A 140,011-nucleotide genomic window follows, 5' to 3' on the forward strand; every position below is an offset into this window, starting at 1 on the left:
AAGTGTCACTTTAAGACCCCTACTCCTCTGGTAAAAAATAGCGGGACACAAAAGACGCAGTCGACACGTGTGAGTAATTAAATATCGTAAATCCGAAATTATACAGTGGTTAAAAATTACCATATTGGATGGGTATTTTCCCATTTTTGATTCAGCCACAACCCAAAGCATTAATATATCGGGCACCTATAAATTTTTTGACAGAACTTTATTAGTTTTGGGTGGATAAGTTGGTCGCACATACGCATTTCTAAAACAATTCCTTCCATTGATGTAAAAGGTGGAAAGAAGATGTTAAATGATCAAATGTTTACTTTATTAGGGTTTAAAAAGCAAGAATTGAAATTTGCTTCGTCTGCTGGTTTTCGAAATCAAAGGCACAACGGCTAAAAGCAATTTCATTCAGGTAGGAGAGTCTAGAAGAATATGTTTTCCGACCTTGAACGCTAATCAAATATTACGTGTGCAATTAAACCACGAATAAGGTGGCAGTAGTCCTTGTTCGCATGTATTAGCCAAACAAGCTCTGATTTCCTTTGTTCCTCTAATGGACGATTAAAACACCAGTAGTGATGGGACGGAGCTCGTAACTATGAACGGCTCCATCGATCAGGGGGCCCACACTCTGATAGAAAGAGTTCCGCTAATTCTTTTAGGTTGGAAACTGCCAGGAGAGTCCTTACTGACAAAATAATTCCGCCGCAAATTGGTCAAACTAACGTTGGCAGGTAATCGAAACTCCACATTCACTGCTAAATACTAGACGCCATGGGTTACTTGTTACAATTTGTGTAACAGATGGAATTCAGATTGCTTGTCAGGGCATTTGTATGAATGGGGGAGTATCTGAAAAAATCAAGTGTCAAGAAGTAATTCAATCGGTTCACTGGGTTGTTTTTGCTTTTGTAACTTTTTGCTACTGAAGAGTTGAAAAGGCCGGATTTCCTCTGAAATTTACATGTTATTTTGAGTAATTCGTAAGTGCATTGAAATTTTTTAGAAGGAAACTTGTTTCGTGGATTTGAAAATTTCCATTATTGTTGTAGAAGGAAGCTTGTTAAGTGGATTAAAAATTTACATTTAAAATAACAACTAGTTTAAAAAGTAATGACGTATAATTTCTTTAAAATATACCAATGCAGCCTCTGCGGCAATCTTTGTCAAATATATGTATCCATGTAACTGTTTGTCTTACTTCTTACTTCTTTCTTTAAAGTATGGTAGAGAAAGCAGTGATTTTTAGCCCCACAATACTACGAAGGACACAAAAGAATAAAAACATCTTTCAAAGAGAAGAAAACACCTATTTCTGGAAGTCAGGTAGAGATATACCTCAGTAAAATCGAGCATTAAAGTTTCAGCTGCAAAAAGAGATTTTTAAATCTCAATTCAAAATGAAAAATGAAGAAGATTAATGACAATTTTAATGCCTCTGGAGATTCTGAAAGTGATAATTCCATTCAACATTCATCGAACAGCTTGACTTCCTCTAGCAGGAAAACAAACGTCCACGTCGACACGAAATATTTTTTACCTGGGACAAGGCCATATGGCCGAATTCAATGCAAAGCCTTCGTCATCTTCTCTATTTACGATGCCTAAACTAGAATTTTTAGAATTCCAGGTTGTCAAAATTTTAGCTGCAACCCTCTCGTTTAAGAAAACAATCATTAATATGAAAAACATTTTACAAATTCAGCTTTTCAAAAAAGGTTTAAGATAGGAACTGGAACAAGAATTTATCTCTTTTGAGGAGGGCTACTAAGGAACGAAAAAAGATTGCGGTGACTATATATGTTTCGTCGACTCAAAATGTTGTCATGTGACAAGTTTGCTGGTGACTAGCGTAGTAGTGACGTTATTTTTTCTGTAACCTAACGTTGAACTATCAGCTGACTTGACGTCGTATTGCTTGGTTTAAAGACTTAGTTTTGAAGGAGAGTCTCGTTCTGCACATTGCTTGACATTGTTATCCTCCGACCTGTCTCACGCCAAGTGGAATTGGATCGGGTATGAACTATTTTACACTAGTAACAAAATAATGTAATGAATGTTTACACAGAGATGTTTGACACAAAAGAAACTATAAACCAGATTTGTTTGACAGTAAAAAAGAAAATTTGAACGAAGAAGAAGATGACGAAGAATATTAGGAGGATGTTGCAGTCAGGAAGTGTTGAACAAGAATCTGAATTAACACAGGAAGAGGATGATGGTGTTGAAGAAAGGAACGAAAAAAAGACCAAGTAAAAGAAAAAAAAGCCCGGCAGCAGAAGTGGCGAGTCTTAAAAAAAGAAGAAGAAAGTCAAAGCTACCAGGATATATCCAGAATCGGAAAAGAGCGGTTTTCTAGCTAACTTCCATTGACGACTAAGATATTCTTGACAAATTTGGCACCTCGGAGGAAGAAGAAGAAGCTCCCCTCTCAGATACAGATGTTGCACCAGTTCCAGTTCAGTGGCCTGATTACAGGATTTTGTTTATTTTGATCTTTTGATTTTTTTAAATTTTTGCAAAAGAAAAATTACATTTCCTACTCGCCTCGGGCTTTGGACTCGTTCAACACCTCTTGGACTAGGACGTCGTGGCGAAAGATTTTGAAGAATTTCATGATCCGAATGATTGCGTCCTGGAAACCAGATGAACGAAACAACTCTTTAGTATTTCTTATCTCTAATACAATAAACTAAAATATCCATGTATATCATACCTGTAAGTATAACTTCCTGCCTTTAATTACGGAAGAATACGTCTCCGGTTCTCTGACAGTCTCCATCTGAACTCCTTTATTCTGGAACTTGGTGCGTATATTCAGAGTAACAATAGTAGAAGATCGAATTTTTTTTTCATCAGCTGCTAACTACAACAGGTTCGAGTCCACCAGGGTCTTGGTCGTCGTCTGAAATTGATACTTTCAGTTTTGTTCTTTCCGTCAATTCTTTACAATTCACAGAATTGTTGTTGTGATACACATTAAGCAAGACACTTACTGAATTTATTTGATTCTGAAAGAGGGATGAATGATAAATTTTGAAGCTTCACTAAAAATTTGCTAGTTTCTTGTTACAATCGCTGTGCGAAAGAGTCTGACTTGGCCACAAAAAGAAAATAAATCTTGATTATTCTATTTTCTCATGTGCTTTTGTAAACACGATCATGATCCAGGGAAATGAAACTTTTTACCACATCCTTTAGTTCTGCCCAAGTTTTGGCAAATTATTTTACTTGTGGTTCAAGAGAAATTTTGTGAAGTCCGTCAAAATTCAAAAGATAATGGCGATCAGAGAAAACTTTCTAAATTCTAAGATTTACTGTCTTCTCTTAGAAATATTGTATATATTCTTGGTCAAAACGTTCAAAATTTTATTTTCATAAACTTGGAAACATTGCCTTCTTGAAGTAACAAACTGGCTTTAAATTTGACAGACAAATAGATTTATGCAATTTTATACCATTTTAATGTCTACATAGTACGTACCCATAATAATCACCAGTTATTATGAAAAATGGCTCTTCTAAAACCATCTCACACATTTTGAGAGAATGCTCCTTGTTCCTCTACTTTTCCAAAGAAACCAACGACTGAATATGGACAACCTTAATAGTTGATTTTTCATTTCAGATGTATTGTCTAGCTCTTCACACTGATCACACTGTAGAGCTCATAAAAGGAATCTCTGTAAATTTTCCTTTCAATAGTTCCGTCGCATGAGTCTTCCAGAATTGCAATCATAAAAATAAATTTAAATGAGGAAGCAATGTAACGAATAAAACAAATTCATTACCAAGCTCTGCAATCTCCAACATTTGGGGAAAGGTGACTCATTATTCATCATCATAAATTAAATTTCAATATTTGGTTCGATAGAGGATAATGAAACTAAGGGTGATATTAAACCTACGAGTAAAGAGTTTTCAAATTGTTAATCCCTTCGCGAAATTTCTGCCATTGCGTGTAAGTGTAATACACCTTCAGGAATACTTCTTCACAGACGCTATATAGTTAAATCATGGCAGATTTTAAAGCTCCTCTAAAAACTTCATAAATTCTTGTTACAACCGCTGTGCGAAAGAGTCTGGCCTGGCCACATAAAGAAAATAAATCTTTCTCATACTGTTTTCCCATGTGCATGTGGTTTGTCAACACGATCATGATCCAGGGAAATGAGACTTTTTACTACATCCTTTAGTTCCGCCCAAGTTTTTGCAAAGTCTGTTACTTGTGGATTAAGAGACATTTTGTGAAGTCCGTAAATTCAAAAGAAAATGACGATCGCTGAAAACTTTCCAAATTCTAAGATTAACTATCTTCTCTTAGAAATACAGCGTTGAAAATTCGATAAATGTGTGTTGATTTGGCTACCACAAATATGAAGGACTTGCACCAAATGAATAAGGAACACAAACCTTTTGCTACATTCCTCCCTTACCAGAAGAAATTCTGGGTATAGGAGGGCAAGAATTTGTATCTGGACTTCGAAAACAATATTTCAAAACATGCATTGTCCTTTACCAAGAAAATAAAACGTTTAGTGTATAATAAACATATGGATACGTAAACTAATAAAACATATTATGTTCCGCCATACACCCCGCCATCTTCGAATGTCGGATTGACGATCACGTCATTGGAGTCGTTGCTGCCCCAGCAGATTCCAATTTTTATAGGACAACACGGAACTGTTTGTGCTGCTTCGCTGTTTTTCTCGTCCGTTATTTCTCTTTCTCTATAAATTTCTTCTTCTGCCCTCGCCTTCCACGATTTCTCCATCCTCTAGTCCTTCGTTGATGTTATTCATTGTTTCAATCTCCTCTGGTTCTTCTTCCTCCCCTACGTCTACCAGGTCATCGATCTCCACCTCGTCCAGGGTGTCTGATAAGAGTTTTTTTACTTTACCGTCCGTTACCTTGGTCGACGAAGGCCAGATTTTGACGTGGTTCGCGTCGCTGTATGTCTTTAATAATCGTAGGCTCTAATTCATTACGACAGTTTAGATGCCAATTACAAAGAGTAAAAAAAGTAAGTACAGGTGAAAAAGTAAAGTTTTACTTGCACAAATAATAGCAAAGTCAGTATTGTTATTTTTCTCCATTCAACTCCTAAATAAAAAAAATAAATATAACGTCAGGTTATGTTTCTGTCCCGGAGCTTTCAGGTAACCACTTAAAATTCGCTATTCATTAAAATTATTTTTGTGTGTGATGGTAACACCTAATTCTCTTCACGCTTGTTACGGAGAAAAGAAGACGAAGACAAAACGTAATTAATCACGAGGGAGATTTAGAGCTAGATGAGAGTATGACAGAACAGGAATGAAGGAAAAAACAAGGCAACTGTTTCCGAAAGAATTTTCAGCTTGCTCGCGATTCGAATGATAATTAACTAGGCTATTGCAACACTTTCATAGTTGGCTAAGTTTGAAATTTGAAATTTTTTTTCTTTGGGTTATGTAGTCACAAGGCTTGTATAGTCATGCCACAGGTTTTAAGAAAACACCACATACCATTCCACTGTATAAGGGAAAAGAAAGGACAGTATGTCATCACCTTTCCCGGAGCCTACCACATGGTGGCCAATTCGGGCCAATTTGTGCAAAGGCCATAAACTTTTGCATGTAAGAATGGGAAAATGGTTTTTTTGCCACAAGACGAATGCTTCTGTAAAACAGATTACCCTGGCGTACAGGCACTGTTCAACTTTAAAGCGAGAAAAAAACTTTTCGGAAAGGGTACTGGTGGAAAACTTTGCTTTGACACTGCCGGAACCCGTTTCGATTTTATCAACAGCCGTAAGTGTAGCGGTCATTCGGTTGGGCTAGTGTTCATTGCAGAAATCTTTTTGCAATATTTTTCATTTTTCTAGATGACGTGAGTGCCGTTTTGGTGAGTCTCATCTTAAGTGTTTCGTGACGCTGCCTCATCCGGCACGGACGGCACCTCTGCTAACCCAAAATCTAAACGTGGGAAGATGGTTGACACTCACGTTTCCGTGGGGGTTAATCCGGACGCTGCCAAGCCTCCGTGTGGGCTGGATGCCATCGACTTGGCCAAGAGCGATTCTGAATCCGAAAGTTCTACTTTTGCTGCCGTCGCAGAAGACTACAGCTCCCGCGGAACAACGTTGGGTCCGTCTGACATTGAGTTACTAGAGGCTGGAAACAAATTGAATGACACCTAAATTTTGTTCTTGCCTGTGACACGTGTCACACATTTAAATTTCCCTTTTCGTTAATGTAATCATTTTGCCTATTGAAGCGTCACATATAATTTCTTAGATGTCGCGGTGCGTGACTTCAACGTTAAGCTCCAGCAAAAATTTGTTTGCTGTGCCCTTTTCTACGCCAAATTAGCTGCGTAAGTGTTTGATTCGTTGTTTCATGTTTTAAAATTCAAATTTTATGTTTGCCAGTGCAATTGCGTTTTACGTAATGCATATTGCTCCAAGTTTCGTATTCCGTTCTAACTTTTTTTGCTTTGTGTCTACAGGAGCGTTAGAAAAAATATCGGCTTATGCATGCAGCCCAAAACTCGCTTTGGTTGTGCATTGTTGGCAAATTATACCAACGTCTTGATTCCCGTCTGCACCGGAAATCTCTGTTTTTTTTTGCAAATTTCCAAGGGCAAGAAACGGTAACTGTAACTAGTCATGTTATTCTAGTATGTCTAACTGTTTTTCTTTCTCACCCTGTCTAGGCTGACGCTGAATGTTTACGACTCCCTAACCGGACATGAAGTGGCACACAAAACAGTGATTGCCCATGTTACCGCATACATAAATGATGAATTGCTTCCCAAGGAGAGCATCAAAGACACGCCATGGCAACCCGTCCCTGTTTCCGTTAACTATGTCACGGTTCACACCCAGCTGCCTAATTCCAAGGACTGTGGCGCTCTTGTAGTCTACTACGACGTTAAGCTCCTTATCGTAAGTTAAAAAATTTTACTGTTCGTTTTTTGCTTCGACAAAAGTGATTGCCGTTTTCTCGTTCAGCATTTATATTTGTTTTTTATGAAACAGTGTGGGGAAACATTAGGTAAGGAAAAACTGGCACGCGAAAGTGGGCTCGGCGTAGATTACGGCTCTCTATCACGGAGATTACTCAAGTTTCTTTGGGAACGGAAGTAAGGTAGGGTACAATTTTTTAAATATTTGCCATGTAGGTGATGTTTGAACTTGTGTCTGCTCGTAGATTTGCGTATGTTGGTGCAATTTTAATATCAAAATTTGTTTGGCTGTTAATCTTGTAGCTTAACTGTTTATGACCTCGTCAACAGCGGCTGGAAAGGATAGGCTTCCATTGAGCTTGCCTTTGTCGACGGAAACGCTGACAAATTGGAAGTCTACTTGGGAACGAAGACAAACTTTATCGCAGAGAAGATAATTCTACCCGCAACAGAAGAAACGTCTAACTGTGCAATAAAAAATCAACGTTGTGGATAACTAAATACCGATGGTGGCCACTCAAGTAACGAATGGGTGGCCAGTGTCGCCATATGTGGGTAGCCGGTGTCACTTGATATAGGTAGCCACTGTCGGGGTAGCAAGTGTCGCCCCCATCGGTAGCCAGTGGAAAAGGTAGCCAGTGTCCGATTCCCGTCGGTAAGTACAGTCCACACGCTGCATTATCTTCTCGCAGCCCAGTGCTAGAGAACCTAATGTAGTGATTTCAATTTTCGTTTTTCAGTTTGCATGAGTGTTTTACATTGGCTTATGTCCCCAGTCTCATGGGGGTTGTGGAAGTCTCAACATGTACACCAAGGTTATGGAATCCCAGTTGAGAAATTTGATCTGACCTAAAAAATGCCATTAGGTATCCAAATATGCGTAGTAAATCGTAGCATTACAAATAAACATTTCGAGAAAGTAACGTAATTAACAATAAATAACGGTAGACAAAATGTTGAGGATGGAGAGCAAAATGAAACGTCAGCAGGAAAATCCCATCCCAATTTCGACAACAAAGCTCAAGTACAGTCTAAGGCCCATTGCCAAATTTTTCAAATAAATAACGAACAAACCTAGAGGCTTCAAAATCTTCCATCGAAAAAGGGGAAAACACGCAAAGGAAAAAACTTAGGTCACATGTGTGGCAGTCGTCAATGAGCGTAAATGGGATACACTACTTCTTTAAACGCTAAAAATACCAGATATTGTGTTGCTTGCATTAACGATTCTGGGTAATAGGGAGGGGGGAGATATGCCTATGACAGTGGCTAACTTTTTGTTTTCCTGTTTTTCCAACTTTTCGCTTAGTTCCTGGTCTCCTTCTCTGTCGGGCGAGAAGCCCAGCATATTTTCCCGCAATAAGCGTGGGGGACCTGTTTGACAATAAATCGCATGGAATTTTTTTCCAAAAACATTGCTATACGTCATTTACGTTCAACCGAGTCTGTGTATATGTGTTTAAAAAAAAAACATCAGCACAGCCGTACCAGAAACCCCGGCCAAATCTTTTTTTGCTTGAGCCGGTTCCCGTTACCATTGATACCTTTCGCAATCACAGTTTTGTAGGTGAATCAATATGGAGCAAATGTTGAAGCTGTCGGATTCTACTCTTAGCTTATTTTACTTTGAATTCTTCTGAAGCATGGAATCAACACTTTATGGTAACTGGGGCCCGACACAAGCTACATTAACGGGGCAGGTATCAGCAAAAAACTGAAATGGGGTGGGGGAGGGGCCAGACAGTCATGTTGTAGCCTTTAACACCCCGTAATGCTCTGATTACAACAAAACCTATCATATGTTGTAAAGCATCACTTTAACATAACTTACGAGTGACAACTGCAGTTTATTAATCACCCACCATGTTATCGGAGTGATTGAGAGCTAAGTGTTTGGGAAAACGTCCTACTTCCGAATGATTGGGAAAAATTCACCTCTAGTATTCGTAGTCGTGTGAATGTAAGTAAAAGAAGGAATTTGTTTTCCCTTAGCTGGGTAGTAACCGAAAACATGTCTTGCCTTCTTTTGAGATATTTACGTTGCCACTTCCAAGGATACCGAAAACCAGTAGAACTGCAACGAGAACTTTTGCTGACAAAAGAATGCCACGATAGTGAATACAATATAAGTCACGTACAATAACCTTTGATTACATAATAAATGTAACTAAAAAATAGTATAACTGCCCGTGCCCATGTCAGTAGTAAGATTCTGTCACTACTTTAGGCATGCGAAAGTAAGCAAGGAAACTTTAGATACTTAAGTACAAACATGAAATAAACCCCAAAACATGTAATGTGGTAGGAAAACCGGCGACACTAACAAACATAGATATACGCGCAGACATACACCGCAAAGACTTAGCAAGGGAAAACGCAAGAGGGGTCCAAAATTCTGGTTGCAATCATGAGTGGATGTCTTTTCAAAATCAGAAAATGAGGGCGTCCCTAAATACCGCGGCCTTTAACATGGCCAAAGTGTCCGCATCCAGAAGCCACTGGCACCTGGTTACCTCATCGATGCTGTGGCGCAGCCCAACGTCAGAGTTGTCGATCAAGGAGCGGGCCGGCTCGCTCACGGACTCATCGTGTGCTTAAGACAAACTGCTGACTATAAGACGGCCACAACTCCAAATGAAGACATAAAAAAATGAAATTTTTGGGGAATAACTATCTGTCCGTAGGACAAGTGACAAAGCATTAGCGCATCAACAAGGTATAGAGAAAGGCATACGTACGCTCTGTGGAGGTCGAATAGCCAGTGTGATTATCACGAGAGCACGCAAGATGCCTCCCAAACAGCATGTAATGCAAGATGACTCCCATACTCCAAACGTCCACTGCCGGCGTGTACAAATCGACGCCCTCGTCATCCAGTTGGCGTCTCACTTCCGGGGCAATGTACAACTCGGTTCCGCAATAAGTTGTTAGCGACCAAGGACATGACATGTGCTTCGCGAGACCAAAGTCGGTAATCTGCGTCCGAAATCAAGCAAATCATAGCAACGAACCTCACCAACGAGCGCCAACACCAAGACAACCGTCGAGGATCAGCAAAAAAATTGCAATTTGTTAATAAACCCTCCCAATTCCTCTTCCCCCCCCCCCAAAAAAAAAACTGATAAGTCACAAATGTAGCAAACTAATCTTTACTCCCGCAAACTCGCTGAAATCCGTAAGCAAAACGTTCGCAGGGTTCAGGTCGCGGTAAGCAATTGGCTGAGCGGGCGTGACAATACTTAATTGCCGAAAATATTTGGACGAGGAAGTACTTGGCAGTTTTTTCAGAGAGATGGTCGACGTCGAACAATTTATTCTTCACGTACCGCCGCAGGCAAGCTCCATAACAAGAAACGTGGAATTTTTGTCCTGTTTACGGAAGAGTCCAACAACTGGCATCCGGATGGGGAAAAAATTAAATGTGGGCAACGAATGATCTCTAATGTTACCGCGGACAAGAAAATTTTGGCGAAATCGAGGCTGCCGTGAATCCACGGCGACCCCATTCTAATTACGTTAACTACATTCAGTACCTTCGTTGCTTATCATACAATTTTGCAAACGGTGTTATCAGTGTCACAAAGGTAATTTGTCCTAGATGATTTTAATTGATTTATGAATACAACTCACTGAAGCCATGTACGTAAAGATTATTTTTTAGTAGTTGTTCATGGCAACGGCTGTTATTTAGTTCGATTTCGGTGGTGGGGAAAGAAATTTTTTTTGCCATTGCACCTTTTTTTGCAGGGATGCTGTGTTGTGGATACGATGACAATTTCATGCCTGAGAATACGAATGCCGCAAGGGTCCGCGTACGCTTAACTCTGCATGCCTCCTTGTGTGGTTGAGTGAACTGTTTTCCAGGCCACAACTGTGCAATCATCTTTTGGATAGCACGACTTACTTGACCAAAAGTTCTGAATCATCACAGTAAAAGAGTGAAATGGTTATGTAGCAAAAGAGTTAAAGACTACCACATTCATAATTTTTTTTTCTTTATAACGATTCAGCATCACCCACGGTTGGTTTCTGAGTTCGAAATGGTGGTCAAAATTGCGGTGGTAGTTATCGTAATAGGTAAAATTTACTTTGCTGTCGGAGGAGCACAAAGCAATTAGGGCATCTTTTTGTATTGGGATTGGTTTCTGGTACAGAACTCGCTGGCCATCGACAAAAGTGCCATTCTGAAAGTGACTAATCAACGATATTTCACCGTTTTCCAATGACTTCTCCAGTGTGCAATGGTCCCGGCTAATTCGTTGAAATAGCGAGTTCTCAACAAGAGTGGTGGGGACGACCACGTTGTTGAAGGTGTTCTGTTTGACTGTGGCAACGTTTGCGGAACTAGCCAATAGATGTTAAAAAATTTAGCCAACGAACAGCCGCTTACCACAGAGGAATTGCAATTTTCCATTGAGGATTGTTCCACACCCCCCAGCCCTAAGGCATGCTGCTGCTGCCCATGGAAGGCGCCGAAGAAGAGGGATTTCTCACCGTCGACGCTGACATGTCTACGTCCTAGGGCACAGTAAAATGAAGTAATGAAAGGAAAACAATTGCAAACAAATGTGGTTGAAAGAGTTTCACAACTTTTTCCCGTGCTGTTTTTTTTTTCTCTACACGGTTTTCCCATAATTAGTGACGCCCGTGACTTGGCAGCGTTTGGTGCGGTATGCGTGTCGTCAGGCAACTGGGACACTAAGGCGTGTGCCTTAGTTATTTATGCGGCGTTGAACGAGAACGCGGAGAAGAGGGATGGAAATGGGAGGGATGTGATGAAAGAGGCATTTGTGTGGGGAAAAAAGGAACCACCCGTTCTCTGATTCTTAGTCGCCCCCTTTTCCCCTTTTCCACCTGGTTTTTTTACCAGACAAACAACAACTAGGAATAGGTAATGTAGTAATACTGCTATAGTCCGTCATAGAATAATTTTTAACTGCAATTGCTCGATAGGGATTTATCGCCAAACGGTCCTTCCCAACCACCCATGCCCACCATATCCCACCCCACATTACCTACCTCCCATTCAAGTTTGGGTGGGGGGAACGACGTTTTTCTAGGGTTTCGATGGGCTGTTTTCGGGGTTTTCTACTCGAATTCTCTCTTTGTAAGGTGGCGTTTTTTCTCTCGGAGAGATAAGGATAAGTGTTTATTTTTATTTATTTTTTTTTTTGGGGGGGGGGAGGGTTAATAATGTTTTATGCGATTTGTTGGAATGCGACTGACGGTGTGGTAATGTATACCGACTTGTAGAGCAGATTATTTCACGTTGCAACGTGAAGGTGCGCGCCTTGACTGGATCAAAGACGTTGGCGTAAAATAAACTGGAAATATCCCTTTATGTTTAGTTGCGGTTTCTAGGTGCTGCTGTCGCATTACAAAACATGTTTTAAAACCACTTGTAATGTTGGGGATTGTCTTTCCGGCGGGGTCTTTCTGTATTTCAAGTTCTACGGTCGCCATACCGTGTATGTGAAACGCATAACAGCGAGCGAATGATATGAACGTTCGAGGAAACCTAATGGTGCGTAAACAGTTGTAGCGGACCAAAGATCTAAACGTCACTTTTTATTCTGGTATCTATTAATACATACATTGGGCCAACGTTCACCACAAACCTGACGAAAAAGCTATATTACCAATTTCAATATCCCAACGGTGAGTTCTCCAACTGAGAGTTGTTTGACGTGATTCATAACGAACTGGGGAGAAAGTTCGACAAACGCATTTGTGTGTAGGTTTGGAATTAATTTACTTGAATCATCTTTCTGAACGACAACGTATGTGAACATTGATCGCAACATCACACAATCTATTACTCTCACCTACAACATAGAGTTTTTTTGTGTTACGCAAAGAGTGAAATAACGTATATGTCAACATAGTTCCACGAATCAATCATCTCACACCTCCGAGAGGCACAACGCCATCATATTGCCTGTCGCCTGGTGGGTTTTCCGGAATATAGCAGCGATGGAATATTGGGTTATTTTTACAGTCTTTTGCCCTAGTAAATTACGCAAACGCGCAATACGACAGCGTAATCGAATTGGAAGCAGGTTGGGTAAAGGAGGAATGGGGGTTGGAGGACGCAGTAATGCCGTGATAGTCTTTAGCTAGGTTCCTTTGTTATTTTGGCTACATTTGTGACATCGTCACCTTAAAACCTGATCGATTAGAACTGGCCACGGTAGAAAAACACATTACAGGTAGTTAAATGTTACTACCTACCTTATCTAAAAAAATTGTAACACAATCCGTATTGCGAAAACCTTTAATTTTTTTATGGCAACAGCAGTTTCACATTTCGATCAGTTACTTCTACTTGACGAAATCCGTTAAACTGCAGTAACGGAAGAAGTTAAAAAAAGGATAGGCAAATGCATAGATATAGCACAAAATGCTTCGCGTTTGTAGTCCAGACTAACAGGCTACATTTTATTTGCCTCAATTTATTTCGGATCGGTCAGAATCTCGGCTGCCGTAAGTGTGTTGCTTGATGGTCCCGCTGTCAACGGTGTAAAAAAAATGCTGCCGAACTGAAACAACGACACCAAGTAATTAAATGGACTCAACGTTGCAGTAGTAGTCGATGAGTATGCACTGTTTTATCCGTTTTTTGATCATTTGCTCACAATGTTTAAGCGGACGTACACAAGTGGTTGCTTACCTAGACGTAGCAATTGGTAATCATGTGTAACTCATAGCGGTTGTAAAAAGTATTTATTTCGCAGCGGTAAGCAGAGTTGTGCTTACCTTTTGAAACCACAAATCACCAGAGGTATCACCAAACGACTGACGAATGAGGTTACACATTTTCACCAGCGTGGGCTCGTCCAAGTTGGTGTTGCATAGTTCAACTAGTGCTTCAATGCAACTTTGCGTTAACCTCTGATCTATCTTGTCCTCCGTGTGGCTGCAGATTTTTTTCAAAATATTAGCACTTAAAAAATAAACGAGACACAAGCCGTTGTGCATTCGGGGAAAAAAGTATTCATTGTATCGGAAATGAAACCCACGACACTGTACATTATGTCGTCTAGGTAGTGGATAGTGCGGTGATCCACAACGAAACCTACTTGATTTTTTTTCTTCCTCTGGTGTGTGAGGATTGCAGTGTGCAAAACAGCAGGAATTCGGGGAAGTCATGCAACAAAATCAGCAGGACGCGCAGTGTTCCTTTGTACAACATTGAGACGGGCTTGCTCAGTTCGGCGTTCCGTAGAAATGGGGCCAAAAACTTGAATAAGTCGATCAACAGTTGAGCATACATCCCTTCTGTTGGGGAGTAATCGACAGCAATCGCCCGATGAAAACCCTATGCGAAACAACCTCTAGCCAGGCATACGCAAAGCCTGGGGACTTCGCTGGTCTCAGAATGTGCAGTGTATGACAGAAACCCGTCAAAACCTTTGTCAACAAAGAAACAAAAAATTCGTAAATAATTCAATGACATTTCTACCATTATAAAATTTAAAGATTTGCTTGGAAATTGATGGAATCAAGTACTTGTTCGGGCGCATTTAACTCAAGAAACAACATTATGAGGATGCGATTATAAGCCAACTGCTGGAATTCTGCTCCGCGAACTTCTTGATCTGGTAGCAGAACTCCAGTAACGATCCCTAAAACCTAAGCAATTTGATAATTCGGCCATAAGTAGTTGAAAGTTGAAATACAAATCATATACGTAAATGTAGAGGAGATTTACTTTTGTAACGCCGTTGTTTGCGTCACCAGAATGCTTAATGAAGAAAGCAATTAATCGGACATAGGCATCCAGAGTATGAAACGCTTTACTGTGTATGAGGTCGGTTAGTCGGTTGCCAATGCTCGATATGAGATAGTACTTCCCAACTAATATTATAATTGATATTGATGGCGAATCAATATAGCAGCTATCAATTGAACTAATAAGACGCAAGAGTAATATGAATTGCCATGTTAATACTTTTTAAATGTTGAAATTTGTCTTGTATGTAATTTGTCGTGGTGTTACCCTGGCCTCCGGAGTTGTCAGGTCTAGTCAATGTCAGTTGTGTTGTTCTCCTTTTCTAAAATATCTGTTTATATTTTCTCTGGTCTCTGCTAACCGGAACAACGCTGCCATAAACGTGTGGCTCTCGAACAACTGATACTCCTCCTTGTTACTCAATTCGACTTAATCAGATTTTGAAAATGTTGTAAATTTGGTCTTTTTTTCTTTTGCAATGGCTGCAGAAGTAAAGATTTAATGTACTTACTTCATAAGGACGGACTTTATGATACACTTTTTGAAATCCCACTTCTCTGGTGCTGACATCTCTGCAATCGATTTCAAATTCTAACATTCTCGCTAATGCCAATTCACGAAGGTTACCGTTTTCTACTCCAGAGCTATACGAAGGGAATTCCACGTAAGAAGTTTAATTTCTACGTAAAACTATTGCAATACAACTACAATTTGAGTAACATACCTTACAAGTGGCTTAGGAATATCTCTTTGTACTCGGTAAATTCGGGTCCATGGAGGTACCAATGCCAAAATTTTTGCTACAAGGTAGATTCGAATAATCATCGATTCGATTGACAAATCACGTAAACTTAACTGCTGCGAGGTGAGCAATTACAGACGTTGCGAAAAAAAACTGCTGTACGAGCAATAAGAGATCACAAGAAAAACTAAAAATGGCGAACGAAACGTCTTCGTTGCCAAAATAGAGTCAAAGGCGAGAGGTAGAGTGAAACGTAAAACGTGAAACCCTTGTTTTGATTACCAAGCAATGATGAGAAAATTCAGTATGAAAAACTGCTGCGAGGTGAGCAATTACAGACGTTGCGAAAAAAAACTGTTGTACGAGCAATGAGAGATCACATGAAAAACTAAAAATGGCGAACGAAACGTCTTCGTTGCCAAAATAGAGTCAAAGGCGAGAGGTAGAGTGAAACGTTACCAAATTTAAAAATTTTATTGTGGTCGATTTTTTTAATTTTTATTTTCTAAATATATATGAGCGTGTGAATCCTTTGGCTTTTCATTCATAAATTTTGGACTTTGAAAATGGAATTAATTTTCGTTTTAAAAGAAGGACTTTTTTAACAAGATCAAGTTCGAACTCTTCTGACTTTCTCTTCACACGTCTGTGTCAATCATACCTTTAAACTGATTTTTTGCCATGGTAACGAATTGTGAAGCTGTGCAAAAGATCTTTTTATTCACTTTGACATGGATTTGTAAATACATTTTTCTTATTTCCGCTACCGCAGGATGATCTTGACAAGGAGCAACTAGCCAGTAAGTTACTTTAAAAATTTAAATCACAAAGATGAAAAAAAACCATTCTGTTGAATATTTGAGTTCCATCGACGTTGGAAACAAAGCGGACGTGGGGTCCGACTGAGTAAGCTTTCAGAGCCTCAGTCATCATCAAAGGGCTCTAAAAAAATCAACATTTTAAATAACTAATAAAATTTGTTAATAAAAATCCTATACCAGATCCGATCCACCGATTACGATGTTGACGACATCGGTAATAGCTTTGCCATGATATCCTTTCCATTGAACGGAAATAACCTGAAGTGTCAAACAGTGAGAGAAATTTCAAAATGCATTGTCTTGTTGTTCTACATTTGTTACTCTACATTATGTATGATCGGCATTCCTCGAGAGTTTGAGTTGTTTTACTTGCCGGTTTTTCTACATGTTGACTTGAGCCAATTAATAAATAGTGTTAGTCACAGCAGAGGAAAAGCAAGTTATCCATTGTAATTGGTACGTAGCAATATGTTACCTTAGCGTGCTCTCTAGCAGTTAAAACGCTGCTCACATGTATTATGGCCATCAATAATTTGGAGGTGTAGAAGGTGATGACACCGTCGTTGGGAGTCACGAATTGCAGATTTAGCGGAGACGTAGAAGTAAGCATGCCGCTTAACGCAGAAACAATCGTATGGTGATTTCGGACACATCTCGAAAAAAAATCGATTCCATTTCCGGCAAACAAGACACAAGATCCCTGCACAAGTGCTTCGACGGACAGAAAGCATTGGCGCAGATGCCTTTACTCATGAATGAAAAATAGAGTGTGTTAATGGGTGTGCGGTCAGAAACGTCACCGTCATCTAACGTCGGCCCGGTCGAGTCTGTAAATGAGCAGGTGATGTAGCCCAATTTGATGTGTCACAGTTAATATGTTTACCTTTCACTTGATCGAAGTTTGGTTCCTCTACGGGGAACATGATGAGGTCGTTCACCATTTTCGTGTAGTGTAGCACTACCACCAACAAATCAAGATAATTCGACCGTTCAAAGGTGGTTAACCGAACGCTAAAGAGCTCGTAAGGAAGCTAATAGAAATCGCAGCTTACGGTGAGTAATTGACAAAAACCAGTACACTGTAGACAAAAACCACGCATTACGTGCAGCGTTTGGTTTCCGTAAAGCATTGAATAACCCACTACCGAGCAGCTTAGCGAGAGTCTCAAGTATTGCTTAGGCATGCAGAGATGAAGAGGGCTACTAAGGAACGAAAAAAGATTGCGGTGACTCTATGTGTTTACGAGAAGGATTCTTCAATCGTCTCAAAATATTGTCATGTGATAAGTTTGCTGGTGACTAGTGTAGTAATCACGTTATTTTTATGTAACCTAACGTTGAATTATCAGCTGACTTGACGTTGGTTAGCTGACTACGTAGTTTAGCTGCCTAGACGAACCTACAGATGATTTACTTGGTTTTAAGACTTAGTTTTGAAGGAGAGTCTCGTTCTGCACATTGCTTGACATTGTTATTCTCCGACCTGTCATTTCTTGACTTAAATATTTTTTTGACTTCAGTCGTGACTTAAGTCGAGAAAATTAGAACTTTGACGTATACGTTGACATTTGACTTAAGGTTTTCAAAAACTACGTTTTGACGTTGACTTTTGACGTATTTGACTTTTAAATTTGACTTTTAACGTAAAAGTCAGAGCACATATCACGATATGGCCGATATGGACGATACGTTACAACAACAGTACTTACATGTAGTTGTAAAAGTTGTGGATGGAAATCATAGCATCATAACAAACTTTGAATTCTGTTGAGTTAAAAAACACTTCCATCTCAAACAACAGTACTATCCCTATCAACGCAGTAAACGTTTTTTTGTTTTTTATTTTTAGGAAAAAAAAGACAAGTTGAAATGAGAACATTAAGAATGAAGTTTGTTTTTTATCGGAGTCCCCATAGGCGTCGGGCTTAGCCATCTCCAGTTTTTCCCTCCCCTTTTGGATCTTTAGGGGTTTACAATTCTGGTCCTCCTCGTAACCCCGGTTCGGGTTCGAGTAAAGACCACCACCTTTTCTAACACCTCCTCCTTACCAAGAGCATACTGTACTGCAGCCTCACGAACAGCTCTTGCATGAAGATGTTCTTCGGCCGATGGGATTGGAGCTTCTTGCTCCGAATCCTCATCTTCCTCAGCCTCGCGCGCCCGTGCAACTCTGGCTGCAATGCTTTCTACTAAAGCCCTGAACCCCGGATGGCGTCCCTCCTCATACCCCATCTCCATCTCGAGACTCTTCGACGTGGTCCATGGTCTTGTGTGGGTCCTCAGGTACTTCCATGCGTTCTCCCGGCTCTTATAAAAACCCGGTGACAATTCGATACGTTGGGCATACTGGTTTTGTAATACTTCAATCACGTTTTCAATCTCTGACTTCACCAGCTTGGGATAGATGTCACGGGATTTTAGGCTGCAGAGAGCAATTCTGAGTGACCTGAATAGAAAATGAATCTCCTCAAGTACTGGCGTCACCACGTGACGGCAGTGTTCGCCTGGATTGGCGTCACAGCCATCCGTGTCCAATGGAAGACCATCGTTGGTCATTTTGATAACCTTCCACGCACAGTACAAATTCTTTCGGTGCTGACCCGTTTCCATCTGAACACTTCTTTCACTGAAAACACGATTATCGGCAGAACGGTAAAGATCTTTTAAACCGTCGATTCGTGGAAATCTACGATAGATTCCATTTTTATAAGTCATTTCATCCTCCATTTTGTTCCAAAAAAATTTTTTCCCTCAAATTCTAAAAATTACTCCCTGATTTTACTCTTTGCTTTGGAGCAATTTAAAGAACGAAGGCCTGATTATAATTTTCGTGGGGTTAATGGCGATTGGAGTCAATAAATAATTGTTTAGTTAGTTCATTTTTTGTTTTTACATTTTCTAAAAAAATAATTTAATAGATTTTTTAAAAGAACTTTCACAACAAATTTAAGTGCAAGACTAGTTTTCTACGGTTTGTCAAAGCAAATGGCTGTTAGTTGGCTCAATCTCAATAATTGGCAAAGGAAATGTTTATTACTTTGATCGTTTTCAGGAATTTGTGTTTATGTTTAAGTTTGTTGCTAGAGTACCGTAGACTCCACCGCGTAATAGCATGTTTCGACAGTAGAGCGACGTGGACTCCACGGTGAAATAGTCGCGACCATATATGAATGTATTTGGAACTTTCGTCTACAAAAAATGTTTTAAGGGAAAATAACTTTGTTTCTTTTTTTTATAAATTTCCTGTGTTACATTTTTCAGCCGTTTTTTGTGATCCAATCATCTCTCCTTATGTGCTTGTCTCCTCAGCTGCTTTCTGTTTGGTCCTCCTTATGCTCTGTCTTCACTTCCCTCAAGTCCTTTTGGTATTTTTCTCAACCTTGTCGTTTCCTTGCTCATCCTTATCATGCTCATCCTTTCCCCATTACCTTCGAAACCTGCCACATCCTCCTATAATAATTTCGCCTGTTCGTGGCTCCCTCAGTCACTGTCTCTTCATTCTTCATAAGATATGTCGTAATCATCTCTGCTGTTGAAAATTCTGATGAAAACTCTAATCTAAAAAAATTTTTGAAATAAAAAATTTATTTTTGTACTTATAACTGTTGTTCTTTTACCCAATTAAAAAATGTTGTGGTAGAATCAAGATTTTTTCTATACAAATACCATTGATGTAAGTTCAAAATTTATTTAAGTTAAGTTTGATATCTCCTCATACTATTCTCTTTTTCTGGTGTGTAAAATTTGTATTAGGGAGAAGGAAAATAAATACAAATAGTTGGGGAAAAAGAGGTAGAAAGCGAGATAGACAAGGCAGAGAGAAATTTTTGCACAAAAAAAAGAAAAATAAACATGGAAAACTAAATGAAATTAATTGAAAAATTTACCTTTTGCTGCTGTTGTGCAATTTGAGGAATTCAAGTTTTCTCCTGAAACTTGTTTGTTTTGGCTAAATATATAAGCTCGCACTTTTCCACATTGATAAAGGAGCTTGTACATCCTAAGGTAGGCATCTGTTACTGCCTTTTCCTTGATTTGATCAATCGATGTCACCTTATATTCTGTAGAAAAAAAAAAAGAAATAATTACAAAAAACATGAAAAAAGGAAAAAAAAATTTAAGACTTACTTAATCCGAAAATTTCCACCAGTAGGAGGAAGCAGAAATCGTTTCCGTTTTTAAAACGTATCTCCGTTTTCTTCCAGCCTTTTTTTTTTATATAGTTATCCAGGGTCGGCTGTACTACGTGGGGGTATACCCCACCCCCTGGAAGTAGGGCCTTTCGGATGGAATTTTGGTATCGAGCAAAATTATGTCCGTTTTCATAACGCTTATGGAATTGGTAGCTAGTTCCCAGTTGCTGTGTAAAAAACACAAAAAGCCTATGGCTGTATGTGTTTTCTCCCCTCGACATTTCGCTTGGAAAAAAAATCAAAACACTGTCGAATGAAAATTAGAAATTGATGAATGATTAAAAATGGAAAAAAAAACACATCGACAGTATTGAATAAAATTCAAATTGAAAATTTTTTAAAATTTCGCAATATTGTAATTTCAATTTTTTTAAGAAGTTTGCCAACGTCGTCCACGCTGTAAGATTCACCTTAAAAAAACTTATTCGACATTCTTTTTTAAAATTAAATATTGTGGCTCTTTCTTCGTCGTTTTTTGGTTTGGGAGAGAGGGCAGCCAAGCCGCAGGCTTAGCGAATTTAAAAAATTCCAATCGAAAAGGAGTGAAATTTGATCGATCCTAGTTGTCTCAAACAAATGATCAAAACACATTGTAAATAATTACGCTATCTCCTGCTATCAATTGTGTTGCCTTCATCTAGACATCTACCTCTTGTTCTATACTGGCGGACTTTAATATGAAAAAAGTAAAGATTTCTAGCTCAGATAGTCGCTCAGATTGTTTATTCATGCCGAGTTGTTTCAACTCTCGTTAAGTTGCGAATCCCAGCTCAATTTTTTTACCACAAGCAATACTTCCTGGTTTTCAAGATTAATCTCCATTATTTGACTTGTAGTCTTTTCATCAATGTCTAATTTTACTATTCGTTTCAACAAATATCTCAAAACAGAATAACAGATTTCGTATAACAAGGGACTGAGAAGTTTGGAGGTTTGGAATCTTGTTAAAAAGGGTTTGATTTCGTTTGACATTGATGAAAAAAAGTAAACTTTGGCGATTAGAAGGGAATCACTTTTGAATGCGGACTCCAAGTTCTTTTAATTCTGACTTGCTTTCTTAATTTTTGGTTTCTTTTCCACAAATTTCTTGAGAAATCAAAATCTCAAGAAAGCGAGTTGTTTCCGATCCATTTTGGTAAAATGCATGTCGTCTGACCGGTGAGCTGGGCTATCTTTAAGCACATTGTAGGCAGATTTTAACATCTGTTTGACGTTCCATGTTATCTTAGTGTGTCTAGTTTGAAACGCTCCGCGAATGACGTGCAGTTCACAGCAACCTAGTTCAAGTAAATCTGCCGCCTCAGGGTCGATGGAAAGAAGGTCGTCTTTTGATCGACGCAAAAATGCCCAATTTACGTTAGGGCCATTTATAGACACCTGCAAAATCTACCCCACAGAAAGGCTGGGCAGACCTTCTTTGAACTTCGACAACAAGTTCCTGGCACTGGCTTTTTGAAGTTGGATTGAAAAACTGTGTTACCACCTTTCCGTTGTCTTCGTTCTTGATGTAGTAATAAACAGCTAAATCAATTTGTCCCCTCATTTTTGTTTGTTTGTCATTTTTTGCAAATTTTTTTAACGATCCATCAAAACAAATGACAAAGAGACTTGGCCAAGTCTCTGGCCTGGTTTGGCCAAAACATCTTGAAGATATTCTCTAAAGAATGGGGCCAACCCGAAGTTGATCCGATAAGCAATTTTTGTTGGCGCAATCTTCTTTCGCTGGCCGGGAACATACTGGCCATGAATCGGCGAAATCTGTATTATTACAATCTGGCAACGTTTAATTATAATTTACGCCTCTCTTCATCTCTCCTCCCTTCTTCTTCTTCTCGCTGTCAGTTCCCTCGCCATTTTATCGTCTGCTGAAGCGTGATTTGCATGAGCAGCGTGTAGTTTCTGTTCTCTGACAGACTTGCTTATTCCCATTCTTGTGGTCAGTTACGATAATTTAGTGATATTTCCGTCATTTATATCAGGTACAATAATTCCTTGTTCGTTATGTGTGCCTGAATCTAAAACATCATTTATTTTTTCAGTTGAAGTCCTTCGTGACATGATTTGATTGTGAGGCATTGTAACTGTAAGGCATCGTGATTCATGCTCTTTCCTTCAAGTCATTGGTAACTTTCCCTTCTTGTCATAACCTACACCTCTTTCTAATTTAATGTTTTCCCTCATACCAGGTGGGTTGTCATCTTGTACGAGTGATTATCACCCTCTATTCTTTGTACATGAGTATCCTGTTATTCCCAGGTATTACGCCTCATAATTTATTTCCCTTTCGCTATACTAAACTATTCAATTATTAGGAACCAAAATATACACAAGTCCATTACTGACTTTCTAGTCGGTACAGTCAGCTGCTTACAACAGCTGATGCACCCACTCATTTCCAGGTTCTCGTCTAGTGAGAACATTTGGTCCTTCGAGCCGGAGCTGAATTCTCTACAGCTCCATACAAGATTTATTTCATCTTTACATTCACTGGTTCAGCCTGTTGAGTCTTACGGCCGTTATCCCAGCTCGCTTCTTATCATCTCGTAGCACGTCGGTGCACCTTATTTCGGGCCCAACATGGACAGAGGCTCGCAAGTCCTGGAGGAAGAAGCTATCGACGAGGCCATCTCAAGACTAGCAGCCTTAAAGTCAAGAAGATCGACGTTGCGTCGCCAGATCACGATGACCAACAGACAGATCGAGTCTTTGATCAGCGTAAGGGGTTCAAGAAGAGCCTTGCGTGGATATCTACGACACGTGGAAGAGTTGCTGCTGGAGAGTACAACGCTGCATTCCGAGATATTATCGGTCGAAGACAACGACGCGGAGGCCGAAAGACAAGATTCTAATCATTTAGGCTACATCACACGTTCGAATGAGCTGGCCGTTGCTGCGCAAGTCTATTTGAACAGTCGAGATGGAGACGCCGAGTCGGTCATCGGACAAAACATCATCCCGAACCCAGCGCCTGTAATACCAGCGCCTGTAATCGACCCAGTGGAAGCACAGAGAAGAGAACGTGCTCATCAGGAAGAGGTCGCCAACGCATTGATGAGAGCAGAACAAGCTCGTGAACGAATGGATAGGGCTTGGGAGGAAGCGGATGAAGCTCAAAATGCTCTCAGGTCTCTGGGAATAGAGAATCCAAGAAGGAATCAGCTGCCCGAAGAGGACCGGTTTACGTCAGTTAGTCAACGCCCTATTACTCCAGCTGAAGATGGATTGGAGCAGCAACGCCGGATTAACATCAACAACAATCAAGAGAATCCTGACACCTGGATCGACCTATACAGTGCGGGCCTGCTTCCACCCGTCGTTGCCACTCATAACACGCGTTCATCAGTGTCGGCCGAGCTAGAGTCTTTCGAAGGAAAAGCACTCAAACGGTTCTCTTGGATTGATCTATTCAGAGCACTAGTACATGACACTCCTAAGTCAGCTGGTGAGAAGTTGGCGCTTCTGAAGAGATACTTACGCGGAGATTGTTTGGATTTAGTCTACGGTCTTGGAGGTGGTGAACCAGCGTACATTGAAGCTCTTGTTCGTCTGAAGCAGACTTGCGGACGACGTGACGTCATGAGAGCAGCCCATCATCAAGCCATCGGGAAACTCGAACCAAAGCAGGACCCGGGATCGTTCAAGCGGTTTGTGGAGAGGATCCGCACTCATCTATTCGACCTCAGCAGGATCGGGGAGACCGGCACAGCGGATCTGATCGAGAAAATTTGCTTGAAGCTTCAGTTGCACGATCGATTGGCCTGGAATGAAGGGAGACGAGGACGGATTGAAGATCGGAGCCTGAATGGTTTCGGTATTTGGCTGTGTTCTCGCGCCTCCGCGTATCAAAACGCGTTCAGCATAGCTGCAGACCAGGTCAATCCAAACTCGAGCAAGCTATCCAATCAGAAACGTCAAGCCCGGACAAATCAAAGTTCGACCAAGTCATTTGACGGGCAGAAAAAGGAGTTTAGTCGTTTTAACGGTAAACCGTTCTGTTTCAAGTGTGAGAAGGAGCATCGATTGGTTGAGTGTGAAGATTTTAAATCGCTTTCCGTCGGGGAGCGTCTTACATTTTGCATGCGTCGACGTCTTTGCTTCTACTGCTTTTCAACCAAGCATTCAGTTCGTGAGTGCGACAGACGGAAGATATGCAAGAATGCCGGTTGCGGTTTTTATCATTATCAGTTGCTGCATTTTTCCACCAAGAAAAGTTTGCCGTCGGAAAAGGGGAGTGAAGAGAAAGCAAGACCTACGACAGCGAGGACTGGTGCGCCCCAACGCGTAGCCATGGGTATGCTGCGACTACCAGTAATGGCTGAAGATGGCAGTTGGGTTTTAGCCAATATTTTTATCGGCGAAGGAAGCGACACGACTTTAATGCGTAGTGCATTCGCCAAGGTGCTGAAGCTTCGTGGGCCACCTCAGTTTCTAACCGCGGACGGAGCCGGTGGAGTAATCACTCGTCATCGTTCGAGTAGGATCCAGTTTCGAGTTCAAGCTGCTGATGGAGATATCCTGTCTCTGGAAGGATCCACTATGAAGAAGGTGGCTAGTCCAACACCGGTGACGGACTGGAATAAAGAAAAGGTCCAATGGCCTCACCTGGTGAGTCTCCCGCTCGGAGAGACAGGAGGAGGAGTTGACATTTTAGTTGGATTAGATCATGCCCATCTAGTAGCGGTCATTGAATCAAGAGTCGGATTGGAGAAAGAATCTATCGCCTCCAAGACGGCGTTCGGGTGGATCGTTCGAGGCGTTGTTGAAGGTCGAGTAAACGTTACATCCGTTCGGAGCTGCAAGATATCCGGAAGCGCCTCGTTAGCCAATCTCGCCACGGAAATGCGTCGGTTTTGTGATACTGAGGACTATGGAACCGAACATCAGATTGGGTGTGTCTCACCTGAGAATAAGCGAGCTCTCAAGATCGTCCAGGAGAAGACGAAACGATTGGAGGTTGGTTACGAGGTACCAATCATCTGGCGTGAAGAAGAGCCCAACTTGGACAGCAATCGTCCGATGGCGGAGAATAGATTCCGGAGCTTGCTGAACCGTTTCAGACGTCAACCGGAGTTCGAGAGGGACTATCGAGCGGCCGTTCAGAAATACCTAGATCAAGGTTATGCATCCCGCGTTCCAGATCCGGCCAGCGCTCTATACTTTTTAGCACATCATGGAGTATATAAAGGGACGAAACTACGAGTAGTTTACGACGCCGCCGCCGCCTTCAAAGGAAAATGTCTGAACGACGCCATCATCTTTGGTCCCGCCTTGCAGCCATCATTGGCTGCGGTTATCATCCGTTTCCGTGAAGGAGAGATTGCCTGGGCCTCAGATATTGAGGCTATGTTCAGCCGTTTACGTCTTTCCAGTGAAGATCGTAACTACTTCTGCTTTTTATGGCAGGAGAAGGACGCTGCCGAGCTAATTGTTTGTCGAATGGATCGACTCCCATTCGGAGTCAACTGTTCACCGTTTGTAGCTATCTACACCGTCCGTCGCATTTTAGAAGACGCCGGAGTGCCAGAAAGTGTGATTCAGGCCGCCAAGGAAAGAATGTAGGTCGACGACTATTTGGGTTCCACTCCATCAGTAAAGTAAGCAGTTGAAGAAGCCGTTACCGTCAAGGATGCATTGGCCAACTCGGACCTTAACCTCCAAAGCTGGATTTCAAATTCCATTGACTTCCTGCGAGCAGTGTCAAGAACGGAGCCGGAAACTGATTCAATCTCTGCTCATCCGCTCATGGGTGAGAACACAGAAAAGGTGCTCGGAATCGTCTGGGATCCAAAGGCTGATCTGCTGGGATTCAAGGTGGACAAAATGCTCGATTCTTCCTTTTCAAGAGTTGATTTGGTCAGCAAAGTGGCCAGCGTCTTCGATCCGTTGGGTACAGCATCGCCCTTTATCGTCAAGGCTAAGATCCGTTTGAGAATTTTGGGTCTCAATGGGCTCGGATGGACGGATATAATTACTGGTGACGACGAAATTTGGTGGAGAAAATGGTTTCTCTCTTTAGAACAGCTCAACACGATGAAAATGCCACGATGTCTGTTTCCCGATCGAGCCCAGATCTCCACGGTTGATCTTCACGCCTTTGGAGACGCTCCGGAAGAAGCCTATGCTGCCGTTATCTACCTTCGCTTTGTCTACTCATATGGCAGGATACTGGTACGTCAAGTCAAGGCAGCGAATAAGATCGCCCCGAAGAAAACAATTTCAGTGCCCAAGCTGGAATTGAATGCTGCGTTACTAGGTGCTCGTCTTCTTCGAACGGTTCATTCCATCCTCGAGCCAATGATTCAACGGCGTTTTCTCTGGAAGGATAGCAGTACGGTCCGGAATTGGATCCGGGCGACCGCGGCTTACTACCAAGTCTTCGTGAGCAATCGCGTCGGAGAAATTCAGACCATCACGGAGCCAGAAGAGTGGCGCTTTATTCCAGGAGTATTAAACCCAGCCGATCTCGCCACCCGTTCATCGATTGATGAACAGCCAATTCCGTCCATGTGGTTGGACGGACCAGAATTCTTACTTCAATCGGAAGATAGCTGGCCAGTGGATCTCCCATGGATGGCCGTAACTGAAGAAATGCGCTCGAGCCGTTCATATTCTGCCGCCGTGAAGAAGGATACTGGTCATTGGAAGGAGATTCAAATAGGACCCGGCGACATTCCAGCCCTATCCAAGCTGGACGAGAAATATCAAGAGCTGGTCAAGGCGTGTCAGTCGGAGGTGTACGAAAAGGAGTTGCATCGTCTCAAGAAGGGCAAACCGCTCCATTCTACTTCGAGTCTGTTGGCCTTGGCTCCTGTGCTCGGTCCAGATGGCGTGTTACGGCTTGGAGGACGGGCTGGACGCGCAAAACTACCATACGACCAGTTACATCCACCTCTGCTTCCCGGGAGTCATCCATTCACCGAGAAAATCATCATCGCCTTTCATGAACATCTTAAGCATGTTGGTACGGACTTCCTACTGTCTTATATTCGCCAGAATTTTTGGATAACGAGCGGGCGAGAAGCAATAAAACGGATCTGACGGAATTGCGTTATTTGTCGAAGAAACCGAGCGGAACCTGGCGAGCAGTTGATGGGAGATCTCCCCGATTCGCGATTGGACTCCGGTTCTCTTCCCTTTACACGGACCGCCATCGATTTGTTCGGCCCATTTGAAGTCGGTCTCATTCGGAATCGCACGGCCAAACGATGGGGCGTGCTATTTACGTGTATGGTCACCCGAGCAGTTTTTCTGGAGCTCGTCCCATCTCTTTCGACGTCAGACTTCCTTCTAGCATTGAGAAAGTTCATTTCTTTGTATCGAAAGCCGGAAGTCATACTTTCCGACAATGGAACCAACTTTGTCGGTGCTGAACGAGTGTTACGAGAAGCAGTGGAGAAAATGTATGCAGATGAAGCTATTCCGAAATTCCTGAAAGAAGTCAACATCATATGGACCTTCCAGCCAGTCTGGACCCCACATTTTGGTGGCACGCATGAATCGCTGGTCCGATCCACCAAACGAGCCCTGTACAACGCCTTAGAGCAAGAAGGGGACAAATTTCGTTACCCAACAGAAGACTTGTTCCGCACATTGCTGTATGAAGTAGCTGGACTTCTAAACACCCGGCCGTTGACCTACGCTAGTTCGGATCCGGAGGATTTTCGTCCGCTCACTCCGAACGATTTCCTAAATCGACCGCCGACGTCATATCCGCCTGCTGGATCCTTCGATGATGCTTCGCCTCAAGAGCACTATCGCTACCTGAAGCGGGTGCTAAATTTGTTTTGGAGCATGTGGAAAACTACGTATTTGCAGTCGTTAGCTGCAAGAAAGAAGTGGAATATCAAGCGCCCAAATCTGGAAGTGGGCGACGTCGTATTGGAGATCAACAAGAACTTCTGGCGTGGAGAGTGGAGTATTGGACACGTCGCCAAGGTATTCCCAGGCACAGATGGATGTGTTCGAGCTGTCGATATTCAACTTCCAACCGGAATCTTTCGCCGAGGAATAACTGAACTTTGCCTACTAGAATCCAGCTCGTCGGTCCAACCGGACTCGGGGGAGAATGAATCGGCGAAATCTGTATTATTACAATATGACAACGTTTAATTATAATTTACGACTCTCTTTATCTCTCCTCCCTTCTTCTTCTTCTCGCTGTCAGTTCCCTCGCCATTTTATCGTCTGCTGAAGCGTGATTTGCATGAGCAGCGTGTAGTTTCTGTTCTCTGACAGATTTGCTTATTCCCATTCTTGTGGTCAGTTACGATAATTTAGTGATATTTCCGTCATTTGTATCAGGTACAATAATTCCTTGTTCGTTATGTGTGCCTGAATCTAAAACATCATTTATTTATTCAGTTGAAGTCCTTCGTGACATGATTTGATTGTGAGGCATTGTAACTGTAAGGCATCGTGATTCATGCTCTTTCCTTCAAGTCATTGGTAACTTTCCCTTCTTGTCATAACCTACACCTCTTTCTAATTTAATGTTTTCCCTCATACCAGGTGGGTTGTCATCTTGTACGAGTGATTATCACCCTCTATTCTTTGTACATGAGTATCCTGTTATTCCCAGGTATTACGCCTCATAATTTATTTCCCTTTCGCTAAACTAAACTATTCAATTATTAGGAACCAAAATATACACAAGTCCATTACTGACTTTCTAGTCGTTACAGTCAGCTGCTTACAACAGCTGATGCACCCACTCATTTCCAGGTTCTCGTCTAGTGAGAACAGGCCAGAAGCCCTGGCGACCAATCTGCTGAGTTGAACGAACTGTGGATACCTGTGGGATACCACTGTTTTCATAGCCCAGAATAACTTGGCCTTAGTAACGCGTCAGTGATGATAAAGGGAAAAAGACGTTCTTTGGTTAATAGTTTATTACCATTTTCATTGATTCGCGAAGGAGATGAAACTTCGCTTCGTTGGCCATCAAGCGTAATAATAGCTGTTGTTGACGGAACTTCGGTATCCTCTTGCTGAATTAAAAACACATTGGAAATTGGCGTTTTCATTTTGAGAAGAATTTGAGAGAATTTGAGCTTTTTTCTCTGAAGCTCTATTACGTTCTTGTGTTTTTGTTATTCTCGTGGCTTACCAAGGCACCTCTGCCGATGTTGCTCAGACTAAATGTTGTGTTGCATGGATGACAACAAGCATTGTTGGAGTTCTTCGGTTCTTCTCTTACCCATGAAGATTTTAAGGCCAGTTCTTTTGAAAAAAAGTTTTTTTTTCTGGTTTTTTTTTTTGTTAAAATGGCTTTACTATTTAAATAAAAACTTATTATTTTTGCTTCCGTCTGACTTGCACAAATTAAACAAAAGACACCTGCCCTGATACCCCTAAAAATATACATTTCCTGTGAAAGCAAAAGTAAACTAATAGTGTACTGGCTCATAGTTATATATGCTAAGATTAAGTTGAGTCCTAACATACATACATGATAATCAGAATAATATAACTTACATTCTCTCCTTTATACTAGGCTACTGCTCAGAGTTTTACATTTCTATTTCTTAGTTAACCGTGGTTTGAGTGGATTAACCTGTATAAAATATTGAAATCAGGGAAAAACTTAATGAGCATTCAGGTAATCCTATAATGAATTTTGTTAAGTCTTTTTATTAGTAAGTTTTGAATCTAGACAAGTAATCACAAATTATAAGTTATCAATATGTTTGAAGTTTAAACAAAAATTTTATGACAAGTCCTGAGAAAATCGGGACTAAAAATCGTGAAAAATAGGATTGCCATGGAAGGGACAAGGAAAGAGGAAGTAAAGGGATCAGAGTGATTGTCTGCATGTTGGCCAGCATTATTTTTTGCATTTTCCCATCGGAATTCCACTACTAAGGTATTTTTTCCCTTCACAATTTATAAAAAGCATCCATTTCTGACATGAAACCCTCCTCGTGGACATCTTTGTACTCATCACGTACGGAGATAAGCACAGGAGAAGATCACATATCTTCAAAAAATAGAAAAAATCCAGTATTTTTTCTTAAAATTTTTCATTTCATATCTTTCATCTGCTCTTGATGAAATTTTATCAAATCCCTTACTATGGTCCGAAGAGGAATTTTGAAGGTACACCGAAAAGATTATATCACAGTCGACATGGAAGGAAAGGGGAAAACATGGGGCCTCGTGGTATGGCCCAGGTAAACCCCCTTTTCACTGACCCCTCTCCCGCTCATTGGCACACCCAAAACCCTATATTAAAAATAATCAGCGTGAAAATATCTAAAACCCGTTATAAATCATTTTTCGTTATTACAAAACCTGTCTTGCTAGGGAAGAGCCAAATGCTTTTATTTTCACCACTAGAAAATAAAGGTCAAAAATTACTAAAACATGAAAGTTTTTAAGAATTTTCTCGATTGTATTGGAATTCGAGAAGTATTGGAAAACGGCAAAAACGGTTTGAAATGTTGGGCTATTTCATCATTTTTGTATAATTTACAATAATGCAGTGTTGTATTTGACTAGAAAACTGAACGTTAAAAAAATTAAAAAAAAATATACTCGCATGTCATCTTTGGTAAAAAAATTTAAATCTGGTATAGAATCTTGTCAACAACTTTTTAAAACGTTGTTTTACTCGCGATACGTGACAGCCAGACGTGTGCATTTTATCTCGTGGTTAACCGGTTAAATGATAAATTTTCAAAAATCGTAAAATGGTAACCACGTTTGATGAGCGGTTTAACCGGTTAACCAATAACCAACTGGTTAATCATTGCCGTCGTCGATCGGCGATGAAGATAAATATAAATATTGGTAATCTATATTTTTATGTATCAGTTGTCGAGCTGCCCTTAATTGTATCGGAATACCACAATTAAATGAAACTTGATAAAATTTTCAATATCATTTCGGAAATTAAATGAAAAATTTAATCTATTGAAAGTAGATGTTTGAACCCGGAATGTCAATAAACTAAAATTTGACAATCTTTATATATGCTTCAAATTCAAATTATAACTTGCAATCCTGTATATTTCGTCTGCAAACTTAAACTCAATTTGGTTTTTGTGAATGGTCGAGAAAAGAGCTCACAGATCTTGACTTAAAATTATCTTTAGTAATAAGTCTCATATATACTTTTTTTCATAACAAGGAACAAAGAAGATCAATCCGAATTTCTAAGAAGTTTTTGTTTTGATAAAATCTCGGTTAAGGAGCCAATTAGTTTGTTACAGTTAAATAGTTAGTTTTTAAATACTTAATGGGATAACAGAATATATGAAGGAAAAATATATTTCACCGTGGATTCACGGCATTCTTGTGTCAAATAGTGTTATTACGCCGCGGAATTTTATACCTTTCGTTAACAAGTAACGAAGGCCTGATTATAACTCTCGTGGGGTTAATGGCGATTGGCGTCAATAAATTGTTTAGTTAGTTCATTTTTTGTTTGTACATTTTCTTAAAAAATAATTTGATAGATTTTTTAAAAGAACTTTCACAACAAATTTAAGTGCAAGACTAGTTTTCTACGGTTTGTCAAAGCAAATGGCTGTTAGTTGGCTCAATCTCAATAATTGGCAAAGGAAATGTTTATTACTTTGATCGTTTTCAGGAATTTGTGTTTATGTTTAAGTTTGTTGCTAGAGTACCGTAGACTATTATAGTAGACTAAATTATTCAAATAATAAATGATTATTTGAATAATTCGAAATAAAAGAATGTTATGTTACCATGTCATATATCCTTTTACACAAAGGTTGTTAGTATAACGTAACAAAATGAATTGTTACGCATCCACTTTGAGACGATGACATATGTGAAGGGGGTTCTCCTCACCGTATACGTTCATGACCGCATGGCACATGCCGTTTTCTTCACGAGAGGTGATACAAAAAGATGTACTTACATATTTTGTAAGGAACGTGAAAAGATTCTGTTTGTTAAATTTGTCAGAATATTTTCTGACAATGACAACCTAACCAAAGAAATCAACATTTAAATTAAAACTTTTAATAATAAAAAAACATTTAGTTAATGAACTTACGTTTGCTAACCGCCAAATTGCTGATTGTGGAACACGATTCGGAATTGGTCCGATGATTGTACGGATTTTGTCCCGAGCCGAAATAAAGCCCAAAGCTTCCAGCTTTGCAATAATCCGAGACAAGTATTTGGAGGCGATCCTCTTCGGACAACTTAAAAAAACGTAACAACAGCCTCGGTCGCTTCATCTTGGACTCGTCCATTTGAATCATCCAAAACCACCAACAGTCCTGGGATTTCTTGTGTATGGAAATTTTTTTGTAGAATTGGAGCAAAGTCTATCGACATTTGGTACAGAACGGCGTAATAGCATGTTTCGACAGTAGAGCGCCGTGGATTCCACGGTGAAATAGTCGCGACCATATATGAATGTATTTGGAACTTCGTCTACAAAAAATGTTTTAAGGGAAAATAACTTTGTTTCTTTTTTTTATAAATTTCCTGTGTTACATTTTTCAGTCGTTTTTTGTGATCCAACCATCTCTCCTTATGTGCTTGTCTCCTCAGCTGCTTTCTGTTTGGTCCTCCTTATGCTGTGTGTCTTCACTTCCCTCAAGTCCTTTTGTTAGTTTTTCTCAACCTTGTCGTCTCCTTGCTCATCCTTATCATGCTCATCCTTTCCCCATTACCTTCGAACCTGCCATATCCTCCTATAATAATTTCACCTGTTCGTTGGCTCCCTCAGTCACTGTCTCTTCATTCTTCATTAGATTTTTCGTACTCATCTCTGTAGACACATTCTGATGAAAACTCATAATCTAAAGAAATTTTTGAAAAGAAATTTATGTTTGTACTAATAACTGTTTTTCTTTTACCCAATTAAAAAATGTTGTGGTAAAATCAAGATTTTTCCTATACTAATATCATTGATATAAGTTCGAAATTTATTTAAGTTAAGTTCGATATCTCCGAATACTACTCTCTTTTTCTGGTGTGTAACATTTGTATTAGGGAGAGGGAAAATAAATACAAATAGTTGGGGAAAAAGAGGTAGAAAGCGAGATAGACAAGGCAGAGAGAAATTTTTGCACAAAAAACAGAAAAATAAACATGGGTTTACACATCGGCAGTATTGAATAAAGTTCAAATTGAAAAGAGTTTGTTTATTTCGCAATATTGTAATTTCAATTTTTTTAAGAAGTTTGCCAACGTCGTCCACGCTGTAAGATTCATGTTAAAAAAACAAACTTATTCGACATTCTTTTTTAGAATTAAATATTGTGGCTCTTTCTTCGTCGTTTTTTGGTTTGGGAGAGAGGGCAGCCAAGCTACAGGCTTAGCGAACTCAAAAAATTCCAAACGAAAAGGAGCGAAATTTGATCGATCCTAGTTAGCTAAAACAAATGATCAAGACACATTGTAAATAATTAATTTTATTAATTAATTAATTTGACGAACGAAACAACCCTTTAGTATTTCTGATCTCTAATGCATTAAACTAAAATATCCATTTATATCATACCTGTAAGTATAACTTCCTGCCTTTAATTACGGAAGAATACGTCTCCGGTTCTCTGACAGTATCCATTTGAACTCCTTTATTCTAGAACTTGGTGCTTTTGTTACTATGGTTCATATTCAGAGTAACAATAGTAGAAGATCGAAAATTTTGTTCATCAGCTGCTACTTACAACAGGTTCGAGTCCACCAGGGTCTTGATCGTCGTCTGAAATTGATACTTTCAGTTTTGTTCTTTCCATCAATTCTTTACAAGTCACGGAATTGTTGTTGTGATACACATTAAGCAAGACCATTTCGAAGGTTCCCAAAGTGATAGTGTGTTGATTCTTCAAGTAGTTCAATTCAATGTCTCCCTCACTCATACTGTACAGCCATGTCCGTTTTCTCTTTAAACTCTTGACGATAAAATTCTTCAAAGCATTGAACTGTTTTTTCTAGTTCTTTGGGGATGGTAAACTCGGTAGGATTGCTGTGATTAAGATGCCAGGCGCTGGACTGCAAGACATACATCTCGACTTGAACTGTTTCTTGAATTTGCAGTTTGATCTTTTTTGCGAGATCTGATGACAAGGCCGTGTCCATGAACATGAGCTTAAGTTTCGTGGTGAACTCGGATCCGCATTTGTGTTGCAATCGGTTGGCCATGGCCTTTTCTGCGTCAATATTACTTTTACCTAAATAAATCAAAACCCAACCCTAACTTTAAATCGTGTTCATCAAATAGAAAAACAGAAAAATTCAACACAGAAATAATTTAGAATGACCTGGAGAGATTTTGCTTTTTGAACTGTTTATATGTAAATATAGCCTGTAGCATACAAAGTAGGTATCAGAGACTCTTTTTAGTAAATGGTTTTACATAGTTAATAGAAAAACAAAATTTGTAATTAAAAATGGTAGAAAATCATGGGCTCGTGTTTTTTTTAAATGTTGGAGAGAACTTTGTATCGGAATATACTAACTAAATTAAGCTTCGAAAAAATTTTCAGGCTCATTTTGGAAAATAAATTTAAAAATGTAATCGGTTGAAATTAGATGGTGAACTGGCAAGGTGATCAATTCGAACTTTGCAATCCTTATACGTTTAAAAATTATTCGAATTAAATTAAAATTATTCGAAACATTGTGGAAAAGTCCTTTCATTAAAATGCCGAGAAATGATAGTGCTGTAATACAACACTTTAATTTTTATCTGCAAATTTCAACAAATTTCAAGTTGATTTTCGGAAATGTCCGAGAAAGGAGCTCACATATCTTGACATAGAATTCCCTTTTTGTTTCATACATATTGAGAAGAGCCCCACAATATGGTAGATTATTACTTTTTTCATATCAAGAAACAAAGAAGATAAGACTAACCGGTTACATAAGAAAATAAGTAATTTTTATAAACTTGGGTATTAGCTCGAATCAGTTTGTTACGGTTAAATATGTTAGTTTTTAAGTACTTAATGTGATAACAAATGTATGTTATTTTTTTCCAAATTCAGGAATACGACGGTCTGTCAATTCTTCTTTCTAATGATCTTCTTCGTGGTCAATTTGTTGTCCTCTTCTTCAATTAGATAACACCGCGATGAAAGTTTAAGTCTCATGAATTTCTTGATTTCATTTTGCACCAATCTCTGTTTCCAAAAAAAGCAGAAAAAATTTTGATATTTTGTTTTCACTTATTTCCCAGACTCTGCTCTATTCTTCACTTCAATTATAATTTTTAAAAGTCAATCGATTCCTTATTTGTTTATTCGCCCTGCTTATGATTTCATTTTACTTTTAATACAAAATTAAATGTAGAGTTCATGGAATAGAAAACAATTTTTGTCAACTTCAAAAAATCGTATCAGAATCCTGTTGATTACGAAATTTTAATTTTGTCGTATTCTTCAAATGGTAAGAAATTTACATGAACTTTTTCTTTATAATCTGGTTTAATCCTTATCATAAGGGCGTTTTTTTCATGCTTCACTACGTTTCAACCAAGGGGATAGAAGGAAAAAATCGAATATGTGAGGGTAGATCACATCCGGCAAGCTTTTCTCATAGCTAACCTCTTTTTTAACTATGACTCGGCGTTGCTTATACAGCATTCAAAATTTCTGCAAACGAAAATTACAACATCTGAATTCGTTAACGTAATGGTTTGCAAGAGTTCTTTAACTTCATCGTGTAATCGATTCTCGAGAATACAGAAACCGATGATATCTTTGGCTATTGGGACAATTGAATTACTTTTTTACCGCATAAAACTCTTCTTGTGGTTATTTTTATGTCTCTTGGAATATTTAGATTGATAAAATTCAATATGCAATAAAAAAAACAATCAGACAGCTTAAAATGAACATTCCTGCTCTGGTCCACCTTTCAACATGGTTGTGGCACCTTAAACAAACACTAAATCCTTCCTATCCCTGAACCCATCCCGGGAAACGAAAAACGTTACCTACTTTACATAGCTATAACTGAACTTTAGAGTTCTTAAGTGATGTTGCCAAATTCTTTCAGCAATATTTTGGATAAAATGGGATGATCATTACGATTGAAGAAAGCCCAAAGCTCAGAAATTGCGTGCTGTTTACATTCAGCATTTCGACTCGATTTTCTCAAAGCTTGTTTCTGTGAAAGAAGATTGGCTGTCAAATTTTTTTATCAGCTTCCTCTCTTATTTTCAATAAAAATGCGATTAAGGTTGGTTGATGACGGTCCTATATCAAAAATTGAAATACAAATTATGAAGTAGTAGATAACTCACTATATCAGCATTCATTGGCCAAGTGCCAGCCAAGCCTGAATTTGCAGTTGTAGAAAGAGTTGAAAGAATAGAAAAGTTATTCACTTATTTTAGTATTTTGGAGTAAGAAGATGCTGATATTACATTGGATCTTCTCAACATTATCCGAACAGGCATGAAAGATGACGCCGCTAGAAAACACGTTGAAAACGCAAACATTTGTCTTTCCCGCACGACTTTTTCGAAACGTTTTGCCAATATAGATTATGATGATGTGTGAGCTGTTCGGTGCCTCACTGTGCCTTAATCAGGATTCTCCGGGAGGTGATTGGAAAAGGGTGCGTTGCCCTTTTCTTTTCGTAATTTTGCGAAATCAATCTGTAAATTTATATCCTTATTTACCACGTTCCTCTTCTTCTTTTGAAGATGTTTCAAAATGTTGAAAAACTCAATACGTCTCTTTTTTAAGAATTTTGCTGTCTCTTTTTTGATCAGAGGAGAAGATTTTTTAACTTCTGCTTCAAAAAGGATACACACACGTCCACCAGCTTAACTCTTGACGAACGAATTAGACTTTTCCAAACAGTATTTTATCTTTTTAAAAAAGTTCTTCTTTTAAGTATGTTTACCATGACTTTTTTCCATTAAACAAACCTAACTCTAGGTGTCAGATCCCTTGCGTTCCAGCAATTACTCTTGCTTAGTTATCTTTAAAAACACATTGAGATTTTACTGTGGTGGTTCTACAACCTGTCATTACTTTGTTTTGAACAATCTGTTTACAAATATTTACAAACCAAATCAAATTTTTTCCATTTACCTTTCTAAGTTATTTCTGTGTTCAATTTTCGTGTGTTTTTCTGGGTTATAAAAGGTTCTAAGAAGAAGATTGAAAGTAAGAAAGTTTTTTTCTATTTGTGGACCCACTATTTTTCGGGTTAGCTACTCTCTTTTCAGTGTTTCCCTTTTACTTGGGTGTAAAAAATCAAACACAATCCCACCAATTAGTGTTATCATGGTTACTTCTGTATGTACATATTGGTATCTCACATCCATGATTTATTCCCTTTGTATTCCCCTATAATAACAAACTGGAATATCCCTCGTAAATTCTAGACTGGAAAACTTTACTTAGCTTTCCACTCGATCCTTTTAACGATAAACCTGGGGCGCTGTCCTCTCCCTTGCCAAATTCCCACCTTAAGGTGCCCGAACTTCTCCAGGGTTTGCTATTTCGCAAAAAAAATAATTACTACAATTTATGGATCACGATCAATACATCCGTTGTTCCCCCTCGTAAAAAACATGATGGGTCTTGACATGTAATTATATTTGGTATCAACACTTATACTGCATTTCTTTCCTTTTTACTTCCTTTTTCCGTTACGACTTTTTCACTTCTAAATAGAGTTTCCATAAATACTCATAAACAAGAAAGAGATTAAAAAAGGATGCACGTGTGAAAATTGATTCGTACAATGGACTGCCTCCAAAAAGATATTTCTGTTTCTCGACAAACTTTTCTTCTGAGTCTGAGTAACGTGCCTCCTTGAATAATTCATAAATCTCCTTCTTTACCCCTTTAGATAGATCTGTATTCCTTATTCTGTTGTCCACGGATTTCTGAAAATAAAAATTGCACAGCCGTGCACAGCAAATGGATAATATAGTGGCTTAAACTTTGACACAATCCTTGTTAGGATGAATATCAGTAATGCTATTGTGGTTATTCTGATCAAAATATAATTTTAAAAAATTTAAATGGAATGGAAGGCATTATTTATAAGAAAAATGCTAACGTAGCAAAAATTCAGAAGTCCCACCACAATGCCTTCTGTGGTCTCGTCTCTTACCCAAAATATGATAAGAGTTGCCCAACTCAAATTTTGTCTACAGCGACGACGAAAATGGCAAGGACAGATCTCTCCAACGTTATAACCTATAAGTGCTGTCCAATTTTTAAACTCCCCCGTACTCGAAGATTACATAATTGCAATTAAAAAGAAAAATCATTATACTTATTAAATAATAAATCTCACTTCTGATGGAAATTATTTTGCTGAGCCAGCTGCACAAATAAGTATACAATTTCTACTTTCTCGTCAGTTACAACGATGACGACGCTGTACGGTTTGTTGCTTAGAGATATTAGTATATCCTTTGGCGCTGACCAAACATTGGAAGGCAAGCCTAACATTGCTGGCTTCATATTTATGCCCTTGTTCTTCATGGAGTACACACATTTGATATGGATTTCCTTTCTAGTAAAAGTGGGATCGACCTCCCATCGACAAAGCAGACAAATTGATAAAGGGCTGGGATTAGCAGGAAAAAACTCGCTCTTTTCGGTGATACAGCTTATTGATAAGATTCTTAAATATGGTATGGTTAAGTGTGCCTTGCAAAATTTTTGCAGTATAATTCAATTTTTCCCAGAACAGGAATAAAAATTGCGTGAAATCCAAACTTAAATTGCTGCCGTACATTATTATGGCCTCGCATCTAGCTGTTGCTTTTTTTTGTGTTGCTCATAGTTGGAACACGTAATGAAAACAAACTTAAATACCCATTTAGGATCCAACTGATTCATAAATGTTTAGCGTTGTAAGCTTCAATACTTACGCTATCATAAATTTTCATTGGGATTTTATTCTCTTATAAAAAAGCGTCAGAAAATTCAAATGCATAATGATTGTCAAAATTCTTACCAACAACCAAACTTTCTAATCAAGATATTACCAAAAGTATATTTTAAAAAAAGACTAATTATTACTAAACAAGAAAAATAAAAACTTTAAACTAACACAAAATTTAGCAAAACAGTCAAGTAAAACAAAAAAATGTAACTGAAAAAGAAGAACCCTAACAAAGAAATGTTTTCGATAAAAAAAATTAACAAAATTACAGTGAAGAATTGATGACATTTTTTCTACCTCTAGAGAAGGATGAATTATGGCATTCAACATTAGTAAAACAGCCTTTTGCGTTCCTCTAACAAGAAAAGAAACATCCACGTCACGAAGGAAAGGTTTTTATTTTAATTAGGGACAAGTGGTAAGGCCAAATACAAGTATCCAACACAATGAACTCATATCTACTCTATTCACCCTTATAAAAATCAATTAAATTAGTTTTTAATGTATATTATCAATATCACTATCAATATATTCTATGATCATGCTGGTCACATTTAACAAAGACAAGGAATTAGTATAATCACCAGAAGATCATCAACATATTTGGTTTTTAATTGGAATTGGACATAAGTCTTTTTTATAATATTTTCTTTCGTTGAACGATGTAATAGGTGGAAAGAAGATGTTAAATGATAAACTGTTTAGTTTTTAAGTGCTTAAAAAGCATGATTTGAAATTTGCTTCGTCAGTTGGTTTTCTTAAACTAAGGGCAGAGCGGCTTATTCAGGTGGAAGAGACTAGAAGAACATGTTTTCCGACCTTGAACGCTAATCACATTTTACCTGTGCAAATTAGCCGAGAAGAAGGTGTTAGTAGTCCTTGTTCGAACGTATTAGCCAAACCAACCCTAGTTTCCTGGGCTCCTCTAATTGACGATCAAAACACCAGTGACGATGGGACGGAGCAAGTAGGGGAGACTGGAGTAAAACGGGACACCGGGTCAAAAGGGACAGTGGGGGGAAAAATAGTAGATGTTAATAAAACTGTAAAAATTTTTAGTATGTTATGTAAATCTGTATAATCTAATTTGGCATGAAATTTGGTTGGTTTTTGTCAATAACTGCATGAGTTATTGACAAAACAAAAAAAACGGTTTTTTTTTAGAAATTTTTGTCTCCGCCATTTTATGTTTGAAGAAACAAATAAACGCTAATGGCATGTAAATTTAATATGGAAATGAAGCTGATTCATTTCTTGATCGTTTAAAACAGAAATTATAATTTTAGATCGATTAGTTTAGACAGTATGAACTTTAAAAAAAAAGTGTCTAAACCGGGAAATCGGGACAGCTGTTTTTGGCTAATTTGGGACAGTTACGGACCAATCAGCGTACAGCATTTTTAAGAGGCTCGATTTCGTTACCTAGCAACGCAGGATGTCCTACTGCTCCATAAGGGTTTTTGTATTTATAAGAAAAAAGGTTCATTAACACAATAATCAATTTGAAACATTTATAAACTCAAAGAGTATATGCAGTGGAACACTTTTTCAATTTTTTTTAATTTTATTGGTGAATTTTAAGGCGAAAACGGAGGACGTCCCTCATCACCCACCCCAGTGTCCTCAATTACCCCCCAAAATAGGCCCCTCCCACAAATCTGAGGAAACTTTAAAGGTATTTTATGGGGAAATGGTTCATTATAAAATTATATAAAAAATATGGGGGGTTCATTACAATATGGAATACATAAAAACAAAATTTTAAAGAAATTCAATAATTAGTTTGGGAGATATAGGGGGGAAACAAAAACCGTCCCGTTTTACTCCAGTCTCCCCTACCCATTAACGGCTTCATTGATCAGGAGGCCATGGTAGAAACAGTTGCGCTGATTCTTTTAGGCTGGAAAATTCCAGGAGAGTTCTCACTGACAAAAGAATTCCGCCTCAAACTGGGCAAACTTCTATTGGCAGGAAACCGAAACTCCACACTCACGGCTTAATACCAGACGGCATGGGTTACTTGTTACAATTTGTGTAACAGGTGGAATTCAAATCACTTGTCAGGTCATTTAAATGAATGGTGAAGTATCTGAAAATATCAATTGTAAAAAAGTGTTTCAATCAGCTCGTTGTTTTTGCTTTTTTCGCTTTTTGCTTCTGACGAGTGTAAAAGGGCAATTTTTCTCTGAAAATTGCCTTTTATTTTACTGAATTTTGAAGTGTATGGAATTGTTGTAGAAGAAAGCTTGTTTCGTGGATGTAAAAATTCCCATTTTTGTTGTAGAAGGAAGTTTGTTGATTTAGTAATTTCCATTTAAAATAACAACTAGTTTTGAAATAATGACATATAATTTCTTTAAAATATACCTATGCAGCCTGTGCTGCAATCTTTTTCAAATATATGTATCCATGTTACTGTTTGTCTTACTTCTTACTTCTTTCTTTATAGTATGGTATAGAAAGAAGTGTTTTTTTGTCATAGAACACCACTACGAAGGCCGCGAAGGACAAAATATCTTTCAATGAAAAGAAATGACGTATTTCTGGAAGTTATCTTGAGATATACTTCAGCAAAATCGGGCATTAAAGCTTCAGCTACATAAAAAGAGATTTTTAAATCTCAATTCAAAAAGAAAAAAATGAAGAAGATTGCTGACAATTTTAATTTTAATGCCTTTGGAGATGCAGAAATGCCGAGTTTATTCCATACAACTTTAATCGAATAGCTTGACTTCGTCTAGCAAGAAAACAAACGTCCACGTAAGCATTTCGTTACGTAAGTTATTTTTTTACCAGGTACAAGACCTCTTGCCGAATCCAACGCAATGACTTCGCCATCTTAATCTTAAAATTAATAATTATTTTCTATTTTTCCCCTATTACCCAATGGTAATTTTGATTTTAAATTTTTACATTTGTCGTGTTACAAGTGTAAATGAGTATACACTAGTGAGAGAGGATCTGTGTATTGTAGAGAGATATCGGTACAGATTTTGATAGATGAGTTCTCTCTGTGGATTCTTTGGAAAGACTCGCTTTTATTCTGCAGAATATTTTGAGGTGGCTAATGTGAATAAAAACAAAAGCTATTACGTGATGTGCACGTGATTGTCAGTACATAATAATATTCTCCAAGTAAGAGTACATAAAACGGTTAGCAACAGTTACACAAGTGTTACACATATTTAAAAAATTATTAAAACCTTTTTTCTCCTGTGTGGAAAACACGTAGGAAAGCTAATCAATTTTTTTAATGATCTTTTTCTATAGATCCCACGAAATGGTAAGTTTTGACATTTTTGTCACAATTTAAGATAACTGTTATAAGTTTTCTTTTGTCTTCTGCAATTCTCTGTAACGGAACTTTTGTGTAATTTTGTGTATAACTTTTTATAAAATCAATAGCAACTATACATTTTATTGGCAATCGTATTGGTCCACATCTGAAATTTTGGAGAAATCAGTCTCCAGACAATCCATCTCTTGCTAGCCCATTTATTCTTGCTCGTGTCATGCTGATTTAATTAAGCCCCGGTTATCTGTATCTCGTAACTATCTTTTGAGTCCCTTTGCCACTATTTATATTGAAAATATATCTGTAAAATCAAAGGTAGCCTTCCCCATTGACATGCATGGTGAACATCAAATGTAAGGTTTAGTCATTTGTTTAAAAAATTATTCATTTAATTTGTTTGTGATGTATTTTCAGAGTTGGGTTGCTTGTTCTAAACCATCAGCTTCTGGTGAAGGACCTAATTCAACATGGATTTTGTGTACCAACAAAAACCTAACACGAAGCAGTTGACATGGAGAAGACTATGGATAAACAACCTTCATATCTACGTGGATTATCTTCTTCAGATCTAAGTGGTCCTATAAGACCTATTTTTCCTGTCCATTCTGCTGCACAAAGCCGGCCAATATTCCTCCTAAGCTACGATCTTCTATCGAAAAGACGGCGATCTTGAGGTTTCCATTTCACCATTACTTAAAACATTCATTCTGGATGATTTGAATGACAAGGAAAAGAGTAACCGTTGCCACAATTGCGTTTTTTAATGTGTGTGTATTTGCCTACGAAAATATTTATTCTACCACTAACAATGGTGAAACCAAATAGAACACTTTTTAGAATGAAAAAAAATGTTCAATTTTATTGCAAATAAAGGTTCGTTCAAAAATTTTAATAATGGAAGTTACCCTGAAAAATTCACTTGGAAATTATCCGAAAATAACAAAATCCTTCACTGGTTGAATGCTCAATATATTTAAAACAAGTGGATGCGTTTACATTCCCAACAGCCCGTATGTCTGCTAATGTTTCCTGCGAATCCTGTCCCAACATCTACTCATCACAAACCTATCTTGCAGGTACTTTTGAATAAAAGGAAACCCTCCAATGATCTGGAGGTTGAGAAGCTAGGGGACAATAGGATACAGAATAATTAACCTTTTTTAGGATGATAACCTCTCCAAGATCCTCTTCTTAATGAGAATCCTCCTCAGTGAAAAATTTCTCCAAATTAGATTCCTCTTTGGACTCAAAAGATTCCTCGCGGTAGTCAAATTCCACATTGTCATCCTGAGATACTAATAATTTGTTTATTAATATATTAATATATTTATTAGCTCATTCCTCACATTCTTCTGTGGGACGGTCAGATGTGAAATTTTCTTAATATGAGGTGCAGGAATCGCACATTAAGTGGGATTTTCACCTTTAATTGTAATATATTACTTACCTGCTTGACCAAACGGTTTCCATTTCTTAAAAAATATATCTATTGTCATCTTTATTTGGGGGGAATGGTAAAATCAAAATAAGGTTTATTGAATTATGAATAAAAATTAAAGCAAAAATATTCTTTCTTAAAATACAAAAAATTGCAGGAGATAAATAAACGGTTGATTGAATAAACATAAACCCATCCTGGAATTTTAGAACGTTTAACATTTTAACTTTGTTGATGGAGTTTAGTTACAAACTTGACCTGAAGCTGCCCGAAATATATGACGAATTCATGTCAAAATAATACATAACTGAAAAAATTTCCTTTGGAAAACAATTCAACAAATGCAGCGAACTGAAAATTAAGGAAAGTCAAATCCATTAGGAATATTATGAAGGGAGCTATACTATAAGCAGCAAGCTCGAACACGTTTTTCATTTTATTATTTGGAAGTGCATCAAATTTTGATAGTAGGGCAAAATTTTTCCCTGATTTGTAAAATTGGCAGTCACTAAAACTGAAAAAGAACTTCCGTGGATTAGAGAAATTTCTAGTCGAAATAATAATAAATAAATATGGCGCTATTTGTTTGCAATACATGAGCAGCTGTGCTGCACTCCTTTTCAAATATTTATCCATCTTGCTGTCAATATTGCTAATACTCTTTATCTTCCTTCATAGCACGCGATTCAATTCGGTTACTTCTGTAAATTTCGTAGTTTTCTAAAAATTAACTTTATTATTTATCTTTAAACCTTTTTTCACATTTTTGCTTGGTTTTAACCTTATGCTGTTTTAATATTTTTTCTTGCTTTTATTATCCCTTTTTATCATCGGCTTCATCATTGTAATGAAAAACAAACCTGTAAGTGATTAAGCCGCTATACAATCTACTCGGCGAAAGAGTCTCAGTAAGTCAGAAAGAGACAAGGGGACAACTCACGGATCCAAGTCTGTAAACTTGAAAAACTTGTTACGTCGAAACTTCTCTTTGAGAACAGTGAAGATATGCTTTTTAAGGATCAAGCTATTCAATTCCGGTCGTTACTTCGGCCCAAGCATCTGCAGCTCATCCCAGGAAGTGCCACCCCAACCATCATCCCCACTAGCTAAGACCTTGGCACCAATCAAGCCCAGGGAGAACATTGACTCGGCATCTAGCGACTTGGAGCCTGAACACTTGATCTGAAAACTAATAACCGTCTGGCCCTGCAAGTCATAAGTAAATTACAACAAATAAGTGGAAATCCCACTCACCTTATCTTTTAAGACCCCATATTATTTTATTAATGTCACCTCAAACCTGACAAAGGTATGAATGTTCTTGTAATAGAATGTAGGCCAAATAGAAAAAAATATTTGCATAAATATTATAATAATAAACTTTTTTTTATAATGAACCTCTTAAAAAACTTGGATATAATAGGGATCAGCTCAGGTTTCTGAGGAAACAGACTCAGAGGAAGCAATAAGGTACTGTAATGATGACCTGGGAGAGTGTGATTTCGCAGATCAAAGTTCTGACTCCGAAGAGATATCGGCCACTGAGGATTTTAGTGTGAGTAAAAAAATGAGAAACAGCATTTCATCTTGTTTCTTTTTGTTATTTTTAGATGACGAAGACGACAAATGATGACGATTCCCATGAAAAAAGTCAGAAATTATCAAAAATGTTTTTTCTTGTCTCCTCTCTTTCTTATTTTCCCTCTTGGATCCACCCTGCCAAGTGCAACACTTATTATGTAACTGTTGGAACACAAATTAATTTTCCATTACAATTTTTTTGTAGATTCAGAAGATGAATCGAACAGCTAAGATGACGTTCGTTAAAATTGAAATTACAAAACGGCCGTTCTTTTTCAAATATACATAAAAAATCTTTACATCCCCTTTGTTTGTTTTTAAAATCTCCTCTGCCTTGAATGTTTCCCATTTTGTCTATTTTTCCCAATTTTTTTCATTCTTTGTAATGTTTCACAACGGAAAAGAGTATTAAACTTACATCAATGTTGTGGTTCCAACATTGATAGATGAGTTGGCAATCAGTTGGCAGATGTTTTAGGTGGTAACTGACAGAATTCTCTGTTTGAGGCTACTGCTGGAGTAAGCTGGTAGCTAACTTTTGTTGTACTATTTGTCTGTCGTTCGTGTAAGAAATCTCTTCTTCTTTGTCTGCCTCCCTTCATATCTGTTTTCCCAATATTAATTTTCTTTTCGTTCTTTCTAATAAAAATGTTACACATCAGAACTCCTTTTCCGATGTGTAACATTATTTTTTTGTTTATTACATAAACAAGTTGTTATGAGTTTATGAAAAAAAAAATTGGTTTACAACCAAAAAATATCGAGTTTGACTCTTACTCCTTTCTCGAAATTTGGTCTTCTGATCCAAATGAAATAGCGCTTTGGCCTATCACCGAAAAAGCTGAACGGATTCGGATTCAATTTCAATTTCAATCAAAGGAAGAATCGGATTCAATTTCTTCGATGGAGCGAAGATCCTCCCGCTGTTCGTCTCCTCTCTCTCCTCGCTTCCATCCGCATATCCAGAGCGGGACTTTTTCCACCGCTGTTGGAAAGAGAAGTTGATGCCATGGCTGTAGGAGCCAATCTCGACGAGGTCAGGATTTCGTTGCCGGCTAATTGACAAAGGCAACGTAATTGCATTCGCTCTTTTCTCATTTGAGCCCCAATTTGATGACCTCGCTTGGTTTCTTCGGTTCTCGATAAGGATTGTTTGTGCAGACAGCGGCGGCCACAGTCTGCTGGTTAGTTATTGGACGACAGCTCGCACGGTTCCGCACGCTTTTGCTGGCCGTCGCAATTTCCCCGAGTCATCGTCACTGAAAAAGCAATCAGGGTAGAAACCGATCGCGGAAGGTGGGGGATGTGAGATCCAGTAGCGACCGCATCAACAAAGAATTTCCATGCGAAATTTTCAAATCTTTGGTCACCTCCACGTCACTGTTTGAGCTTTCGCTTGGACTCGGCTCTAAATGGCCTAATGAGATTGAGCGTAATTACTTTTAACTTCTATACAAACTCTCAACTAATGAAGACTCATCCGTGAGTGGATCGACGACTAAATTAGTTTTACTTCTCCTTTTTAGAAGCCGTCCTGGAAATGGTGGTGACTGTCGGATGAAATTTGTTGTGGCGGTCGTCGTGCTGTGGTCGTCGTTGACGCCAAAGAGCGATTGACGCCGAGAGATCCAGGTACGGGAGCACGGGTCATTGTGAGCATTCGAACTCCAGACTAACGGACCATCATCGCAGATGCAGGGCCAAAAAATGCAACTGTCCTAATACGTTGGAATAAGAGAATGAAACCAACAAACCTGGTAGGCCTCTCCTGTTTTATGGGATTCGACGACTATGGAGAAAATTAGACGATAATAGAAGCAGCGGTGGCAACAACCACGAAGGATATCATGAAGGAGCAATCGCTGGGGTCAAGCTGCTGAGTGCTATGTGGGCGTTGAGTGGTGCACCTGTCAGAACATTTTTAATAAAAAGACTTTGAAACATTTTTAGTCCCACTAGGGGGCTGCGTACGAAAGTGCATTCGCAAACCACGCGTCATGCACTAGCTACTTCTAGCACCATTCGTATTCTCTCCATACACTAAATTTCTTTGTCAAACCGGATTATACGGATTAAAATGGATCAATCTACTGAAGAACAATGGGAATGTTATAAGTAAGTTTTTCAATGTTAGAATAACTTACCTAGGTAATTTATATGAATTTAATTTATTATAAAAATCCTTTTTAGGTGTCTGAAGTTGAACCCACAATGGACTCGTATTTGCGTCACTTGTCTAGAGTAAAGTATAGAATTTTAAAATATATCAATGAGTCTACTCGTCTGACCAATCTTTTTTAGGTCCGGAAACTAATGACAAAAGTAATGACAGCCCACAAGAATACTTCAAGTTCTTTGTGGAAGCCCTTTTCGTACTGCCTACGGCTGAATACAACCCTCTTTCGCCCTTAGGGCCTTAAGGGGAAATACGAAAAGGGTGATTTTGGTGAGCGTCGTCTACAAATTGATCAGAAATTAAGCACCGCCCATCAAAAATGGCTGAGACCCAGTTTTGAAATGGGAGGCGCTTATTCGAACTTTAAACTAGAAAAACACACACTTCGATTGATTTTTTAAAAAAATAAAAAATACGGTAATTAAAGGAGTGGCGACGTTATCCGCCAGAAGAGATTTCGGATTCCAGCTGCCCCCAACTGACATCTACCGGTCTACTCGCAGTCCTCCTTCACCATTAAAAAAAAAAACAAAAAAAAACAATAACAACACGTGAGCCACTATTTTTTTTCCTTAGAAGCGAAACAAATTTAAAATGCGGATCCACTTGTGTAATTTCTCGTCGAAACGACAACTAATAACTATGATTGCCCCGGCCAAATAAAAGAGATGGCCAAGGCCGCGATTGCCTAGCTTTTTTAAAAAACGCCCCGCTCCATTGTTCATTGTCGTATACAAAATAGAAAACTGGCGGCCGAACAGAATCTCTCCCGTCTTTCTACGAAATAATTTAAAAAAAAAAAAAGAGAAACAACGGACGTTGAATTAAATTCTTCTAGCCATTTTCGGGATATTACAAAGAAAAAAAGCAAATGACGTTTGTGATTTTACGTGGTTTTACGCCCGTCCAAGCCGCAGAATTACGAAACAGCAGGGAAAAAAAAAAAACAAGTAGATCACACGCTAGGCGGCTAAAACGTCATTCAAATTCTTCATTCAACTGATGATCACGAACTGGTCGGCTGGTTTGTCGATTGAGAAAAAAAAGAAGGGATTGGTCACAAAAAGATGGCGGCAATACATTACTGATTGTATTTACATGTCTAACAACAAACGAAATACACTCAACCACAATAGAGAAACAAACAACGGCCATTAAAAAAAAGATGGGGGGAAGAGGGAATTCGGGAGAGAAAAATTCTGCACTAGTTGAGGGAGGGAGAGGTGATAGGCTGCAATTTGCCTATCAAATACAAATTTGCGAATAACGCCATGATGAAAAAGAAAAATGACACTGAGGATTAAAGTTGAAAGAAATTGAATGTGAGGTTAGACAAAGAGAAAAATAACACAAGGGCTCGTTTTCTATATGTACAACTCGATCCTCAATAACAACGGAAACATATTCCCATTCGTCCAACAAGTTTTTCCTTTTTCTTTTGTATGTATAAATTGTGTCTAATCAAAGGTCCAATGTGATCCGTCGTTTTTTCTCCGGATGTCGTCTCAAGTCGTCGGTTGACCAAGAAATGTCAAATTGATTTTTGTTTTCTTTCCTTTGGAACACAATCGAATGTGCGATCGAGTCGGCAGAGAGAGATAGACTTGTCGAAAAATCACAGGACTTGGGTTTTCAATTGAATTTTTCCGTTTGGGAAAAGCACAAAAAAGGGGGGATGATCATCTTCTTTTTTAAAAATTATTTTGTTTGTCGTTTTTCTTTTTTTCTTTTGCGATTGATTTGCAATCATAGAATTTTTTTTATTCTCTGCGCCGAACACACACAGGGTTAACCTTTTAGCCAAAAAGAAAAATAAGAAAAACTCAATAGGGGGGTCAGACACAAAAAAAAATGTTAAAAGAAGTTTCAACAAAAGCAGAACATGCTATTTAAAAGGAAAGAGATAGAGAAAAAAAAATTATTTGGGAGGAAAAAAATCAAGATGTCCACCCTAGAGAGAGAGAGAAAAAGAGATACAGTGTGAGCACGTATCTCTCAAACAAACAAACAAACAAACACACACACACACACAGTCACAACGAATGAATCAGAAAAAAAAATTTTGGACAATATAAATGGGTCTGGGGGGGGGGGGATAATCAACCTCTCAGCGAAATAGACACTGTGTGTGCATGTTTGTGTTGGACGATCGAGAGACAACACAAGTCATCGGCGGATACGATTGGCTAAGGAAGGGGAGAGAGAAAAAGAAAAAGGTGAATTTGAAAATTTTTTTTTAGTTTATTCATAATTTGTATGTTAATTAAATCTATGGCTTGTACTCGAGTTGGTGTGCTCCTCCACGCGCCCGTCTCAAGACGAACAAAAAGGCGAAAAAAAAAACTTGATTGAAAAATTGTGAGGGTGAGGGGGGGGGGGGGGAAGTTATAGGGGGAGGGGTTGAAGGGGATTGAATCGTTTCCTACGTCGGAGGGTACTTTGTCTGAGGGGTGGATGGACGAGTGGTGGCAGCGGCGGCCGATCCGTCACGAGGCGTCACGACGACTTGCGTCGTAGTGGGCGAAGTCGACGGAGGTGCGGCCACCACCACGACAGGCTTCATAAGCTGCCTGCCGGACGCCGGAGTCAAATACTGCCCGCCAATAATGGGTATAGATCCGGATTTCAGCAGTCCCATCTTGATCAAATTTTCAAAAAAACACAATTTAAAATGTCCAAAATAAAACTACGCAATTCGAGTCAGTCACCTTGTCCAGGGATGAATTGGTCAGAATGTGGGCAACGTGTTTAGTTGATTGACCCACGACGGCCATGTTGGTGACCAGAGGTAGAGACCGCGTGACGGCTATCGGCGTCATGACGTGAGTCACACCTATGGGCAATAATAATTCAGAGGTGCAATGATAAAAAAGAGAGAAAAAACCCCCACGTGTGTTTCCAACAGCAGGGGGACGACCTCAATTTTTAAACTTTAGATTTTTTTTGTTTCGTTACCTGTCGTCGTCACCGGTTGCAACGATCGATTAACGGTAGCCTTCAGCAACCCGTTGGGTAAACTCAATACTGCGGGCGCCCAGACAGACAACAGACAATAAAAATGGACGGACAAAAAATATTGTCTTTAGTAAACGAGGAAATGGCGGGCCCGGCTGGGCGTCATTTTGAACTTTTGAATTACCTGCAGAACTATTAGGAATAGTGGACGAATGTTTGAAATGAGTCGACATGGAAGTGGGCACTCGCGGCAGCTCGTAATTCGTCGGCATGCTGCCGCCACTGCTGCTGCTGGCCGAAACTTCCGACGGAGGCAAGGCTACCAAACTCGGTATCACTACGCCAGACGGAGTACAAAAGACCGTCCCTGATGTCGTTGTCGTCGCCGTTCCGTTCAGCAAAGCGATTTCTTCGCCGCTTTTGCTACCTAAACTCGACACCAGAGGAGAGAACAAAACATTAAGAACAGTAACGGCCAATCAAATTTAATAAACAGTAATTTACCCGTAACGGAGGAAGAAGTATGGACAGCCATTAGAGGCTGCAATGAGGTAGAGACGTCGCTGGCCGAAATGACCCGTACGGAACCGGTTGTCGGTCCGGCCGTCAGCAATTTGAGCGATGGGCCGTGGGTGAGCAGCTGGACGCCGTGGTGAGCGGCCAGGACTTGCGGCGTAGCCAGCTGGACGTGGTGCCCACCGGCCGAGGTGGCGAAGGCGATGGCCGATGGGTGACGTACGTGGTAGAGGGCCGTTCCGCCACCAGCCATCGCCGCCATAGAAGCGGCCCCTTCTCTCGTCTCGATGGGCACGCCGGCCAGCTCCAGCACGCCGCCGGCCGTCGTGGGCACCATAGTGACGTAAGTGGCCGCATGGGACACGGTCGTCGCCGTCGCATACGACACCGTCGTGTTGGTCGTGGAAGCTCGGACGTATTTGATGTGCGGCCGCGAGTGATCGGGATCGTTCGAGCCCATCTCTTCCTCCTGTCCGACGCCGTTGGCCAGAACCGCGTGCGGACGCTTCAGTGAGCCGGGGACGGGAGAAGCGGGCAGCTGCCGACCGTTGACCAATACCTGGCCGGCGCCCGGTAATTGTTCGGCAGAGTTGGCAGGCCGGACGACAATGTGCCGCTGAGGGTAGGATTCCGTCGTCATCGTCGGCGTCGCCGTCAGATGGTCGCGATCGCTGGCATCTCCGCCTTCCGAGGCCGTCGACGTGCCGGAATTGCTCTCCTGGTCTCCGTCTCGAGTGCGGGTGCTGCTGCTGGCCCCGCCCGAGAGCCGGTAGTGGTTCTCCTCGCGGATCGTGTGGGCCTGGACGTTGGCGAACGTCAACGGCGAGTCGCGCTCACTCTGCTGGATCATCTGCACCTGCTGGCTGTGGAGGACGACGGGGACGACGCTAGTCAAATCCAGCGAGCCAGCCTCGTTGCTGTAGCCAGGAATGCTGGGAACTTCCTTTCGCAGGGCGGCCAACCGCTGCTGGGCAGCGATTTTCTCCCGCGCCAGCCGCTCCATCGTGTGCTCATATTCGCGCTCTTTTCTCTTCAACGTCTAGACAAAACACAAATCAGAGCCAAGGTTCAAAATACAAGAAAATAGAAAAAGTGTCGGATCAATCCGCATAGGCTGCGCGGCGGGAATCACAGCGAACGTGTAGGGGCAACAAAACAACACGGTTGGAAGCCGGGCGGGCTTTATATTTAGTGGCACAGCGCCAAAGAGGTCACGTCCATCTCTCTCTCTCTATATCGCGACTGGTTGTGTGAAAAATAAAAAGTCGCGAAAAAATAAGTCGCTGCCGGGCAACTCTCATCGACGGCGGACGGCGAAAGTTTCATGGCTGATTAAAAAGACCTTTGAACTGACCAGATCGTCTGTGACTAGAACGCCAAGGTGCTGACTAGACTGACACGCAAACCCGATCGGCTTGGAAACCTGATCGACTCTCGCCCGCTCTTTATTTCTTGGCGTAGATCAACTTTTCCCAACGGGTACGGCGTCGCCATTTTGAAATGTTAAAATTCCATAAAAAAAATATAAAATAAAAATATAATTTTGGAAATTTATTCCGGACAGATGGGCAAAGTTCATTGAGGACACGGCCACCGGACTATTTACGGAGTTGATGTGAGATTGTATCACGTGGGCAGTGACTGTCATGTTTGTTCCTATTTTAGTTTTGTATCACATCGACTAAGATTACGCTTCCGCCTATGACGATTTCTCCCAGTCGGCCTTTACATTCTTTCCCATCACATTCCCTTTTTTTTTCTCTCTTCGATTTCGAAATGGAAGCCCCCCGGAACGACCGGCGAGGGGAAAACGGGTTGTTGACGGAATGGATTCCACCAAATAAACCGACCCCTAGGATTGTAAGAAAAAGGGAGTCAAGCTAAAATAGATTATCCAAAACGCTGAGAAGGAGAGGGCCATTGTGAATGGGACCGGTTCACTTGTACGCCAAGAGAGAAAGGCGGACCCATATTGAAAATGTGGTCCAACAGTAAACAAGTTCCAAGGTCCTCGCCTACTGCTCTGCTCCGCTGTGCTGCTGGCCTGGAAAAATGAAGGAACAAACAAGTCGACGAACCGCCACTTTCTCTCCAGACTAGATAATCACCCCTCGACGGAGAATACAATTCGGGATGATAAAAGGCAAGGTCACATGATCGACCCAATCTCCAATCAAAATGGAAAGGGAAACATCTAACGTGCAGACCCACGGCGGGGCCAGACGGGCAAACTAGAAAACCTAAACCACGCCCCGGCCCATGCCACACACTGAAAAATGCACAACAGATAAGAGTCCCATTTGATTACATAAACATGTTGAACCGACTGTGGTGAGGGGGTGGGCAGCAACGACGGTAAACTTTTATACATGTTCTCATTTGTTAGCCTGGCAAGAGTCTCATTCCCGGCCGAGAAGGCGATCGATAGGCTTCGCTATATCCGTCCAGTTGCTGGTCCCCCCACTGGAAAATCTATAGGAAAAAGCGAGCGGCAACGTCGCCCCGACAACCTACTCATTCGGGCAATGTTGATCACACAAAAACTCTCTCTCTCTCTCTCTCTCTCTCTATTCTATCCCGCTGCTCTCCTACTTATGGCCCCCACAACTGTGAACTGAGGTATTCACGGAGAGATAACAAAAAGGGAGTTCAAACAAAAACAAGTCCAATCCTACCAACCCCCCAACCCAAAAAATAACTCCCAATGGCGCTCTCCTCCCTAGAGATTCAAAGGTGACGAAGAATGCTGACGTCAAAAAACAAAACAAAAAAACAACAACATATTGTTAGGGGAAAAAGGAGTGGGATGCGCGGTCACCCGTTGTATCACGCAGTTTTTTTTTCCTTCTCCCTGCGAGAGCTCTGCGTGTGCTAGTCGGTTGCGCCCAAACAGCCTTAGAGTGGCAGCTTCTTTGTCTCTCTCGCTTGTTGCCAAGCCGTGAGCTGTGGGAGAGAGCCAGCAATGCTGCTGCTGTAAGGGGGGAAAATTATTTTCGGTGCTGCCAAGACACATGGCAGCGTGGAGGTTCTTTACTGAGCTGCTTGTTGCTAGACGTCACGTATACGAGCGGCAGAAAGCGTCGACACTCCCCACCGCCGCCACCCGCTTACCCGCCTCGAACCTCCTCACTCCAATCCTATTATCCATCGAGATGCACCTAGGTGAGCGCGCTGGCCGACTATTCATAGCTCCGGCGATCAAGGACAGCCATCGCCCTTCCTCCTCACTCTCCACCTCTCCCCCCCCCCCCCTATACAGACGACTTAAAAGACTGCTTGCCTTCAACCGATTGCCAAATCAACATTGAGAAAATCCATTTAACTCGCCTTTTTTTCTTTCTCTCTTCTCTTTCTCTCCGCACTGCCGTTGCCATGGCAACTGTCGTCAGGTGACTATACTGGGGCTCCTTGCAAGCTTTCTCCCGACACCGCCTGCGCACTACCGGATAAGCCAATCGGAAGACGATCCGTCGCATACAATGTCGACTGAATTGCGCCAGCAGAAAATAAAAATAAAAACGGAAGCCATGCACACACACACACACACAACAAGCTTTTTCAAAAACCCAATCGAGGTCATTGTTGAAATAAAATATAAATATCAACAAATAAAATTAGCTCTTCAAAAAAATAAATAAAACGACGTATTTTCTGTCTTGCCAACCCCCAAAACTAAACCGAAAACGATCGATGTCCAGGCTCTGCGTTCGTCATCACAACAAGGAAAATCCATACAAGCCCAACCTCCCCTCCCCCGACACCACCACCACCACTTTCCCAAGTGGTGTGTATCAGACACGCGTAAATAACTTGATATGCAAGTGTTCGATCGCTTATCCCTGATAATGTGCGCACTCGGGGTCCGCATGTGTGTGCGTTCGTCTAAAGAGTCCCCCCTTTACCTAATAAAAAAAGAAAACTCGATATGACCGGGATCGCTGTGTCCGTCACCCACCATTCGCCCAAACAAGCCCAAAAAACACCAGCAGCTCCTTGTGTGGAGTGTGTGACATTGAAGAGAGAGGGGTCTGGTTAGCAGCTGTTTTTTTAAGGGGGGGTAGGGAGATGAACGCCCGCGTTTTTTTTTTGGTATTGGTTTTGGTTACCTGGATATGGCGCAGGGCGCTCTTGAGGATGCCCAGATTCGACAGCTTCTTGTCGTCGATGGCCGGCAGCTGTTTCCGTAGAAACTCGAAACATTCCCGCAAGTGAGCCCGCCGATTTTTCTCCAACTTGTTGTGAACTTCGCGCGTCCCCGCCCTGTGTGTGTTGGAAATCAACATCCAGTTAGCTTTCACCTTCTCCTTATTTTTGGTTCAAAATTCTAAGGATCTTTTTCTCTTTTTTTTGTGTCTACCCCCCAGATAAGTGGGACAACAACAAAACAACGTGAAAACCCACTGACGTCATTACCCGCTGCGTTTCTTCAATTCGAGGAGCTCGTCGGCGGACGTCCTGCCGCTGTTGCCGGCATTGAAATGGGCCGTGGCGGCCGACGAGGACGACGACGACGATGACGAGGAGGCGGCAACGGCCACGGCCACGGCCGCCGCAGTGGCAACAGGAAGAGCGTTGGCTGGTGCTGGAACGGGTGGACTTTTACGGCTCGCCCGCAGCAAGGCCTCCTCAAGTCGGTGACTCCTCGAGGCCAGGTCGTCCACCCTGGAGTAGGAGGGATGGGTTGACGAAGAGTTGGAGGAAGAGGAGGAATGATGAAGGTTCGACGAAGAGGCCACGCTGTTCAGGTATCCGGCGTGCACGTGCTGCGAGTAGGGCTCCGCGTCCAGCATCATCTTGGGAGACGACTGGTACGACCGCTGAGACGAAGCCGCCGAACTGCCGTTGGAAACGGAATGGGAATGTAGTGGCGAAGCGGCCGCCGTCCGTTGCCCACCATTGGCGGCCGGGGCGACTCCTCCGTTGCAGTGGGAGCCTCCGCCCCTTGCCGGACTCGGCGATCGGCTCCTGGCCTGCTGGTACGAGTAGAAAGCCGCGGCGAGATTACGCGAACCATTGACTGCGTAAGCGGAAGACGACGGAGTAGACGGAGGACCCGAGCGCTGGATGACGCTGGTGACGTGCGTGGGATGGTCCAGCGCAGAGTAACCGCCATGGTTGATGACGGATGACGACGACGGGCTCTCGTCGCGACGCAATCCACTGGATACGCTCGAACCGTAAACCAATTTGGTGCCGACTTCTTCACCGATCAGAGTCTGGTCCGGCTGTCCGTTGGGCTCTTCACCTAAATTGAACACAAAAAACACAAACGTTACAAACTGTGACGATGTTCAACAAAAATTAATTGAGAAAACCCAAGAAAAAATTAACCAACAACAAAAGATAAAAAAGAAACACACAACAGACACACACACACACACAACAACAGCCAGAGCCTTCCGTCCTTATCGGTCACCTACCAGGGCCGGATAAACCGAAGAGAAACACTTCTAGGAAAGTCTCAAACGTCCCTGAGCTCAGCCTGGCCTTGAAGAGGGCAGAGACACAGAGAGTCGATTGCCCGGCCGGGCTAAGAGACTGATATGGCAGGCAAAGGATAAAAGAAGAAGAAAATAAACAAGTAGGGCCCCCACCACTGGACTACCACCACCACCACCCACACACCCATTTTGCTCTCGCCCGCCGATTTGCCTTCATCTCAGAAAAAAAGGCCTGTGATGGAATGGCACGTGAGATGTTCACGTGTTCAGATCAATGGACTCACGCACACACACAGGCAAGTGGCTGTGCTCTGGCCACCACAGCCCTGGCCCATTGCCCAAGACGAAGAGATCACAGGGGGGGGGAAAGGCAAAGTGCCCTTCGCCCCGCTTCTTGCATCACTGCTGCATGGCTGAGGGGAGGGGAGGGAAAAAATGGGCCGTGATACCTTGCATGTAATGTTGGATCCATTTCTTTTTGGGTGCCGAAGTCATGGTGCTGCTACGACCCACCAACTCCTCCGTAGCAAACACCCCCATGACCATCGATTGTAACTGGATATGAGTCGATTCATTCACCATCCGCTAGTCAACTCGAAACGGCCCGTAGTTTCCAATGCTCCCCAGAGGAAAAAACAAAAACAAAAACAAAACGACGACCACTGGGAGGGAGGAAAAATTGTTGCCGAGTCGCATTCAACAGTCACAACGCATTGCAAAATAACTCACAGGGGCCCCCCACCACCACCACCGTGGCGATGACGTCGTAACACACAAGATGCGCGCGCGCAAACTCCCAAACATACATACACACACACACACGTCCACACACGGGGAGCCACACTCACACAAATAAAATGATAATATATTAAAGAGTCTCTCTCTCTCTCTGCACTAGCCGACCTTCGATCGTAGACTGGTGAGCCAGTATCCGTTGCGGCTGCACTACGGCGTGAGTGGCGACCTCCTTCTCCTCCTCCTCCTCCACCTACCATCATCACTTGCCACCCGTTACCGCACGCTCTCCCTCCCTCCCCCCTCTCTTATATAATCAGCCATGTCGTTGGCTGCGTGCGCGACGACTTTGTTTTCACTCCCGGACTCTCTCTCTTTCCTATCTAGCTCTTGACCTCCCCCATCCGCTCTACAATGCACACCACCACCCTCCCAGTGCGAGCGGGATACACACACACACACACACTGGTTAGCACGTGCGGGTTGTGGAACCGAAGTGGGCGGGGCTTTGCCACCCTTTTTTCGGATCTATTTCGGCGTGTTACCCGCGCACGCACGCCACTCTCCCCGAGATTCGCAGTTGCGCAAATAGATCGCTCTCCTCACCCACCTCTCTCTCTCCCACTCCCGACACCCGTTCTTGCTTGTTCTTGGCGAGCCTGGAAAAATAAAAGAGGAGGAGGAGCTTTTTTGAATGGACTGTTGCCAACGTCAAAATGCCAATGCGCAGGCTCTAACTTCGTAGAGATCGAGGTCAACAATCGATGTCGACATTCTCGATGACCGTAGTGTGACGTTGGGGAAGAAGAAGAAATAAAATAAAAAAGACACGCTCCAACAGAGGCACCTGGCGGGGGCAATTACAGATTCAAAGGCCAGAAAACCAAAAGATTGATGAGCTCATATCCTCCAACACCAAACACAATAGGGAACTGATTCACAACCTTTGGCTCTGCAGAGCTCGAGAAATTCAAGACTGGGGGTGCACGAGCTTCTAAGCAGTCTGATATTATAAAGACTTTGCATGCACAAACTGATGTCAGTATGAGCAATCCTGCTTGTTTCTAGGAGGGAACGGGGACTAGATTAAACTTGTGCAAAGCAATTACCTTGGGTCTGTCGCTCTACAAATAGAGCGGCTTCCAGGAGAATCTCCAAACTCATTGTTGGACAACCACCAGCCGCTGAGTGTTAGACCTGTGGGTCAAGAAGACACAAACAGTTTTAGTCAACAGTGTAACAGCATTGAACAACAACGATGACATCCAGGATCCACATTGCATCAATATCAAATGAAAAAAAAAATAAAAATTCACACAGACGCACGCACACAGGGTCATTCGCTTTTGGGTTTCAGTACTCGTTTCATTTTGGCCTGAGGCTGGCGGCCTTGAATGAGCTCTCTATAGTCTATCAAAAGAAAACTTTTAACAAGAGGAAAATGCCTCTTTGTTTGCTTGCTTTTAATGTCTAAACTAAATGCGACAAGAATTAAATCGGCAAAAGATACTGCATTTAGTCGAAAAACCAAAGTCACTCTGATCGCCAAAGTGACGTTTGAAAACTAACACTACATCACAAGATAATATTATCGAGAAAAACTACGCACTTCAAGCGAGGCACCAGGCTACACGTGTCCCAGCGATGACGTCACCAAAATGGGCGTCACCGATTTTTGCCTTTAGGTTTTCTTGGGGGCGCCGAAGCTACTACTATTGCTGCTTGCCGAGTAGTCTACGTGCCGAATTACTGGGTTATAAATGCCGGTAAATCAAACAATCGAAACTCGATTGCACACATACTTAGCCACAAAAGAATTACACTTCACTTCACGGTTTAAGTCTCAGCACCGAAAAAGACGTTTGGGCTGTTTTTTGTCTTGTATCTGTTATCACGTTGCTCCTCGCACGTGAAAGAGAACTGCTCCCCTTCAACACCGCCAACTAAGGCGGTACCGAACTGAGTACACGCGTCGACCGCTACAACAACGATACTGGCGGCAAGTTTTCTCCCTCGCTCCGAACCATCAACAGCCATCAACTTGGTTCTTTTTTCATTCGTCCTTTACTGCTTTTATGTATTTTTATTTAAAATTTCATCTTTTCATGACTTTTACATTTAAATTCATTTCCCGCTGCCTTAATCAGTTGAAAACTATGTTTGGAAGCCAAAACATTTCTAGGTGGCGCAATGGTCGCATACGACCAATGGGCGTGCTCATTTTCGAATTCCCCATCTCTAAACTGTTGTTTTCTCGCGTTGTACAACGCCGCAATGTTTCTGACTTTCTGTTTAATAATAACAATATTTTCCTGTTTGAATCAATAAGCCGGTAGGCTTTTTCGTCGTCTCGAGATTAAAACTTGAAATTTTTACTTCCATTCCATTGCAGACAGTTTAGCACTTTTTAAATCCAACAAATTTGATTGTGCTGTATAGTTGATTGTGATAAACACAACCAGATTTTGAATTCAGTCAAAACTAGAATAATTCGTCTCGAATCATAGTTCTCTTGGATGTAACAGTTGGGTCGGTTCATTTTTTGTGCAGTACATTTTTCTGTAAAAAATCCTAGCCTTATTAACCAGAACATTTTTTCACTGATCATTTCAGGATGATCCTTTAGGAACCCTTTGCATAATTCTCAAAACTACTCCCACAACATTAAAGAGCAAACGAGTCCCACATTCACCATGCCAAATTTTCCATTTCAAAACACGTCTGGAGACCAAAGTCACATCTTGATGATACGTATGGATAATGCAAAAATTATCTCACATATCCTCAAATCCATAAATTTCAAAGAGGTAAATTCTTCAAGAATTGTAATACAGAGAAAACATGTTTTGTTAGCGATCAAAAGCTAATCCTATTACATCCTTCTTGTGATTTTGCTTTCCTTTCAGAATTCCGTATTTTGCTGTACTAGAGATGGATTAAAAGTCACAGTTGAAGACATGAAAAGTGTCCAGCTAAATGCCTTTATAGAGCCTGGAGTTTTTCAAGTAAAAAGAATTCACAAAAACAATAATTTTCACAAAATTTACTAACTCTTTGAAATTTAGAGTTATGTTATTAAAGAAGATGAGATTAAATTTCAGCTTAATTTAACTGTGCTTCTGGAATGTTTGAATGTATTTGGCTCTAACAACCTTCAAAGTGGCAGCACACCAGCCTTGAAACTCTACTATAACGGCCATGGGACTCCCGTTTCTATCTTGTATGTAAAACTACAAAGAATAATCGTTCTTTATACTTATTTCGAATTATAATTTTTTTTTTTGGCAGGCTGGAAGAATCAGGAGTTATCACTGACTGCAAGATACGTACAGTTCATTTTGATCCTGTCCTGGATTACGATTTTGGGTCGGCTAACGTCATCGGTCGTATCATTATGAGTTCGGAATGTCTTAAAGGTAATTAAGCGTTGAAAGAAGACAGAAATTTCCTAATATAATTATTGTTTTTATAGAGGTGTTTTGTGAGTTGGACTCGACTAGTGATACTGTTCAGTTTTCTTTGTCACCTGATTCGTCAAATTTTCGTATCACAACATTTGGTCATTCAGGAACTTATCATGTAAATCACGTTGTAAAGTTTTTAGTGAAGCGCGTTCTAATTCTAAACGTTTTGGGTTTCAAGGTCGATATTCCGAAAGAGAGCGATGTAATAGAAACTCTTCGTTGTACCTCGGCAGTGTCCTTTAAGTACGAAATAGATACACATACATAATAAGGCGTACACGATGTATTAGCTCAATTTCTGACTTTAGATACAAGCTCTCCTTGATGAAACCATCCATCAAACCCCTTGGAATAGCGCAAAAGGTTTCGCTACGAATCGACGATACGGGGCTCATATGTTTCCAATTCATGATCAAGGTAGAAGACAACCACAACTGTTACATCGATTTTTACGTAAGTTCATTTTTTTTTCCAAGTTCTATCCGTCAAATTACGTTTTACAACCGTCCTCTCCCTTATACACTCTAATAATTGATTTCTTATAGTGCCCTGCGGACGTCGACTTCGACGACGACGAATGAATGCCACGAGAACGAATTATTGACCGCATCACTAAAACGAAAAAAATGCCCTAGAATTATTCTAGAACGAAGATCTTTGAAAACCTTAGAAAAAACTAAAAAGCCAGCAGTTGTCTTTCATGTACAAAGTTTGTTGTTGTTCATATTTCATGATTATCATGAACGACTCCATTAAACCACGCCGGTTGGCAAGCTATTATCCTCGTTCTTGCTTTCCAATGAAAAGGGAGGGATGCGACAGTCAAAGGTGTGCCCATCTTCTCTCTCCATTCGAAACGTTCCCCTGTTCATAAAAAAAATAAATTATTTGAACTTGGCTGTTGTACTCTTTAATAAATAGTGAAAAATAACTTGAAATTACCACATATGCCCTGATGGTGCTTGTAGTGAAATATGGCTGCTATACTGGAACGCTGGTTGTTCGGGTGACAAGACCGGTTCCTTAAGAACGATTTAATGTTACATTCTAATTTTGAACGGTGGTTATTGACGTTAATTACCTGTCCAATTACTCCTCTTCCTCGAACCGTTTCTAGGGTACCCGAAAGACTGAAAATACGCCAGTGCCGTTCACGTAATTGTACAGACAGTTCTCCCAAGTTTTCGAGCCGGATACAGTAACGCCACTGCAAAAGTTAAAAATTACATTTGTAAAAAATTTGATTCACATTACCAATGGAACGAACCCAAAAGACAGTTGAATTTTGGGATTCTCGGCATCCCATGTAAAAAGGAGTAACGGTTACACGGATATTCTCTGTCGTTTCTTTGTGTACATCTGATAATTCCAGCCAAGGGTGATTTCTTTCTTGCCACGCTCGCAACGTCTCTCTTGCTTCAAACGGAGGATCTGCACTTTATATATCGATGATTCGTGTTAAAAAAATTCGATAGTAGATTCGCAATGTAGCTGGGCGGGAAAACATTAACCTTTATCGGGGTCAGGCATAAGAAATTTGTCAAAAAGCTCGTGACATAAGGGTTGGTGCTCAGTGGTTCGATACGGCAAGATATCTTCGTGAGCAGCATAGTCCAGACCAGGAATAGCATAAAGCGACTTGCTATTTTCTTGTTGACCTAAAAATGTGACCGCTTCTGTTTGTGCTCTCTTAATAAACAGAAATCTAGTTTTACTAAATGTGCTCCTGAAAACTGAAAAGGTCATCAGCTTAAGAAAAGTTAAATACTCACAATATGAGGACAGTCGCGGGAATCAATGAGCACCTGATAGTAAGTATGGTTTTTCCCTTTTACTTCTCTTCCAACTTGATTAGAGGTATTAACATCAGTATCAGGAGTTCTGTATTTTTTTTAAGTACAGGATTAGCAAGTATTTCATGAGAGATGATGTAAGCTATGTCTGCAAAAGCTTGTCCCTTGCACATATATTATGGAAAACAAAACTTTGTTTTTACAGTACTATTCTTAGATCTTTTTCAATGGCAATGGAAATGAAAATGTTACAGTAACAGAAATGCAATATGGAATTTAGAGTGGACATGTTGAATTAACATTTTACAAATCCTAAAGCTAGCAGAGTTTGAGATTCTCTGCTGTGTTGAGATATTGTTGGTGTAGCTGGAATTGATGAACTACCTCACATTCACATTGCTAAAGTATAGTCTTCCAAGAATAATGTGTTTACAATAAGATACCTTACAATATAAAGGGTACATACTTTGTAGTTTTCTTGTTTGCCAAAATATCTCGATCATACACTCTAGCTGACTGGATTGAAATAAACATTTAGAGTATTTAAAGAAATTATGATATCAAAATTAAGTTTGGAAACAATATTTACCCAGGGGAAAAGAATCACACCTCTGTAGCCAAAAACACGATGAAGGAAAAGTTGGCCAGCATCATATTTTCCTTGAATTTTAGGTATCTCCAATTTTCCAACTTCAACCAAAGATCTATTCCCGGCCAAAATATGTAATGAAAAATTTATTTATTATATTTTACGTTTCCTTTTACCGTTGGAAAAAGGTAACATTTTAAAATCATTTGTTTGCACCTGGTTGAGTACTCCAGCACAAATTTTTTGATTCGGGATGTTGAGGCGATGTCAAATTTTCGCCGACAGACAAATAACATAGTATTCAAAGCCATGAATAATTTTAATTTTGATGTTATTTTTACTATTATTGTTTTCTTACTTTTTGACTCGTTCGTGCCGAGTCGTCTTCTGCAGTGTGTTGTGTCAGTGTGCCCTTCTTCTCGTGACCGCTAGGTGTCGCACGCTAGAGCTGTGAGGAAGCAGCGGGCCGAGAGAGGGGCAGTCTAGTTTCGGCTTGCTTTGTAGAAGGATCTCGTTTCCGTTCTCGTCGAATACATTGTGTTAATTAACTAATTAACCACCCAGACTCTAACCTAACACAGTCCAAATAAAACGACACAGGGTTGTGACATCCTATAAACGATACTCGTTTTAAACGGTTTTAGACGGAAAAACGAGACGGGAAGACGGGAAGAATAATTTTAGACGGGAAAAATATTTTTTTTTTTTAAAGGGATATAGAACTTTATTTTGGGAAACTTACCCGAGGCACTGCAGTACTTTTTAAAGTCATCTTCCAAATTAAACTTTTTAGTGTTGCGCTTTGCTTTCCTGGCCAGACGACGTTTGCGGGAGAGACTTGGTCCTGCTGCTGGTTCTACTACTGGTTCCATTTTAGCCACCTGCTCCTCTCTCTCAGCGCCTTTCTCATGGTCTCCTTCAGCTTCAGCTTTTTCCTCAGGTACCCCTTTTGACTCATCACTAACTGATTCTTGTTCAGACTCTTCCTCTCCTTCATCGTCTCCTTTTTAGTTAAAAAACATATATATACTGACTACTATTAAGAATTCAAACCACGTAAACTTGTTTTACCATCTTCTGAACTTGGCCCGTTGCCAGTGAAAACAGCTTCCACAAAGAAGTTAAAGTATTGTTGTGGACTGTCATTACTTGGCTTGTCAGTAATTTCCGGCCCTAAAAAAGATTGGTCAGACGAGTAGACTCATTGATTATTGTAAATTTCCTTACTTGGCTCAAGACAAGTGATGCAGATTGTAGTCCATTTTGGGTTCATCTTGAGACACCTAAAAAGGATTTTTATATTATTTAAATTGCGTGGGTAAGTTTTTCTATTATTGAAAAACTTACTTGAAACATTCCCATTGTTCTTCAGTAGTAGATTGATCCATTTTAGTTTGAAAAATAAATTTTATTTTATTACGAATAGAATACGAATGGCGGAATGTTGCTAGAAGTAGCTAGTGGTATGCGTCGTGCGCGTAGTACGCGTCATGCGCACGCGTATTAATCCTGGGATGAATGATGAATGACAGGATGAATGATGAATGACAGGATGAATAATGAATGACAGGATGAATGATGAATGACAGAGATGAATGTTAAAAAAATTACGATAAGCAGGCAACACATTAGGGCTCAAATGAAAAGGGTGAAAAAGAATTTTTAATATTGATGGGGTGATTTGACATTTCGCGCCTTCCTCTGCTTCAATCTTATTCTGAGTCAGATGTTTCAGAATCTACAAAAAAGAATGTGAGATGAATTCATTTTTTTTCTTATAATTTAAATACCTGTCGAGCATTCTTCCTTAAATTTCTTAGACAGATTGTCTACATCCAGTTTCTGCTTCTTGCTTTTCTTGTTGTTAAGATACCTCTTCTTTCGTGCTCTTGCCTTCTCCTGTTTCTTGGTCATTTCCTGTGTCTCCTCATCAGTCTCCTCATCAGTCTCCTCTGTGTCGCTCTCCTGTTGACTTTCATTCCCAGAGTCTCTTTCACTCTGGCCAGAAAGGACGTCGCAGGTGGAATTGACGGAAACGACGCGCAAGGCCAGCATCGAGTCGAGCATCGAAATTCAATTGAATCCGGTGCAGAGCTCGTCGATTGTTGTGACGGAAATTCCGGCTTCCGGTTTGATGGATCGCCGCAGCAGCGGAGAGGACATCCTCATCGTCGATAGTGTCAATGTCGACCGTATCCATGGTGAATAGCCGCGTAGGTGGGGCAAATAATAAAAAGTCAACTTTGAATCACTCGAAAATCCTGCGAAAAATGAAATAAATTCAAAATTAATGTCACAAGTTCCATGAAACAGTCATCAGGCTCAGATTCATGATCAGAATGATCAGTTTGAGGAAGAAAGATTTCCGGCTCAATTTCTTCATCTAAATAAATATAAAAAAAAGTAAATTAATGTTAAAATCTTGGGTAAAATTTGTGTTATTACCTGAACATTCGGGACAGAATTCATTTAGAGGGTCACGGCTGAAATTAGGCATCCGGAAGTGCTAAAAATGCAAGGATTAGTGTTTTTTCTAACATTTATATTGTTTTAAATAATTACCCGCATCGCTCCACGTAAACCATGTTTTTAAATCAGGAAAGTTAACAAATGGACTTAGTTTCAGTGGTAATTGAAGGGAACTGTAGTGAAAATGGCGCGAAACTAAGTTTTTGCATTGTTTCATGAGGTGGGGTGTTTAGGGATTGAAAGGATGAAAAACGGTGTGTATAATTATTAGCGTCTGCTTTTCTGTTTAGCCAGCAGTCAGAAATTTTGTATGTTCTTCAAGACCTAACTTTATTATTCATCATTAAAATGTTAAGTTTTTTTATTCACAGGAAAAGAGATTGTTCAAGTGTCGGCGTGTTCTCAAGATTTGTCGGGATATCAACAAGAAGAAAGTGATCATCTTTAAAGCACCAGTAACAAATAAATTGTTTTGGTGCCTCAATGAGCAACCTGCCAGTATTAAACTAAAGGGAGTTGACAAAGAAGAGAACGTGGTTATGAGGATCATTGAAGAGGCAGGAAACAAGGGCATTTGGAATAAAGACATCCGCACCAAGTCTGGCTTGAATCCAACAGACCTCAAAAAGATACTCAATAAGTTAGATTAAACAAGTTAACACTATTCAAACCCTAAATTGTATTCAAAATGTAATTTAATTAAATCTTGTCAGATGATTTGCAAATACTTGAAAGGAATAAGTTAAAACAGCATTTTCAGTCCTAAACTCCTAAACTCCATTTTAACACCACACAAATCTGGAATTAAGAATCTAAAAAAGTAAACAAGGTCAAAACTAAATATAACAATTACAAATCTTTCATAATTGATAAACATGCTGGGAAAAAATAAAGAATAGAATTAAAATGAACTGCAATTCTCTAGAAAAGAGAACGCATTTGAACAAACGGACATAAAAATTTTTGTAAATAACTCGAAATAACTGCATCTCTGAAATCTCTGTATCACTCCGTCTCAGAGCGATATAATAACGTCTATAAATGTTGTTGAATGCGCATGTAGGGTTGTACCTACTATTACGCATTTCTGAAAGTAAGCGAGAATCGGCGAGAAAGAAACAATAAATTAGCTTCCGACCTCAATCTATACGGACAAAGCCAAACGGATTTCCCAGACTGACTCTTCACGTTTGAAATTACGTTTGAATTTAATTTTTCGATTTAACAAGAAAAAGGCTGATCCATAAAACGACTGGACAGTTGGACACAGAAGTTGGAATTAAAAGAACGGCATCCGCCAAGGAAAACCAAATTCAACGAAAAAACAAAATAAAGACACATTAAAATATAGGAAATACAATCGCAAAAATTTACTAAATCAACTTTATCTACCTAAAATGAAGGCAAACAATTCCCATTTTCCGACAAAGAAAATATTAACGAGGTAAAACCTAAAAATTCACCGTTTTTTTTAATATAAATTCCCCGTGTAAAAATGGTGCAATCAACGAGATAACTCGAACCTATACACCGACGGATCGTTTTAGCAACAAGCGGACGTTAACCAAGACAAGAAGAGGCAATTAAAAAAATAGTTATTCATAATAAAAAGAAAAAGGGCAAACGATAGAAAGTTTTCGTGTGTGTGAGCTGATTGACGCTCAACATCCGCAGTGTGTGAATCTCTTAATAATGTAATGGAAGCAATATTACAAAAAGCCGTTCTAACTTGGTTCTATTTTCTATCTATATGCTTTGTCAATTATCATGAATACCATGTCAAATCAAACGTTGCAATTTTACTTCTTCATGTATATGATTTCGTTTTCTATGTTTCCTCTTCTCTTCACGAATTTCCGTATAAACAAGACTCTGATCATTTGGTTGAAAAAAATTTTGTGAATTAGATTTTGCAATTTTGCTTAGTTAGACAGTCTTTACAAACTGACGCCTTTTACGTATCTATTGTCCCATAATCCATTTCGTAGGGAAGAGTGCAGTTTAATTTGCCTTTTCAGTTTTAACTCACACAAAGTCCATTCCTTCAGAATGATCTGTTCACTGAAATCTAAACGAGAAATAAAGGAATTACTAGTAGAAATTATGATGAATTGTTGTGTCCCCACATAAAAAATATATTTATATAAACTTTCTGAGCAACCAACCTAATGATAGGTTTGGCATTGAGCTGTTCTCCCCATTGATGATATACTGTTAAATATAGAAATATAGAAAATGTGAGCTATTGGTGTAGTTGTCAACATGTTTCTGTGATTCCACTAAAAAATGTCCCCAATAAAGGGCAATAAAATAGCAATTCCAATTTGGAAAGTGATGAAAAGGAAGCTTGGAAGTTTTTACAGGGGAAATTATTAATGAATATCGAACTTAAGTAAGACAATCATGTTCTAGAATTCCAAGCCATAACATTATGTATAAAAATAAAGAAACTATAAAGGCATTAGAATCAGAAAAGAAACTTACAATTTTTATCGCATTGGATTTATTCCATAAAAATACAAAATAAAGTCATGACAACAAGAAATTCCGATATGGTGCAAGAAAAAAAAATGCAATGCTAGTGACTCTTACCTACAATCAAAGTGACCTTTTTCCTATTTTCGTTTAAAAAGAAAAATATAAATATTATTTTATAGGAATGTGAATTTTTATGAGAATGTGGTCGATTTTCTTCGTGCTTAACCTTGAGAGGATTATTCCTTATCATCTGAAAAAAGAATGGAATTTAGTGTTTTTATAATGTTAAGAAAATTTTGAGTTACTTGCTCGAGTTGTAATAGAAATAACTCGTCGGTAAGGTCTTCGACATCATTCATTTTTTGCTTTTTAGCAGAGCCTTTTTGTTTTTGAATAGAAATGTCCTTCTTTTGGAATGGCTGGGTCCAGCCTTTGGTTCTTCCTCTTCTTGTTTTTTTTCATCCTCTTCGTCTTCTTTCTCAGCTATTTCTTTTGCTATATTTTCTTTCTTCACTTCCTCTATGACCTCCTTTTTTCCCCTTTTGAAAATTTTGTTAAACAATATGTAAAAAAATGTAAACATAAAATTAACTCGCCTTTACATCCTTCATTTTCAACACCAATGTAAAAAACTACTTCTGTATATTAAGGTACTTGCTACATAAAAAACCAATACCTAACCAGAATACGAAAATTATTTCGGTAAATCCTTATTCTCACAACATTGGCAAGCAGATAAAGAACAACCATTTTCATGTGGTTCAGAAAAATTTTACCAAAAATCAAAATTTAGCCAAAAAGATGAGAAATTGCGAAAAACTAAATGTAGTGGTATTTGGAAAAATAGTAAACTTTCTCATTTCAAGGAATAGAATACCAAAGAGAATAAAGCGGAAAACGCAATACACAGATCTGTCATTTATCTCTCAGAAATGATCATAGTCTACGAAGGTAAACTAGGACAGCCCACGATGGCCGTAAAAATAAAGCTAAGAGCACAGAGGATAATGAGAAAGCTGAAACTGAAAGGATGAATAGTATTTATGTGTTTCTCCTCATCCTCATGGTTAAAGTGTTATTGCAATTTCATATTTATTGAGAATGAGTGTAACAATTTAATTAATTTCAATTGGGTTGCTAATATGAACAATTTGAAAACGAAGAATGGCAGATTGAAGGCGCATCTTGGCGCATGAATTAAATTCTTCTTTTTCTTCGGGTAGATTAAAAAATTCAAGCCAAATTATTTTTAGCTGAAGTTAATTTTAGGTGAAGTAAATAATTTACGCAAAAATGTAACTGATAAAGTTTTTTTTTGTTCCTCTCACAATGTTTTCCCCTTTTGTTGAGACGAAGAAGGTCTTCAAGGTTTTTTTTACTTCAGTGGATACTACTACGAATAATTCAATTATTGGTACACAAATTGTTTTATCACGCAATACAGAAAATAGCTGGTAATTGTCGTCAACGTTTTGTCTGATATTTTAACTTATAATGACGATGATAGTTCATCTAGGTCAATTGATGATGAAAAAATTTGTGAAGTATTTGTCAATGCCTTTACAATTTTCATTCCTGAAGTGCATCCTATCTAAGTTGCTTATTGTAAATTGGTTTCTCAGTATTCATTTCGGATTTATTAAGACATTTTTAAGTAAGCAGAGTCTCATTCGGATTGCTTTGACATCATTTAAGAAGTGAATCAGACAAGATTTATCATGGAGGATTTAAAGAAATGCAAATATGAAATACTTCTCATGGCTTTGCAATATTTAGTCATCCAGGGTTCAATGCAAGGTTGTTAGCTGATAAGGTTTATAACGAATAACGATTTTTAGCTGATAAGCTCAACAGAAACGAATTATCAGTCGGGAATGCCGTTAATTTGATCTAGAAATTAATTCTTCTACCGGAAACAATCCAAATTCATTCAATTTCTGGCTATGAACGAAATGAGAAGAATTGCAGCACAATTTAATGAAAAAGCTAACTTTCCTGGGGTGATCTGATGATGTGAGTTTAGGTGATGTGAATAGATGCCAATTTGAAATTCATGTAAATCCAAGAATAAATAACCGATATCACAAAAAATTTCATAGCTTCAATCTCATGGCTATTGTTCTTCCAGACAGAACATTTTCATACATATTTACTGGTTTTTCAGGCAGCAGTCATGACTCGTACGTATTTTGAACATAATCTTTAAATCAACAGCTGAATAATCAACAATTTTTTAACTACAATATCGCTATTTGATTGGAGATTCAGCTTTTCCACTGAAATCTTGGTTTCTAGTACCCCTTTAAAAGATGATTACTGTGCTAACTCGATCTCAATAAAATTTTCAATCAGATGTTTTTGGCGTCTCGAATTAATGTAGAAATGGTAAAATGACTTCTGGGATTTAAACATCGTTTTAGTCGATGCCAATATATCCGTGCTACCATAGAAAAGGCAGTACATATCGCTGTTACTTGCTGTGCAATAAACAATGTATGCATAAAAACGGAGAACGTCATAATCTGCACGAAAATGCTTCCCTCCACTGTGATGTGAACCCACCATATACAGGATTGAACCACAACAATAAAGAAAGGACACTTAATTTCAATAATAAATTTCCCATGACGACAAGTAATCACCCCATCGGGACTTGCACAAAAAAAGAATATTCCTTTGAAAAACGAAACGAAACCACAATCGGAATATTTAAACTTTTTCTTTCATCATTAAGGTTCTTCAGAAATGCCACTCTTGCAATTCCTTCGTTTTCTATTCCCATTTTCGGGGTGGTGACAGCAAAGAGGATTTCTTATCAAATTGCTTCTATTAAGGAATTTAAATTTCAAGATAATCAGTTTGTAGCATCAAATTAAAAATGAACTAAGTACACAATAAATTACCAGGTTACAATTACCTGATGCAGCGGGATAGCAGATATTCTTGATCAAGGAAACAATGATTTTGTGAAGAAACTATAACAAAAGAGTAGGATAAAATTCCTTGACAATATATTTAATAAATACAACATTTAATGGAAATAAAAATAAACATACCACGTTGAACTCGGGTTTAAATCTGTGATTTTTTGCATGGGGACTACTGGCTATGATAATAATTGAATCGGATCTTGCCACTTCATTGATTAAGACATTTTCAAAGCAACACAGGAGAGATCAAGCGTTACGAAGATATTTGCCCAATGCTCTCGACTGAAATGAAAGCTTCGATATTCTGCAATTAAGTATAAATGAGAAGCGAACGCAAAAAGTTTCCTTTCAATTTTCTGTGATAAACAAAAGAAAACGCGAACACAAAATGTTTCCTTCCAGAAGTTTCACTGCAATCCACTATAAATGAGAAAAGAACACAAAAATTTTTCTTTCAACCTTTTGCAATAAACAAAAACAAAAGAACGCAAAACGTTTCCTTTCAAACTTCGGCAATAACTAAAAAAAACGAACGCAAAATGTTTTCTTCCATACGTTTTAACTTCCACTAATTTAGCCAAATCGTAGGCAATACGAAAACCTCTTAAGAGTTCAAGGATTACGCTATTCATTTTCTGATAAATGACAAAACGTTTGAAACAAATCCAATTCCAGCCTACCTTTCATATCTTGAATGAATTCTAAAAATTAAGATCAATCCAACAGTCTTAAATGATATCTCCGTCATTATTTTTGCGCATATTTGTTTATTGTGTTTGTACGTGTTTTTTGTAGCTCTCAGTTCAAATACAGAATTATAAGTGTTGAATTATTTTGTGCATACTGTTTATCGGTTTATAATTGGGTTACCTTTACTTTTATTCGTGAATATGAAGATGTGAATATGAAGATTCCAAATAAAACAAAAGATAAGTGAGACAAGCTATAAACGGTATATGGAAGCTTAAATTCAAATTCTCCGCTCCGTGTGTGGTTGACGCTTATTGGTCGTTAAGTTTCCTGTTAATTTACCTTTAAAAACTTAAAATAAATGTGATTTATAAGCATACCCGCTTGCGCAAGTGAACAAGCATCACGAAAACTATAAAATATTTTGGGAAATATCAATCTGAATGGGCATACGAACGATCCAAAGTTTCTGTTTTTTGAAATCCCTCAGAAACTTCTAAGTTAAACTAAAGCTAAAATAAAACTCCAAAAATGTTGAAATTTATGGCAATGGAACGAACTCGCAAACACAATAAACAAAAATGCGCAAAATTAATGAGCAATCACCTTGGATAGAGGAGCTAGACGTTTAAGAAACCTAATTCCCCTTCCAGACGACTATCTGTTCTTGTGTTTGATCCTCAAACAATGATCGTGACGTTACCGGCTTTAGTTAAGTAACGAATATACAAACTCTTCTGAATCATTGCTATGAAGTACAATATTTATTAAGTAAGGACATAATGGTGCTGGTCAAATGTTTTATTACCAGCTTTTGAAGTTTTGTCTATCCAAGCACATTTTTCTTCTGTGCAACTTATGTTTGTCCTCACTTCATGAGCCGATATCACTCCATGCAGTAGGGTTGCGAATTGTTTTCACATTTCACCTAGGCTGTAATACAATTTTACTTTTAATTAGACTAATGATCTTTTTAAAATAACAAATCAGTTTCATGAAATATTACCCTGCTGGACATGTGCAATGAGCAAATTGATCCATGCCGTCCTTAGCACAGGCAACCCAACCGTTGTACTAAATTTTTGTGATCCTGCAACCTGATATATAAATAAAATATAAAATGTGATTTACATTATATTAAGAAATAGTCTCATAACCTTAGCTTTCAGCACGACCGTGTTTCTTAGCAGCTCTAACCTACTAAAATTCATAAAACAATGGTTGTCCAGATTCTTCTCCATGGCTGCAATAACTTTTTTTAACTGTCAATGCTACTGTTGGAACAATCGTAATGACATCATGTCATGTTTTCCAAAGATTATCGTCAATTCAATTGGGATCATCAATTTTTCAATGACAACAGCTCTAATAACCGACACTTTGCTATCGGTTCAAGATTGAAAGTTCAGGAAATTGTAAACTATAAACCATTAGAAAAAAATTTCACTTTCCTTCGTTTCCCACCGAAACGGCTAATCAAGCCAATGCTTTTTGTCCTTTGTGTTTTTGAACTTAAGATCGTCGATCAACATCTTTAAAACGTTCAACAGACAGAGGCGACACGTGTAAGAATTAAGGTCATATTGGTCATCCAGGATGAACAGCACAGGATGCAAAATAAGCAAAAGCTTTCGTTAAACGAAAACCAATGACCAGATTTCCTAGGATTAAATGTAATAAGCTGTAAAAAAACCTTTTCAGTAGTGGACAGAGACTTCGACGAAAGAAGAAAAAACGTTTTTGAAAATGTATTTATGATTTTATGACTTTTATCATGGGAATAATCATCAACAATTCTGGAGAAGAATTAGGGAAACATGACTACGGGGAAAAATCTTCAAATTTGAAAGGGGAATCCGAGAGAGTGACTTAGGAGGACTACAAAGTTGAGGAAGGTTAAGAGGAGGATAATGAAGGTGATGATAACAGTGAGGAAAGTGAAGGCACTCAGCATGAGGAACAGAAACCTAACAGAAAACAGCTTAGGAGAAAAGCATGGAAGGAGAAATGGTTATGGATAACCAACGAAAGAATAAAATAAAATTTGGCACTCAATCAGATGAGTTGCCAGAAGAGTTGGCTTTAAAATGTAACTAAATAGAAACAAAGTAGTTGTCCCCCCAATAAATTTATTTTGTAGATAATTGTTCGGGAAGTGAATCTGTCAATTACAAGAGAGTGTGAGGAATCCTTTACAGAAATGGATGCCAAATAAAAAAAAGAAATTTGTGGAAACCTAAACTATCATCCGTGTTGTGAAACTTAAACTATCATCTGTGTTGTGAAATTGAAGAAGAGGACAAAAAAGATGGTCAGGATAAAGATCTTTAGGAAGAAGTGGTGAAAAATCCTCGTATTTTGAAGTGCGCCAGAACGCTATTTCAATCAAGACCTGGCGCAAATTTTCATGGACCATTTTATTTTGAATTTCAAGTGGAAATAAAATTTTCAGTTCAAACAGTTCAAAAAAGCAATTGACTATTTGTGGTAACTTGTTGTGAAATTTAGGTAGTGAAAAGGTAGTGACAAGGTAAAATCAGCAGACAACTGCCTTATATTTTTTTGGTACCTTCTTGGGAAAATGAGGCAGTGAAAACGTAGTGATCAGGTAATGACACTCAGCAGTGAAAAGGATGGTAGCGAGATGTTGGGCAAATAGCGTTATGGTCGCGACCCAGCCAACGATGTGCCAGCTGGGCTTTTATTCCTCTATCGTCATTATTCCCGTAAGTTCCTGCGTCTTCTTGATCATTTGTGTCTTCTTTCCTTGCGTCTTGCATGCTTCTGTCATCCTTACCTTCTTTACCTTAATTTTCTACATGAGCGACTTCAGTTTCTACCAACACTGGATTTCTGGAAGTTATGTTCGAATTAAAAAAAACTGATGTATGTAAATCATCCTGCGGGAAAGGAAGTCTCTCTGTGAGTCTCTTAGAGCCCATTTTAAAAATTCCAGGATTGGACTGTCCCCTACTCCAGCTATTCATCTTTACTCTTTGGTTTGACCCCTGCGAACCCGTGGTCACCTTTTCTTCATCCATCCTTATTCTTCCCTTCAGCTCTTGTGTCCTCTTGACCACTTTTTTCTTCTAATTTTTGGTATAATGATCCCCCTTTTTTGTTCTAACCTCATCCTGATTTCCATATTCAGCAACTTCAGCTACTATTTACACATCATTTTTGGAAAGTCAAGTAAGAATTAACAACAGGAACTAAAATATAGTCTTACGATCGTCTGCTTGTTCATCGGAACTGCTATTTGTATAATCTGAGACTACTGGAGTAGGAAGTACCTGAAAGAAAGGGCTAAAGGGTGGTAAATTGACTCCTTATCAAAATATTAAGGATTATCTTGAAAAAGTATCTAAAACAAATTTATATATTACGGTAGCTGGTACATAAGATGCACATGGTCAACAAGGGATTGCATATAAAACAGGCATCTAATATAAGTTGGTAATTATTGTTAATAATAAAAAAAACCAAAACATAATTGAAAAGGATTTGACTTACACGTAACAATATTACCAAAGGTATATTCGTTTTCATCTTTCATACTGGCTATTTTCTATATCAAAATAGTACAAAAGAACGAAATCGTATTGTTGGTTGACCATTGTTGGCTGCCCTAGTTTTTAAATGTATCTGCCAGTGCTCTGAGAAATTTTGAATATATTGATTTCAAAAGCGTCTTTACGTCATGGTTACATTTAACTGTTTTGAAATTTGTATTTCTATATTTAAAAAACTGATTCATAATTGTCGAAATGGGGAAACTTAGGAAAGCAGAACGTCACCTTCTTGGATCGACCAAGGACGAGAAAATAATCCAAGTAGAATTATCTGAATCATCCTCCTTCTCAACGATATCACCATGGGTTCAAGGACCTTTGCGAAGGTCCAGGGAGTGTACGACAGGGAAAAAAATAATGAGGTTTGAAAACAACCCATCCCACATGAACTAAAGAAATTTCCTATCTTCCGAATGGAATTGTAAGGTAGCTATAAGAACCCTGCTTGGCGTCTCTTTTTGTCAATGCTGTCGTGTAAGTGGCAGATTCAGATCCAGATATCCAGCATTTAATGCCACGTGAGCTGTGAGCTGCTTCTTCTCTTTCCGTGCCTACCGGATGCGGAAGTTGACGACTGTCTTCCCGGGCGTGGCAGCCTTTAGCTTCTGGCGTGTTCTTGCCTCATTAATGACGTTTGAATAATTGGTGCGATGTCTTCTGTACACCCTGTGAACGCGTATCTCACTTTGTCGCAGTCGCCGGCACTACACACGAATGGCGTGAAGAGATTTTCCATTTGAGGAATGTAGAATTCCAAAAGATTTTATTTAAAAAAGGGAATAGTCGACAAATGACGATGAAACTTTTTAATGGGCCCACCATACTTGATCAGCGAGGAAGCATCAATCCTAAACGACACGCCACCCGCTTTCAACCGTGAGATTAGTGCTTTAATTGCCAAAATCAGCATGAGCTGTTCCACACATGAAGAATCACTAATTTCCTCAACAAGAAAATCTCTTGGATTCAACCGAAGTTGGCCGCTATGGAGCCAATACCCAGATTCTATTCAATTCTGATCAACAATTCGTCCTAAGGCTAAAAATGTCGCCTCTCAATTGTATCCTAAGCCAGTGAAAGTTTTTACTATATTCTGTTAAATAACCTAGTTTAATTGGAATCACTTTTACATACAGAGCAATTCCTGAGGCAAAAGATGTTTCCGCTCCTGTATTTGACATAAAAAAGTGAAAATAATAAAATATCTTGTGATCTAGTTCAAAATACAAATTTTGGTATACTGCAGATATCAACAAATTTCTTATTTTTTAAATTTAAGTGCTAAAAAAAACATCTTTCATAAAAAAATCTTTCATAGTTGGAAATCAAAATTTTGGTATACTGCAGTTATCAACTCAAAACTATTTTTTGTTATGTGGTAAAAGAACAATAAATAATCAGGAACGATTTAATTTGTACACTAGTTCTCTAAGCAGAGGTAATCTTATAACTCTTTTTTACGAAATTTGTACTTACTCCTTCTGAATTTTAGGGGATCCCATTTTCTTAGGATCGTACTCGTTCGTAACTTAAAATGATCGATTGAAATAGACAGAAACACGAAGTATTTTACTTAGCCAAACAAATTGTTTGTTATTGTTGTCATAAAACGGCAAAGTAAACAATAATACATAGTATGTATGAGGATATATGAGGACATATGAGGATGCTAGAGATGCGTGTTTGCGTGAATATATTTCATTTCTCTTCCGAGAAAAAATTATGACTTGGTATGTTTTTATTTATTTTATTTTTTTATTTTGATTTTAGTTAATTGTTAGTTAATTCCCCCCCTCCCCATCTTTTTTTTTATTTAGTAATTTTTTTCCTGGATGGAATTTTGATGCTTACCAAAATTCCGTCCAAAAGGCACTACTTCCAGGGGGTGGGGTATACCCCACGTAGTCCAGCCAACCCTGGATGACAAGATCAAAAATGATGGTTGTAATAAGACGGAGATCCGTTTTAAACAAAGAAATGATTTTTGATTCATCCTGCTGGTGTTTATTGGAGAAATAAGTAAGTCTAAAATGTCTTTGTGCGTTTTTTATTTATTTTTTAATAATTTATTTCTTTTTTATTCTAAAGAATTCAAGGTAACATCCGTTGATCATATAAAAGAAAAGGCGGTAACCGATGCGTACATGAGGATGTATAAGCTCCTGTTCCAATCTGGAAAAGTTCCAGCTTTCATATTTCACAAAAACAGAGAAATTCCAGGAAAAACCTTCAACTTTGGGAATTCCTCGAATTGCGCAAAATCAACAACAGATACATTTTGTAATTAAATCCTTCGAACCTACTAAACGAACCTAAAAAAAACTTCTTATCATTATTCAGTGGACACCGAAAACACGGTACAAGCTGCCATTGCAACTATTCGCCAGCAATCGATCGAATTGCTTGGACGGCAGGATATTAAGGGGTGCTGGGCACTACTTGACCAGCTCTTTCCAAGGAACTTCTTCCACAGACTCAAAATTACGGCTCCGTACTCAGGAGGTAAAGGCAAACCCCGTTACAACCCAAAGAGGCTACAACACAAACCATTCACGCCAAGGCACACTCCGTGCAAATCCGACCATCTTACTACGGAAGACAAGGAGAAACTTTCCGAACTCGAGGAAGAGCAGCGCTTCCAAGACTTCCTGGCAAGAGAAGCAGCAGCAAAGGCATCTGCAGCCCGAGACCAGAAAGAAGCCTTTTACGAGCTGTCCAATTTGGCGAGAGAACAAAAAGAGATTGACCGGAAAAAATTAGAACTGGCCCATAAATACAACGAATCATTCGGGGTTAATACGGCAGCCAGCACCATCGCGGTGAATACCATCCTCATTACACCACCGATAACTCCAGCCAAAAGATCTGATCATCTCCGTCAACTGTTCGGGATAAAACCACCCAACACAGCCCAGGAGGAGGCGGTACAGAAAGAGAAAGAGGCCGAAGATAAATTGCTAGAAGATACAAACTCTATGGAAATTGTTGAAAACTGATCAAATACAAATCATTTGCATTCTATATTCTTTGTAAAAAAAATGGCTAAAGGGAGTAAAAGGAACAAAAGAGCATCGCTAGAAGCCACAAAATCCCCGCCTGGCACAAGGGCGCAAAGCCAGAAAAAATCCCGGACTAATACACCAGTTGAGGAAGAGACAGAAAGGGAACTAGTTGATGCCATAGTAACTAGTGCTATTCCTAACCTAGAAGAAACTATCGGGAACACGGAAGTAGAAACATTAGAATCTGCGGCAGAAAGCAGTGACGAGGACAAAGATGACATAGAAGCCTCGGTGGAAGAAACCATAGCAATACTAAAAAAAAAAAGTTACAAACTACATGCGATATTCAATTAATCACAAGACAGAATATCAGGAAAACAGACAGAAACTTTAGAAGACTACGGGAGGATGGCATAGTCATGGGCCAATTCATCGACACATTAATAACAAAACTGAATCAGCAAAAACACGAGATCAGAGAGTTAAAACAGGTAACATCAAACGATAGCTGTGAAACAGACTCAGCCGAGGCTGCAGAAAGGGAGGCAATAAAAGAAGCAAGCATGAGAGAGTTCCATGAACTAGCTAAGGACATTGAAAGCGAGTACGCTAACTTTCAAGACGCAGAAACACAAGATAAGTCAATCCCACTGGCAAGAGCCGAAACAATTTATTCTATCATGTCACAATCCCATGACGAGATACGGAAAACGGCAGCTTTAAATGATAGGAGAGATATAAGAATTATCAAAGCTAACGCAAACGAAACATTGACAAAAATGAAAATCAGTCAATCGAACTCAGGGAAGCAATCGGGCACAGCAAAACCCAAACTGGGATTACCAGAATTTGATGGAGACGCGCTAAGATATTTTGGCTGGGTAAAGCAATGGAAAACGTATGACCAAGATCCGTCCCTATCAGAAACAGAGAAAGCTAGATTGCTAATACAGTGTCTTAAAAGTCGTGCAAACGAAGCAATTCTGCCATTTTCCGACGAAAGCTATTCTAATCTAAAAAAAAGGTTAGAAGAGAGGTACGGCAGTAAACCCAAGGCAATCGCCCTAAGAAGAGGTGAATTAAGGAAAATCAGCGGTACGCCAATACCAGCGCAATACAGCGCGGAATCTAGATAAAAGTTGAAAAGTTGCCTCTAAAATGAAAAATGCGTACATTTTGCAGCCCGTGAAGTACTTAAAAACTGAACTTTAATAGCCCCAACAAAGTGCTTCATTCTTAAACACAAGATTAACTTAATGAAAAAAACTTGTTATTCAGTGTGTTTGGTCTCTTCTGTTTCTTCGTACGAACAAAGGCGGAATTTTTACTGTGGGCATCGATTATCTCAATGTATATGAGACATACAAAAAGTCAAAAAGGCATTCTATATATAGATCTTTGAGCTCTTTACTCGACCATTCGCAAAATTCAACTGGGAAGTGTTGAAGTTGGCAGACGTAATATACAGAATTTTGCAGCTTCTTGTCATAGCAGCTGCAATTTCATTTTGTCAGCCCCCCAGAGGGTGTGTTGATTACTAAAACTGAAATTGACGATTGGGGGGTCTATAAAAACATGAATGACTTACAGACAAAATAGGTCCCGCCTTCAATCCCGACCCTAAATATATAAAAAACAAAAAAGTTTATATTTCTACCGCTAGGTGATTTAGGGAACGATGAATACACTTCAGGCCAGTGGTCTGAAAAAGCCCAACCTTTCGTGCCATCATAAGCGCTAGTTGTATGCTTATAAAACACACCGCGCCACCACCACTCTATCGATTCAGGCCTTCAGTCCATGACTCCATGCTTCAGTCGCGTGGTCGCACAGCATCGTTGCGGACGCACTGTCAATTTTTTCAAAGTTTTCGTGGGAATTATAAGTTCAATACTATCTTTCTCCAATGCAAAACAATAAAAAAAATGGAATTTGGGAAAAAGAAGAACTATGCAGAGTTTTCTTGCACGAACATATTCTTCATCTTCCTTATCTTCCTCAGAAGATGAGGAGACTGACTCAATGGAATCAGAACTTGTCTCTGCGTAATCATAGTCACCTAGATCATCATTTGAATCTCTTTCTTCTTGTGAATCCACGTCTTCCTCCTCTGCATCATTCTGGGCTTCTCTATAAGCTTTGTGTTCTTTTACAGGGCCATAGTCTTGAATAAAAAAAATAACAGTTAATATTCATAGGATGTGGAGTGGAGTGGATGTGATATGTGGAGTTTTCTTGCACGAACAAATATTGGAGGGATGCAAATAAATTGGTTTACAAACAACTAGAAAGGGGGGGGGGCGCAGTTTATAGCTTAACTAATTGTTGATAATCAATTTCGTCGTCGCTGTCAAAGTCGCTGTCGGAATTTATCTGGGTTGGGTGCTCATAAGGCATCAGGGGTAACTAATTTTCTTTTTCCCTTCAGAGAGTTACTTCTTTTCACTTACTTCTTCTTTTTTTACCACGCTATTTTAGTTTAGTGCCAATATGCCAAAGAGGGGTAATATAGCTCGGTATTAAGCTAGGTAATAAGCCTTAAGCTAGGTATTATAGCTCGGTTTACCTAGCTTAAGTTTAGTAGGCAGAGAACGGAACAATAACTATGTTAGAGACCTTTATAGCTGTACCTAGCTTAAGTTTAGTAGTTTGGCATATTCGCACTCAGCGAGTAAAAGCTACATTAAAAAATTGGTCATTCATTTCAAGATTTTATTCAGCGCATTCTAGCATATAGCAAGCAAATTTAAGACAGTTAACATATCAGTCTGTATCTGAAATTTAAAAAAAAAACTTGTTAAAGTTTTTTTTTTATTAAAGGGATATAGAACTTTGGGGAACTTTTTTTTCTATTTTGGGAAACTTACCCGAGGCACTGCAGTACTTTTTAAACTCATCTTCCAAATTGAACTTTTTAGGGTTACGCTTGGCTTTCCTGGCGAGACGACGTTTTCGGGAGAGACTTGGTCATGCTGCTGGTTCTGCTACTGGTTCTTCTATTTTAGCCACCTGCTCCTCTCCTTCAGCGCCTTTCTCATGGTCTCCTTCAGCTTTTTCCTCAGGTACCCCTTTTGTCTCATCAACTTTTGTCTCATCACTACCTGATTCGTGTTCAGATTCCTCCTCTTCTTCATCGTCTCCTTTTTAGTTACAAATAATATATGGACTGACTACTATTAAAAATTCAAACCACGTAAACTTGTTTTACCATCTTCTGAACTTGGCACGTTGCCAGTGAATGCAGCTTCCACAAAGAACTTGAAGTATTGTTGTGGGCTGTCATTACTTTTGTCATTAGTTTCCGGTCCTAAAAAAAATTGGTCAGACGAGTAGACTCATTGATATATTGTAAAATTCTATACTTTGCTCAAGACAAGTGATGCAAAATTGAGTCCATTTCGGGTTCATTTTGAGACACCTAAAAAGGATTTTTGTATCAAAATTGCTTGGGTAAGTTTTTCTAGCATTGAAAAACTTACTTAAAACATTCCCATTGTTCTTCAGTAGATTGATCCATTTTAAACAGTATAATCCGGTTTGACAAAGAAATTTAGTGTATGGAAAGAATACGAATGGTGCTAGAAGTAGCTAGTGCATGACGCGCGGTACGCGTCGCAACCACAGTTTCAGTACTCAACCCCATTGTAGGAGAAGCCGCAACATGCATTGGTGGAATACATTCTCAATCTTCTACTTTCTTTTTGACACTTCTAATAGCAGACTTGCCTTCATCAGATATGATGATATATCGTCATTTTCACTACTTTTAACTCGACGGTTTCTCGAGAAATGCAGAAATGGATCTTAAAATGGATCCCGCGTTTTTTCCTCAACCGCTGACAATCACCAAGCAAAAGGCAGCATGATCACGGCTTCGTCGAAAAACAAAATAGTCACAAAAAACTCTTCATTCTTCAAGCCATACAACTGCGCTGATCCAGTAACTCTAGAAAGTGATGCTCATCGAGCCCTAATCCCGCCTGCTCTCCAAATTCCACATCACCAGCCGCCACCAGATGCGGACAGCGTTTCATTGGATGAACATGATGTGCAACAACCCACACCACCAGACGGAGATAATTTTCACGGTTGGCCGGAAGCCGAGGTGCAAAACCTAGAACCACACGAGAACGAGCCTTTTGATGCAGATAACTTTCCTCCTATCACATCCGATGAAGAAGAAGATGAACCGCAGAACCCTGGGGCTCCGGAGCGTCGGGGATCGCGGCCAAGAAGACGCCCAGACCCTCTTCACTATGTGGGGAAGGGAATCCAGGGCAAGAAACAAGAAAACAACTAACGTGCTTAATCAAATGTATTCCTCAAATATGTAGCCCAACACCCTACTACACCACACGTTACACACTATGAAATGGCAGACCGGTTTCGTACCGCAAAAACCCCGTAATTCAGATATTCAAAACAAATTGTAAATCTCACTTCATGTATTGTATACTCTGTGTCTCTATCTAAAGTAGGGAGAAATGCAGTATCCAGCAATATGACAACGTCGTGGCCCTAGCGGCTAGCGAACGGCAGTTGGAATAGAGCTATCCCAGAATAAACAAGTTCGTTATCTTCAGTCATCGTTATTCTAGTGTTATTCCTCTACAATCAGATCTGAGCTGGGACATTACAGACCTGGAAAAAAAGAACACCGAGCTTGAAGAGAGGTTGCGTGATGTCCAACTTCCTGAATCTTCCAGTCCCGATACCGATGTTGAAATCATTCATTTAAAAATGAAGCTTAAGAAAATGCAAAATGATTATGAAACTTCTTGCCAGAAGTATTGTGATCTCAATATCGAATATGATGCAATGAAAACCCAACAAGAAAAAGACCGTAAACAGGTAGGCAATATACAGTATTGACGACCACGAATGGAATCGTCAGTCAATATCACGTTTTTAAACTTGCTGGCTGCATCCATAGTTAATACCTGAAAATATTAAAAAGAGTTCAACATTACAATTACACTACAAGTGAAGGAATTGTGAAAACGTTTACTTACCAAAATTTCGAGAAGTTGAATACAGCAAAGGCAATAGTTAACTGTCCGGGGGCTTCAATTTCTTTCGTCTCTGAGCTTAAAAAAATGGCCGATTTCTATTCCAAAGAAAAATCACGTATTTGCAATGTCTTCGTTGCTGCGATAGATGTTGGGTGTCGTCAACGTGGGCAGTTCCGGAAATCGCCGGTTTTTAGCTATCGCGTTGTTGGCCCACTGCGTGTGAGGCATTCCAATTCATTTTTTGTTGTTTCGGAAATAGACTTTAGTTTCCTTTTCTTTGGAAGAGTCTGACCGCCGTTGGAGGAAACAGTGGTACTCGAGGCTGTTCCACCATCAGTTACTTCTTCCTTCAACAATTTTGTTTCCCCGTTTAGGGTTAACACCGACCGCTTTTGATTGTTCTGCCGAATCATCGATCGACAAATTCCGAAATTTGTCAAACAGCAGATTCTTCGAAATTGGAAGACCCATCAAATAGTCTGAATTGCGGTTGGCGCGTAACGCTGTAAAGTGGGGGGGGGGGGGGGGAGGGGGGGGAATTACATTTCACAAATAAAACCAAATAGAAAATAAATGAATAACCCCATTCCTTTTTTTTCCTTCCCCGTTAAAAATAAATTTGAAAATATACTTACATGGTTTCACAAAGTCCGTCAAACCACACGGAATAGGAATCTCTTTACCCAGCGGAAATACGTAAAAAGAGTTGAATTTCGAAGATAGATTGCGATGTTGGTCGTCAGCAGCAGCATGATGCCAAAACGCAGAAATTTCATTTAAATAGTCGTATAGATATCTATAGACAGGTAGTTCTGTAGCGGTATCGGGAGTGATTTGAAAAACGTAGAAGCTTTCGCCAATCGAGTAGGGGCATGACTTCAAGTAGGCGTCCACACTTTCGGGTGCCACAACGTCAACGATTGGTAAAAAAGTTGTCATTTCCAAGAGAGCGAGACCTTCAGAGGAGTAGTCCTAAAAAAATAGGGAAAACAAATAAATCTTATGGTGTTGTTGAAGCATATTGGAAAACTTACGGTTACGCAGTCCAAGCCGACCTTAAAGTTCATATCTCGTAGAAGCAGTGTTCCATTCCAAAAATTTCTTTTCGGATTTGAAAAAGTAATCCCAGATTTCAGCCTCTTTTTAAGACTACGACCTACCTATTTACGGTGGGTGCTCTGGAAAGGTAAAAGATACGTTTTACATTTTTTGTTAAAAAAACGTACTTCGCTGTGATGTGGTCTGTGCTCTTCACCTCCTCTACCGCCTCTTTTTCCATGATATGGTTTAGCGACATGAGCAATTAACTTTCGCCACTGTCTATTGGACTGGTTTTCTCTAACGGCTTCACTGCCTACCTGCTTTTAACCTTTTGTTGCTATTACATCCGGAAGCTGTATGTTGTAGGTACGGTCATTTCATCACAATTCCATAGGTCACATATATAAACTTTTCTTCACTTTAAAATTCATCCTTACAAAAGCAGAAGAGGATTTTATGCAGGGATATATACGAATCATGGAGCCTTTTACAGTAGAACTAGACGTGCTACAAAACAAGGGAAAATGTTGGATGGGTTATCCCTACGATAAAGTTATTAAATGAAGAAATGGTAAAATTTTCCAAGGATCCAACCATCATGCATTATATGCTTCTCGTATCAGCAATTCTTAGCGGGTTGAACGCAAGATATCCAAGCTGAACTAAGGAACATCACTTGATAATTCCTTTAGTTTCCACCCCCATGTTCAAAATTATTTGGGCGGAGGAAAATAATAAAACTGAGTGTAGCAATAAGTTACTTCAGGGAGCTGTCCGTCAATTAAAGGTGACTAGGGTGGAGTTAGTGTTTTTCGTCTTTTGTTTAGTTTCACTTTAATTCTTTCACTAAGAACATTTTTTTTTGCAGAGTTAATTCTGCATCTAAAACTAATCTAGTATCACCCAACAACAAAAAGTGGTTTTCTAGACGAATATATTAAACAGGCATCGATACGAATCGATGAAGTAAAAAAATGATTTCATTGATATGACGGGATGGATATCACACGTTAGGATTTCCTAAAATCATTAGAAATATACATAACTGAATGATTGATGAATTCTTTATTTCTATAGAGTGTGGTTCAAGGTTGCCTTCTTCGATGGTTCTTTATCCCATGTTGGAAGTAGTAATTTGTTCCTATTATGGAGTTAAGCGATTTACCAGTACGCACAAAATGATGTTTGGTTGTTGACCATCAAACGTTTTGGTGGTGACACTAACCTAAATTTTTCGTAGATTTAAATTACTTGGTCTATGAACATCAAACCTTGTTTTACTGCATGCTATGGCAACACTATTTTTTCCATTTGCTCATCTCATGTAAGAGATATTGGCTCAGGAAGACTTCAGGAATATGATCATCATATTCCTTCACTATTTTGCTAACGAGTGCTGTTAAGAAAACCAGGAAAATTTGTTAATTACATAATACTTGATTGAAATATCCTCAATGTAGGCTACCCTTTTCCGTATTGGTTCTACCGCCTCTCAAAAGTCAGAAGTCTTAATTTTTAGTCAGGAACAGTTCACGAATTTTAAAATTAAGTATTTGGTTTCTTACATTCTTATACTAACTTTCATCAATTACATTGATTAATTTCTAATGAGAGGAAAAAGCAAGCTTGAATTTTCAAATTTTTTTGATCGAAAAACCGATCGATTGAACGATCGATCGATCAAATTCATTTGGTGATGGATTGAGTGATAGATCGATCAATTTTCGAGGCTGATCGAGATCGAGATCAACGATCACATTTTTCTGATCGAACGGCATCCCTGCTTATATTATTAAGTGTGCTATAGAAATTGAATAACCATTATATACAAATGCAATAGGTTTTTTTTTTATTATTTAAAAGGCATACTCAGACTTGAGTGTTGCCTCCGCTCTACTATATACAATTGCATACTTTGATAGATTTAAACGAGTTGTCAGTACATATAGAATATAAGAGAGAGAGAGACATGTATAGGAGCAGGGGAGCGTTTAATACTAAAATTTGGTGATTGCATATTTTAAATTTCTTAAGTGAAGATGGCGGTTTGGGTACAGTATCACAGGAGTTTGAGAAACAATGGCTGGTGGATATTAAAATTGGAAGACGGATTTAGTAATAGTTACTTTGACTTAGTTATATAGTGATAGATTCATGTGTGTAATTTTAAGGGAGTTGAACGGTGGATTGACCTTTGATATTGGCTTTGGTTTGAGGTAACGGGGGAGTGCATAGGCCATGGGCGGTACTTCGAATTTTAAGCCTTTCGGACGTCCGGATGAATATTTTGAATGCATTCCATATGTTCATGTGTTATTTCCATATAGGTTCTTTGGGATGACATCGAGTGAAGGTGGAAAGGGCTTTTTAATTCGCAGACACGCATCAATGAGGAGGGTTCCTTGTTCAGTGAAACGTCTGCAGTGAAAAAAGAAATGTTCCACTGTTTCAGTATCTTGCCCACATTCACAAATGGGGGATGAGATTTTTTGATTTTATGCAGGTGGTGATTTAGTATGCAGTGCCCAGTTAGGACTTCGGTTAGCTCATGGTGGATGTATGGAGTTTAGTACGCTGACAGGCCGGAAACTCTTGACATCCTTATATGTTTCTTTATTGGGTTTCTTCAATACACAAACTTTTGCTATTTTCCATTGCTTCGGGTATTATTTTATTTCTAGAAACTTATTTTATAATCTTAGTGAAACTTCTGCTATTTCTACATAACACTCTAGAATTAACGCTATTGACATGCCTTCATTACCTGGAGAAGCATTCGAATTTAATGTCTTGACCTCTGCAGCTAGTTCTTCTTTGGTTATTTGGGGAGGTGGGTCATTAACAATTGTTTTCTCATAATCTTCAATAGTCTTGTATACATCTTCTGGCATTGGGCCCGTTGGCTTAGGCCCTGGGAAAAACTGAGACTAAGTTCTTTTACAATGTCTTCTTCGTCTGTGATTGACTTCCCATTTACAATCAGTAGAGAGGGCATTTGACATTTATTTTGGCTTGCTGAGAGCGTTTGTTGCGTTGGCAGCTCTGAGTTGATGGAACTTTTTCTTATAATTTAGGTAATCGTGTCTACCATGTCTTCTACTTCAGCTTTTGTTTTGGCCTCTTCTTGGTTTAATTTAAGATAACGTAGTTCATTATTTAATCGTAATTTTAATTTATTCTTATCTATATTAGCTAGTTTAGGTACGTTTCGGTCTGATGGTTTCCTTTGAGGCCGTCCAATTTCTACTACATAACTGATGTAAGGATGGTCTGACAGGGATACCCAGTTAAAAAAGAACTGCAGTTTTTTTAGTAAACTCCTAAACTGTAGTTTTTTCATAGTTTACTTTAGTTTTGTATTACTATGTTTAGTTAACTGTAGTATAAATTTTAAAAAACTGCAGTTCAGCAAAATGTATTTTAGTTTTTTATTACTATGTTTAGTTTACTGTAGTATAAATTTAAAAAACTTCAGTTCAGCAAAATTTACTCCAGTTTTTTTTACTATGTATAGGTAATACTGCGGTTTAAAAAGTTGTTTTTTTTATAAAAATAGTTAAACGAATACGAAATTGTATTTCTGAAATGATAAACATTTATTCAAACTATATTTCCAAAATGTTTCTATTGAAATACATTTAATAAGAATTGTTCACATACACATATGACTTGGCAGTTATAAAATTGACAGTGAACAAAAATTATTCAATAATATACAGCAGAAACACATTTAATCCATTTCAAATCGACAATTTATTGCGACAATGACTAACTCTTTACTCTGGTTGGGAATAATAACACATTTGCACGTAATATCAACGGGCTTAAAAATAACCCGTTCCCGAAATGATTCTGGGACAATAATCTTCATGAAATTAACGAGATTCATGTTTCTGCAAAAACTTTCCTGACAAGATCCATAATTATTAACTTTGAGCTGACGGCCGATTATCAACATTTGATGTGGTTGATCGATTGTTGATGAGTACTGAGATCAACTGTTCATCATACACACCCCGTTAGGAATCATAACACAATTGCAGTTCTCATTTAAGATGACAAATTTTTCAATTATTGCAAAAGAAATTTCCTATTTTTATGACAGAGTTATCACGCTTGAAGTCCGCGGAATACAAAGCACTTGAAAAACATTTCCCATTTACTAGTATTCTACTGTACTCGCACGCAAAGTGACACTTTAATATTCTTCCGTCATACCAATTTTCAACAGCTATAATCTACCCGGCAGACAATTTTTCATACTTAAATTTCCCAATTGTTTTTTAACTACGTTCGACTCGAGGTTCAATGGTCATTTTAGTTTCCAATCTAGAAACAAAAAAATTCGAAATTGTTTCCTCTGTTGTAAAATTAATATTTTTTGCCGCATATTCTCATAGTAGTTGTCGTGCTGTAAATCTCTGAAACATTTGACCGGCAACACCTTTGGAGCCATGAAATTGTGTCCTCATACTACCACCCGCATCTTCATACAGGAACGCTGAGTATGCCCAAGGAGCACCCCAATTGTCCACTCCCTCTACTATGCGGATCAGTAAGTGAACATTATAGAAGACATGCTCAACACCGTATGAATCAGGAATTTGTCCAATAAAAGCTAAAGTAAGGATCCTAGCTAGTTGAAGGTCTTCTTGTGTCATTGACTTTTTTTGCAACAATCGGCAACAGTTCACAACATACAGCCAATGTTGATAATAAACATTTGGAAGTAAGGACTTCAGAATTACTGGTGAAAAGAAAAGGAGAAAATTTCTCAGCTCGCTAGCTTTCCAAGATTTCCCGTATTTTTCATATTATCTATACATTCTTAATATTTCATCCAGTAGTTTAATATCACGCAAGGCTTCGTCAAAGTGTTTTGCCATGAAACTATAAGGCTTCCCTGTTGATTCGAGCCATATAGTTAAAAACTGTTTGACAATGCCAAGAAAAACACAGTGCATGATATCGGGTATAGTCCCATTAATGTGATCGAATTCAGGTATAAGAGACAAAATTGAAAATCCTTTCACTCCATAAATGTGTTTTTCACCGCTATTTATTGCGGCTCTACTGCATGAAGTAAAGATATTGTATGCAATAAAAATATAAATATAGATATTGTATACAATAAAAATAAAAATTTCCACTCTACAGCTTTAATTTTATCTCCACTTATCGTTATATCTACTTTTGATGTCCTTAGCGTCAATAGGGGAGTTAAAATATTTGTATAAACAATTAATAGAAATTTCTTTGTATTTTAAATTTTTCATATTCAGGTATCAAAGTAACATATTCTTAAATTTAAGGACAGTTTTGGCTCTTGATACATAATAAGCATATTCCATGCTTATTGGATACCATTATATAGCTACTCGGTATACATGCTATAGCTACCCTACAGTAGACACATGAAAAAGCTAAAAAACAATGATCGCTCAGACCATTAATCAACCTCAATTATATGTACATTCTCAGTATATACTTTTCTTTCTATGTATTTTCATTGTTCAAAATTTATTTGATTTTCCCTTGTATATTATCTTCATTCTCTACCTCATTACAACACGAAAATAGTCAACAAATCGTCCGTAGTTAACTTGATCCTTTTGAAATCATAACTAATAATTTTCTACTGTATGGTTCCATTATTCTTAGTACACCAAGATTTGGCAGCAATTTTTCTAGTCCATCATATTTCACCTCTTTTAAGGGTCCACCAAAAGAGTCGTGGATTTACTAACAGTATCTAATTCATTTTTAGCTACTGCTGGAAAGGATTCATGTTCAAATTCACGTTCAACAGGCTGCTTTGAAGCTGATGCTGATTCAATTCGAATCTTGAAAACCGGTGTGAGTCCCTTGGTTAACACCTAAAGGATTATTGGGCGTTTTTAGACCACAATATAGAATAAAGGATGGAATTTTTGTAGGAATTACCTCACGCAATGTTCCCGGTGTTGTAAAAATATAGTAAACGATATAAAGCGGTATCCACAGCATGGAAGATAAAGATATACAAATTCCTAAAATTTCGGCCCATTTGGGATACTGATAATCGCTTCCATAGGTGACTGGTGTATATTGTACAATAGAAAATACAAAGATGCCCTAAACAATGTCAATATTATATTACAAATCGTGTCTCCCTTATGATTTACTCCTATATGACTTAACATTACCAACATAACAGCAGGAGCTAAGAAAACCCAACAGACGTATAAAAACCACGAGGATTTCTTGCCGAGCATTTCCTCGATACAACTGCAAAATCGCTTTCCTCCAAAAATCCAATTAATAGAAATTGTTTGAAAGAATACCAAGAAAAGCATCGACATTCCACTAGCTGAGTAGTAGTCCATGACTTGGAATAGGTACACTCCTCCCTTTATTTGATGAAATATCAATTAAATAAGGTATGGCAGCAATGTTAAATATAAATTATTAGTAGGCCTATTTGCCTTGAAATTTTTACCTCAGTTATCATTGGTAAGGAAAGCAAGAATATGACGATAATGGTAGATACTACAAATAGTCTTCTGTACTTCCTTAACTGATTTGGCCAGTTATCCACAATTCCAGTAACAAAAGCCTCAATCATGCAGAATTCACTAAACAATTGTGGGAAATATATAACGTATCTCTTTATTTTGCGCAATTTAAAATTGTATCGGTTTACCTACCTATCAATACCTAAAATCTGACAAAAAAGGAAAGGTTGAAAAATTACAATAATAAAACTAGTACATCTAAATAAATAAAGACTTACTGCAAGCATGATGAAAAATAAAATAGCCCATATTGGAGCCCCAGGGAGACGTAGAACCACTTCCGGGTAGGTAATAAATACGAGACCAGGTCCGGATGAAACAACTGACTCAATTGATGAATTTGTAGCTGAAGCGATGTTTCCCAAAATTGAAAACTATGGCATACTCGTAAAGAGTAACGCAAGTAAGAGAATTTTAATGAAATGTAACTTAAAGTAAATTGGCAGCATGAATACCGTTACGACGCCGGCTATTAAACACGTGAATGTATTTACAATGCACGTAATAATGGCGTCTCTGTTTGAAAGATACTTTTTTACATTTAAGTAGTTTTTCATTAGATAATGAGATTTCGTTCTACTAACCTATAACAGTTGTGATTAAATTTGTTGTATGAGCCCAGTGCTGGCAAAGCACCTTTAATGATACAAATGATCATAATTATTTTTGTGAATTAGGGTACAGTTATTTCAACTTCAGCTTTCTACCAGTTTTACATGCTCTACAGTACCTACCTAAAGTTTATGAACGCGCAAGAGAACCTTAGGGGAAAAGCGTTTTTCTCGGCGTTCCAAAAATACAGTTTTCGTCGGAATGCGATGAATTTTTTTGGACGTAGCCATTAGCATTAGAATTAAGCAAATTTTTTTTAATTTTCCATTTACGAGAAGGGTAGGTTTTTGAACGAGCCATAAGTTTGGAAAAGCACCGTAGAGTTATATGTAAATTAGGGTACTTTAAAGGGTTAAAGCTATAGAATAGGTTAAGCTAGAACGATGCAGAAAATTTAGAAATAAAGAACTTCAAAAGCACTACTACTGAATAAATTTTGAGATTTTTTGCCTTCAATTCATTGTAGTCAATTATAAATTGAAAACATAATTTATTTTTTGCCCGTTCTAGTCCCTTTCCTCCTCCCCCCATTTCCACCCACACAGAGTTTGGATAATAATATTTATTTCTATGTTAAACATCAGGGAAAAGCTTTTTCCCTGTTTGACAGAGAAAAAGGCGAGCGGGCTGGAAATGGTAGATTAAAACGCCTTTTTCGATAAGGTGTGATAAGTTTTTCTCGCGCGTTTCCAAACTTTAGGTAGGAATTTATGTTATTATTTTAAACATCTCTAATTAGGTATAATAAAATTACCCGTTCCAATGCTGTAGGCGAAAAAGATTTGAGTAGCGCCGTCTATCCATGGTCCCGATGTAAGCAAAAGATCCCTGAGAAAAACCATTCCAGTTTTTTAACTTAAACATATACGTTGTATTCAACTTTTATATACCATTTGGGAGTAATGTAGTATAAAAGTCCGTCACTGGCTCCATCCAAAGTTACAGCTCTTACGACCAGCACACATAAGATTACGTAAGGAAACAAGGCCGTAAACCAAATAATCTAACCAGCGTAAAAAGAAGCGTACGCGTTAAAATTCGGAAAAAGTACGAAAAAAAACATTATCGTTTAACTGACATATCCACTTTGGTTGATTCCTTTCCAAATTATGAAGTAGACAAACATCCAAGAAAGGATGAGCACACCAAACAGCTCCCATCGCATCGCTCCGGCTATAATTATTATCGAATATATTCTTTTGTTATTTATGTTTGCTTTTTTTTAAAGCGCCAAGTTCAATTGGCATATTTCTAACCATTGTCTATGCCGTCAGTGATTGCCAACACTCGCCGACTAAATAATAATAAAAAATGTATTTTTATTCTGGTCCCATATAAAAAATATCTCTAGTTGCTGTAGGCTACCTCCAAAATTCCTCCACCGCTGAGACTGAGTCGTTGTGCAGGATACTGATATTGGACGTTGGCAAGAAACAATTGAGTGTGTTCCATGAATTCTCTGTATCAATGTATGTTTTACAGCAGTTAATAGTAGACTTTGGTAGGAGTCTCTCGTAGTTTCTCTAATAAAATAAACTACGTTTACGTATAAGGAAGCTTACCACAAGATTGCCACGGCAGTCCTGGAAGTGCGGTAAAGGAAGCAATCAGATAGAACAACGTCCATGCAATGATGATGGAATAGTAGATATCGATCAAAAATACGACAGTCTTGAAATAGTAATAGCATTATAACAGTTTTACAAAGCAAAATTACATTAAAATATTTGATGGTTATTACCATCGTCGCGTACCCAACACCTATATATTTAAAAAATGTCATTTCAATAGGTGTGTAAAAAGAGATTTTCTGTAAGTGAACTTTAGGCAAAACCTTTCATAATGGGTGCTAGTTCAGCTACCAGTGTCATCCCTCCGACTCCTAAATATTGTCCAATTGCAACCTCTTGGTAGAAAATAGGGATTCCGCAAAATACCTAAATATAATTAATTGCAAAGAGTTATCTTTTGAAAACGTTTTAAGTCAAATTACCATAGCAATGAAATAGGTGACCAAAAAAGTTCCTAAAGATAAAGGGTAGTTAGTGTGGCTATGGAATATCTTTTAAAATAGACAAATTTAGCGGGAAGAAATAATGAAGGTAAAAATGCTTCTTACCGCCACCATTTTTAAAGCAGAGATATGGAAATCTCCAAATGTTTCCCAGTCCAACCGAAACACTGATGCACGAAAAAAGGAAGTCCCATTCATTGCTCCATCCACCTCTTTCTACTTGTTGAGAATTTGAACTTGTTGGTTGGTCATTGTTAGGAGTTTTTTCGTAAATTTTTGTTGCGATTTCTACTGGTGATGGTTTAACGGTTAGCGGCGTTAGCGCTGTTGATGTTTCATCACTCGATTTATGGCCTAAAGAAAGGTTCGCGCACGACGTACTAAATCCTTGATTTTCTACACCAACCTTTGCGTCAATGGACAGTTGAACATTTTCTTGATTATTTACCAAGTGAAAAATTTCTACTTTTTGATCAATTGCTGCTTGGGCTTTCACCGGTATCAAAGTAGACTGCTGTGGCGAATCTCCATTTTCCAATTCGGATGTAACTTGTTGCTCATCAGCGACTTCGTTCGTTTCGAAAGAATAGTTCCCATATCCTACATTTGAATCCATAGTATTTTGATCATTTACTTCTTGATCTTCCGCATCGGTACGTAGAATTTCCCCTTGCACTTCAGGATTTTTTAATTCCTCTTTTGTAATGCCTACATTGGTATATTCACGCGGTTCTGTTTCCGTTTCTGGTCGATTCAATTCTCCATACTCTTCATTTTTAGTGTACTCCGCCATTACAATTCCTGATAAAAGCGAAGAGATTTGAAACGAATGAAGAAACAAAGGAAAATGGTTCTAGACTTCCATGAGAGGTGTGTGAAAATTATAGGCATCCACTATCGCGCACTGTCAATTTTGATCTGTTATATATACAAGTTCCGCCACCGCTACTGAGATCACCCACTTCTGCCGTGCAGTTGAATATAAATTTTCAATAGTCATAATATATATCTTTCAGTAATGTGAGTTGGGCACGGAATGAAAGAAGGAAAAAAACTTATTGTATTGATAGAAAGTATCCATACTATTTTTCTGATAGATATGGGTCACTGCACTTATACACGGTACATCAAAACAGATCAGCTATACAATGCTACAATAAATAGATTCGTTGTTAAACAATAGCAATGTATTGTTTCTATTAAAGAATGGGTGGGTACAATGAATTGGTTTTGATACCGCTGTTTTACGTAGTAGAAATAATATGCTTGTATTATATCTATTGTAGTTTGATTTGTTTCCGAATGAAAAATAGGGCCTATTTTCTAGTCATTCACTATTCAGTCGGGTTATCATTCTGAGAATGATATGGAAGATAATTAAGATACGATGAAGAAGACGATACTTACCCATTACTTCTATGACTTTCAATTGCTTTCAATGTTTTAACACGGTAGGTGAGACCGGGGCTAGATGGGACAGGGGCTAGATGGGACATCACAGTTTTTAGCATGTTCCCGTAATTTCTTGTACATAATTACTATACATGGGGAATTATGACGCAAATTGAGAAAACATTTCAATGACAATTACTTTGTGAGTTATGAGTAAAATTATATTTTTTTATTTTTCTAGACATCTCGCAAAATCTTTAAATTAAAATAAGTGCACCTTCAGATGCATAATTAAAAAACGAGGTAGACCATTTGATGTGATGAGATGTCTGGCAATCGAAATTTATTCTACTTTTTTTTTGGTACACAGTAGCTAAATTTGTGTTGCTGTTACAGTTACGTTGGAATAACTAAATATATACGAAAAATCAAGCGGGGAAAATTGGGACATTTCAGTTGGGACTATTTGGCACACGTTCAGCCAAGCCAAAAAAGGAGGGAGCCTCCGGGAATTGTACGTCCTCTCCGACAAAAAGGTCTTTTTGAAGAACTTTTTGGTTTCACACAAATTTATGCATTTTACTTATAATTTTACACAATTTGTGCATAACCAATGGATAGGAAATTAAATTGTCTATACAATGACTATCTCAGTTTTTTTTATACAGTACCTACCAGAAGTTTGGAAACGTGCGAGAAGCTCGTGTAAAAAGCCGATTTTTGCCGCTTTCCCAAAAATCGGGTTTTTGACGGAGGGTATTGAAATTTTTTTAAGTAGCTATAAAGGTTGGCTAATTCCTGAATTTTTTTCAGACAGTTTTAAACACGCTGTAGAAGCGTGTTAAAAAGCGGCTACTTTGCCGCTCTCTAAATAGGGAAAAATAACTCTACACAGACCATGGAGGCCAAAAAGTGCAAAATAAAGAACTTTGCTAGCTCTATGACATGTGTCATTTTCAATTTTTTCGATAAACATTTAATATAATGAATTTCAATTTGAAAATAAGATTTGTTATTTTTAACCCTTTTTCCCCTTCTATCCCTCCCCCCAGTGTGTGTCGCGATTTCTCCTTTGTTTAATTTTCGTAGGAAGGGTAAATGTCGCCTGCAAAGGCAAAAATTTCCCACCTCTGAAAATTAAAAAAGGAGGACACGCGACAACACCGCGGGGTGGGATAGAAGGGGGGAAATGGTAATTCGAAATTTATTACATTAAATGTTTATCGAAAAATTTGAAAATGACGCATGTCATAGAGTTAACGAAGTTCTTTATTTTGCACTTTTTGGCGTCTATGTAGGGTTATTTGTTTTCTATTTAGAGAGCAGCAAAGTAGCCACTTTTTAATACGCTTTTACAGCGTGTTTCCAAACTTCTACATCCATTTGTAGCTGCCTGCTGCCCTCCCTTTAGCTATTTTAATTTTAAAGTACAAAAAACGCGATTTTTGTAAAAATTTGCGTTTTTTAAGTAAAAAAATCTGAATTATCGACCAAACGAAATTCTTTAATTTTTCAGGGTAGAAGGCTTCTTATATCTAGTTTAATAATTTTTATTGATAGCAGAAAAGCCGGCAACATAATAAAAAATTATTTATAATATTTTGGCGGTCCAACTCGAATTTGCATGAAAATTTTTACTTCAAATAGATTTTAGAGATGTTAAGAACCTAAATGAAAAAAATAAACGTGTTTGATGAGTATTGTAGGGGAAAATGTTATAGTTTTTGGAAAAAAATGACTGATAATCGCTGATAATAAAATTTAAAATATTTCCTAAACAAAAAATAACAGAGCTAATTATGTTTTATGATAAACTAGATATAAGAAGCCTTTCTACCCTGAAAAAATTAAAGAATTTCGTATGGTCGATAATTCCGATTTTCGTCAATTTTGACAAAAATCACATTTTTTGTACTGTAAAAATTAATTAATAATATTTTCAACTTAAGCTACGAATTTGAAATTTTAAACAAACATTATTAATAGCCTCGTTGACTGCAATGGCTACAAACTACAACGTCCAGTGAAGTCAGAAAACAATAAGTAACTTGCCAGAATGATGACAAATCCTTTAAAAATATTAAACACTAAAATAACCTGTTCTTTCACTTTGTATTATTTAATAGAAAATGAAACTCCATAATTAATAGAGCTGTGATAATTTCAGGCATGTTGTCCCTAATCGAGATTTTCGACCTTTTCCAGACCTGGCAACTCAGCATCCTTTCGTGGTCTATAGATAAATCAGCCAACCAACGCATGTTCAATGTGCTTAAACACATTTTAATTATTATGTGGTTAAGTGGACTTTTTAAAATTAAAACGTTCACGCCAGGTGAATGCGCCATTATTTTTCAAAATCACACTAGAAATTTTTTTTATTATTGTTATGAATCGAATAAGCCTAGTTGCGATCAAATCCGTGAGATGGTCGCCACAGGTTTTAGTCGTTTTCACATGGAATCACCCTACTGCAAATATATAGGCCATATATTTTTTTCTTATTAGCAAAAATAATTAAAAAAATAATAAAACTAAATAACTAAATAACAAATAATAACAAATAATAAATCTGTCAATAGTCAATATATCATTCAATAGAGGTAACGTTCTTTACAACACTTGGATTTTTAAATCATTTTTAGCTGTTAATGTTCTAAGATTTTACATTTTAGGCATTATTTTTAGCCGCTAAACTTTTTTTCTCTACATGGTTCCAAACTCGAAATTTTGTTTTTTAAAGGCATGTCACATTCGAAGTGGTCCCGATTTTCGCGAGTCTTTCGGCCGCATTCGTCTTTAAATTAATTTTAATCTATGCTGAATCAATAACGGGATTTTCCCAGATTTTCGGCTAATATTATCGTGTGGTTGTTGTTGCATGGGCGACGAAGAAACTGTCAGAGTTAAATTAAATATGTTACAATATCTTGTGTTTCCCGTCCTGGCCGCCCGACCTTTCTCTAATCCCGAAAATATATAATTGTACGAGATGGGCTTTGCTGCTGGAATTGATCCATCATCCGGTCAACAAATATAGGATCTTGTTGAAAAACTCACGACTCACGAGACCACTCGCTCCAAGCAAATCTCTTACACCACTGCTGATGGAGTCGAAGATCTGAAACGACGTAGGCCTATAAGCCGTCGGCTAGCCTATACACCGGCGAGGATCTAAATCACCACCCTACATAACAGCGTATAGGTCAATTGGCGTAGGCTCAGAGTTGAAAAAAATATGTTGCCCTTTAAGCTGTAGTCTACCAGTCGCCTTCACATATTTTTCATAAAAGGCCATCTATAACACGCGATGCAATGAGAAGATTCTGTTTATTCAAATGCCGCTTAGTCTCTGTTTTACATTTTAAACCGCTAGATACAATTTTGACACGTAATGTTCGTAAAAGTACAGGTGACTACGATAAGTAGCTACCCTCATCATATTCATTCATGCACTGGGCTGTGTGCTGCTGCAGACTACTTTGACACAATTATAAAATGTTTTCAAGTTCGTTTGCCTCTTTGAAGCCACCAGAAAGCGGTAATGATGGTGCACCCTTTCTCGGCTTGCAAATAGGAGTCATTCCTTTAACCAATACCTATAGGAAGAAAAAAGCGCATTATAGTGTGTGTCGGCGAGCGGGAATTCAATTTGAAAAACAACTTCTCTCAAGGTTCCAGGGGTGGTTATAATGTAGTAGGCGGCATAACCAGGAATCCACAACATAGAAGACAAGCTGATGATAATTCTATAAGGGAAATATATATTTTATTGGAATATTATCAATATATTTAGGGGTAATTAGCTTTATGTTTTATATTGATAATTTACCCAATCACTTCAGCCCACCATGGATATTGGTAGTTCTCACCATACGTTACTGGGATGTACTGAATTACGTAAAAGAGGAACACGCCCTTTTAAAAATGGAAATGAAAGAAATCATGGAATTTTTTTTTTGTAAATTCTTTTAGAAGTAGGTATTGACATAAAATTTATAATTTTCTTTACTGCCATGACAAGTGGACCTAAAAAGGACCAACAGATGTAGAAGAACCAAGACGGCCTTTTTCCTGACATTTGTTCGATACAGTCACAGAATCGACTGGTACCAAATATCCATGCAATAGAGATGGTTTGAAAGAAAACCAGAAAAAGCATAGACATTCCGCTGGCAGAGTAGTAATCCATTAGTTGAAATACGTAAACACCACCCTGAAAATTTATTTTTAAAAATAAAAACGTTTTATAGTTTACCTTAAGTGCTGACCTTCAGCAAAGGTTGATTTTTGAAAAAAAAGCGCTAAAAAAATTTCTTGGCTACCTTAGTTATCATGGGAATATCAAAAAGAAACATAACCAAAACACATAGAAATGTGAAGAATTTTCGGTTTTTTCTCAATTTTTCTGGCCAGTTATCGCTAAGACCAGTTACGAAGGATTCCACATTGCAAAATTCAGAATCGATCCTAATGATAACAGAAAATGTCATCAGCAATGATTTGGCAGAATTTGTGCAGTTGCCGTAGTCGAAGGACGAACAGAGAGGAAAATGAGAAGATTTTCTTATTCAAAATATTTTAAAAATTACCCGAGCACCTGCAATAGACATGAGAACAACCGATTACAGTTATTAAGTCATAATTTGCATTAAAAAGTTTTTAACACGATTTTTAAAATTATTATTATTACATAATAGTGTTAAGCACAGCGCTTACCGCAAGCATGATAAAGAAAAGGACTGCCCAGGCTGGTGCACCTGGAAGACGCAAAACAACTTCCGGATAGGTTATAAAAACAAGACCAGGTCCAGAATTCACCACAGAATCGATGCTAGCATTAGTGGAATGGGCAATTGTTCCAAGAATGGCAAACTTTAGTTATGACCAAAAAGAAATGAAGCATTATTTTCAAGGATTATTTCAGTTCATAACTACATATAACTTGCGAATACCGTAACGACTCCTGCAATCAAACACGTCAAGGTGTTAACTAAGCAAGTTATCATAGCGTCCCTGTAAAAAAAAGAAATGTAAATAAAAATATTCAGAGGACAACTTTATTTGGGTACATTTTATTGTCCTTACCTGAAGCAATTATACTTAAAAGTATTGTATGAGCCCAGAGCAGGCAATGCCCCTGTTCCTATACTGTACGCAAAGAAGATCTGCGTCGTACCTGGTAAAAAAATTCCAATGGAAAACGATTTTTAGTACGACTTTAGTATGTAAATCAATCATTTTTCTTGTACCATCAATCCACGGACCAGCAGTCAGCAGAAGGTCCCTGATTAAAAATTTTCATAAATTCAATTTCTCTACATTTTTTTTTACCAATTCCAATGCAAAATTAGTGATACACAGCATAAAGTGCTGTACAAACAGTTCAAGCCGTTTAATAAATTAGCAGCAGCATTTATGTGGGAGGGCTTAAAAACCTAATAACTAGTCGACGTTATTAAATTTGAATGTAATGAGTAAACCATTTTGGAGTAACATAGTAGAGTAATCCTATCTCGGCGCCTTCAAGTGTAACTGCTCGGACAAGGAGAACCAGAAGAATAGCGTAAGGAAATAAGGCAGTAAACCAGACAATCTATATAATAGCACAAAATATAAATAGAACAGCGTTATAAGTTAATTTTTCTCACTCAACTCCTCAAGGGTATCGATAAAAAAAATACGAAAAAATTTTAGTTAAAAACTTACGTAACCGCTTTCGTTCAAACCCTTCCAGATGATGAAATAGACAAGAATCCACGCCAATATCAATGTTCCAAAGAGTTCCCAACGAACGGAAGACAAGTTTTCGATGCCATCTGTAATACCTAAAACCCGTTCCCTGTTCACAAGAATAGTACGCAGGATTTTAATAATGGAAACAACGACATTTTAATTTTAATAATCTTTTTATTTTTACGTCCAAAACTCTTCGACTGCCGACACTGAGGAGCTGGATATGCTGGCACCGATAGTTAAATTCGTAATTTCAGTCGGGACATAACAATTGGGTGTGTTCCATGTGTTATCTTTAGAGAGTAAATTCAACAATAAAAGAAAATTAATGAAGCATTGACAATGGCACCACTAACTATGAATGAAATTGCACCATGCGGTCAATATTCAAAGGTCAGAAAGGCAAAATTTCATCAGTTAATCCATTTTTACTTACGTTATTTGCTTGTCGAATTTATCAGTTTCAAAGCAAAAAAAAAATAATAATAAAAAATTAAGTGATATACGTACTACAGCCAGCCCACGGGAGACTTGGTAAAGCTGTAAATGAAGCAATCAAGTAAAATAGGGTCCATGCGATGATTATGGTATAATAAATGTCGATAAGTACGACAACCACCTAAAACATGCTTAGAGCTAAATCATAACGTTACAATCCATTTGGTAAGGAAACCTACCATGGTGGCAAAACCAACTCCTGTTCAATTATAAATTTTTTTGGATTTAAATTTTTGTGAAATGAATAAACCCAAGTATAATAGGATTGTAGTACCTTTCATGATGGGCACTATTTGACCGATAAAGGTCATGCCTATATTATAAGTATATAACTATAAATTTTAATCATTTATTTGAAACAAAAAAATTCAAAATAAATACCCCCAACTCCTAAATATTGACCTAATGCGACCTCTGTAAAAGCGCAAGCAAAATTTGTAACGATATCCCATAAAAAAAATAGTGTGAAGTTCAACGGGATACCTGCATAGAATATCGGAATGCCACAGAACACCATAGCGACAAAATATGCTATCAAAAACGCACCTAAAATTGTTTCATAAATCATAACTTTTTATGTGTCGGAAACGTGGGTAACAGGAAAACGTACGCACCTCCACCATTTTTATAACCTGATGAGAAAATTCAAAACATTTTGCTTAATAAAAAAAAACTCTACAAATGAATAGAGATATTACATAGATATGGGAAACGCCAAATATTTCCCAATCCAACGGAAACACTGATGCAGGAAAATAGAAAGTCTAGTTTGTTGCTCCATGCCCCGCGTTCACTTGTTTCATTTTCTTCCTTGACGTCGACATCTTCCTTTGTTTTCTCTTCAGTCAGAGCGATCTGGGATACTGTTTCTTCATCTGGGGAAGTCTTTAACATTGTCTCAGGTATCCTCAAATCATCCTCAGGTAAAATTTGGCTGTGCATTCCATTCGGAGCAGAAGCGGTCTCCTGTTTTTTATTATTCGCTTCATCGGTTTCAACATCTCGATCGCTCAAATTCTCACCTAGCTCAAACGCTTCGTTCACACATTGATTCGACATCGTAAACACCGCTCGGAAAATCAGTTGATGTCTCCGAAAGGAACGTTTTTGGTTTTTAAAAAATCACGACAAGGCTTTTGACATGTGTTTCTGTTGCCCACGCTCTCAGACTGAAAGCGCTTTCGAATGGAAAGAATAAAGCGCAGGCGCAGTCGCTCAATTTTGGTTTGAAATTGGACGGCTTAAAAATTACTCAAACATAGAAAAAGCAAGACAAAAATAAGACAAACGAAACGCAGTACTTGTAGTAGTACATTGTGTCCACAAGTCATGATTGATAATTCGATATTCGAGTCATGATTGATTTTCTAAATCCATTCAGTGAAATTCCAAGCTTCAAGTTGCCTACGGAATAAGGATACGATGTATACGGATTATCAATCAATTTTTCTGCTAGGATGCACATGAAGAATAGCCATTTCTCAGTTCTATGCGTTTACAGTAGCTATAGATGATAATTGTTATGCTCCCAATACCCCTGCTCTTTTTATGGTGTAGAACACATTGTATGTAAAAAGACAAACAAATTGGTTATCACGTAGATCCGATCGCATTTCACTGACCCTTTTGAATTATTCATGTCCTGTTGTATACTGAAAGTTTTCTAACTAAGCGGCTAAATCGGGAAGTACAAGAATAACTTGCTGACAAGATTACCAAATAAACTTACAAATATACATGTCCGGCCGGACAATATAGTTAAAATTATCGATATCTTTCCATAGCATTTGATCTTTTGTCATTTGGCAATCATGGTAGCTAAGTTAAGTTTGAAAATAATAAATGAAGAAAAGTTTTTGTCTGTACAATGAGAAACTCCATTATTTTTTATTGAACTTTCTTTTTAAGTGCAGAAGAATGAACAGCTCCAGTAACAAGTTCACTCCTCCTTACTCTACCGTTTCCGTAAATTCCCTGTTTGTTCAAAATCCAGTCACCAGACACTACAACACTGCACATATCTTCATAAGTTATTTTTTCAAAGAACTTGGGCTTTGGCTTCCATATTATCATTTTTTTGTTGACAGTGTGTTTTTCATTTATCGCAGTTGCAGGAAGGAAATCAAATGAAATTGTGTGATCAACTGCACAAGGCTCAATTATAGGCTGTTTTTCCACTTTCTCATCTACTTCAACAAATGTGTACATTCTAATGAGAAATAAATAAATAAAGTTATTCAAGACGAAGATTGTAAAAATTTATATACTTTGAAATTAGTTCGTCCAGCTTTTGGCTGTAAATTTCATTAGATTCAACAAGACTAGAATCATTTTCCAAATATCCAGGTTTCTTATTTTCTGTGGTTTTTTTGGCCATGTTTATTTCCCAAGAATGAATTTATATATGATCACTAAAATGATAAGATATTATTTTAACATGAAATTATGAATAGCCGTCATTAATGACGGCAATTGCATTGTGATTTGAAGGCCATTTTTTAGAATTCAATTTTCACATTATAGAAAATTCAATATGCCCACTTACTTGGTTCCTGCTTTAATATTTGCCTCTGTAGAACAAATACTGCAAATAATTAATAATGGTTTCTGAAATTAGGGTGGATCGAATCTGGCAGGCCACCAACCACTAACTCCCAAGCAGATAACTTGGCAAATAAAATGGTAAACAAACATTGTATTTGTTTCCAGCATTCCAATGCACCAGAATCCAGAATGCACCATGTCAATCTGGGATATCCTTAAAGGCGGAAGCGGAATGGCGGAATTAAAAAATGCGGATTTGGAACTGATGGGCTGTATTTTTACCTAAGAAGGCTGCAGGCTGCTAGGCTACCAATCCGTATTCCGCGATCTAATCTAAGATCTTTAATAAGCAGGTTCAGTTTTTCCAATCGCCACTACTTTATTACCTTGCCAATATGGCTCATTAATTTGTTACTCTAGTTCTATCTAGGCCATAGAAGATATCGGAAAATTGTTGAAATGAAAATAATTGCACGTCCATTTAAAAACATCGAATCCAAGGAAATTAGTATAAATTATAAAAAAAAAATTTACATGATATAAACTCATTTTAATGCAATTACATGGTACAAATTTAACACAAGTACACAACCCACATAAAAGATTTATACCTTCACAATGTTAACGTGCATTACGCCAATAATTTGTTGCAACATGGAATCGCACAAGCACAAACAAGCAATGGTCAGTGTGAGAACAAGTTTCAAATTCTCTTACAATTGGAACTTAATAAGGCTTTAACGATTATCCTTGCTGCGCACTTGAAAAATACACTTGTGTAGCGTTTTTCGTTAATTTTAATATGTCAAATCTCATTCAGCAGCAGTTATACGAACGCCATTAGGATATCCGTCGCGGTTCATTCGTCGTAGTATGCCAACCACTGTTTTCCGGACGGAATAGCTGAGCTCTTTGAAAAAATGACGTTCTTTAACCCAGCCCCGTAACTCTTCCATCGATGCCCGATCACCGTCAATTGACCACAGTAAACGATTACGGCAAACTCGAATTTGCCGATCAATTATCCCTATTTGAGCATCAATCTGTCTGTGAGCTTCTTGTAGGCAAGGAGTGTCACGACAAAAATGAATAAACCACGACACCCGATTTTTAATGCTCAACTGAGAAAGTGTGAAGTTCAGCAGGTTTGCTTCATTTAATTCCAAATTATGTGGGTATAGACGACTCTCCGACTTCCTATTGAAGAAAAAATAAATAAATAAATAAATGAACTCAAAATAAAAATTTAATTTGAAGGGAGAAAACCTGTATGCCGGATAGAAAACGATGGAAGGATATTTATCGACAGTAAACTGCCAAGGCAAGTCGTTCTCTTCGGCATTGATAGTGGCAAATCTGATCTGGCGCAGATCGGTGTTTTCCAGAAACGATGCAGCTGACAAGGAAAACATCAGAGACAGTTTCAAAAAGAAACGAGCGCCAACCTCACAAAATACGCATCCATTTTTTCTGTAAAAGACGATCGCATCGTGCGATGGATCGAGCACAACTTTTTCAAATTCATCCGTTGAGATTTCTTCCAGACAAACACGGCCGGGTGGACACAATTTTGATTTTTGGTGGCTTCGCCGAAATCGCCTCAAGCTGTTTTCCGTATAGTTAACGATAAAATTTTCCAAGTTTTCCTTCGACAACGTCTGGCTCATAATGTAATGGGATTCTGCCTACGTAAAAAATATTCCCAGTTAAAAACATTGCCTAATGATTAGATATAGATATGATACCTTGGGATCGACGATCAATGCAATGTTAGCATTTTGGCGAATTTCTTTTGATGAATAGCCTAAGTTTATCAGGAAATTTGGATATTGGTTCGAATTGATAACAAAAAATTTTAAACTGCGATTTGTACGGCAGCCCAGGCCTTGAAATTTGAATAATGTCGGTTTAAATGAGAATCCACAGGTTTTTTCGACGCTGCTATCGGTAGTGATTGAAGCATTGATATAAAGTGACGTATTGCTCAAACCGCATTCCCTTTCTTTTTCAAATATGCTACATTGTCTTTCGGCTGCTAATCGAGAAGTTTCCATTGCATATCTTTGGCGCTGAATTTCTTCTATAAGTCTGGCTATTCGAAGAGAGAAAGCACAATTGTTGTAGTCAAATGCTACCTCTTTCACCTTTATGGACAAAACTAAAAATTAGGATCCACAGTTCCACACCAATAAAATAAAGTTCGACAACACTATTATTTACCATCAGAGTTTGATATGAAGGAGTCAATGTTGATGTGAAGAGAATAAGGGAAGGTCGCTGTTGCTCAATGAGGTAGTGTTGAATCAATTGGTTTTTTCGACAGCTAGGCCAAATTAATTGAATCGGGGAATGGCTACGGTAATGAATCCACTGCAAAAACCGAGGGACATCGATTGTGTTTTCATTATGAGGATAAATCTAGAATAAAATAAAACGGACATAGATGTAAAAGTGTACATTTATACATATTTAATTATTTATATATATATATATTTGTTCATCTACCAACCAGAGTCTCGTTCCACAAATGCAATCGTACGTCAAACTGCTGAGAAGTTGTTATCAAATGAATTCCAAGTCTATTTGCAGCATTAGGATTTGTTGCAATTGCAAATGCAATTGATTCATGGGCATCATATTCCAAGTTTCTCAAGGATGCTAAATAAAATGAATAAAACCCATTTGGTTTTACTGAGTCAAAGTTGAAGTAACCTGTAACAACAGCCTTTAAATAAAAAAAAATATTTATAAATTATATTAAAAATATATATTTTTTTGTTTCACAGCCTTATTAAATGTATTGTAAAAAAAGGCAATGTCTGAATTAACTTACAGTGGACTGAGTCAATAATTTGTATAGGTCAGCAACAGTTTCAATTCTTTTCAGCGGTTTGAGCAAACTTTGAACAAATTTATCCAAATATTCATACTGAAGTGGACCTCTATATTGGACACCTTTAGTCCCTCCTACATAGCCCTGTATTTTAATAAACAGGATTTAATAAAAATAGGCTACAGGATATTATCAGAAAAAAAGAGTCAAACCAGTATTAGTGGAAAGCTTCTGAGCTTGGGGAACGTTTTTTTGCAGGCACCATTGGAAACCCAACAGTTGATAGAAGAACAGAACACCTAAAAATCAAAAGAGAATTGCAATAATTGTACTGGAACTGTCACTAGTTGAAATAGACAGCTTTATTAATTTATAAAAAAATAATCAGTGTATACCTGCCCTTTATATTTCTTGGCAATTTTCTCAAAATCATGAATTGCTAATTGAGAATCAAAGTCCCACGGAGCATAGTACATGACTAGTGAGACATCAGAGTGTAGTACTGTAGTAAAAGGAGTTGCGATATCACCTCCATAAAAGTCACTTACAGTTGCATTACTATTTAGGAGAGGCACAGGTGGTGACTGAGATTGTATTTTCAATGACCTGAAAATAATATTTGTTGTATCTCATGTTTATATGATTTACAAAAAATACCTTTTAATTGATTAATTACCCTTTCTGTAGACTTGCATAGGATGTAAATACAAAAAGAATAACGACGAGAATCTCCCCGAGGTATCGCATTGTAGTTGATAAATATTTCACACAGAGTGAATATTCAAGCGGTTTATTCGTCAATATCTGTTGATCACCGTCTGGCATTTCGTCACACACCAGGGATAAAACTGCATACTGTGATGCTGTAATGTAAATAGTTTAATGCGCCGTTTTTCACTGAGTCGATACACCGATTTCACCGATACACCTCTTTTCTGTCTTCACCCCATTTGTCTGCTATGCTCGTCTGACGTCTGCTTCCCTATTGCCAGATATATTCTTTTTGTGACTTTTTTTTTTTTTTAAATAAATGCATTTACGCATTTACGCATTTGCCAGTGCCACGCCACCAGCTGGCACAGATAAAGACCAAGTCTTCTTTATCTATGATGTCGATTCTCGATTATGAGCAGCACATAATATTTTCCTTCATTTTTAAAAATCCGAAACCAGGTCCTGCTGTCGAAGCACATTATAAATGCGACGAATAATAAAAACAGCAGCATTACTAGTTTCATCATTTCAAACAATTTTTTTTTGTACAGGAGTTTTTTTACACATCAAAACAAAAGAATTTTTCGTTTTAAAAGTTCTTCCCATAATCGCCATAATACTCGCTTCCGTCTTCCTGTCATTTGATCTGAAAAGTGCTCTAAAACGAAACGGACATGCGCAGTTTTCAAGTTCAAAGGGGCAACTACATTTCCTTCACAATAAAGTTAGGCCACGTCTGATAAACGGAATAAAATAGCGCATTGAATATGTCTTTTGATAAACTTTCGATTTTTAGAAATTTACATAGTGGGTGTAGATAAAAAAAAAAAAGGGACTACAAAAAATATTCAAAATCTATGACAGACTTCAAAAGTGTTGCATTAAATTACATTAAAGGGTAACAAAAGAAAAAAACTTTCAATGCAAGAACCTTGGCTTTCAGTTTTCAAAGAATTTTTCTTTTCTTTATCTGCACATCTCTGAAGACGACGTTGTTAAAGGATGGTAGGGTGAACCCAGGTGAGCTACCAGCCAACCAGACATTTTCTCCTGAGGAATGAGGATATTTAGGATTTTAGAAAGTTGTTTGGGGATGAAAAGTAGGTCAAACAAATTGTATATTGGGTTTTTTTAAAATCCCCTAGTCATCTTTGGATCCTCCCCCTTTTCAGTCATCGCTGGGTCCTCATCACGTTCACCGTAGTATAGCCGCAAGCCAGTAGAACATCGACAGTTGAAAGGGAAGGTTCAACTTCAGCCATTCATCGCTGGTACAGGGGAAAGTGATATTTTCTCCTTGTGCATTCAAATTCCTCCAGTTTCAACGGTTAAATTCTGTGTGACAGTAGTGACATATCTCGACCTAGCTGATTATTCTTGGTTGAGTTCAGTTAGTTTGCCGCTATTTGCTTGCAAATAAGCTCTTCTAAATGAATGTCTTACTGGCACTGTGGCTGGTAAGTTGCGTTAACTTTCCAGCTGTGGTGCAATCGAGTGACATCATATTCGAGAACGCTTCACGGGGCTCCATCCTGAATGACATCCAAGCGTTAAACATCTCTTGCTTTCCAAAGGATACATGTTACGATGATAAGGTTAGTGTCGGTAAAATTTATTTTAATTTCTGCGAAATGTCATATTTTCTTAGAAATAACGCACATGACTTTTACACATGACTCTTGCACATGACTACTTGCCTTGTGTTGCAATATCTTACACTTACTTTAAAAACATCAATTTTATAGGTGAACCGTATCATCGATTCCCCAGTCTGGACAAAACGCAGCTGTCTTTGTGACGATTCGTGCATTCATTTCGGTGATTGCTGTCCGGAATCCAAGCAGTTCGATCCCAAACAACAACGGATAGCTGAAGCTAAATTCAGCTGTTTACAGTTACGGCAGTACAATTTCAATTGGATTGTGAACAAATGCCCGAAAGACGCCAATCCTGAGGTGACGCAAGCCTGCGAAACCGAACCAGCGGAATGGCAAATTCATTCGGATCCCATCAGCTACATGCCAGTGACCAATCAAGTTTCTGGTATTACCTATCGGAACTTAAACTGCGCTCAGTGCCATCAAGATGTGCCGGCCACTCTTGCCCATAACCAGTCATCCTTGCTTCGTTTCTGGTATGTATTGTAATTATACGTAAATTCAAAATAAGTTGTTCAAATGATCACATTTATATTTTCCATGTTTAGGAACCCGAGATTGGAATGCAACTCTTTGTTAGCCGACAGCAATATTTTAAACACAATGACAAAAGATGTTCTTGCCTCCAAGGTACGTCAATGTTATCATTAAATTTATTTTCTAGATGCTTCATTAATAATTTTTGTCTGTTTTTATAGGTTCAATGGGACAAAGAGAAAAAGATGTGGGGTCTTATGGTCGATATCGACGGCCATGGCGAACAGTTTCATTCTTGTTTCATTGATCCTGCTTTACCTGATGACCTGGTGTCTTCTTTGCGGTCGTGCCAGCCTTCGATAAATGAATGCCCTCCGGAGTGGATGGATGAAGATGTCCGCAACAAGTGCTTATCTTACACGTCTTTCGTCTACAGACCACAGGAAATCTTTCGTAACTTGCACTGTGCAATTTGCAACGGGGCCCAACCACAGGAACTGTCATGCGAATCATCTGATATTTCTTTCCGGAAATTACCAAATTATTTGCATGACTTTAACCCATCAGCTTTCGCCCTCCTTTTTGATCTGAAAGATAAGGACGGAAACGGCATGGTTGGACAGGAGAAAAGCTGCGAAGATGGTCAACTTTACGATCCATTTTCCCGAAAGTGTCGCCCAGTATTTTGTTCACAGCCTGGAACCGTTTACCGTGAAGGACGTTGTTACGCACCCGAAACAGGATCTGCAACTACAATCAGCAGTGACGTCGATAGCAAAGCAGAAACTGACGAAAATGCCATCCTATTTCCTGACGGAGAACAACCTGGAAAACCTGATACAACAACCCAGCCGTCTGAAATTTCATCAACTGCTGTTAATTCTTCGACCGATTCCAGTTGGATGGCTCCAACAAACATGACCGATGGGAACCAGAGCTCGTTGGAGAGGAACTTTACTTCCTGTCCTAAATTTCTTCTCTCGGAAGACGAAGTCCAGTGGCTAGAAAACGGCACCCTATACATCCCCTCGCACGAGAAACTCTACGAAGTGGGTCACTACCTAAAATCGAAAGATGGCGTTCTGATCTGCGCCGAAGGAGTCACCACCGTTTCTAAATTTGATCCTATTCTCGGATGGGTTACAGTCGCCGGACTGGGATTGTCCGAAGTGTGCCTAGCTCTGCACCTGATTGCGTTTACCATTAGTCCCGATTTGCGTAATTTGTCCGGTCGAAACTTGGCGTCTTTATCACTGGCTCTCTTTATTGCGTATGGTTCTTTCATCATAGCGCAGTTCATTCCCACTGGTAGCAACATTTGTGTCGGAGTTGCCTTGTCCACTTTCTACTTCTTTCTCGCTGCCTTTTGGTGGACATCTGTTTTAGCTTGGGACGTGTGGCGCACCATTCGATTGGCCACCGTTCAGCTGAGGTGCTCTTCTTCCGGTCAGCAGTGGGGGAAATTTATTTTGTATTCAATGTACGCTTGGTTGGTCCCCGGATTAATCGTAGCCGCAGCCGTTGCAGTCGAGTACGTTGACACGGATCTCTTTTCCTGGATGCCGGCAGAGTATCGTCCATTTTTCGGCCGAAATGTTTGTTGGTTCGGTCAACGCAAGGCGATTCTGATCTATTTCGCCGCTCCTCTTACCATCATTCTTTCCGTCAACCTTTTGCTCTTCATCAGTTCGGCTCACATGATTCGCAGCACCACTTCCAAGTCTCCGACGTCCAGCAATCAGGCAGGTACTCGTAAACAGCTGGGTCTGTACGTTCGATTGGCCCTGATCATGGGTCTGTCTTGGTTAGCTGGTTTGATTGCTGGAGCTGCTGATTTTATGCCCTTGTGGTATGTGTTTGTAGCCCTGTGTTCACTTCAGGGTGTCTTCATTCTGTTAGCCTACACCTGCAATCCTAAAGTAATCAGATCCATTCGTAACAAAATTTGCGGTTGTCGGAAACCTAAAGGGCGACAATCGACTTATCGGGCTGGTCCTGCTGGAGGTCTCAAAAGTGAAAACCTCAGACGGCAGGGTAAAGCTAATGTTTGTGATTCGCAAGATTCCAACACATCTCATTTGTCTAGAACTTCCCTTAGCACTAAAACGACCTCGACTACATCTCCTTAAATAGTAATTAGTCAGACATTAATTACTGATGAGTGATGAATGATTATACTCGTTTTACTACAACCGGTAGTTCTAATTTTAATTACGGATTTTGCTCAGACGCCCATCTTTATGATGTATGGAAATCAGCTTATTAGCTGATTAGTCGGAGCTTCAGTATGCACCCATTTCGTGGATCGAGCAATTTTACTTAACTCTTATTACGAATCTCTTTTCATTTCACCGCATTACTTACTTCGTCTCGTCGGAATTTATCTCACCAGTTACTGTACGCAACTTCTTTAATTCCATGCGGACCATGCCTTGAATGTGATGTAAATCTTTTATGTGTAATATATATTGCGTCAAATATATACACATTGTAATATTCTTTTTTGATAAAATAGCTTTCAGCAAATTGAATCTACAGTAATAAACTGTGATTTGTGAATAATCTTGGAAGATTTATTTTTAATGGACATATTGCGACACATGATTAGTGCGCATTATTTGGGACTAGAGTATTAGTTTTACTTTCTAAAAATTTTCATTATTGGACTTAATTAAAAAAAGATGTACCTAGTTCTTTATTTGATATTAAAACACAAATCAAATTATCTTGCTTAGTTGGCTAACCACAGCATTCCTCTTTTTTTTGGTCAGTTGTGATTGTTCATAGTTATTAAATTAGCCATTAGTAATAAAGAAGAAAGTAACTTTATTGTTGTCCTCCTGTATACAATAGCTAGTATCAACGTCTTCCTCCTTTGCCTTTTTTCTTGCCACCACCACCTTGGTTGGCAGACTGTCCATCTCCACCTGATTTAAAGACCCTACTCTTCAAATGGGGAATTTTCTCACCAATGTATAATAAGACTGAATCCCCTGTATTGAATAGAAATTTACATTCAGTTGCTGAATTGAAAGAATTAAATTATGAATCAAGATCTTACGTGAAGGAAATGCTGGATTTACAGGTGTGCCGTCTTCATTCTTCAATTGAACTCTAACCCTCCCTCGCATTTCATCCTCCTTGCTTGGTTCCCTTGGATAGAATTTCGGTTCAACTCCAACCTTGAAATTGGCAGCTGTCAAGACATCACAAATTTCCGAACAAGTGGGTTTATCAACGGCACGAGATTTGGGAACCCGACGGCCATCAACCCTTGTCTTGTTGCTGTCAATATAAGCTGGATATACGCAAATCCATCTGTGAGAAAAATTATGTCAGTGAAACATGTGGTAGTACTTGACACTTCTACTTCAAACCATAAAACAATATTTCTATCACCCAAAACCTAACCATAGATATTTTCAGATAGAATTTTATGTTTTACCTCTCTGGATCACTTGGTTTCTTGTTTGGATTGAACGAATTTCTTGCAAACGAGGCCATTTGAAACCGTTTTGCACCAACAGAAGCAAAACAAACACTTTCGCGTAAGTCACTGTCTGCAACTTCCCCGTCACTGAATTGCAAGAGCTTCACCACCTCACCGCTAGATGGCTCGAGCGAGGCATCAAAGAATAACATGATTTCGGAGGATGGGAAAAGGAGGAAGAGAATTCTCGTGGTTTGTGTGTGCGATGTACTCTGTGCAGTATAGGATAGTGCAGAGGACTAGAAGAGTTTACTAGTTGAAGCTTGTATTTGTGTTGATTTCTTGCGCAATTCGTATAATTTAAAGAACCATGGTGACGAAGAAGTTATTCTGTTGTGCAATGTTTTGACACTCCTCGATTCATTTTCATGGCGACTGCTTCGACTGGCAGTACGAATATGTCGATTGAAAATTCGTCGGGAAGCTCCACCGCTGAAGAGTGTGGTGCACATGTCAAGATCGAAGAAGACTTTCTGAACTCTGGTCGGACAGGCCGTCGAAATGCCATACCTGATATTTATTGCCCACAGTCAAGAGTCTCAACGGCAGAACTACCCACAAATTTTGCCAGACTGTCTTGTGAAGGTACTTAATCATTGGACCTTTATTCTGTTAATCCTTGCCACTTTATTACCTGTTTGCTATCTGCGACTAAACCTAAGCACATCCAAATCTTTTTTCAGAGTCTGGCCAAACCCAAGTGTCATCAAGCACTAATCTGGGGCCCAACTCCTGATAGAATGACTCCAATTTCCTCAGATACTCATTCTTTGCAAGAAGTGATCCACTAGATTACACAGTATCCCATCTTTGCTTTCACAAGTTGTTTTACTTTCATTCTTCAGTACTTATATTGAATGTTGGGTTATCAATCCCGCTGCTAGTTTTTTTTTTTACTTTGTTTTTTAACACTTTTGTCAAATCAATACACACTTGTCAATAATGAGGTGGTACTTACTAGAATTTGTAAATCTCCTTAGCATTTGTATCTTACTTTACGAAAATAATTGGTTCATTTACGTTAATGGCTTCTGAGAGACGAAATGGGTCGATTGTAAATCTCTTCGCCGATCAATAATTGGTAAACGAAACTCGGAAGAGTAACTTAAGAAGAAGAAAAAGAGATCTTATTCTCGAACGGAACCGTTGATAAATCTAAAAGCTATTTTCTCATTTCGACAGCAAGAGTTTCGACATATTCTTGTTATTATTTCTTCGATTTGGTTCAAAGAGATCGTGTTTACATCATGTGACGAAACACTCCGATCGATCGAATGTTTTATCGCCTGAATGCAAGCTCGTGTTTTCTTGCTTCTTCTTCTTCAATGTGTGTGTTTGACTCCTTCTTTCGGTAGTCTGACGTTAAAACGCCTTTTATCAGACCTCAAGGAACATGTACGCGTCAAGCAGCCTGGAACTTAAAGATTGCTTAAAGAGTCGGTTTGCGTATTGATTATTCAGGCTGTCCTAGTTGCCGTTGGTGTGGTATGCTGTAAGATTAAGTCTTAAATTCACGATCATGGGTCTCTTATTTCCTACTCAAATCTCAGCTCAATGATCCTGTGACGTCAGCGTCGGCCATCAATAACTACGCTTGCTTTAGTACGTTGAACGCGTGAAGCCTCAACTTATTGATTGTAGCTACACTCTTTCATCTTCTCTACACACACACCCTCTGTGCGTTTATTGTTTCTTTGATCGCTCGATCCCAAATTCCACCTTGCATTCTAGGACGCTTGTATAGCTTAAGATTCTTCTTCTTACCTAGTACCTCTAATTAACTTCGTTAACTTACACGGTAGTACTCTTCATCCAAAAGCGTTTCGTAATCTAGTCCTTGTCGATGCCTTGTGAAGGCGTGTAACTAGTAAAATGATTAATGACTCGTAAAACTACTGATTATTTTCTCGATAATCTGGAGCTAGATTTTTTATTGGAAACGTTTGCCTTCAGTTTGAATTATCAATCGTTGTGTCCATTATTTTACTTTTATAAGAAAGCAATCATTCAGTCTATTGTAAAGTTTGGTATTTCTTTAAAAGAATTTATAAGGTGAACAAAACGTTGTCTTTGTGACGGGTACGATGATTCGGTTTACAAAGAGATCAGCAACTCATTAGGCTTCAAAGAAATTTAGTGTTTTGAAGTTATAAAAAGATCTTTTGATAAGTCTAACAATCAACCACTAATTTTTTTTTATTCTTCTGGCAATTGTAATCGTGACCCTAATACGGTAAATATAGGCATGCTTGCAAAGCAGCTGAGGCTCGAGTAGTTTTTAATGAAAGAACATGTTTGCTTATGGCCGTTTCAGCAGCGAGAGGTGCAATCCACAATGGTTACGTGTATAGAAGATAACTAGGATGCGCATGTCAGACAGTCAGAGGTAGGAATCATTCAAAATTTCAAGTGTGTTACTGCTTATGTGGATTACATACTAGTATATTAATAGAGAGGGGGAGCCTTGAGATGCATTCAACAAACAATGCCAGCCAAACAATGAACAAGATCATGCATACAGCTTCCAACCCTAAGGATTCGTCTTGTTTAACTTGCCTTCTACGTGCATATGTGGTAATAAACCCTGAATCGGCCCTTAGCTCGAGTGGGACTTCAGAACGATATTGCCCGGTAAATTAAACGCTAACTAAACAGTCACGAAGTTTGAAGAACCCCAAGTTAACACATTTTTCAGATCGATAAAAATGTTCTGTATTCAAAGTAGATAACTCTTCTTGGGATACATACATATAGTGTACTGGCTCACTTTTCTTTTATGCTACGTGGGCGAAGTAAGTTTTCTGTATGCGATTTTAAGTAGAATTTCCTAGAAAGGTTATTCCGAAAAGAACATTTTAGAGTTCTTCCAGGTCACAATAGACAGACAAGAACAAAGTTTTAAGCTCGACGAGAATAACATAGAAATGCCAGTAAACTAATTACGGTACCGAAAATGGCAGTTTTATTCATCGCGTAGGTCGTGGCAAACTTCCTATTTTAAAAGCTTTCCGTTAAAATGACTAAATGAGCAATTTCACTCCCCAATATTGATTTTCTGTTTATTGGATTTTTCAAAAATAGGGGAAATCCCATTAATTAACGAAATTGGGTCCTAGCACTAATGATGGGAAATGTAAAGACAAACTGTGTTACGAAACGCGGTGAGTATCATTGAAGCTGTTGAAACACCACCGCGACCTAATCGAATCGGTAATATAATAAGGATCTTTAAGTAAAAATCCTTGTTGAATCCTTACACGAAAGGTGGTGATTGTTTTCCTTTGAAAGCAGACACGGGTTATTCAAACAAAGGAAGAAACCTTACGACCGAATTAACCAGTTTCAAGACTATCCCTGTCAATAAACCTCGTTTCACGGTAAGTGGTATTATGAAATTTGCCGTTACAAAATCGCCAATAACTTTAACACTTACCGCTAGAAATTACTTTCCTTGAGCGTGTGCACTATTGTACACGAAACAGGATACAACACGAAAGGAGCGAATCATAAAAAGACCATAATATCTGATAAAATTCACAATAAGAAGAAATAGGTTATCTGTTAATTTAATTTGATACCACAGTAACATCCGGTAACATCCAAAACTAAGTTTTTACCCTATTTTTTTACAGTAAAACTTGATAACTTTTTTTTGGGACTTCGTGGTGAATCCAATCATTCAATGTCTAAATTGAGTATTGACCTTGTCCCCACAAGAGAAAAAAAATCAATCTACATTTCAATTGGTTATCGATGTTGGCAATCTGATGTTTTCATCAGATCAGGTCGATTCTTATTTCCATGTGGTCGGCAAGTCGTCCCAATATGGTTTGTTGGAATTAAGACGGAAGATCTCTCTATACGTCTCAATGATTTGCATCTCTCAGCTAAGGTGGGTAATACGCTCGGATGTCAAAATATATAAAAAAAAGGCACTCAATTCCACTCCGTATGTGACCTATTCGTGTGTGTATGCGCGTTGGCGATGTCTGTGAGCCGATCGATAGTTGCGACATGCTGCACCCATACACTGCCAACCAAGAGCCAAGGCAAACAATACAACAAGCTATCTGATGGCACTTCTTCTTTTTTTTCGGACTTGCTGGTCTTTCAGAAAATATGAGTTTGGCCTTCTTGGACTGCGTCGTCGCAACACTATCTTAGAGAGCCGTCGTCAATGACGAGGTAGGTTATCTTTAGTCTCGGAGAATAAGTCTCTGGTCCTGCATCAAATCTATTCCCCCTCAAAATGACTCACTCGGAGTGCAAAAAAAAACTGTGTATTCAATGTTTTAAAAAAAGGGGGGAAAAAGAAAAAAAAAAATAATAATAATACACGTTGCAAAAAATACAAACAATCAAACGAATTATGTAGATTTAGAGAATTGATTGACGAAAAAAAAAATAGAAGAGACAAACACAAGAATCGCAGCCAAAAAGAAGCGGCGAGAAGAAGAACAAACCACAAAAGATGGTCGATTGTGACGACATACTTGACAAGGTGGGATCGCCATTTTCAAGTGGGTTTTTACTGTAACTGGAGAATAAATGAAGAATAGAACTCGTTTCCTGGGAGATGTAGCTCCTTCACTTTGCGAATTATGACACGGATACACAACAGTGGCACCAAAGTCTCTTGACACAGATGTAGAAACTAAAAAGAAACGGAACCTTGGGACAAAAAAAAAAAAGAAAGAAAGAAGGAAAGGCGTATACGCTAAGAATAGTGAGACAGACAAAAAAAAAATATTCTTGGTTTTGGACATTTGGCTTGCCCGGAAGAAGAGGAAAGATGGAGTGAGAACGAGAGAGAGAAAACAGAAGGGAAGAAGAACAAGCAGTAGATATGTGGATAAACTCGAAGGCGAGTTTGCCATCCGACTCGTCGCTCTCTCGCACAGGCCCAGCAGATAGCAAGCACGTGATAACTGAAACAACGCACTCAGTCACACAGAAAGACTTGGGATACACAAGCATATATATATAACTGGCTCACATGTGGCGTCGAAAGACGTACAGCGATCGTGACCGAACGATTAGGGTTATTTTCAAACGTGACTTCTCATTTGAAAAACAAACGAACAAACAAATCGCGCGAGCGCTTAAAGTTGGAACGGAAACGTAAAGAAAGAAAAAAAAAGAAAAATAATAATCAGATATATCAATGAAACAATTGGCAAACGGAATATTGAGCTTGGACGCGATACATATGGGGATAGAAAAAAGAATCAGCACATGACTATCCATCGGACAACGAAAACATCTCGCAACTTGAAGTTAACAGAGGAGGGAGGACTCTTGTTAGGCATTTCCTTAGGAATGCCACACACGAGCCCTGTTCTCGAAATGGAAAATGCTTTCGTTTACGACGGGCGGAAACATTAACTGAAATCATGGAGTAGATTCGAGTTTGAATATCATCGGATTTCCACAACCGTAACGACAAGGAACGTGAGTCACTCAATAGGTTTAACCGATAACGAAACGGTTGCAACTAGATCAAAGTAGATCAACTAGAGTAGGGCACAGCCCACAGGTTTGACTGAATTGGCAAAAAATGACGAAGAGATGATTTGGGAGGAGAGGGAGAATACACGTATACAAGAAATCTAGGTTTTTTTTTTCCTTCTGGTGGACTGGGGCAGAAAACATAAAGTTAAGGCACATCATATTCCATGACAATTTGAAATTTCCAGGTTATTATTATTATTTTTTTGGTGCTGACAACAAAACAGACAGCTCTTTTCTCCCAAACGATTGTTGACTGTTTACTTAAAAAAAGAGGCTTTCCTCTGACTTGATTTCACATAATAAACGAAAGCGTTGGAATGTGGCAAAGTGATTCACGTTAATCTACTCCTATTCGCTACAATGACCACAACGAATTGCAATTCGGGCATCCAGTTATCGCAAAAAATGGAAGACACGGCGACATATTTTTCGTTTCCTTGACTCAAGACAGTTCCCTAGTACTTGGTGGAAAAGGGACGAGGGGGGCGTGACTAGGAACGATTAGCTTCAAACAAATTCAGGTTCCGGGCGAAGGAAAAGAAAAGAAAAAAAATGAGAAATTCACTCTAAATATTGCTCAATTATTGGTGCGGAAGTAGAATACTTCGCTGACAGTAAATAATGAATTGATGAATTTACCCCGTCATCTATACCACTCGGTAAGACAGCCTTTCAACATTTGCCCGTGCAAAATTCGCTGGGCTTGGTTAACTGACGAAAACAGTTAAAATAATCATTCTAAGGGCCTGTCAGAGGGGGGCGATTCATATAAAACGCTTGAAAGTAAAGAGACATTACATCCATAACCGATCGTCGCACAAAACATCAGTGAGTGTAAATGGGAAAGGAGGTCAACCAAAGGCACGAAGTGTTGGGTGGGAGTGACCTGCGCCGTCGGCCACAAGGTTGAACGGATGAGAGCGGATGATTTCGCAACGGCGATCTGGAAGAAACACGTTGAATTCTCACATAACCTTCCGACGCGTCTTGACCTTGGTTTGTGAGTGTGCCTTCTTCTTAAGCAATGTACAATGTGTTGAGCACGAGGACATAATGATTGTTTTTGGCTAGTGTCACCACAAATCCTTCGGACGTTATCTTGAGCCCACAGCAGCGGGAGACCTTCACGTGTGGACACTCAAACTCGGAAAGCAATGAACCGTTTCGGGAGAATACGGCTACATGGAAGCGGTTTCCATGTGAATCCCCGATAAGTACGTCACCAGCGTCCGATATGTCAATCCCATTGGGGAAGTTGGTGATCGACTCGCATCCAATCCGGCGGACGTATTCACCTTCTTCATTGAATACCACTACGCAGTGACCCTAAATCAAATAGTGTTAATGGTTGGAAATTTTACCTCCCCTAAAAAGACGACACTTACCTTGAAATCACAGATATAATACTCCTTTCCGTGAATAGCCAAGTCGGAAGGCTCACGCATCCGATCAGAGACATCAAACCATTTGATCAGTTCGCCATTTTCGGTGATGCGGAAGACGGTGGGTGACACCGAATCGACTGCCACGATATGGCCTTGTTCATTGATGGCCAATCCAGCCACAATATCAATGTATCTGGAAATCACCAATTAGGAATCAGTATTACCTTCAAACTTATCATTGTAATAAAAATGCCTTACCGTATAACAATACGCTTAATGAACTGGCCTGTTCGAGAAAAAATCTGCATCCGCGAGCGTTCGTTTCCTCGATCACACACTACGATTTTCCCTGACTGGCGAATAACAGCAACTTTGCGCGGGTACCAGAGTTGTCCTTCTTCTTTGCCCGGGTTACCAAAATCATGCTTAAACAGCCCGTCTTTGTCGAATATCTAGCGCATTCATCATGAAATTATTAAACTGAAATCAATCAATATTCATACGGTGGACATGCCTGGATGCGGTGGTTGTTTGTGTCAGCGACGACGATATCTTCGTCAACCCCCAAACAGAATCCATGAGGTGAATTGAACTGCCCCTTTGCTGAACCCAGTTGTCCAAAACGAACGCGAGTTTGCATTGGGATGTACTTTGGGTTGGACGCCAATGTTCCACTGCTGCTGCCGGCAGTAAAAGAGGCACTTGACGAGGCTGAAACGGCAGAGGATGGCCGTGGCTAATACCAACAGAGGGAAACATGAGCATACTTAAAAACCCACATGATAAATAAAATTATTTAGTATACGAACGATCCATCACCTATGGTCTGGATTGGTTGTAAATCGTTTCACTTTCTCTCTCAATTTATTGCTGGTTTGGTTTCTTTACTTGTTTTCTTTCCCCTGCAAACCCACGGCTGGAGTGCTACTTCCACTGGGCCCTAAACTGGAGTCCATCACGTATGTCGTTGAACAAAAAATTACAATTAAAGAATTTTCTCTTTTTCTTCCGAAAGGACGAAAACATAGGTCGGAGAAAATGCTAAAACTAAGACTGTCAAAAAAGACATCGAGGCTGACGCTTTACAATCCAGAGGGCGACAGTGGAAATAGCAAAACCGGAATTTGGTGGGGTAAGAAACGAAAAATAAAGAAACTAGATCAAACAACTGAACCCGTATCGCATGTTCGGTTGTTTGTTCATTCCATTTTTTTTTCTTTGCAAAAGATTGTATTTGGAAAACCATCTGACGCTGACTATTACATTTGGAGCAATTAATTGTGATCTTTTCTCTTGGTAGTTCCAATGTAGAAGAAGAAGAAAAATCAAGATGGAGAGAGAAAGTGAACTGGAGGAGGAAATGGGACTTAATGGCGCCAGTGCGAGGTGCCACTGGAGATATCACTTCGTTTGTAACGCATTCCGTAGTTTACCGAATTCGACGGAATGAACGGAGGAGCACTGAGGGCCGAGGCTAGCAGTGATGCATCGTGAGGAGACAAAGGCGGCCCACCTAGTCCACCGTTGTGGCTTACGGACGAACCACTGCCATTCACCAGAAGCCCGAGGTTAGTGCCCAAGCTCTGCATGCCAGAATTGCCCAATGAGGAGACTCCATGACTTGCTCCTCCTAAGGCATCCATACCTAGTGAACCTTCTCAAAGAAAAAAGATCAAGTTGATGAATGATTAATTGGAAACATATAAAGAAAGAAAAAAAAGAAGTAATGTATACTATGAGAGCCAAGCTTGGCCAAGGCTTGCAGATTCGTGAACGCATGGCTAGTGACGTTCATGTCACCAGCTAGCAAATCGGCAAGTGTGAAGGGCGACGTAGTATGAGGGGACGGAGTGCCGCGTGGTGGGGGCAACCCAGCTTGCTGACGTTGATGCTGCTGTAGATGGTGGTGTTGTTGAATCGAGTTTTGGCATTCTGCTTTGCCGGCTAGGGAAGCCAACTGCTGAAGATTGTACTCTTGAATGGACGTCATGGAACCAACTGATCCCAGTGAGTTGAGATCTAAGGCTCGCATCGAAGGAGACGATGACGAAGAAGTCATCGAATTGGTGAACGATGACAAGCTTAAGGCGGCAGAGAGGTCAGGGGGCGCGTTAGTCATGTCGGCCATAGATGAGAGCAAAACCGAGTGAGTGAGATCGTTTTTCAACATGCCCGAAGATAACCCATAGCCGATGTTCGACAAACTGCCAGACTGAGGGGGTTGCGATTCCAATGGAGATGAATGTGTTGGCGATGGAGGCAATGGAGTTGACGATGGCGTCGGCAGACCCAAAGAAGACACTGGCTTAGACGGAACTCCACTACTGCTGACACCACTGCTTCCACGTTGGACGAAATATCCATACGAACCATTTAGAGCTTCTTCGAAACGCGATGGGTTTGATTCAAATTTCAAGAGAACATCTACTTCATCAGTCCGTGAAGCAGCGTTATGCAGTAACTGCATTTGAGCTTTGATACTAGCGGAAAGATGGAGCAAACCGGCCGGTTCGGCCTCACTCAACAGCATTTTGGTATAGCGCAGAGCCGTTTGAATCCGATCACGTGTGCGGTCTACTCGTTGACAAGCCTCCATTATGCTTAGTTCCTGGTGATGATTCAATAAAACAATACATTCTTTTATCAATATAGAGAAATAAAAACAAAACATCTTGACGCACAATAAACCAGTTCAAAAGACAAAACCATTGCATGTTAGAATAAACTAACCTTAATTTACATAGCAGGCTTGAGTTAACATAATTAGAGTAGCTTCTACTGGACTTGAGATAATTCAACTTAAGAACATACCTGCTTGCTGTGAAGAGCTTCAAGTTCTTCTAAAGCCTGTTCTCGCTTCTTTTCCAACAACGCAATGTAAGCTTCGTGAACCTCTGATATGGTTGACTTGGCAGCATCATGTTGATGTTGCAATTCCCCTAGCATCTTTTCCAGTTTGTTAGCATTAACACGACAAGAATTTTGGCGAACGCTTATTTCTTCACTGAACTGCTTTAACTCAGCTCGGCAGCGAGCTTCGGCATCAGTAAGTCGCTCCGTTCTGTGCTCTAAAGCCAGATGAAAAGTGTTCAAGCACTGGGTGCAAGTGGCAACCTATCAATGATGGGGCTAGATTTACACACGATTCCATTCCAATAAAGCTTCAATCATTGTAACTCACCTGACAGGTATTGCAGTAATACTTGAAGCTTTCAGTAGGATGTCTTGGACAATTTGGATTCCTCTTAATAGGCACAGACTGACCTGATTGGCTCAACTCTTCAAATGTAATAACTGAATGATTATCAAAGCAGCGCATGTACTGGAAATAACAAACATAAATTCATGTAAAGTTAAGTGAACATCACACAGAGAGTTATTAACTGCATTTTTAAATTAGACTTACTTTATGGGCAGAGTAGCAATTGGGGCAAAGTAAGTTGTCGCAATCCATACATTTTGCTACTGCTTCCTCATTAGCTTTGCAGCTAGTACATATCAATCCAGAAAGACAAGAGTCTGAAGCAGTCTTTTTCTGATACACTGGATCTAGGTGAAGTGAACTCAATCCTCGTTCTCCAGCCTGATAAAACAATGACCAGTAATTTTTATTTTTCCCATGTATGTTTAGGTAAAGAGAGATCATACCGAAGTCTCCTGTTTGCATAGCGGGCATACAATAAATGCCTTATGTGGTTTGCTTCTCCCTGAATAAATCACATTTTCACAATCCTCTTCATTGTCTACAGCAAGCAAATCTTTCAGGCAGTTTTCACACAGAACATGTAGGCATGACAACACTCTGGGATTCTTGTACTTTTCCCTGATAAAATAAGTAAACAACAGAATTTAATTAAAGTTAAAAACAATCATGTTTTAATTTTTTAAACAACTTACAAACACTGAGGGCATAAGCTTCCACTTTCAGCAGCATCTTCTTCAAGAGCAAGGCCTTCAAAAGACGATAAATCTCCAAAGAGACCGAGATCATCATCACACTCATCTCCAAAGCTCTGAAGTGCTTTGTAGTCCTCTTCACCATCAGTTCCAGACATCTTAGATTAGGTACACTAAAATAAGTTAAAATCAAAATTAAGCATTGATAATGGAAAAGTAACACAAATATGAAATATTGCTCTTAAATGTATACCCTCAATTCTTTAGAAGAGAAAACCAAAATGGCATTAATCCCAATCTGGTAACAAAGTCTACTAAATATCACAAAACTAACGATTCTGGGCGATATCAACGTTTGAGCAATTATTACTAGGAATCAGAGATTGAAATCAGAACTTTAAATTCGCTCAAGTACAAGGTCATTTATAGGTAGATCACGGCGCCATTCATCATACAGCCCGCGCCAATGAACACCTCAGAGAAAGTAAATGGCTCGCCCGCGTCTGCGTGTGGGGTAGTTTGAGGGGACACAAAAAAAAACGCGTGAGTAGGGGGAGGTAGGGTAAGAATATAAGAGAAAAACACCTTTGTTTCGTTGTCGAATCAACCAATTAGAAATACTGCAATGACCAGCGTACACAGAGACATTTGCAAGAAAAAAGTTTCAATAGAATTTAAGGTTGAAACGGAGAAGAAAGTGGGCCACAAATAACCCGAGATAAACAAACGTCTAGTTATAACACGAGGTCGGCCAATTTTCCTGTTTTTGCTGTAATGACGGGAAAAGGATAAGACGGTGCCAGATTATAGAAAATCGTGGACTGGAAATAGAGGGCCTGTAAGGCTGTAAGATTTCTAGGCATATAGTTAGAAAGCTTACCGCTAGATGTGCCATGTCTGTACTTCATGTTACCACCGGTGGAGGCATGGACACTGGACATATATTAGAGTGACCGGCCTTACAGTAAAGTAGGACATGGAAGTTGTCGTTCGGCACTCGTTGCTAAGCATCGTTGCTAAGGAACTCTGTTTGTGTTTGTTTCTGTTTGTGTTTCTTTCTGTTTTGAATTTGATCCACGTTTGTAGCTCAACGTGTAGCTTAACTTTTAGCTCACTCCGTTGGTTGCCGTTTGCAAGTTTGTTTTTTTAGCTGGTCTCTACTCGTAAAAAAAGCTTCCCTGTTTTTACAAAAGCTTCTCTGTTTTTGTTACGAGTGTCAACAGTGACAAAAAGTTCATGTAGAAGCATTTTGGTTTTCACAGTTCAGTAACGAGAGAAAAAATGAGAGACAAAGACACTGAAGGTGAGACTGGGTGAAGCCGTTGGGAGAAAAGGGGGCAAGAGAGCAAATGTAGCAGCAATTGTGTAGCAGCCTTGAAGCAGTGTTGCTTCATGGAAACCCCACTCTGTTATACTATTATTGTTAATTATTATTAATAATAAAATACTAGTGTTGGGAGGACTTTTAAAGTTGGTTGTAATTTTTTACGCTTTTTCTCTTTTCTCGATATAGCGTTTCCTGATAAACAAAGGACTTGAGCGGGATCAGTGGTAAGATTTTCGGATTTTCAAATTTAATTCGAAATCAAAATGACTAATACTTATACACATTTAAGTTAAATGTGTATAAGTATTAGTCATTCGGTCGGGTGTTAAATGATTTAACACCCGCTTTTAGGTTCACGCCCGACAAACTGATGGAGATGGTGCCTAACGTTGGCTCGATTATCGACTTAACTGCGACCGATAAATATTATAATCCAGCGGTACGTATTTTTCGAATTTTTCTTATTTACATTTATAATAACTTTTTTTTACCTCTTGCATGTAGCTTTTCACGGCGCGTGGAATACGGCACACCAAAATCGGGTGCGGTGGCCGCGGAACCATTCCCTTCGAAGCTATCGTTCATAGGTAAACCTCTCGATATTTTGCAATACACATTTTTCAAAGCAAGGTTAGGTTAAGTAAGGTTTAAGGTTAGGTTATAACCTAAAACTTAACCTCCTAGCCTAACACCCCTTGTTTTGAAAAATGTGTATTGAAAAATGTTGTTTTCTTATGACATTTTTAACCTTCAATTTCTAATTGCAGATTCTTTTATGTAGTCGATGCTTTCCTTCTCAGCGCCCACTCTCGAGGCGAGCCTCTATTTTTACAAATCCTTTTTTTTCAAACGGAGTATTACCGTTTGTCCAGTCAAAAAGATTTATCGTCGCGTTTCTATTTTTATTTGACTTTTTTCTATTTTTGCTTGTAGGCAACGTTTTGATGGTGCAGTGCACGCACGTTAAATTGAACAAACAACACACGAAGAAATTAAACATGAATTTCGACAAATTGGTTAAGTTGTTCCAAGTTATTAAGTTAAAAGTTTAAATTTTTAAGGCGACTGTTTATTCAAAATCTTCCTCATCGCTCATACATTCAATTGGAATACGTTGAATGTTCATGATTGCATCATGTTTCTCCAATTCATGTTTAAGAATCTCGTCGACAATAGAATCTCCCACACTTGAACCTATTAGAACAATATAAAATGCAATGATAACTCACATTGTTTATGACAGACTTTTTTTTTTAATGGATGCATACAAACCATTGTTGAATGTAGCGTATTCCTGTTTAGCTTGCTCTATAAAAGTTTTTTTTTGTTTTCCATAAGGGAGGGCCAGGTGCTGTAGGCATTTGAAATGAATTTTTTTGTAATTCCCGGTCCATGAGCGATTGCCTTGTAAATAGGTACGGCGATGCAAGGAACAACGGTACCTATTTATGTTTACAGAAGTAATAAAAAGTTTCTTCGTTTTGGGTTGGAATAATAAGTGAATTGTATAAACCAGAAAATTGGATTCATGGCGGAATGATCCTTCATTTCATTTGTTTTGGGTGGGAAACAATGTACGATGTTATCGGCTCCCTAGTCACGAACACCGGGACGTAGCTTTTTAATTTCTTCATCAATTTCTTGCTTTCTCAACTTCTGAATTTCATCTTTCACTTTGGCTCTGAATTCGTATTAATTCATTTCTTCTGCTGAAATGCCCTGCAATATTGAAATTGTTCTCATAATTTAAGGAAAGTTCATGAATCAAGAAAATAATGAATACAATGAATACTTACATACATTTATATTTATACAATTATATACTTACATCTTCTCTATCTCCCTGATGTTATATTCTTTGAAGTTTTCACCTGGGTTTTCTTTCTCGAAGTCAGTAGTGATGCAGTGAAGATAAATTCCAAAGGGTGTTATTTTGGTTAATTGCATACGGTATCTTAGTAGTTCAGTTACACTTGCCATTTCATGAACCTTCTTGATAGCCATCAAGAATCAGACTGACGAATCTAGACAGGGCGACTCATCAAAGTGAGACATACAACAAAGAAAGGGTGAATCGCGATAGCTTGGGGGTGATTAGCAAAATGGGAGATGAGAAAAGCCAAAACGAAAGGGGGAACATAGTTTTAAGAGAAATGAAGTTTAAGTTGGAGAATTTTTGACATTCCCCCGCGGCCAGGCAGCTACTCAGCGTCTTCTTGTTCGAAGATTTTCTTGATCGCTGCGTTGGTTTGGGCGGCACATTTTCGGGTTGGTCTAGAATGCGACGATGGAGCTGGATCTAAAAGTGGACTGTCAAGGCTTCCGGCCTGATCGTCCGACGGTTCAGCAACTTGTAGTGGCTAGAGCTTGGTGATGGGGCGATTTGTTTTTCCGTTTGCTGTGCGGATGTCGGCAGCGCAAATTTGTCTATCTTGACTGCGAATGAGCTTTTCGACGACAGCCATTTTCCAATTTTTTCGTGGCAACAACTATGGGAAAACACATTCAGCACTAAAGTGATAGTGCTTAATGAAGAATACTCTAATCTGGGAATGGAAAACCTTGTATTTACCAGGAGATAAACTTTATGACTGTATACCTCTTCAAAAACAGTCATTCTGCTGTAGAGCAGCACAATCCAATCGTAAGTGATTATATCTGGATTGTCCCGTATTAAGGATATGGGTGGTTGTATAGGTTAGATCAACACACATAGTTTTCAAAATAAAAATCAGAATAGCAATGTTGGAAACAGTTGAGATAAGATAGAGATGAGAGGAAATAAAATGAAAAACAAAAAAAAGGAAGAGACAAACGGAAATGAAATTTTGAATATGGTATTAAGTCCGGAAGTTTCGGAACACCTAAATGGGTACGGCAAACGCCTGTCATTCCAAGTCTTTTTTTAATATGTTGTCGGACGACATTTCCAGTTCCCGTTGACGTTCTTTCCTTGTTGGTGAGATAACCAAAAGAAGTCTGGGTTTGTTGTAGTGGCCCAATTGTGTTAGAGGTTGTTGTTGGACATGGATCTCCGTGGCCTCCGGATGGGCAGAGGGGTATCGATTGGAAAGAGTGATCCAGCCCGCAATTGTTGTTGTATCTTTTTGTATCCTTGCTGTCGTATTCTTTTGTTGAGCTATCGTGTCCAGGCTCACCGTCTTCTCGGGGGATTCCTTCACCGTCATCTGCAATAATTTAAAATATCGATTATTACTCGTTAGATTGTACGTACACATATGACATTCAAGAATCTATGTTATATTTTATGATATTTTTAACACTTACCTGCTTTTGGCTGATCAATTTCATTTCTGCTCGTGTCGATTGAAGATGAGGATTGAGATGATTTAGAATCACAGCGGGATCTTGACACATTGCCCGATTTCTCAGTTGATGGTGACGGGGTTTGGCGAGATTCTGAAGAACTCGAATTCATGGCAGCATCAAACCAATCAACCCACGCCGATCCGTTCCATAGCATTCCATTTTAAAATAACGATGCAATGGGCAACGGTTGTGATGTAGGGAACGACTTGACACCACTTTCTTTTGAGTCATCTGTAATAAAAAACTTTCATCATTATTCTAAAGATTAATAATCTAAACATATATAATTTTAAAAAATGTAGCCCTAACAATGTAAACTTTGATATTTTTGTCCATTACCGTTAAATGATAAACTTCCAGTAGGTGAGGAGCAGATGGGTATCGATGTGAAAGAGCTATCTAGCCCGCAATTGCTGCTGTTTCCTAGTTGCTGCATATCTGTCATGTCATCAAACGAATTCGACAACGCCGACATGTAGTGACTTCCGTCGGCAGTCTCCGCCATCAGGTCATTGTCGAGGGATGGTAGCTGGATAGAGAAAGAAGCTATTTGGCATTGCATTGGAAGCTGAATGAACCAGCAGGCGTACGGGTAGAGTCAACCCCTGGGAAGATGGTTGCATCAATGTCGAAAAATTTTCTTGTCGTTCGTCAATGTCCACCACACTATAGTAATGGTTAACTTCATTGTACGCAATCATAACATCCTTATGAACGTTACCCGAACATTCCACGAGGGTGTGACTTCCGTTTGGTCGGTAAATATTTATAGCTACCTATGAGGAATACTTCTTGCATGAGACGGAATAAGGGTTTTAGTTTAAAATGTGCCGTACAAACCTTAAACTTGGATGAAAATGCTGCAATGGAAGGATGGTCACCATAGGTTCCCGGTTTTCGAAGCTCAGTAACTATTTGCAGTATAGCAAAAATTTAATTAATTAGAACTTGTTATGAAAAACTCTAAACTTTAAAAGTGTTGTACTATATTCGGTAAAGGTTTTTTCGGAGGTGTCCTCGAAAAGAGAGTAGAACTCATCGTATTTCGCAAGATAATCTGTAATTAAAAGTCTCGTGTCTAAGTGCTAATTCATGTTGCCAAACCACTGATGTGCCAAAGCAGAGAATAAACAATTCCTATAAAAGAGAAACAAACAAAATAATACCTCAGAAAATTTTTTCACACTTACATTTAATAAAAATGTAATACCCGTCGGCCGGAACCTCAACCAATTTCAAATGAAGGTGTTCTAAAGATGTTCGTAGCTGCTGTTCAACCTCGAATAATTGTACGAGTGACTCATTAATCTCATCGCCGGAAAGGGGCAACTGGGTTCAAAAAAAAAAACGCTCTCGGCTAAATGGTGAAGTTGAAACATTGAAATTAAATTTTCTTTAAATAAGATATGAATTCTTACAATAAATCTGCGACAAACAACAAAAAAGCGACAACAAATGCGGTCCGATACACATTGCGTAGATCTATTCTTTGTTACTCATATCAACAAACTGTGACATTGACTTGGAAAATTGAATGCAGTTGCCATGGTACCATTCACAGCTAAAACCACAGCTGACGGCAAATTGACATCAAATTTTTTGTTGGCATTTTGGAAATTGACAGATTAACTGTGCCGAAGTTAAATTCAGATGGTGCTGCATGACATGGAAAAATTTCATCTGTTTAAACGAGCAATTTTTCAAAATACATGATATGTTTTTTACCTGTATCAAACTCTGCGATCCTGTTATTGTGTCATTTTCTTGGTATACGTAGCGTCCTCTCTCTGCTTTATTTAATCGCTGATTTTCAGCTAATAATTACATGTAAATAAAAAAATAGTTCATGTTAAACGCTACGGTAGGGTAGGTTGAAGAAATTTCTTAAATGTTTAAAAAGTAAAGAACTCACCAATATTGCAAGCATAGAGATAGCCAGAAACTGCAGGTCTCCCAGAATTGCATTCCGTAAATCGGCTGCCAAAACATTGGTTTCGTAGCTAACAAACTGTTTTTGCAGATGAAATTTCCAGCCCCCTTCAACTCAAACAATTCGGGATGCTACCGGCTCAGTATCCGCATTCATTCATGTTAGCTGCGGTTCTGCCTCCGCCTTTGCCAGCTTCAGCCCCAAGTGATGACGCCATGGCTACATTGCGAATTCTTATGGCGGAATGCCATTCGATTTTCGACGGAGTGTGCCGGCCAATGCGGGGTCCTCCGTGCTATTTTCAACTAAAGGAGGGCACTGCCCCTTCTGCCATCCGCGGGTCCTGTCCCATTGCAGTGCCTCTCATGCCGAGGGTTAAACAAGAGCTGGACTCGCTGGAAGACCAGGGCATCATTAGCAAGGTGCCTGAGCCGACGTTATGGGTCCACCCAATCGTTATTGTCCCAAAGGACGATGGCGGAATCCGCATTTGCGGTGACTTTACGTCGCTCAACCACTGCATCATCCGGCCCAACTTTGATTCCCCGACTTCGTTCCAGGCGGTCCGGATCATTCCAACGGGGATGAAGTCCTTCACAGTTATTGACGCCCTGAAGGGCTATCACCAGGTGGAGCTGGATGAAGAGTCGAGTGCCATGACGACGTTCTCCACTCCGATTGGCCGCTACAAGTAAAACCGTCTCCCGTTTGGCGTCTCGTTAGCTGGCGATGACTACGGTAGACGTCTCGCAAACATTTTTGACGATTTCCCGAACTGTCGCCGTGTAGTCGAGGATATCCTGGTTTTCTCTGCCACTTGGGAAGAACATGTGGACCTCGTTCGTCGCCTTTTCCGCCTCACCGCTGATCACCAGATCGCCATTAACGTTCGCAAGGTTGTCTTTGCTCAACCGTCAGTGTTGTTTGGTGGCTACGTTGTAGGCGAGAGTGGCTTCCGACCCAGCCCAGATTTACTGAGGGCCATCCGCGAGTTTCCGGCTCCCACTTGTGTTTCAGAAATGCGAGCCTTCCATGGGCTCTGCCAGCAGGTTGGAAACTTTTCGGACGACTTGGCTCCCGTTCTTCGCCCTCTGGCGCCTCTGCTTCGAAAGGATTTTGTATGGGAGTGGACGATGCAACACGAGAAGGACTTCAAAGCAGCACGTGAGGCCCTATCTTCGTCTTCCGAATTATCGTTTTACGACTCAGCTTCCCCAACCTCACTTCACGTCGATGCATCCTGCCTCCGGGGCCTCTTTTTCATCCTCCGGCAACAAAAAGCCGATGGGAGCTGAAACGTCGCGCAGGCGGGATCCCGTTTCCTATCTGATGCAGAGTCCCGGTACGCGATGATCGAGCTGGAATGCCTGGCCGCGGCTTGGGCAATGCGCAAATGCCGCCAGTTTCTCGAAGGCCTGCTCACCTTCCAGCTCGTTACCAATCATCGCCCTTTAATTCCGATCCTCAACGATTATCACCTGGATAAGCTGGATAATCCCAGAATTTTACGTCTTCGCCTTTCCATGCAGCGGCACTCCTTCGTCGCTGTTTGGGTGCCGGGGAAGAACAATGTGATGGCTGATACCCTGTCGCGCTCCCCGGTTGATCATCCTTCCGCTTCCGACGTGATCGCGGAGGGCCCGCAGTCGTTTTCAGCCCACATCAGTTTATTGGACACAATGGAGGGATCCAACGACGCCAATCCTGATATTTTGCTGTCCTCCGTTGCAGCGGCTACCTCGGCTGATCCGGTTATGATGTACCTCCGCCAAACAGTCCTTGAGGGATTCCCGAACGAGAAGTGTAATCTTCCCCTTGAGTTTCGTCCATTCTGGCAGGGGCGGAGCCAGCTGTCCATCGACAACGCGGAGGGTCTCATCCTGGTCGGGCCCCGAGTAGTCATTCCGACTTCCTTGCGTCAGGAGATCATCAGGCGCTTACTTCAAATGCACCAAGGAGCCACTAAACTCCGTCAGCGCGCCCGTCTCTCCGTCTACTGGCCCTCAATGGAAAACGATATCGTCGTGGCCGCGAAGTCCTGCCCATCTTGCACAGAGCGTCTCCCATCTCATCCGGCGGAGCCTCTTCTTCCCCATGCTCCGGCTTCCAGACCGTTCTAGTTTGTATTCGTTGATCTCGGCGAATACCACGGTCGTGATTTTTTAATTGTGACCGATCAGTTCAGCAGTTGGCCTCCAGTCTTCCCGTTTCCAGACACCAACACGTCAGCGCGACGGTTCATCGACGCCCTCCGTTCATTTTTCACGTGCGGAGCGGGAGCCCCGGTAAGACTGTGGTCGGATGGAGGCCCGCAGTTCAAGTCCGACGAATTTCTTGCGTTCCTTCGCGACTGGGATATTAGTAACGGCTGTTCATCGCCCCACCATCCCCAGTCCAATGGCTACGCGGAATCAGCCGTCACATCGTTGAAGAAGCTCATCGCGGGCTCTTGGTCGTTGGGGTCGTTCGACCCGGACAAGTTTGGCAAGACTTTGCTCCTCTTCCGCAACGCGCCTATGTCGGGTGGGGCTTCACCACCACAAATTGTTTTCAGCCGTCCGACGCGCGATTTCCTCCCCGCGCAAAGGCGTTCATTCGCGCCGGAATGGCAGCAAGCCGCGGAGTTATTGGAGAAGCGTGCGCAACCTGCAAAGAACTTCAACCGTTCCGCGCACCCCCTTCCTCCCCTGGTGATTGGCGACAGTGTGATCATCCAAGACCATAAAACAAAACGTTGGTCCACTCCTGGGATCATCGTCGAGGTGTGGCCATTCCGGAATTACCTCGTAAAAACGCCAGCTGGTCGGTTGTTCCGCCGCAATCGGCGTTTTCTTCGTGTCTTCTCCCCCCCGGATTCCGCAGCCGCAACCTCCAGCGAGCGCTTCAACTACGACTAACCCCTTCCAGCAGCCTGGTCCGGCTCTTCCGACAGCGACTTCATCTACTCTCCGTCGTTCGCGTCGCCTTGCCGCCAAGATCGCTTCTTAAATTATTATTTTGTCTTTTTGTTTCTCTGTCTCTCTTGTTCGTTCTCCTTTGAGTCCATCTTCTCTTACGTCAGCTTTGAGACCCACTCTTTTCTTAATTCAGCAATTACCCCTTATCTATGTGCTCTCCGTGTTTCGTCCCTGGGAGTGTTTTCTCGCTGTCGGTGTTCCACATTACAATTCAGAAATTTTGTTCCGTTTGTGTACGGGGAAAAAAGACATGCTATGACTTGGCAATGTCGCCCCCCTCCCCTCCCTCTGATCACAGCTTCAGTTGGTCTCGTCTCGTTGGTAGAGTGAATACACACCTGTATCGCTCTCGAATTCAGCCTCTTTCAGACTTCATTCTACCCGTAACAATAGAAAAATAGAGCCTCCTGCGGAAGGCCTCTTTCAAAAAGCTCTCTAATGAAAGTTTCCTAGATTAGACAAATTAAAAATAAGAAAATAAAAATAATTACCAAATCCTGGTGACAGACACAAAAATTGGCTGGATGGCTCATAGCTATCCGAATAATGTGGCCCGGCCAGTAGGCATTTATGTTGGCATCTTGCAGCATGTTAAGGTTGTATACATATCTACTTCTTGATTACAAGTTGGTGTGTGCATAGCAGAAAGTGGACTCGTTGCGCTGCCTGCACTCGCAAATTGTCCCACCAACTCAAGTCCTCTGGGATAACCAGGACGGGTACGTCCACCAAATCTGCCATTTTTCCTAGATATATTTTATCAAATTAAAATTAGATTACTAATTAAAAATTATAATAATTTTATACACCATCCACTTCTGTTGACAGCTTTGAAAAGTTATTCAAAGTAATCTTCCTTAATCTTCCAGTTATTACCTAATTTGCGTGCACATAGAAAAAGTAGTGTTTATGCACATTGTCCCAAATTTGCTTCTTTCAAGGTATAATTTTCAAAGTTGTCGTCAGTAATATCTTCACGGTTGAATGATGGCAATCATGAAAAATATTTGGATCTAGGGATGCAAGCATTGCAACATTCCGCGCACATTTAGAGCAGACACGTCGGTTAATTACAATTTATGGCTCAATTTCAACCATACTCGGTGAAGAAAGAATTTCGCCAACACCGACACTTTCGGAAACTTGCCTGAGATAATTGAAAATCAAAATAAAGGTATAAATTTCAATAAAAAGTCTTTGTCGTGCGATCAACAGAGGAGATTTAGACCGTCTTGAATCATCAATACTCGCGTAGTTTTCATTTATTTTCTATTTACGTGCATACACAAGAGGCTTAAAATGGATCTAATGCCGCGTGATAAATGGCGAAATCAAAATATAAATTTAAAAAAAAATCTTGTTTTCATAGTCATTCAAATACAATATGATGTAAATGAAAAAGATTTACCAATTTGTGTCATCCAGAAGCTTTTGTACTGATTCCTTCTTCCGCTTCAAATGGTGGGAGTGATGTGTGAGTCCGTTGTGGATAGCAATCCATTTTCCCGAACAATAAGAACATTTCGTCCCGGTATGGTATCCCACGTTGCATTTGAAAGCCTTGTTTCCCTAAAATTTAATGTTGCCCGGAGGAATTATTTCTGGCTTGTCCACGATGTCGATGTTTAAGGAACTTATCTTTTTTTCCACATTTCCAGTTCCTTGTCATGTTCCAATGTCATTGCTAAAAAAAATAAAAAAATAATTAGTAGAAAAAAGATAATTTATAATTATAACTACTTACAGTTCAATTTAAACGACGACGAATCGCGTTCAGTAAGCAATTTCTTGAATTTCAATTTTTTTGATTCCCTAGTCATCATACCCGGCTGAATTAAAACCGCAACAATTGTTTAATTTCCCTCAAAAAAAAAATAAAAATAAAAATAAAGAATCAATTATGAAAATTCCGTATGTCTTATTTGTTTCGAAAGAGAAATAGCGAGGGGTTGCCGACTCTTTTTCCCGTGTTGCACTCGTCGAGAAAAATGTGAAAAATTAGGGGAAAATAGGCCGAAAATTGGTCAGAAATCGAAAAAAAAAATTCTAGTGGAAAATGCTCTTTTTTTTGCTCTGAAAAACCGGGAAAAATTTTTCCCATTTTTCCCAAATTGCACTTGCAAAAAGAGTCGGCAACCCCTCGAGAAATAGAGAAAAAAAAATGTTTGGGTGATTTGGGGGAATGGTGGTGGACTGGACTGGGCTCTTGTATATTCCTCCTCTCCATTTCGGCCACGCGCCATATCTCACCCATCGCCCGTCAACATTTCACGACACATTTTCTTTTCACATTTTTCCCAATCACAATAGTGTCACAATAGTTTTTCTCTTTTTCTAATTTTAGGGTGAAAGGCCTAGCATCAGAAAATTTCAATTTAATTTTATCATAAATGAAATATTTGGACGGAATCACACAGCACTGTCAGTTTTTGTTTCTTTTTTGAGTGTCGAATTCAACCTGTTTTTTATTGATTCATTTTCATTTTCTGTTTCAACTGGCGAGTGACACGAATTCCGCCGTCATTCATCTCCCCCCGTGGAAAATAGCAAAAAAACATCCAGGTTTTCCTACCCACAACACCTACTCCTCACACACACAAAATTTTCACGATTAATCAATTTTATCTCAATTTTCACCACCACAAAGACACACACACACGATTTTTGCCGAGATATTTAAAATTTTCTGAATCCCAAAGCGAGTATTTTTTTCTTAGTTATAATAAAAAAACGAGAAAATGAAATTTTTTTTTGTAGCTTACCTCCAACGCATCACATTTTGACACTTCATATGATGTAATCAAGTTTAGGTATTGATTATCAGTAAATTTCTTTACTTTTTCGACAATGGATCCCCATCCGCATTTCAATAGCATGGATAAGGAATGTTGGTTTTCATTATCCACATTAACGACTGGTTGCTTCTGGTGTTCATCGTTTTGAATATTCATCGAAGGTTGTATTCGATGTTCTTCCATTGGAATCTTCTTCATTCTACCTTCTTCTTTTTTAAGTCGCTCAGTTTCTTCCCAATACTGTTTCAAGTTGTTGAATGTTTTGATGTCAAGGTCTGGATCAGGATATTTGGCTAAATGTTTTATTACGTCTGTTAAAGCACGTAATATCTTCATTTTTCCATATTTCCTATATATAGAAAAAAAGTCAGAATTCAATTCCCTACTGGCCGATTTTTTCAAGTAAAATCTATATAGAATAGGCTAAGATAAAAATTACATTGGTTATGGCTTCAAGAATAACGACAACCAGTTATGATGCCGGTTGCCGAACGCTAAACAAAAAAAAAAGGCTTCTATCCAATGTCGAAACATCAAAATGGCTGACATTTACGGAAAAAACCAAACTCCCTTCCTTTAAAAACTTAACTTAAAATAACTTGGATGTATTTCCAACTTCGCTAACAATAATGATATAAACAATGATATACGAAACAAACATAAAAAAAAAATTATAACTTGCATTTTGTAAAACACATGGGGTCGTCCATCACCACGCATTCTGATTGTTTCCATATATCCAATTGGCTGTTATTTACTATTTTGCATGTCAATGACGCCAATTGAAATTGGCGTCATTGACGTTTTGTAGACATTATCAAGAGTCTCAACCTCCAGCTGGCCTTGAATCATGGAATCAATAGGACCGGCTATTTGGTATCGAGGTAAGCCTCTGGTCCGTCGCTCACAAATCGGGGGTGACAAGTTTGAAATTGGATAATACATGGTGGTCCCCTTGTTTGTTTGCGTCGTTTTTTTTTTTTTTTTTTTTTTTTTTTTTTAATTTTAACACAAAAATATAACTTTGTGTCATTTTGAACAGGTACTTAGTCGAACGGAGAGGTTTTCGACCGGAGGACGCCATTCGAGGTATTTTTTTGTCACTTTGTGCCTCCTGTTGGCGTAGTTGTTGATCTCTTCATTTATGTTACGTTGACCTCTTGTTTACCCTTTACCGCTGGCAGCTTTCAACCAATCCCGTGGCCACAACATTGAACGCCACAACTACCTAGATGACCTCCGTCAAAAGAGTGATAGCGTTTGTCGTAACCTGATCCCGCTTTTTCAGAAAAGGTAGTACGACGACCCAATCTTTTTAAATTCTTGATTCCTTTTATTATTATCATCAATAAGATCTAAAAATTTTGGTTGTAATTATTTTATTCACAGTGGTCCTCGTCCTGGCCATCAGGAGCCAACCGCCGCCAGTCACGACCCAACTTCATCGAACAGTCATCACTTGGCGCAAGGTGGCCGATCTGGAACTCACGATCATCCACCGCCTTTCCCTGACTACCATCAGCCTCCTCCGGTTGCTCAGTCGTACAACAAACGGCCTTCGTTCGCTACTCAACCGTACAAGAAGCATCCGGCTGGGCCGCGTAACGGCCAACATGAGTTGAATTGCAGGCAGGGACCGAGCTCCGGACCCCGCAGTCACTAAGCGGAAGTTGTCAAAAGTCAATCAAAAGCAACGTCCTAAAGTCAAAACAACAGTCCTTTGCCTCCGACCAACAACTCCAGTGCTTGCCATCAACGCCCAGCCCAGCATCCCTATGCTCCCGCTTTGGTCGTGCCTTGGGTGCCAGTGCACGACTACACACAGCCTCCGCCTCCGATAATCAACAATCTGCCGAATTTGAGAAGGGTCGTGACCGACAGCTTTCCTGTCCAGTTGAATAATAACTTTGGTGATCGACCCAATTCGGCCAATCACAGCCAAACGGATGTCCAACATCAGTCGGCCTCCAGGTCGCAAAACAGCGGTGCTTCGCCCGTCGACGCCGGACGCCGGAAACAGAAAAGAAATCGTAGCACTCCTCCACCAGCTTCGTCTTCTGAGCAGCGCAGAGGAAATCGCCATCTCCGTTTTTACGATCAATCAGTTGGCGAAAGATCGACGTCCTCGACCGATATTTCTCACAACTGCAACCGAGTTGATCCTACGGGCCAACAAGATGGTCATCGCCGGGATATGAAGGTTCATTCTTATTCTAGCCGCTCCAGTCATCGAGATCGCCCGTACGTTTGGCCTGTGAAATCCTCGTCATCTTATTCTCGCCAGGATTTTTCTCCGGACCGTGGAGCGCCCAGGAAAAAGAAGCGATCCAAACGTGACAGATGCTGGAGGATCACCACCCGAACACTCTGATCACGCCCGATCACTCCGCCTCCTGACAAGAACTTGAATTTTTTTTTTTTTTTTTTTTGGGGGGGGGGGGGGGGCTCTATTGAAAACGCAATTTTATTGCCACTTTTTAAGCTAAATTTTGATTTCGGCACGTTTATTTTTGCAAGTAACCACTACTACTTTGTGTCAGTTTCAAGTGTCACAGGGTCTCTGGGTTCTAGTGTGTCGGTATCCTGTATTTCTGGCGGGAATGTTTTCAGTCTTTTCGCAGACTTATCATTCTTAATAATACAGAATAAGCTTCCTCAAATTTTCCTTTCGGATTTGACCGGAAAACGAATCCTGGTGGATTAAAAATATCCCAAACACGCGTGCCTTTTGTATGATAATTGAATCATTATTTGCCGAGAAAAAAAAATCTGTGTGAAAATATTAAGGCCTCTGTCTTTACCGTAATGGGTGACCCGAACACTTATTTTGAGATCCCTACGCAGTCTTCACCCTGTAAACTCTCCATAGAAAAATTTGTTGGTTATCAACCTTTTCACTTTGAGTAAACTGTAGAAAGGAATCTGTGTATTTACTCTCAAGAGTACCATACGCCACACCGTTTTTTCTACGTACAAGAAACTCTGGGTTTTCCTCCCCTCTTCCCCGTTCATGCAGCGTTGCCACTCTTCCCAGTTTGTTGCCTTTTTAAACTCAACAAAAGTGACTTCCGGAATCCTACGATTTCCCAACTCCACAAAATGCTGTCCATATATTACTCAAAAATGATTTAAATTGATGATAAAAAAGGGATTTTTTAATTATTAACGTTAACATTCTACACTGGGTAACTGAAGACAACTCGTAGGATGACAATCAAATCGTCTAAAATTCTTGTAATGGCGGTCGTACTGACACCGGTTGCGACACTGTAACATAGATGATATCGGATAACCCTAGTCGCCAAGACCTCACTGATTTTAGAATAATCACCACGGAAACCATTATTCGGTTGGTTTTGTGCTACAGCCCAAAGAAGAGCCGTGTGAGTACTAGAAGGACCCGGAGGAGGAAAGCAATTACAAACAGCAACGACAGAGAAAATATTGAAGCCATCAAGTGTGACGACATCCCAACTCTAGAATTAGGAGATGGATCCAATGACGACGGCAAAATGGAGCTTAACAAGATCCAAAATCAACCGAGCCTGATCATCGACCTTACCATCAAGAACGAACAGGATGCAAAGAGTGGCAATACAGAAGTGATCGTGCATGTCGTCCCAAGTGCAGTTCCGCTCATCAATCCAACAAGTGAAGTAACCAAGACATCACCGCCGTCAGGAGAGGGACAGTTGCATTTTGCCGCAACAGAGAGAATCTCGTCTTCGTCTCCAACCCCCCCCCCCCGTTATTGTCTCCCGCAACATTTTCAGATTATGTACTCACCGTCCATTCTTCTTTGCAGTGAGGAGAAATATGGGAACCTACAACCGCCCGTGTTTTTTACTGCTTCATCCTTGTGATAGCCCAAATTATAACAAATTTCTGAACGTGCCAGGGA

At 39.2% G+C, this 140,011-nt stretch overlaps 12 protein-coding genes and 3 long non-coding RNA genes across 29 annotated transcripts; 8 read left to right on the top strand and 7 right to left on the bottom strand.

Annotated features, from left to right (window-relative positions):
* Positions 1–22,108: 22,108 nt before the first annotated feature.
* Positions 22,109–22,864, top strand: LOC124209034. The gene is made up of 4 exons (XR_006880746.1): positions 22,109–22,412; positions 22,473–22,556; positions 22,620–22,689; positions 22,746–22,864. It is a non-coding gene; the product is annotated as an uncharacterized LOC124209034 (long non-coding RNA).
* A 146-nt stretch (positions 22,865–23,010) lies between these two features.
* On the top strand, positions 23,011–28,542 carry LOC124209036. The gene is made up of 3 exons (XM_046606903.1): positions 23,011–25,988; positions 26,094–27,446; positions 27,495–28,542. Exons 1-3 carry the CDS (start codon positions 23,011–23,013, stop codon positions 28,540–28,542), a joined length of 5,379 nt encoding a protein of 1,792 aa, XP_046462859.1.
* Positions 28,543–28,611: 69 nt separating this feature from the next.
* On the top strand, positions 28,612–29,694 carry LOC124208874. The gene is made up of 4 exons (XR_006880677.1): positions 28,612–28,734; positions 28,795–28,878; positions 28,942–29,011; positions 29,068–29,694. It is a non-coding gene; the product is annotated as an uncharacterized LOC124208874 (long non-coding RNA).
* A 19,143-nt stretch (positions 29,695–48,837) lies between these two features.
* Positions 48,838–58,797, bottom strand: LOC124209761. 2 transcript variants are annotated; one of them, XM_046607921.1, is made up of 9 exons: positions 58,747–58,797; positions 58,526–58,613; positions 55,654–56,485; positions 55,347–55,500; positions 51,229–52,279; positions 50,909–51,151; positions 50,725–50,793; positions 50,478–50,602; positions 48,838–50,407 (listed from the first exon to the last, which is right to left on the bottom strand). In XM_046607921.1, exons 2-9 carry the CDS (start codon positions 58,578–58,580, stop codon positions 50,192–50,194), a joined length of 2,745 nt encoding a protein of 914 aa, XP_046463877.1. In that variant the 5' UTR covers positions 58,581–58,613; positions 58,747–58,797; the 3' UTR covers positions 48,838–50,191. The 2 variants fall into 2 exon arrangements, with proteins under 2 accessions (XP_046463877.1, XP_046463876.1); XM_046607920.1 differs by lacking the exons at positions 58,526–58,613; positions 58,747–58,797 and adding an exon at positions 57,131–57,715.
* Positions 58,798–59,366: 569 nt separating this feature from the next.
* LOC124209764 (cell cycle checkpoint protein RAD1-like) lies at positions 59,367–61,777 on the top strand. 8 transcript variants are annotated; one of them, XM_046607929.1, is made up of 9 exons: positions 59,367–59,493; positions 60,030–60,223; positions 60,323–60,421; positions 60,482–60,636; positions 60,705–60,832; positions 60,889–60,995; positions 61,059–61,123; positions 61,189–61,333; positions 61,426–61,777. In XM_046607929.1, the coding sequence occupies exons 2-9, from the start codon at positions 60,110–60,112 to the stop codon at positions 61,459–61,461; spliced, it is 849 nt and encodes a 282-aa protein (XP_046463885.1). In that variant the 5' UTR covers positions 59,367–59,493; positions 60,030–60,109; the 3' UTR covers positions 61,462–61,777. The 8 variants fall into 8 exon arrangements, with proteins under 8 accessions (XP_046463885.1, XP_046463882.1, XP_046463884.1 ...); XM_046607928.1 differs by having other exon boundaries at positions 59,486–59,945; XM_046607930.1 differs by lacking the exon at positions 59,367–59,493 and adding an exon at positions 59,657–59,748.
* On the bottom strand, positions 61,149–63,671 carry LOC124209762 (polymerase delta-interacting protein 2-like). The gene is made up of 9 exons (XM_046607922.1): positions 63,479–63,671; positions 63,263–63,377; positions 63,140–63,189; positions 62,653–62,761; positions 62,392–62,569; positions 62,148–62,311; positions 61,962–62,087; positions 61,823–61,902; positions 61,149–61,744 (listed from the first exon to the last, which is right to left on the bottom strand). The coding sequence occupies exons 1-9, from the start codon at positions 63,571–63,573 to the stop codon at positions 61,633–61,635; spliced, it is 1,029 nt and encodes a 342-aa protein (XP_046463878.1). The 5' UTR covers positions 63,574–63,671; the 3' UTR covers positions 61,149–61,632.
* Positions 63,672–89,941: 26,270 nt separating this feature from the next.
* Positions 89,942–94,577, bottom strand: LOC124208765 (sodium- and chloride-dependent GABA transporter 1-like). Its single transcript, XM_046606638.1, has 18 exons — positions 93,742–94,577; positions 93,616–93,647; positions 93,457–93,559; positions 93,364–93,383; positions 93,185–93,293; positions 92,988–93,081; positions 92,879–92,916; positions 92,701–92,795; positions 92,513–92,625; positions 92,377–92,450; positions 91,595–91,646; positions 91,466–91,526; positions 91,229–91,384; positions 91,143–91,159; positions 90,935–91,070; positions 90,642–90,845; positions 90,400–90,570; positions 89,942–90,332 (listed from the first exon to the last, which is right to left on the bottom strand). The coding sequence occupies exons 1-18, from the start codon at positions 94,427–94,429 to the stop codon at positions 90,168–90,170; spliced, it is 2,328 nt and encodes a 775-aa protein (XP_046462594.1). The 5' UTR covers positions 94,430–94,577; the 3' UTR covers positions 89,942–90,167.
* Positions 94,578–98,339: 3,762 nt separating this feature from the next.
* LOC124209106 (sodium- and chloride-dependent GABA transporter 1-like) lies at positions 98,340–103,969 on the bottom strand. Of its 2 annotated transcripts, none has more exons than XM_046606976.1 (22): positions 103,808–103,969; positions 103,530–103,673; positions 101,961–103,448; positions 101,877–101,894; positions 101,746–101,808; positions 101,644–101,676; positions 101,537–101,575; positions 101,442–101,461; positions 101,275–101,383; positions 100,949–101,057; positions 100,738–100,870; positions 100,512–100,624; positions 100,281–100,315; positions 100,117–100,207; positions 99,984–100,044; positions 99,748–99,903; positions 99,621–99,628; positions 99,354–99,498; positions 99,041–99,244; positions 98,861–98,946; positions 98,693–98,777; positions 98,340–98,627 (listed from the first exon to the last, which is right to left on the bottom strand). In XM_046606976.1, the coding sequence occupies exons 3-22, from the start codon at positions 102,319–102,321 to the stop codon at positions 98,520–98,522; spliced, it is 1,977 nt and encodes a 658-aa protein (XP_046462932.1). In that variant the 5' UTR covers positions 102,322–103,448; positions 103,530–103,673; positions 103,808–103,969; the 3' UTR covers positions 98,340–98,519. The 2 variants fall into 2 exon arrangements, with proteins under 2 accessions (XP_046462932.1, XP_046462930.1); XM_046606974.1 differs by having other exon boundaries at positions 101,961–103,471; positions 103,808–103,966.
* Positions 103,970–104,335: 366 nt separating this feature from the next.
* Positions 104,336–107,641, bottom strand: LOC124209105 (thioredoxin domain-containing protein 11-like). The gene is made up of 9 exons (XM_046606973.1): positions 107,316–107,641; positions 107,035–107,245; positions 106,852–106,938; positions 106,640–106,783; positions 106,316–106,531; positions 106,027–106,224; positions 105,552–105,950; positions 105,073–105,491; positions 104,336–105,003 (listed from the first exon to the last, which is right to left on the bottom strand). The coding sequence occupies exons 1-9, from the start codon at positions 107,462–107,464 to the stop codon at positions 104,619–104,621; spliced, it is 2,208 nt and encodes a 735-aa protein (XP_046462929.1). The 5' UTR covers positions 107,465–107,641; the 3' UTR covers positions 104,336–104,618.
* An 887-nt stretch (positions 107,642–108,528) lies between these two features.
* On the top strand, positions 108,529–112,047 carry LOC124209104. The gene is made up of 4 exons (XM_046606972.1): positions 108,529–108,948; positions 109,099–109,487; positions 109,560–109,641; positions 109,710–112,047. The coding sequence occupies exons 1-4, from the start codon at positions 108,784–108,786 to the stop codon at positions 111,615–111,617; spliced, it is 2,544 nt and encodes an 847-aa protein (XP_046462928.1). The 5' UTR covers positions 108,529–108,783; the 3' UTR covers positions 111,618–112,047.
* A 250-nt stretch (positions 112,048–112,297) lies between these two features.
* LOC124209107 (signal recognition particle 19 kDa protein-like) lies at positions 112,298–113,130 on the bottom strand. Its single transcript, XM_046606977.1, has 3 exons — positions 112,934–113,130; positions 112,550–112,806; positions 112,298–112,481 (listed from the first exon to the last, which is right to left on the bottom strand). The coding sequence occupies exons 1-3, from the start codon at positions 113,128–113,130 to the stop codon at positions 112,348–112,350; spliced, it is 588 nt and encodes a 195-aa protein (XP_046462933.1). The 3' UTR covers positions 112,298–112,347.
* Positions 113,131–113,421: 291 nt separating this feature from the next.
* LOC124209109 lies at positions 113,422–116,581 on the top strand. Of its 2 annotated transcripts, none has more exons than XR_006880779.1 (3): positions 113,422–113,563; positions 113,662–116,355; positions 116,418–116,581. It is a non-coding gene; the product is annotated as an uncharacterized LOC124209109 (long non-coding RNA). The 2 variants fall into 2 exon arrangements; XR_006880780.1 differs by lacking the exon at positions 116,418–116,581 and having other exon boundaries at positions 113,662–115,364; positions 115,431–115,445.
* Positions 116,582–118,106: 1,525 nt separating this feature from the next.
* LOC124209103 (brain tumor protein-like) lies at positions 118,107–124,564 on the bottom strand. 5 transcript variants are annotated; one of them, XM_046606968.1, is made up of 13 exons: positions 124,357–124,564; positions 124,025–124,274; positions 123,772–123,944; positions 123,523–123,697; positions 123,281–123,457; positions 123,056–123,196; positions 122,686–122,988; positions 121,609–122,482; positions 121,308–121,531; positions 120,389–120,610; positions 120,133–120,326; positions 119,875–120,067; positions 118,107–119,815 (listed from the first exon to the last, which is right to left on the bottom strand). In XM_046606968.1, exons 3-13 carry the CDS (start codon positions 123,927–123,929, stop codon positions 119,507–119,509), a joined length of 2,970 nt encoding a protein of 989 aa, XP_046462924.1. In that variant the 5' UTR covers positions 123,930–123,944; positions 124,025–124,274; positions 124,357–124,564; the 3' UTR covers positions 118,107–119,506. The 5 variants fall into 5 exon arrangements, with proteins under 5 accessions (XP_046462924.1, XP_046462927.1, XP_046462925.1 ...); XM_046606971.1 differs by having other exon boundaries at positions 121,308–121,528; positions 124,357–124,563; XM_046606969.1 differs by lacking the exon at positions 124,025–124,274 and having other exon boundaries at positions 123,772–123,946; positions 124,361–124,564.
* A 140-nt stretch (positions 124,565–124,704) lies between these two features.
* On the top strand, positions 124,705–126,384 carry LOC124209108 (probable tyrosine-protein phosphatase F54C8.4). Its single transcript, XM_046606978.1, has 6 exons — positions 124,705–125,074; positions 125,285–125,322; positions 125,450–125,537; positions 125,603–125,685; positions 125,866–125,912; positions 126,032–126,384. Exons 3-6 carry the CDS (start codon positions 125,469–125,471, stop codon positions 126,148–126,150), a joined length of 318 nt encoding a protein of 105 aa, XP_046462934.1. The 5' UTR covers positions 124,705–125,074; positions 125,285–125,322; positions 125,450–125,468; the 3' UTR covers positions 126,151–126,384.
* A 5,323-nt stretch (positions 126,385–131,707) lies between these two features.
* On the top strand, positions 131,708–133,255 carry LOC124209039. Its single transcript, XM_046606905.1, has 2 exons — positions 131,708–132,477; positions 132,544–133,255. Exons 1-2 carry the CDS (start codon positions 131,708–131,710, stop codon positions 133,253–133,255), a joined length of 1,482 nt encoding a protein of 493 aa, XP_046462861.1.
* Positions 133,256–140,011: the final 6,756 nt, after the last annotated feature.

The sequence above is a fragment of the Daphnia pulex genome, chromosome 12 (assembly GCF_021134715.1).
Source record: "Daphnia pulex isolate KAP4 chromosome 12, ASM2113471v1".
NCBI classification, from domain to species: domain Eukaryota; kingdom Metazoa; phylum Arthropoda; class Branchiopoda; order Diplostraca; family Daphniidae; genus Daphnia; species Daphnia pulex.

Excerpts from the sequence above, each read along its gene's own strand:
- LOC124209762 (XM_046607922.1), bottom strand. The coding sequence starts at position 63,573 with ATGGCTTTGAATACTATGTTATTTGTCTGTCGGCGAAAATTTGACATC. Across the intron at positions 63,190-63,262 it reads GTGTGATTCTTTTCCCCTGG|TCAGCTAGAGTGTATGATCG; the intron begins GTAAATATTGTT and ends ATTTCAATCCAG. Across the intron at positions 62,762-63,139 it reads GCAAACAAGAAAACTACAAA|AACTCCTGATACTGATGTTA; the intron begins GTATGTACCCTT and ends AAAAAAATACAG.
- LOC124209108 (XM_046606978.1), top strand. The coding sequence starts at position 125,469 with ATGGAGATGGTGCCTAACGTTGGCTCGATTATCGACTTAACTGCGACC. Across the intron at positions 125,686-125,865 it reads TTCGAAGCTATCGTTCATAG|ATTCTTTTATGTAGTCGATG; the intron begins GTAAACCTCTCG and ends TTCTAATTGCAG. Across the intron at positions 125,913-126,031 it reads TCTCAGCGCCCACTCTCGAG|GCAACGTTTTGATGGTGCAG; the intron begins GCGAGCCTCTAT and ends TTTTGCTTGTAG.
- LOC124208765 (XM_046606638.1), bottom strand. The coding sequence starts at position 94,429 with ATGGCGGAGTACACTAAAAATGAAGAGTATGGAGAATTGAATCGACCA. Across the intron at positions 92,917-92,987 it reads GCGGTGGAGGAATTTTGGAG|TCGGCGAGTGTTGGCAATCA; the intron begins GTAGCCTACAGC and ends ATTATTATTTAG. Across the intron at positions 91,527-91,594 it reads TTTAATCACAACTGTTATAG|AGACGCCATTATTACGTGCA; the intron begins GTTAGTAGAACG and ends TCTTTCAAACAG.
- LOC124209107 (XM_046606977.1), bottom strand. The coding sequence starts at position 113,130 with ATGTTATTCTTTGATGCCTCGCTCGAGCCATCTAGCGGTGAGGTGGTG. Across the intron at positions 112,807-112,933 it reads AAACCAAGTGATCCAGAGAG|ATGGATTTGCGTATATCCAG; the intron begins GTAAAACATAAA and ends TTTTTCTCACAG. Across the intron at positions 112,482-112,549 it reads AAATCCAGCATTTCCTTCAC|GGGATTCAGTCTTATTATAC; the intron begins GTAAGATCTTGA and ends TATTCAATACAG.
- LOC124209106 (XM_046606976.1), bottom strand. The coding sequence starts at position 102,321 with ATGTCGAATCAATGTGTGAACGAAGCGTTTGAGCTAGGTGAGAATTTG. Across the intron at positions 101,462-101,536 it reads AATAGTGCCCATCATGAAAG|GAGTTGGTTTTGCCACCATG; the intron begins GTACTACAATCC and ends ATAATTGAACAG. Across the intron at positions 100,045-100,116 it reads TTTAAGTATAATTGCTTCAG|GGACGCTATGATAACTTGCT; the intron begins GTAAGGACAATA and ends TTTTTTTTACAG.
- LOC124209764 (XM_046607926.1), top strand. The coding sequence starts at position 60,110 with ATGCCAAATTTTCCATTTCAAAACACGTCTGGAGACCAAAGTCACATC. Across the intron at positions 60,224-60,322 it reads AATCCATAAATTTCAAAGAG|AATTCCGTATTTTGCTGTAC; the intron begins GTAAATTCTTCA and ends CTTTCCTTTCAG. Across the intron at positions 60,833-60,888 it reads GAGTTCGGAATGTCTTAAAG|AGGTGTTTTGTGAGTTGGAC; the intron begins GTAATTAAGCGT and ends TTGTTTTTATAG.
- LOC124209761 (XM_046607920.1), bottom strand. The coding sequence starts at position 57,263 with ATGGTGAATGAATCGACTCATATCCAGTTACAATCGATGGTCATGGGG. Across the intron at positions 56,486-57,130 it reads GATCCAACATTACATGCAAG|GTGAAGAGCCCAACGGACAG; the intron begins GTATCACGGCCC and ends TGTTCAATTTAG. Across the intron at positions 51,152-51,228 it reads TACTTCTTCCTCCGTTACGG|GTAGCAAAAGCGGCGAAGAA; the intron begins GTAAATTACTGT and ends TGTCGAGTTTAG.
- LOC124209036 (XM_046606903.1), top strand. The coding sequence starts at position 23,011 with ATGGACAGAGGCTCGCAAGTCCTGGAGGAAGAAGCTATCGACGAGGCC. Across the intron at positions 25,989-26,093 it reads CAGGCCGCCAAGGAAAGAAT|CTGGATTTCAAATTCCATTG; the intron begins GTAGGTCGACGA and ends TAACCTCCAAAG. Across the intron at positions 27,447-27,494 it reads AATTTTTGGATAACGAGCGG|AAACCGAGCGGAACCTGGCG; the intron begins GCGAGAAGCAAT and ends TATTTGTCGAAG.
- LOC124209103 (XM_046606969.1), bottom strand. The coding sequence starts at position 123,929 with ATGTCTGGAACTGATGGTGAAGAGGACTACAAAGCACTTCAGAGCTTT. Across the intron at positions 123,698-123,771 it reads AGCTTATGCCCTCAGTGTTT|GGAAAAGTACAAGAATCCCA; the intron begins GTAAGTTGTTTA and ends TTATTTTATCAG. Across the intron at positions 123,458-123,522 it reads TATGCAAACAGGAGACTTCG|GCTGGAGAACGAGGATTGAG; the intron begins GTATGATCTCTC and ends TTGTTTTATCAG.
- LOC124209039 (XM_046606905.1), top strand. The coding sequence starts at position 131,708 with ATGATCGAGCTGGAATGCCTGGCCGCGGCTTGGGCAATGCGCAAATGC. Across the intron at positions 132,478-132,543 it reads CCGGCTTCCAGACCGTTCTA|CAGTTGGCCTCCAGTCTTCC; the intron begins GTTTGTATTCGT and ends CGATCAGTTCAG.
- LOC124209104 (XM_046606972.1), top strand. The coding sequence starts at position 108,784 with ATGAATGTCTTACTGGCACTGTGGCTGGTAAGTTGCGTTAACTTTCCA. Across the intron at positions 108,949-109,098 it reads ATACATGTTACGATGATAAG|GTGAACCGTATCATCGATTC; the intron begins GTTAGTGTCGGT and ends TCAATTTTATAG. Across the intron at positions 109,488-109,559 it reads TCATCCTTGCTTCGTTTCTG|GAACCCGAGATTGGAATGCA; the intron begins GTATGTATTGTA and ends TTCCATGTTTAG.
- LOC124209105 (XM_046606973.1), bottom strand. The coding sequence starts at position 107,464 with ATGCCAGACGGTGATCAACAGATATTGACGAATAAACCGCTTGAATAT. Across the intron at positions 106,225-106,315 it reads ATTTGTGGAACGAGACTCTG|ATTTATCCTCATAATGAAAA; the intron begins GTTGGTAGATGA and ends ATTTTATTCTAG. Across the intron at positions 105,004-105,072 it reads GTTTTCTATCCGGCATACAG|GAAGTCGGAGAGTCGTCTAT; the intron begins GTTTTCTCCCTT and ends TTTCTTCAATAG.